We start from the raw sequence: 111,949 nt of genomic DNA, 5'->3' as shown, positions 1-111,949 counted from the left end.
ACAGTCCGGCTGTGGCCAAAACAAAGAGCTAAAAGGCATTAAAACAGTACGCAGAGCTGAAGCTTTGATATTACAAACAGGAATTTCATCAGTTGTTAATATAAACTATGTGCTAATGCAGCGTTGATTGATCGAGTATTATATGACAGTACTGTGTGCTAATTTATCATTGGGATAATGGGTAAGCTCACATTTCACACTTGAGTGCACATTTCTGATTAAATGTTTGTGCCTGTTTTATACTCTGAAGGCATGAACTTTAACTGTTTTACAGAATAAAAATTGCATCTTTTTATTAAGTCCCCTCACTTTAGACCAGCTCGCTCAAAAGAGGCCCCTCACATCTGCTGACCAAACCAGTGTGTGAGTTCCTCCGGAGCAGCCGTGTCACCGTTTCCTCTGGCCTGCGTGTCCACATTACAGAGTCACAAATTAGGTCTTGACATTTCGACGCTATAATTGCCTCCCAAAAAGCATGAGGCATCAATTAGGCTCTCAGCACCATGGCAGGTTATCCCTACAGGACATAATCGCCACTCCGGGCTCCTTGGCTGGACTGTCCCACCAGGGCAGATGCAAAACATCCACACACACAATAACCCTGCAAATATGCAAATATGTCTGGATCACTAGTGGATTTGTTTTTTGTGCAATCATGCCAAGATAAGCAATAAAACCAGCCGCTGTGGTTCCTAAACAGTTGCCATTCTCATTAACACCAAATTATCTCTTTGAACTGAAAGCAGTGTGGCAAAAAAAAGTGTGTGAAATCCATGCTGGGGGAGTGGCAGCAGGTCTGAAGGTGCCGCCGCACTAAATAACAGCACAGATCTCTTTGATTTCCCAACTCTGCTGCAGTCTGACAGTTTGTGCTCCCGCAGGGCGTGGAGATCTCTAGGGTCAGAAAAAAGGTCAATTGGTTCATTTCCATAGCTTCCACTTTTAACATTCTTGGACACTTTGGAAGCAATTGAAAGAAAAAAGGAACACCAGCTAGCATTTACAGACATGCATAAACAAAATAACACACAGAGAAATAAAATATAAGACCTTGTGTAGCTTGGAAATGCTGGAACATATTAGATATAACAGACTTCACATTCACTTAGAGCATTGTCTTTCTTCTAATCTGGTAATTTGGGAAGATTGCAGGCAGCTACAACAACAAATAATGACTTTATTAAAAGTTATTTGACATTTGTGCAGCTGCTTTAACCAGTGCAAAAGTCCACCGAAGACACACATGCTAGTTTGGTTTAGATGAGATGAAAGCATCACACAGTAGCTGCACGTTCATGACGTGAATGTGGCGTTCCACCACATCGCAAAGCTGCACCACTCAACTGAGATCTGGTGAGTACAGTGAAATCACTGTCATGGTGAAGAAACCAGTTTGAGACGATCTGAGCTTTTGTGACAGTGACTGTGAGCAGAAAAAAGAGCAGTAGTCTTAAAATGTGATGCAAGAAAAACAAGCCTTTCTTGTCTTCATCAGCAGATTACCTCACTGCGTGAAGTCAGGCTTTCACTTAACTATGTTTGCCTTGATACATCACACCGAGTGGGACTGTCTGTTTTGACCGTACGGGTAGAAGGCGCCAAAGTAAAGAGTCCAGCTATGTGTAACGCTTACCGCCTGGTTAAAGAGCAAGTGAGATAGCGGGAGACTGTACTCTCGCTGCCTACCGGTGAAAGTGGAAATGTGCTTTGTTGCCCCTCAGTCAGGCGGAAAATTGCAAACCCATTTGTCATTGTGTGCCAAGATGCAGAGGTCAGTCAATGGGTTCCTTCATGACAAGCTTACGGAATCGAATGTTTTTCCACGGCCTCACCCTTTCACACCTGCACCTCCAGGTAAAATAACAAAACAAGGGGAGAAGGAGAGAAAAGAGGGCTTAAAGCGAGCCACATAAAGACGGGGGAAGAGAAAAACGATACGCGAGAAGAATTCACCGTGAAACCCTGCACGTCTATTGGCCATTTCAGCTCATTTGAACCCAATATATGTTCAGCTCACAGTGGCAGATGAAATGCCGTGCTTTGGCCAACATCCAAATCCGGAGAATACCACTAATTATTCCTGCGAGTGACAACAGAACATTCTTTGTTTTTTGTTTGCCTCTCATTGAGGACAGCAACTGCTTGAGCTGACAGAACAACAGCAACACTTAAAACTTTTCCACTGCTTGACTGTTTCGTCCACACAGAGGCTCTGAGCTGCAGCAGTCTAAAGTAAAAATAGAATCAGGTTGATATGTGCCTTTAAAAAAAGTGATTATGCTTTAAATGAAGAGCATGGACAACAGGTAAAAGATGAGAGAGGATCACACATTTTAAAAATATTTGTATTATTTGATATCAACTTTAAAAGTCGTAACTATATCTTAAACATCTGCTGTTGTTTCCAGGAAATCAGAAAGATATCTTGCATGTTTTTCACCTTGTGAAAGGAAAGTGAAGAAAGCAAATATTCTAGCTTTAAATATCAGCCTGTGAGACATTATTGCATTTAACCTTCTTTTTTTTCACGTCTTTCTGTTTCCCTGAACTCTGTTGCCTTTTTTCTTGCAACACATTTATCCAATACATTTAGGCACTGGGCTCAGTTTCAAATATTTTCATCTCACGTTTTCAAAGCATCATTATTTCAGAGAGGTTTTTGTTTTTATTGCTTTTTACTCATGGTCAGTATAAAACATGGGAGTAGTTTCCGGGTCAGAAAAATGAAGCCATTGCAAAATTGCCTTAGACCATTCTTAATGCATTCTCTCTAAAGGCCACCAGGTGGCGATAGCTGTGGTTGAAAAAAGACGTGATCCTATAGAAGTCTGTGGGAAAACAGCTTTCTGTTTTGACCCCTGTTAACTCTTTCCAGATGTGTTTATGGGCACTGTCATCCATCTCGGGTCAAAGTGAATATAAAAGTAAAGTCTGTTTTGTAAATCTTGGTCATACAAAATTGAGGATTATCTATTATGCTCTTTGGCTAACAACTTGTTGCTGTGGAGCAAGTGGTTTTTCACAGTTAGACCCGCCCTTTCTCATCCCATTCATATTTTTGAAATCAAGATGGCGACCAGTGACTGTAAAAAAGTGACAAAAATGCTCCTATTCCTCACGATATACATAAATTTAGCCTGGATATGGGAGCTGTCATCTTGCAGTATTGATAGATTCAAACAGAATTAGCTGCTTAGCTAAAGTACTTTCTAACAATCACCCAATGCAAAGACTCAAGCTGCACTCTAAAATCTCAGTGTCAACAAAGCTATGGTCATACCAGCAGTTAGCGAAGTGATGCTAACATGAACATGCTAAGATTTTTACCATGTTGACATGCTAGTCTTACAGCACGTTTGCCATCTTAGTGTGCATAACACTAAGCAAACGGTAACACTAAATACAAAGGTTTATGAGAGTATTACATGAAATTTAGACGTTGATTTGACTGGAACATCCGACCGGGCATGCAAAAATTTCCCTGTAACCCGAAAGCTATTTGACTACTCATATAAAAGACATTTGAAAAACAACTACCATCTAACAAAGAAAGGTCAATAATTGCTCTCCATATTAAGAATTTAAAACCACGGCAGCCTAATATTTGTGTAGCACTCTTTGAACTTAGAAACTCATATTCTAAACATGACGTTATCTGGAGATCACGCTGCCAGAAGTACAAAGACAAATGGGCTGCAGAAGAAACCGGGAGACAAGAGTTTGTAGGGATTTGCATAGCTTCACTCTAAAGTGTGAAACTTCTTTTGCACTTAGATCAGTTTTTGTCAAGTAATCCTTAAGTTAAACAATTAAAATTCATTTTCCTTTCCCTTCTAGGAGAGTGTGTTTAGTGATTGTGAACAGCTTATCTCCTATGACAAGACTGCTCTACAGATAGAGTAAACAGGGCTTTGCCATACAGTACATTAATCTGTAGCTCTTACATAGTTGCATTGTATAAATCACAGGGCTAAACATGAACAAGCCCCGGCGAGTCACTAGGCTCTGAGGGTGCCGCTTGAGTCGCTTGTTGTTTTGGAGAATAGAAAGGAGTGTGAGCCAACACAGAAACCACTTCAGAGAAATCAATGTGAATCAATAGACCTGTAATCTGCTGCATTATAAATGCTACGACCCCTAATTACATCACTTATGCATAGTGTTAAGTGTGTATGATATAAAAGCTGGGTGAAAGTGGATTTGCACAACTGTTATCACGCCTGTAACCTCGGATCACATTAAAATGAAACCAGACAGCGGTGTGTGCGTCTGCGTGTGTGTGCTCCCTGCTGCTGCGGCTGCTCTTCGCTGTGATCTCTGGGAGTGTTAGCGGTGCAAAACGTTGTGGCGAACTTCAAACAGGCGTTGCAGCAGAGCTCAGATCCTCCTCCACAGTAATAACTTTGAGTGCTTCTGGAAGAAGGAAATCCCCTGGCCAGGAAAGACACATGACTCCACTACAGAGGCAACGAGACGGGCGGTTTAACACAGCCACCTCACTGACTCCACCTTTAAACCACAACACACAAGACTAGTGGACGGTGCTAAACCTCGGTTAACTTGGACACAAACTTCTGCACGTCCCAGACACCACCAACTGTAAAACTGAAGGCCATTTTGTTTTTGTAAAATAGGGGGGGGGGGGGAGAGAGAGAGCCTTCTTATGGGTTTATTGGATAAGATAGCATTAACTCATATCAGGTCTGTATTTATACAATCTAAAACCAGACTAAGTCTATCTCAGGGAGCTTCACAGTGTGCAGACCATTCAACAATATGTGGATCTAGTCTTATAGACCTTTCTTCAGATTAGGAAACCTTTTACAAAGTAACAGAATTTGGATCTTCTTCTAGTATAAACAGATGAGAAAACTGGATGAATGACAATGAAAATGACTTTAAAAACTCTCAAATGGAATTATAACATGATTATTTCCCAGCCAGCATGTGTGATGAAAACTCCTGTGACAGTATCTTTAGAAGACTTTCTAATGGACCCATATCAATCAAAATCCATCCCAGCATGCTGCTCACAACTGCTGATATCTCCTGCTTATCACAGATTCAGTGTTTAATCAGCAAAGCCTGGAGCGAGCTTTTATTTTCCCAAAGCCTGCATTTGTTCCAGTATCAGAGGCAACATGAAAAACCACGAAAGAACCGCAACAGGTGATAAACCACAAGAGTTAAAAGAGACTGAAAGAAGAGGACGCGCCGTTCAAAGATCGAGATTTTGACTTTTTTTTTAAGAACAATTCTAGTTCGGTGAGCATGTTGCATACATGGTGTAATACCTGAGATGTGAATTGGCAAGTTGCGTGTTCAACAAATATAACGAATGCAACATCACCAACTGTCCCTTAGAAGAATACCAAATTCTTCTTCGCTGAAGATGAAAATATCACACATATGCACAACAAACAACATCACAACTCGTGCACGTTAAAGGCCTCATAAAAATCTGATGTTGTCTGCAAGCCAGCTAGCATTGGCACCGTTGCCACTGAAAACATATCCTCCTCTTTGTGGCTGAAAATTGGGTTGTGGGCATCTCTTTTCGTCATGTATGAAGCGTACACAGTAATTGGAGACTAATTGACTCACTATGCAGTCACCTTGCAAATTTGTAACAGTTACAGTTAATTGCTGTCTTCAAACTGACGTTGGCGCATCAAGACAGCGATAAAGTGGCAAAAAGATGGAGCCAGCCTGCTATCAGTGTCAATTAAACGTGTTCAGGTTGGCCAGTAAATGCAATATCTTTACGATAAATTGGCAAAAAAATCTCCAATTTCTTGCTTTGTACATACACAGAAATTCACATTAACTACTTACGTACATTCAGCCAGAACCTCATAGATTTGAAACAGAACTTCAGAAATCAGTGCAGACTGACTCAAACTGATTGCAGTGTACGGGCGATCTGTCTGAGCAGTTATGTGAAAAACTGTCTGAGAGTAAGTGCAGTTGGCGATAAGTTGTCACAGGTGACCTGTGCAATCGCCTTGCGATCAAAAGTTGGTTGCTGCAACCTCCTGATATTTTTACTAATTATAAGGAGGTTGCTATTCTATTTTTACAACATGCAGCTGAGCCATGCTAGAAACTCTGAGACACATTAATGCTTTCAGTTAAAAGCAAAGATACAGTTTAAGAGGCAAACATAGTTCAGTATATAACTCTTCATAGTTCTATCAGGACCACTTTTTGCAGTCTGGCTCTGTTCTGTGATGTAGATATTGAAAACCAGTGCCCAGTTTATGGTCTCCACTGTCCTCATGAATTGTAGCACATGCCAATAGTGACAACTGCTGGTGTCGAAATGCTCTACTGTCATTTGGGTTGGATTTGAACCTATTGGTTTTTGTCAAGCTTAGTTTATGGTAACCTAACATTAAGCAATTTGTGATGGCAACAGTGGCAAGCAAAAACTAGATGTAAATGGTTGAGGAAATGTGGTGACATCATAGTCAAAGCATGCAACAACCAATGGTGTGACCTTAAACTACACTTGAAAAGGTGGAGAGAGTGCAGAATGTGAATCACAGAACAGAGCGGACATCAAGGACAAATGAGATGATATATAAGTCCGAAATGGTGCAAATAACATGAAAAATTGGGTGGGTTGCAAATTAGCTTGCAGGGGCAGTGGTAACTATATTCAGGCTAAAGGGTGCTTTAATGCGGGACTTTGCTCGTCTGCTGAGAATGTTGGCTGATCTTGACTCCATGGTCCACTTGAGCTAACGCTGAGCTCAGTTTGAGCATTGTATCATGCTAACATGTGGATATGAACACTAAACGCAAAATCAGGCTAACGTAGATGCCATTTGTTTTCCAGATACATGCTCAAGAAGTATTGGCCAAATCAAAAACTGGATGTGGCCATCAGTTTTATTGTAGACCTTTCCAAACCCTAAACCCCAGATGTCAAACTCAAAGTGACATTACAGGAAAATTCATGCAGATTTTTAAGAGATCTAATAATGTGGACATACGTGGTTTAGTCTCTAATAACACCCAGGACTAGTTAGAAAAGCCTTCACAGATCAGTGACCGCTATAAGTAGAATACAAAGATTAGCAGTAGCTGGACAGGGAGTGGTTTTGATGAGGTTCTTCTTCCTTGTCCTCCTGCTCATAAGGCATGCATACCTCTCCACGTCCCAGTAACTAATCACCATACAGATCTGGCCAAGAACAGAGCGACCGAACACACAGGAAATATCATATTTAAGCTTTGTAGACCTTCACTTGTGCTTCTCGGGTTCATTTCCCATGCCTCAACCAAGGAGATATGAACAGTGTCTGCTTCAGTAGGCAGACATTAGACTTCAAAGCTTTGGGACTCAGCAGAACAGTTTGGGGAGTTGTTCAAATGTTCCAGTGTTAGAGAGAGGAGCCATTTATTTCCTTGCCATTTCCCTATAATGCTTACTGTGCTTGCACTAATAGGCTGGTCCAGCTCACATTAGTCTGTCTGGTTGGCTCTGGTCTTTCAATAACCCAGGTGTGTTTTTATTGGATTCAGAGTTATCAGTGAGGTGATCAAAAACCTGCTGCCAGCTAGGCAGATCAACCACTCTGTATTATTGAAATGCAAAAAGAAATTGTTGGGCAAAAGAAAGACAATACCTGGTTTCATTATTAAAGAAAGCTAATTTTGTCATATTTGAGTATTCAAAGGTAGAATTTGACACTTTTCTTTCTCAGTCTTGGTTTAGATTAGAAAATAACTCAGTTTGTCTCTAAAAGAAACAAACCAGGAAAAGCACTATCTTCCAGTGAGTTGATACCCAGGATCAAAGCGCTTCCTTGCGCACATCAGGAAAATACTGGGGACTCATTTCAAGCGCTCAAAGTGCCACATAGATGCTTAGCCACACATTCCCCCTGTCAGAGTCAAACAAAGACAGTTTTCTTGTGAGGAGAAAGGCATGCTATTTCCCCAACATGCCTCACCCAGAGCGACCAATCACAGTCGCAGTTACAATCCCGGGCCCTGAAGGAAGACAGGTAAGGGTTTATGTTGTCATTGGTGGATGTTTTGCAATTGGGTGTAATACATCTCACAGTTAATGTTTATTTTCACAGAGACCACCTCATTCCTTTGGTCTGACCCACAAGGATGCTGCGCAAGATCAGAACAGAGCTGATTGAAGTATGCTTGAATGTCTGCAGAGTGGCTGACATAATTAATTTGTTCAGGTTTGGCACTGGGCTTGTCATTCTGTAAATTGGAAACATTTCAGCAACACATCCTTTTAAAAAAAAATGAAATCAAATGCAAAAAATAGCATTTGGCATTTGCAAAAGATTCCAATGGGGGGAAAATGGCGATGGCCCACTGGTTAGATGGCCCACATCTAACCAGTTAAGGTAAAAAAATATGTTTTTGAAACAAACTGGTCCAAGCAAAAGTATTTATATCTCCAAAAAAGAAAGGTGCTGAGAGATACTAATGTGAAAATGATACTATTGATGCTAAAAAAAAAAAAATTACTGTGACAGAAAACTATTACTGCTTTCAGCAGATAAAGTTAGCATAATTTAGATGAACTGCTTTTGCTAAGGGTGGAAAATAGTGAGCGTAATCTGCTGTCCTGGCACTGCAGCTCAGGACCTCAGTCCAACACAAAAGTCAGGGCCTTGTGAAGTCAGATGTAGTGCCACAGAGTATCAGATCAGTAATAAAACATCGCTGTTAGCTTTGGGTTCTGAGCTGAACCTGAAGAATGTGGTTCTAATGGAGAGGACAGCAGGAGACCCAATGAAGTAGATAATTATGAGATGAGGCTTGAGAACTCTTTCATGCCATCTTTTACTTCTGAAAGCCAGTGATATGCAAAAGTATTGTCTATTTGCCTCGCTGTGATGTTGTGGGCAGAAAAGAAGAGAAGAAAAAGCTGATGACAGGGTACTTTCATGTTACTTATCGTGGCACCTTATCAGAGTGATCTAGATGGGCTAGACAAAGTACCACCAGGTCCCGTAGCTCTGAGGAGAATTTCATCTGTTCCATCACATCGCCTTGCCTTTACTCCTCAGGGAAGATGAGAGGTTGGTGGTCCATGCATTTAGACCACAGTGAAAAAAGAGGAGGGAGCCTGAATGACAGATAAGTCTAGTCTCAAGAGGAGGCAGCTGTGTTTTATGAAGAACTTAGAAATAGGGAGCTGGATGAAAAGAGACAAAGAAAAGCTCTGATAAACTACACACACATGGTCTCACGCAACACTTCTCAAGAGGAGATAGCGTGCTCATCTCTTAAAAGTTCCTCAAGCTTTCAGAGGGTATGTTTGAGGATGGGGGCGATGGGACTCGAGAAGAAAACGTCACCACCAAAAATAAACACTGGGAGAGGCAAACTAATGCTTATTTATCAGTGCCGGAGAATCTCTGATTGTGACGTAGAACAAGCGTAGCAGCTTTGATGTTAGAAAGCACTGATCCCCTCGCAGTACATCGTGTCGCCGCTCTCAGGCCTTCAGAGTGTGCTATGATAATGTTCCCAGATGTCACCAGATATGTATAACACACACAGAGGCAGGGAGACTGTAACGGGAGTGACAGTGGAGCTTGAAGTAGTCAGGAGAGTTAACAGCATTGACACAAGAAAGCCCTGCAAATCCTAAGATGTCAAAAATGAATTAGAAAAACTGAAGATTTATGCTAACTAACTAGCTAACTCCTGCTAACATGCTCAGAAAGACAGTTTGGATAAATGTGTCATTAGTTTAGAATAGCGGCATGCTAATGTTTGCAAATGGCACTAAACAGAAAGTCCCAGTCAAGCGAATGATTGTGGTCATAAACAGACCTGATGATGGTGCCAGATAACACTGTAAATGTAATGCGCTGCTGCTAGCTTGGCTACTAGTCAAGCTAGCCGCAGCTTTTGCAAACAATGATTTTAAAAGTTTCTGGGCACATCTTCTCATACACCTCTGGACCATGTTAGGGTCTCCTCTAGAAATCTGTACTCACTCCTCACCTGATCCACAACCTTGAGCTTTGGAAACTGTGGATTCTCCAACTAAAACCCCTCACTCGCAGCCGAAGACACAGCTAATTACTATAATGAAGACCAACTGGACATGCTGGAAAAGCTGATGTGAGTTTGAGATTGGCCATATTTACATCAGGTTCCAGTAAATGTTTGATTACACATCATAAATAGCCAGGCTAGTTGGGCTAACCAGCCCGCTAGCCGATCTTGGAGCAGTTTAACTTCAGTGCACAGATTCAAGCTGTTTCCATCACAAAGAGTCAGTGAGTTAGAGTTGGATGATTTGAAATTATGGTCCTCGTGGATTGTATGAAATGATAAACTGAACAAGTCCTAAAAATCAGAATATGATCAGAATGTCACAAAGAACAGTTCATCAGCCAGGATTTCACTGTTTACACACCTAATTATAAAGAATGGACAGTTGACTGTACAGTGGTGAAAAACTCACAAGCATCATATAACCAACACACGGCCTGGTCCATTTGTCACACACACCAGGAACATCCGACACCTACAGCGATGGGCTCTGCTGTGACTCTGCTGTGTGCAGAGTTTTACTGGCATGCTGTACGCCCACCAGAGTTCACCTTTATACCCCAATGAAACAGAAATCTGAAGAGAGTGGTCCCTTCGATTTTAAGGCACGATAGGTCACTGAATTGTTAAATGAGTATGATATCAATCAAATGTTATGATCTTTGTGGTCATCATATCTCAACCCTCCTGACCGCTTTATGAGAGACTGAAGCTAACCTGTATTAAAACCCGATTCTTTGATCCCCATGATAGAACAGAGAAAACCCGACTCATAGTGGTCAAAAACATTTATAATTCTTTTTATTCAATCATCTTCCGGAAGAGAGAGCCCTGCACAGCCCTAAAAGCCAGTTGCAGAAACGCTAACATTAGAATTTAATAACGTCTCACATATAGGTGTTATTTTGGTACTTTACACGTCACACAGTTTCGATACAAACACTCCTTATATGGTACAAGTTCCTCTTTTCTGTCTGGCTTCCTGTATTTATTAATATACTTGTACAGCTCTACACTAACTTCCTGTTTTTCAGTCTGGCTGAGCACTCAGTTTATGAGTCAAAAGTGGCCTTGCTTTACAAACCTTCATTATTAAAGTACATAAAACAATATAATAAGAAAATAAGCACTAAGGATATATTAATTACATGACAGCTGGCAGCATATTGTGGACCAACACCTTAGTAAGAAGTTGTATATTGTATTTTTTTCCCCGTTTTTCATACACCAAGCATCACTACTCTCTGGTCACTTACTGATTAGCATGACTGCACTAGCCACCTCACAAATGACTACCACCTAAGTTAAAAGTGTAGGTATTTGGCAGTCAAGATATATAATTTCCTCCTTTCCGTTGCTCTGGTGCTTGTTCCTGCATGGAGCTGCAGTGGGAAACCCCAGATCCCCAAGACAGAGCACACTCTGCTCACCTACATCAGTTCTGCCAGGTGTCATCTTGTGAAAGTGCAATAAAAAAGCATTTTTTCCACACTTGTAATGCATGAGTAAGTCAATAAAGGACTAGAATGCTGTCTTGATTAGTTTGTTCATTCTTAGAAAAAGAGGCTACCTCGTTTCCTGAAAGAACACCAGGCTTGTATTTATAGATTTGTCATGGCGTGGTAAATTTGGAACACTGTGCACTTTGGTGTCAATCACCTTTTATCAACCCTTCCTATTAAACTATCCACTGTTTGCTGTCAAACATAGCGCAGCCACTATAAATTGAGGCAATACAAAGTCAAACACAGTTGCAATAAAGACTAATTTTATTTCAACCGTGGCTAATTTTAGAGCTTTCCTAATATGCTTTTTATTGTTCATAAACTCTGGCTTCAGACGCTGCCGTCTCCAGCAGCAGAGGTGGAATTCTTACTTTGTCGAGATAAGGACAGAGTGCTCTATTTGTCAGTGCATGGGGCCCCTTAAGGTCCCGGAGAATCTGATGTCCACACACTCTTTCGCCTGCACTGACATTTTCTCAGCAGTATGAGGTTACATACAAGAAAAAGACATCTGCATCATCAAGCCCGCTTTTTGTCCGAACAAAACAGCCTCTCACTCCTGTTTCTGCAGACGTTGGCCGGTGGAAAATGTCAAAAGTTCCCAAATGTTTCCCTGCAAAACAAAGTATTCCGTAAATAAGAACGGACAGGAGCTAGTATTTTTAGATGACCTATGTATCAGTGGCTATTTTTATCTGCAGCTTCTGTTTGGTACGCTGACCTGTGACCTGTTGGGCTCCTACTGAATTCTAGAAAGGGGCAAAGAGCACTAAGCACACTGAAGTACATCCCTAGGATTACAAGCATTGCAGGGTGAGAGTTTGTAACCTGTAGTGGCTGCAGGCAAGCAGGGTCACAGCCCACCCATGGGTGGGGGTGGAGGGGGCGGACAGGGTCACGCAAGCTGAAGAGGATGCATGTTCCCAGACAGAAAATGGAGCGCTCCAGAGCTCAAACACAAAACACAGGAAAATGCTGGAAAACAGGCGGGAGAGGCTCGAGTCAAAACCCCAAGTTTGAAGAAATGGCTCCTCTGGGTTAAAAGTTTAAGACAAATGTGATGAATGTAGCACTGTGATGACGCCAGCAGAGATGCATTTCAGGTCAGAACATGCTGACAATTAACTGCGCTTTGAATCTCAAGATATCGCTAAGCAGCACTGGGAAGATTACAATTTGGACCGCGCAAGCAACGCGAATGACAATATGCTTTGGCATACTCGATTGCAAAGGGGTCCCCCGGGAAGAAAAGGTTATAGGATCTCTGAAAAGACAGCCATTGTTCATCATCTACAGCAAAATGACTTTGTAAAATTGAGAGGAAGAAAGGCAAACCACTGGACCAATGTGATACCAGTCTCTGAAAGTGGAGAGCACTGATGCATGAGTGGAAAGCGCCTTATGTCAAATATAATTGCCCTGCTCTGAAAAACAAGCTAGCAACATCTGATTCAATATCCTCTCGTTTGGCTCAGGTTACTTCCTGTCCGCTTAAAGCATGTTTGTCATGACAATGGAGCTCCCGTCAAGATGGTGGGATGTTCAGTCTGAGCTAAATGTGTTACTTTTTCTTTCAAGTGAAAGGATTTATTTTAATCCGGCATAGTTTCCAATCTTAAAGTAACAGTTGCACATTTAGGGAAATAAGATTTTCACTTTCTTGCCAAGAGTCAGGTTAACAACTGTGTGTGTGTCTCTACAGGCTGCAGATGTTTGCGGGTTTGCTTCTGTTAGAAGACTGGAAAGAAACAGTTTGTCCAAGTGTAACAAAATCTGCATCCCAGTATTACCAGCAGTTATTCAAGTTATACATTTTTCTTTAAACATACTCACTATATCAAAGATTGGCCTTCAAATTTGGCTTTTGGGCTGTTGCCATCTTGTCTGTTCAGGAGTTTTTTTGTTTTCTTTTGTGAGATCATATGTAGATAATTGGGTAGACCAGAGGGGTATACTGAGAAGCAAGATTAATAGATTAGCCAGATATCTCAAGCTTAAAGTCAGAGTTTCCTGTGTTACGAAAGGGGCTCTCTTTTTACCCTGCTAAATCACCATGGTAACTGATGTAGAACACATAACCTGGTTATGTCAGTTTAACCCTTTCATACATAGCGGTCACGACAGTGGACAGCTATTCAAAGGCTGTTTTCTTGTATTTGTGTCGGTGTTGATGGCATACTTGCACATAAAGCACCACATTGCACACTGATATGTCACTCCATACCCTGGCACCCACTAGTCCTTTAATGTTATTATAGATGTGTGACGTGTTTCTGTTATTTAACCCTTTCAAGCATGAATTATGACAACCTTAATCAAGATTTTTTCAATTATTTTTATTCATCTTTCATGCCGAAATATTAGGGGGAAAAAAATCCTGATTGAGGTTGTCATAATCCATGCATGTAAGGGTTAAAATCCTCTCAAATTGCCACATTTTCATTTACTCCTTTGTGTACTTCATGTTTCAAGCACAGTATAGATTTTCTGTTGGGTTTACATGTTTTATATGAAACATATGTAATGCAGATTTATTCCATACTCGAATAAAACCACAGAGTTAAGTGCAAACTGCATTGCATTGTCACAGGAATGTGCATGTTGTTTAGAAAATGTGTACATGTTTTATATTTGATTCTCATTGGCTATTTAATCTGTTTCACACAGCTGGAATTCCAACAACTGGAACGCAAAACAGACACATCAAGAATACCTGTTCAATCAGTGCAATTAATTTCACTTTCATCTGCCAACAAACCTTATTAGTCTATGAGATGGTAACCTTTAATGTTTAAATGTATCCAGGTTTAAGTTTCAGAACTTGCAGCCATCACCTTGTAAATAAACAGCAGCACTGAGAGCGCACTCAACAATAAAATACTTAAATAAATTGTATTTTATTACACTAACTCACCAGACACCACTATCTAATATTGTCACTGACTGGAGTAGGTGACACTCATAGGAATCATATTCTGTGAAGAAAAGCCATGTGACCTGTGAAACCTTTTTTTATGTGAGCATGCACATTGTGATATCTGTTATCGCCAACTGGGGTTTTAGGATTTGTCAAGCCAAGCTAAGCCTAAGACAGCCTGGCTGTGTTGAACTTAATATAACCCTCTAAGGAATTACTAGCTGATGCCAGCACTAGCTAGAGCTGATAAAAAAAAGAAGCATTCATATCTCAAAGTGATATTAAATGGGATGCTAACTTTGATTTAAAAAGACAATTTAAAAATTAAATTGACTTTCACAGGAAACTGGGTAGCTGACTCCAAAGTCTGTCCTTTACAATCAAGTACTGAAGAAAACAGAAATGCACCCACCCACCTAGAAATGCTAGCTGTGTACCTTATTACAGGCGTAACATTTTGCAAGAAGGGTATGCAGTAAAAATGAATAAATACCAATCATGCAGTTGTTTGGAAGAGGAACGTAAAGTAGAGCAGTCAGAACTGTTTTTGTATCAGGCTGTCAACATATTTCTTGTAAATTTGGGCATTTTAACATATTTGTGTGTGTGTGTGTGTGTGTGTGTGTGTGTGTGTGTCTCTCATCTGGAATGTAAGGGTGTGGTTAGATGAGAGTGATCTTGGAAGGAAAAAACACTAAATCCTGACTGTGGCATTTCCAGTTGAGCCAAAAAAAAAAAAAAAACAGAAAACCACACAAATGCAGAAAGACTTACATGAAATTGTAATGAATGCAAACAAAATAATGACTGTAAGCACAATTTTTAATAATATTACTATTTTCTTACCTTTACAAACAAAATGTTGTCGAAATGTGGAACTCTGTCTCTTTTTTCATGCAACAGCTGATTCAGTGAGATTTAATCACAATGCAAATGATGCTTTTTTTATTGTAAGGGGAGACTTCTTCACACACAAAGGTTAGTTGTGGTTTTCACGCACTTCTGTGCTCTGACCATTATTTTTTACATATACATGCTTCTCTTAAGCAATGTTAATAGAAGACATAGTGTATTTTCACTGCTATGCAGATGATATTCAGTTATATCTATGAAGCCAGATGACAGAAATCAAATAACTAAACTACAGGTATACCTTAAAGACATAAAAGCCTGAATGTCCCATAATTTTCCTCTCCTGATTTCAGATGAAATTGAGGTTTTTGTGCTCAGCTCTAAAAATCTTAGAACCATGATGTGTACCCAAATACTTACTATGGACATTATTACCTTGGTCGGCAGTAACACTGTGAGAAATCTTTGAGTCGTTTTTGATCAAGATATGTCCTTCAGTGTGCATATTAAACAAATTGCTTTCTGTCCATGCAATATGTGTAAAATTAGAAACAGCTTGCCTCAGAGTCCATGCCTTTATCATGTCACAACTGGACTATTGTAAGCCAATATTATTGGACTGTTCTAGAAGTTTCCTCTGTTGATCCAGAACGCTGTAAGACCTCATAGTACTTTACATGTTGGGGAGGTAATTTAGCCATTTGAATCAGCTGTGTTGGATCAAGGACACATGTAAAACCTGGAGGACACTGGCACTCGAGGCCTGGAGTTTCCTACCCCTGGTCTAGAGATCTGCAGCATATGTGCAGTAATATTGTGGTTTAATCGACATCGATTACTGAATGTGTTATCTGCATCATCAAACTAGCTTCTTCATTAATTATTTATTACATTAATAGTGTTAATGAACCAGTTCCAATCTTTTTTATGTTATAATTGAGACTGTAAGTCATAGGTGTCAAACTCCAGGCCAGTGTCCTGCAGGTTTTAGATATGTCCTTGATCCAACACAGCTGATTTAAATGGCTAAATGACCTCCTCAATATGTCTTGAAATTCTCCAGAAGCCTGGGAACAAACTAATCATTTGATTCAGGTGTGTTGACCGAGGGTGAGATCTAAAACCTGCAGGACACCGGCCCTGGAGGCCTGGAGTTCGACACCCCTTCTGTAAGTCAAAGCTATTGTGAAATACTGCAGTTATAAGTCATCATCACTACATATCATAAGTGTGAGACATTTTTTTTGCCATAAATGAAACAAAAAATCAAAGCAGTTCTTTTATAATTCCCTCCTTCGTGTTTGCAGATGCATACTGTTATATTGAGATAGAAAGGTGGAGGAGGTAGATGTCTCCCAAGGACACGTGTCACACTGCGTCCTGCTTTGGTTTGCAGTCCTGAGTTGTTGGCTCGGTGCTGAGATGTTTGCAGTGGCCCTTCTCATGGCTTTTCTTTTGCCCCTTGCTGCTGGCCTGGAAGCATGTCCAGCTGTCCCATCATTCTGTCAGCGCTGCTGTCTCCCTCAGCCCCAGATTAAAAACGCTAAAGGGGCCGCCAGGAAAAGTGGCTTGCCCTCGTCTCTCAGGACTTATGTCAAAAATGTTTCAGTCCTCAGGTAATTTGCTACAGTCTGGGATCCTTTCACTATTTACATCAAAGACCTTTGCAAAAAGAGGGAAAGAGAAAGAAATGAAAGGTAGGAAAAAATGATATTTAGTTGTGAGTAGTGACAGATCTACATTCTTGAGTATTGACATGCGATCTTAGTGAGGAGTCCTCCTCTCTGCGCGGATGCTTACGGAGTCTAGAGCAGTCCTTCAATCTGACTGATAAAAGCAGTGGGTCCGTGGACTGTCTTCCAAAGCAAAGCTTAGTCAAACAAAACGACTCAACTCCAAAAGAATGCACAGTCACTCCTACACAAATAGACAGCACACCAGACACCAGAGGTTCAGAAAATCACAAACAGTTACTCCAGAGAGCAGTTCCTCATCTGTTTTTCTCACATTCGACAGATTCCAAAATATGAAGGGCAAAATGTGCATAATGTGCTGTCTGGATTTTTCCTCTGCATACTTTTCAGGCAATTTCATCATGTTGCCAAAATATAGGGAGGAGCACTGGATCAGTCTGAAATGGCCTTGGAAAGGTGCACAAGTATTCTGCATTTAAATGTAAGCTGATTCTCCCTCCTGTGTAAGATCATTTTCCGCTGTTGGACCTACAAACGGGTTAAGACCTGTGAAATGAGGGAGAGGAATCAGAAGTGTTCCGATTTTGAAAGTGTATTTGTGTTTTTTGATTTAGTTTCAATGACAAATACCAAGGAAAAAATATCAGGACTGATAAGATAAGATAAGATAAGATAACCTTTATTAGTCCCACACGTGGGAAATTTGTTTTGTCACAGCAGGAAGGACAGTGCAAAAGTTATGAGGCAAAAATTAGAATACAATAAGAATAAATACAGTACACAACTGTACAGAATAGAATAAAATAAAATACTATATACAGTAGAATAAAATAAAATAAATATACAATAAGATAAAAATAGAATACAAATACAAATACTATATACAACTGAGTAAAAATACAACGATGACAGAAAGGATTATTGCACTTAGTATTATTGCATATGTATGGATGTGTGTGCTTGATCAGTTAAAGTCTTTATTATGGAGTCTGACAGCAGTGGGGAGGAAAGACCTGCGAAATCTCTCCGTCCCACACCGTGGGTGCCGCAGTCTCCCACTGAGGGAGCTGCTCAGTGCTGTCACAGTCTGCTGCATGGGGTGGGAGATGTTGTCCATCAGGGATGACAGCTTAGCCGCCGTTCTCCTGTCACTCACCACCTCCACTGGGTCCAGAGGGCATCCTAGAACAGAGCTGGCCCTTCGGATCACCCTGTTCAGTCTCTTCCTGTCCCCAGCAGAGATGCTGCCGCCCCAGCAGACCACGCCATAAAAGATAGCAGAAGCCACAACAGAGTCATAGAAGGTCTTCAGGAGTGGGCCCTCCACTCCAAACGACCTGAGTCTCCGCAGCAGGTACAGCCTGCTCTGCCCTTTCCTGTAGAGGGCGTCTGAGTTATGAGTCCAGTCCAGTCTATTGTTCAGATGAACACCAAGGTACCTGTAGCTGTCCACAGCCTCAATGTCCATACCTTGGATGTTCAGTGGTTGCAGTGGAGAATGCTTGTGCCTGCGGAAGTCTACCACCAGTTCCTTGGTTTTACTGGCGTTGATCTGGAGGTAGTTCAGCTGGCACCAGTCCACAAAGTCTTGGGTCAGACCTCTGTACTCCTTGTCGTCCCCATCAGTGATGAGGCCGACTATTGCAGAGTCATCAGAGAACTTCTGCAGGAAGCACTGGGTGGAATTGTGGAAGAAGTCTGCAGTGTAGATGGTGAAGAGGAACGGAGCCAGAACCGTTCCCTGTGGGGCCCCCGTACTGCAGACGACCCTGTCCGACACACAGCCCTGAGTCCTCACATACTGTGGTCGGTCGGTGAGGTAGTCCAAAATCCAGGTAGTGAGGTGATGGTCCACTCCAGAGTTCACCAGCTTGTCCTTTAGAACCGAGGGAAGAATGGTGTTGAAGGCACTGGAGAAATCAAAGAACATGATTCTCACAGTGCTTCCAGCGGTCTCCAGGTGAGCGAGGGAACGATGTAGGAGGTGAATGACGGCATCATCCGCTCCAATGCCAGGCTGGTAGGCAAACTGAAGTGGGTCCAGTGATGAGCTTATTAGGCGCCGAAGCTGAGCCAGGACCAACCGCTCCAGGGTCTTCATCAGGTGGGATGTCAGAGCCACCGGCCTGTAGCTGTTGAGGTCCTTGGGGCGTGAAGTCTTTGGCACTGGTACAACACAGGAGGTTTTCCAGAGCTGTGGGACTCTTCCCAACCTCAGGCTCAGGTTGAAGAGGTGCTCCATCACCCCACACAGTTGGTCCGCGCAGGACCTGACGACCCTCGAGCTGATGCCATCTGGACCCGCTGCCTTCTTGCCATTAATCCTCCTCAGTTCCCTCCTAACCTGGGTGGTTGAGAGAGACAGGCTGGAGCCTTGTGTTGAGTGTGTATTGGATGCTGTTGTTGGGGGTGGGGGGGAGTGAGCAGGGTGAATAGAGGAGGTGTGAAGTGTCTGAGGTGGAACAGCAGCAGTGGGGGTGGGTGAGTCTGCAGCCGATGTTGCAGACTGCCTCATGGCTGAGTCAAATCTGTTGAAGAAATGATTCAGTTCATTTGCCCATCTCACATCCCTCCCAGGCAGAGAGTTCTGCTGTTTGTGGCCCGAGATGGTTCTGAGGCCTCTCCAGACTTCACCAATGTTGTTTTGTTGAAGCTGGTTCTCCATCTTCTGCCTGTAGCTCTCCTTCCCATTCCTTATCAGTCCCCTCAGCTCTCTCTGCACCCTTTTCAACTCCTCTTTGTCTCTGGATTTGAAGGCCCTCCTCTTCTGCTTGAGGACGGTTTTAATTTCTGGGGTAATCCAAGGTTTGTTGTTGGAGAAACACCGTACAGTCCTGGTAGGTACAGTGTTATCCACACAGAAGTTTATATAGTCAGTAATGCATGTAGTAAGGCTGTCGATGTCCTCACCGTGGTCATGATTTGGTGATGATTTTTATTTAAAAAATTGAAATGATCTTTTTGGGGCAACGTGATATGGTGCATAGCACTGTCACCTCACAGCGAAGAGGTCCGGGGTTCGACTATAAGCTTGGGCCATTCTCCCCGTATCCTTGAGGAATCTCTTCAGTTTCCTCCAAAGTCCAAATACATGTATGGGGTTAGGTTAATTGGCCGTAGGTGTGAATCTGTTTCTCTGTGTTAGCCCTTCAACAAACTGGCAGCTGGGATAGTTGGGAGTTTTAATCTATTGAGCATTTTACACAAGTTATAACAGACAGTTCAACACGTGGTTTTTAGCTTAGTTTTCGTCTGGCCTGACCAATGGGCTCCGGTCATGGTGAGGCGTCCGTCATCCATCGACAGTCCATAATAAGACACGTTACTTCTCCCAGAGTACTGGTTAGATTTTAGTGAAACAAGATTAATTTGTCCTGCCGGTAACTGTGAGCCCCACTGACACCTTAGGGGATTTGAATGTTTCCATACGTCACACATTACAATAACCTGTGACTTGAGCGACCAGATCACTGACTTTGAGGTGACCTCTAAATTCTAATACAGTCTGCTGTCTTCATGCGTAAAACAGTAAATGATTTTCATCATCTCACAGTTTGAAATGTGTACTTGTCCTGATTTTTTGCACTGCAAAAGAAATTTAGCCTTTCTCTAATCCTTTCACATTCCCAAGAATCTGCCGCTGCTATGAGTGAAGCAAATGATGGAAATCACAGTCACAAACATACCCTCCCACAAAAGATAAGTGTTTTAAACTGCATTCTTTGTAATGACGAGTAGGGGGCGACTTCAAAAATTATGGTGCCATTTAGAGTAAAATGGACAGTAAAGCATTCCCTACCTTGTGACTGACAAGTCATTAAACTATGAGTGTGCACAACCTTGCTAACTAATTTCTTTTATATCCTATTGCTGGTTACTTTCAGGATCAGTGTGGATTTTCCAATACCACAAATGTTGTAAGTGTTGTGATGCCATAAGCCAACTTGATCTCTCAGATGGCCCCAATCAGAAAATAATCAATAGAATACCTCTTTTTGCATTTCTTGTTCTCTTCGATGTGGGCGCCCCCGTGTGGTCACAGACTAAATGGTAAATAGCCTGCATTTGTATAGCATTTTACTCAGTCCCTAAGGACCCCAAAGCGCTTTACACTACATTCAGTCATCCACCCATTCACACACACATTCACACACTGGCAATGGCAAGCTACATTGTAGCCACAGCTGCCCTGGGGCGCACTGGCAGAGGCGCCCCAGGGCATCCACATATGACCATACATGACCTTTTTGAAAGGGTGGTTCCAACATCAGAGATACTACAGTAGTATGATAGCTTCAACATACTGAATAGAATTAGATTTGTCAGTTCTACACTTTAAATTGCGTCTCATGTAGTTTGATTTGATCATTTTGTGTGTTGAACCCTAACCAAAAACAACAATAACCTAAACTTTATGGTTATTCTTTAACAAAAACTAAGTTGATGACCTGCATCTAAAACCCGCGATGCATGTTGGGTACTGATTATCAATCAACGAAACATGAAATGTCCAAATGTGCTCTACCAAAGCTGATAAATATATAAGAGCTGCTTATAAATCTCTGATGTTTGTCACCCTCGGTCCTGAAAAGAACGCCTGTAGATGTTTTCTGGATGTCTCTCCTTCTGGCAGACAGTCATAACGAGCACCTGCGTTGTGGACCTGCTGGGCTAAGTACAGTGTGCATACTGTGTAGTGTACATACTGCACTTTCAACACATACAAGTGTGCACATGTGTGATGGAAGTGTTTGACACCAGTCCCGTCTCAGCATTTGGACTTTTGAAACGCACCAACACAAAGGAATTTGCAGATTCTCTGCAGGCCGAGACAAACCTGTGACATCTTCACAGCACAACATCTCGAGCTTTCTACAAACCAGGAATGCAACCTGGCAGAAAAAAACAGTGATTAAAGAGGGTAACAGGATCAGCTGTAATCAGCTTGTCCTGAGAAAATGCCAGGGATTTTTCATCCTTTGTCAGGTCAATCCAAGAGGTGATTTCTTTTCCTATTAATTATCTGCCATGCCACAAAAAAAGAAAAAAGAAAAAAATATCATATCTCCAGCATGAGCAACTGTCTCTGCTTTCTTTCCAGAATTATCAAAATAGGCAGTGTGGGGAAGCGAGCTATACAGTGATGTGCGTGCCCTCTCATTTCTTTGACAAAGAACAATGGCTACCTCATAACTCCAGAGTTTCTTCAGAAGTGGGGGGGGAATAACGATTATCCAAAGACATGTTCTCTCATGTGACAAATTCTGTTTTCACAGGCCAAATCCTTTGGTGCCTCTCTGCTGAAAATATTCCGAGCTTGTAATAGAGATTTAATCAGAAGATAAGGAGTGGCCTGAGCACTGAGAGACGGAAAGAGAGAAGAGTGATGATCGTGCATCTCGAGCTTATCGCTGATGGAATAGCTCAATGACATCCTCTATTTAGCCCGAATGACAGCCGCCTTTTATAGCACCCGCTGGAAGACAGGTCACGAAGGAAGCCAGATCACCTTCTCTGCCACACAGGTGTATGCTGTGTCAATGCTGCCCTCTTTTGATCGTGTAAGGAATATCATCAAACCGGCTCAGCTTTTTTACACTTTCATTCTTATATCCTGGAAACTACGTGTCCACTTATACCCTACAGCTTAATTTATGGGCAACACAAGAGGGCTGTGTTAAAAACATATTACAGAATATCATCAAAGAGGAACTTTGACATGGTTTGACACCTTTGAGTTAATTTATTGCACGTTTTTAAAATTGTATGTATCCTAACTTCAAACATTGCATCAGACAAATTTTAAAAAGTGATCGATCATCATGTCAATGTTCAAGTTACTTCATTTAACGGCTCTTATCCATTGCCCTTCCAAAGCTGGTGAAAAAATGTAATTAAAAGATTCATTTCATAAACACAAACACATTCTGTTCAAGCTTGGTCCTAAAGGGCATGCTTTAGTATTGTTTCTAAGGCACACAGGGCAGGGCAGTAAAGATCAATTACTAAGTTGCTGTGTGAATTCAAAACTGTAGTCAAAACCCAATGAATTCTTCAATTTATCTCACACAGTCTTAAGTACAGTCTTATGGTGCGATGTGGAGGCTGTGTATATGTACCCTAGACCCATGGTTTTCAAACTTTGGCTCTGATGCCCTTGGTGGGGCATTACTGGGGGAAGCATGAACATTCTTTGGCATCTAAGACAAGGTTTGAGAACCAGCGGGATAAACTATGCCTCTAATGCTCTTTAATGCCACATAAGTAACATGACATTAACATACTGTGTGTAGGCTCATTTTTAGCCAGCGGAGCTGCTTCTGATACTGTCCTAAAACAGCAGGGAACCAAATGGAAATTTGAAGCCTAATATTTGCAAAACACACATTAATTATAATGGATTGGATTGATATAGCACTTTTCAAGGCACTCAAAGCGCTTTACAATACCACTATTCATTCACACACTGGTGGAGGCAGCTACAGTTGTAGCCACAGCTGCCCTGGGGCAGACTGACAGAGGCAAGGCTGCCATATCGCGCCATCGGCCCCTCTGGCCAACACCAGTAGGGTAAAGTGTCTTGCCCAAGGACACAACGACCAGGACAGAGAGCCCGGGGATCGAACCAACCTTCCGGTTACAGATGCGATTCCCAACCCCCTGAGCCACGGTCGCCCTTATTATCACTGATGCAATCCAGAGCTACACTGTTGCACTGTGGTTGATGAACTGCCCCGTGTTTCTTGGGCAAACACGCCTCCAGATGTTGCCACAGCCTCCATCAGTTGTTGCTTTACTGCTGTGACTTGTGAAAATGTACATGAAAATAATGTTTTCAAGCTCTTTTAGTGAGATTATAAACAAGATTTGATTTGATATGTCACCACTCACTGTGAAGTATTTTAAGGCTGCCTGAGAAATTGCCCTGCACCTCTCAACAACTCTGAACAATAAAATTAAATGCTAATTGTAAAGCTGTTGTTGAGATCATTGGCTGTTAAGTTTCAAAGAGCTGAGACACTCAAACCATGAATGGCCCACTTTACCTAATGGCCCACTTTACTACAGTTTACCTTATTAGCATTTTAAAGAAAAATACATTTAGCATCTGTTGCAAGGTTGTTGGGTTCTGGTTTTGTTTTTTCCCTTACAGATTAAGAGCTGAAAATACAAATAAAATAAAATCAGTTTCTGGTCTCAGCCTGGCCACAAATATTCTTTAAAAAAATGTATGGCTCTGCCATTGTTCAGGATTGTTTAGGAGCTATTGATTTAGATTAATGACATGTCACATGGGCACGGGAGGAAGCAAATACACACTTTACGAATTTGAACTTAATTTATTTACAAGAATAGTAATACATTATAGGCAACTTTAAAAATCTGTACACTGTACATTCAAGGCTTTGAGAATTTTCCACCCTCAATTGCAATTTATCCCCACTAGGTGGCTCTGCTCCTGTCAGCATGTCAGTCTCTGATCCACATCAAAACCAAGGCCTCCAAATGGGTGGGGAAGAGTTTGGTGCCAACACTTCCCTGTGTAGAAGGTTTGAGGGGGGTCTCATTGTGGTGAGAGGGGAGAGGCTGGAGTGAGGAACTGTGGGTGAGAAGCTAAAGAAGGAGGTGTTGGAAGATGGAGGTGAAAGGCTGGGGGGGATGGAGAAGAGAGAGGCAAATGACGCAAAAGAAGAGGTGGCATACATGGAGAAAGAAGGGGAGAGCCAGGGAGAAGGAGGAGGGCTCAGGTAGTCATGGCATGGCGTGGAACAAGCGAGAGGCTGAAATGGGGAATAAGACGGGAAAAGCAAAACGGGAGGATCTTTGGAGTTGGATGAGCAAATGGTATCCACAGATGCTGCGCGCTGGTTGAAGTCTGGTTTCAGCTGCAGACCCTCTGCGTGATGTTTAAGCCCCTCAATCAGGCTTGTTCTCTGTGCCGGTGTTATCCTGTGCATGTAGCTGGTCAGCTGGGCCACACACTGCTGAAAACCTGCGCTCTCTCTGCCAAAGAGAGGAGGAGCATTGGACTCCGAGTGGCCACTGTCTGCCAAAGGAGCATGAGTATCAAATGAGTCTGCAGGATGCAAAAAGACAGAGATGTGAGGGATAAACAAGTGGAACATGAATATGCTGGTTTTAGTTTGATTTTGCTTAACTAACCATTGCTCGGGCCCTTTTTATCAGTCCACTTTTGGAGATAGTCAACAGCCAAGTCCAGAATCTGTGCTTTCTCTATTTTTGGATTCTGCAGCCGCTGTTGATGATGGACAGGTCAAATCAAAGAACAAAGGAGAGGAGAAACCGTTTTTTCCCACTGCATTTATGGCTTACTTGCCAACTCATACACAGTTAAGGTTGTTCAGACATTACTCACTGGATCAGATGTGGCATTCATCAGCAGATGCCTCAGTTCAGCTAGACTTTGATTTATTCGATCTCTTCTCTTCTTTTCCACAACTGGCTTCAGAGTCTTTGAGAGGTCACGACAAAGCTTTGCTTTAGTGATGTGATGAAAGTTCAACACAACGAATGCTGACTTCACTGCTTTGCTAAAGCTAAGAAGCTACTTTGTCCTCGTCTACCCAATTTAGAATAAGAACATTAGCTTACAGTGATAAAAAGTTTTCCTAATCCCAAAAAGAATCATGCAATATAACACAGAATAATGATACAGTTTCCTACCCTTTTCCTGCTCTTCCCATCATTCTGGGTTTGGTTTTGGAGTTTCCTGGTCATGTTGCAGTGCTCTATCTAAATGTCCTCCAGCGGTTTAAAGCCCCCTGCCTCCTACAGGGGGACTTATAAGTGCACCTCCTGCGACCTCTGATTGGCTGGCACGTGTGCGTGATGACACTGACCAGAGACTGGAGTGACTGTGGGAAAACCGAAACTTGAAACCGTTACCAACATGGTGACAATTAAAGACAACATGTTAAATCTGTGGCTAAACGTGTGGCCTATATATATAGATAGATAGATAGATAGATAGATAGATAGATAGATAGTTTTTTTTAATAAGGAAAGAGGTTTGGTTGCAACACCAAGAAGGTGCACTTGGTGAAGTGAGATCATGGGAAACATCCCATTTTCGTGGGAACAGGGACAAAGTGAGAAAACGAGCAGCTACAAGGACTTTTGTGACGTGTGAGACATCAGCACGTTGCATGAAGTGAGTTTTGTCCTTCCTCTTCTTTAAAGACCAAGTTGAGATGAAGGAGCAGGGCGCACAGTTGAAGATAGCCTCGTGTGTTGTCTGCGTTTGCAGCTTTACGCACACAAGATAATCGTTAAAAACTAGATATAAGCAACTTCGTGAGCGCACAGTTGTAGATATGGGCCAAATGGGAGAAGGGCAAGTTGGTGTGCTGACGTGATGACGTGTGAAGATGATGATTATGACACCCAAGCGTTAAGTGTGTGCCAGTTTCTCCTTCGGGACAGTTGGTTGGGTGTTTGGACTTCACACAAACTCTTTCAAAATCAAACCACTTGTCGACCTCGCTCCACGTTCCCAAACCTGTCAGGTCCGACACCCCAGCCTCCTTTGTCACTGGCACACACGAGGAGTCACCATATTAGAACTGAATGCTCCATTTCTCTGCTAGAAGGGCAGCATTTCAGACCAGTCAGTTTCCATCCTGGTTTCACGGGCTCATTATTTATGGGGCGGGTTCACGTGGCTTAAATCCTGCACACATTAATGCTCGAGCGCACTCGGAGACCCAAACTGTGCGTTTACTTGTATTTGCATTCACAACTTGAACACCTAATTCCTTTCTATATCTATATTTTATATCCTCATGCTGCAAATGGTGTATCTTAAAGAGCGAGTTTCTTTCCCGACTGCCATAGAAACCAGGGCTGATCCCCGGGCCTCCACTAATCGCCCTTTCTTTGATTTGAAACGGAAGTATCATTGCTTTTGAAAAGCTACTTAATCTCCTCTGGATCCCCGTGATCCGATCATCCCAGTGTTATCTCCACACTCTTTAGCCCATTATGAGGATCAGGGTGACCATAAATGCAGTGCACAGAGAGCTACACCAAGCTAAAAGCGCAGTTAACGCCAACTTCACTCACTCTGCGTCATGTGAGAACACGCAGGTCGCACTGAAACAGTCGTTCAGCTCGATGATTTCACTATTTGTATTTCGATAGTTAATAAGTACGCCCGGGAAAGATTTTTTTTAAAGAAGGAAAAAAAGTGGGTCTCACCAGCATGACATGTTGGAAACAATTACAGTAGATCAGGGTCAGAAATACATCTGTTAATGTATAAAATGTTTAAGGCCAAACACATGAAACAAACAAGTTTAAAGAACAGCAAAAACATAACAGTGTGTGGAAGCGAGATGCCGTGAGGGCATCCATGTTTGTTATTCAGTAGAAAACTAGAAAAAGTAGATTTTTTTCTTGGTGATGTTGATAATGATCATTACACCTGAGTGTAAAAATCAACTTCTAAAAAGTCTTGAGCCATTCCTCGTGGCTTTATGCTTCGCCTCCAGTGACTTTCTGTAGTGTTCAGGCTTTATGGAGGATTTTGTGTTTTTCTGGACATCGAATGCTTTTTCATATATTTTCAGTTGTTGTATCTGACCACTGTCTAAGCAATATCTTGGGGATTTTTTTGTTTTTGTTTGCTTGTTAAGCCACTTAACATCATTCAAGCATAAAAAGGCACCTACCTTAATGGAGCAAATAATCTATTTTATTTATTTTGTTTTAATATTTCTGTATTTATTTATTGTTACCAGCGGCCTCTATCTATGGGGCAAAAATGCCAAATTTAAGACACAATTTGACATGCAGAAAAATGACTATTTTTTGCACGAATAAGGGGATTCCCAAAGAGATTTTATTCGAAACATGGCGTGTGCACTTTGTCCTTAAAAAAAAAAAACAACTGAGGACAATCCACAGGTGGAGGACAAAAGAAGAACATGCAGGCCTAAAAACATATCACCAGCTAATGAAAATATCAGTAATGAAAAGCACGTCCTTAAGAAACAAGGGAACAAAATCCTGACACAAGACCTGAGAGATGCCACTATTCCTTCAGCCATTCTTACAGTTTTTTTTTTTTTTAATTGGTTTGGTACTATTTTCATAACTAAAGTGTGCATTTTTAAATCTCTCAGTACAAAACTCACATTTGATCACATTTGTAACACCACTAGTCATTCTTTAAAATCTGATGTCATGATTTCATTGTATTTGCACATATTTTCATTCCACTTAATCATTGTTTCAGAACACATGATCATTGTGATATATTTTGAGAACATTTGCTTTAATCACCCAAACAAAACAGTAAGATCTTTTTTCAACTTAGTACTTTTACCAATCATTTCATTCAGGAGCAAATAATATAAGGTAAGCGTTTCAAATTGTCCCTGGTGATGAATGAGTGTAACTGAACTGTAAAACTTTACACAGCAAATATTACACTTATGTTCAGACATAAAAAAATATATATATATATGTGTGTATATATATATATATATATATATATATATATATATATATATATATATATATATATATATATATATACACACACACACACACACACACACGAAAAAGGGAGAAAAAACAACAAGTCATTTACATAAGCACAATATATTTTTTATTTTATTTTCATCACTTTTACACAATTAATCAAGCCGGTCATTAACATTGGGCCATGAGTTTTCATCAACATCACAGTGGATGTCTTCATTGTTCAGGCACCGTGGGAAAAATCTCCTGGCATGACGAATCCAGGCTTGACATTGCTCAGCAGTTATATCACCACAAGCTTCACACATGGCTTGAAGAAGGGAGACATGCTCATGGGGATGGCGATCATACACCTTCCACCTCCATGTAGAGATGAATTTCTCAATTGGGTTGAGGAAAGGGGAATATGGTGTGTTTGAAACCATTCCTGAACCAGCTGTGCATGGTGGAAGCTGACATTGTCCCACACAACAACATAAACGATGTCTTCTCCCTGACAGGCCTGCTCCAGTTCATTTAAAAAAAACTATCAGGTGTTCAGTGTTGTATGACCCTAGAACTGGTCTACAGCCTACCACACCATCTTCAGATATAGCTGCACACATTGAGATGTTCCCCCCACATTGTCCAGGGACGTGGATGGTAGCCCAATAAGGTTACGTCCTCTGTGTCTAGTTTTTGCCAGATTGAAACCGGCCTCATCAACAAAAATATACTTGTGATGATTCACAGCAGCATCCAGCTCCATCACCCTCTGTTACAGTAATTGCATGCCAGTTTAGTGTTGTATCTGAATATATTCTGAACGCAGTTGTTTCACCTGGACATTGTTCCTCTCAAAAGGAACTTACAAATGACCAGACAACAATCAGTCAAGTTGAAAATCCATGGACATAATGAATGATTCATTGATTAAACATTAAGATCGGTTGAATTAAATGACAAAAAAATGTATTAAACTGAATAATAAGGGATGCAAATCAAAAATTTTATAGTGATAACATTATGAAAGGCAGTAACTGTGAACGAAACATTTATTTAGATGAAACACTTATTTTGTGTAGTGAAAAGGATATTATGTCATTATGTGTATTGTACTAACACAATTGAAAATATGCTGAAATGTTTGAAAAAGGTGCACTTTTGATGATCTGTTGTGATATAAGTACTAAGAGTTTTGAAAATGTACCAATTGCTTGTGGAAACTGCGCCAAACCAATAAAAAAAACTGTAAAGGAAGGAATTAAGGGGTGGAAGGCTGAGGTCTACCACACTACACACGAAAAATCAGTGCCGAAAAATCAAAGTCTGAATCTGGGGTGCTGAATCCAACTTTACATTTTTGTTTAAATCGTCATCAGCATGTGGAGAGGAGGCCAAGAGAGACGACTGAGTGTATTTATGCAAATCGTGCGTTAAAAACAATAATCCTATAAATCGAGTGCCTGTTCAACGTATTCATTGGATCACCATTTTACTTTCCAAAAGAACAATTAGACAACTGTTAATGGCATCGCGTTTGCTTTTTTGTTTGTTTTGAACGAGTCTCTTTGAGTGTTAGGTTTTTAAGGTATTCTGTGTCGGGGTGCACAAGCAAAAAGGCAACATGAGGCTGATGAATTGATGAAGAAACGCACAAAAATAATTCAAAATAGAAATATGAATGAGGCAGTGTTTGCGCAAATACCGCTGATCTTTATTTTCAAGCATCAAGCAGACACAAGCATTAACCGAAAAGAAAAAGGAGTAGACAGAGTTCATGCTTTTGGGGAGCCGATCTAAAAGAAACTGTCCGAGTTAAATGCGTAAAAAAGGCAGGCCTCGTGTTTAGCTGTTTCACTCGTTCAAAAAGTTCCATTAAATCAATAAACATTTTTAATAAGAGTGCCTAAACAAAATCATTTAAAATTCAATGGAAGCAACGGCTGTATCGAACCACGTGACTCAGATTCTTTCGGGTGTCAAGAGGGGGCGTGACCGTGTGCACGGGGATCAACAAATTGCAACAAGGGCGCAAACTTGTGTCATTCGTTCGGTTTGGATCTGCAGCAACGAGGAGAGGCACGAGGCAAGCATGAAGGCTATATCTTCACCTGGAGCTCGAGGACAGAGGGCCGCCAGAAGGGTGAGTTACATCTCCGCAGGAGCAACACTTTGTGCAAAAAGCGCGATCTTCCTGTTTGCAGTCTAAAGTGTTTTACTTTTTCGCCCACAAAGATTTCTAAACCTCAGATGGAGAAGCGCAGGCGGGAGCGCATCAACCACAGTCTGGAGACTCTGCGAGTTCTGATGCTGGAGAGCACCCACAATGAGGTACGTCTCTGCGTCGTAGTTTTAATTTCGATTGTTCATAATGTTTTTGTTGTTGTTGTTGTTGTTATTTATTTTATATGCTGTTTGTGAGTGATTTGATTTTAATGCAGAAACTAAAGAATCCGAAAGTGGAGAAGGCAGAGATTCTAGAGAGTGTGGTCGATTTCCTGAAGGCAGAGGAGGATGTACAGAAGGATCACCAGGCTTCAAAGAGGGCCCTGTCCGTGGAGCAGAGACCGGCCTGTGCCTGCCAGTCCAGCTACCATGACGGCATGAGGACCTGCCTGCTCAGGGTCAACCAGTTCATAGCCAGCAAGAGCCAGGAGGCAGGGGAGCCCAGCGGAGCGGCTGTTCGGGCTTCCTTTACGCTTCCAGAGATCCCCATGCACCCCACCACTCCCGGCCACATTCACCATCCTCCTGCTGCTCTGCCTCCTCATCCTCTGCCCTTCCATCACCCCCAGCTCTCTCACCACTACCTGACGCAGACGGCTGGCTTCCACGCTGACACCAGCAATCTGTCCCCCGCAGGTGTGGGGCACATCCCTGATCCCCTGTGGAGGCCCTGGCCTCAGTGATTCCAGCATCAAGACCGAGGCTTATGTGTCCTTGTAACTACTGTACCTGCTGTAACTATGCGAGCAAAATGTATAAATGTGTATTTTTTAGGCTACTGCGCAGCCTGTATTTAGCTCACTCAAGTCACTTTCTATTACCTCGCACATGTACGAGTGTAATCAGTGATTTCTCTTTTTAAAACGTTGAGCCTCACCTATATGTGCTCATAAGTTTTTTGGGGGGGTTTGGGTTTTTTTTTTTCCACATTTACGCATCAGTACGTAAAACATTTATTTGTGCTGACAGGACGGGCGAAAAATTGCTTTCCCTGCTTTACTGTTGCTGAGGGTTTTGTTTTTGTTTTTCCCTCTTTTTTTTGGCTCGAACGTGTGTATATATTTGAGCCACTGTGTGTGAGAAATAATTCATGAATGTGTTTGCTGAGTCTTCAATAAAGACACAGTTTGCTCAAACCTCCCAGAGTGGCCTGTTGTATCGTGTGAAGCTTTTAAAGCTGCTGCACTTGTAGATGAAACGGGCACAGGATAGTTAACCACAACGATCGACAGTTATGACATCCTTTGTGATGCTGATAGGCAGGCGAATCATCAGAGCAGTTTTTTTTCAGGGGTAGAGGAGCAAACAATGGCGCCCATTCACACACTGTCCAGAGTCTAGACTCCTTCAGGGTGCGGCACCATCCAATCCACAAAATCCTCCCACGTCAAAGAAAAGGCTATAGGAAACTAAAAAGCAAAACCAGGTGTGAAATGGAATAATATATATATATATATATATATATATATATATATATATATATATATATATATATATACACACACACACACACCTGTGGGAGGGGGGGTCAACATTAGGGTCTTTTCTTATTCTTTGATATGCCGACAGCTTTTTTCGTTAATTTCTCTGGCATGAAGTAATGTTGCTACTATATGAAGTAATGTTGCTACTATATGAAGTAATGTTGCTACTATTTAAATGTCCAACATATTATAAATGAGGGATCGATAAAGGTGAATGTCTGGTTTAAATCTAGTGCGTTTCCTTTTCAACAAATTTTATTGTGTTTTGTTCAAACAGAAGCCAGAAAAAAATAACAAAAATTAGATTTACATTTTTGCATTGAATCATTTCTAACTAAAAGCCTTACTAAGAAATTATCTAAATATGTTGATTTATTTGTTAAAGTGAGACCTTTTACCGGGTTTAAATTGACTCGGAGCCTCACTGAAATTGCTGTATTGTTTTATGGTGCATTACTTACCCTACATACAGATTACAGACTTTACAAACCAAAGTTATATAGCTGGATGCTCCGGCGGATCCTCTTTTCATAGTTACAAATCTTTAGTTAACTGAATGCAACATTTTTCTGAATGCTTGTGTAATGTAAAATAATGTAAGACTTATAGATTATTCCTCTCACAGATACGATGCAAAAAAATGCTTCTGAGGGGAAATAAATGCAAAGTTAATTATACAAGTTTTAGTGTAAACTGTAGAGATCCACAATTTTAGAATGAGCTTCAAAGCAGTTGCTACTAAAACCCTGTATGATAAAGACCTTTTAAAACTATTGGATTGGTGTTATTTATATGTGAGGATCCTTGGGTTATTTTAGGATATTTTCATTGATTTAGGGTAGGATGATAATATATGCTGAAAATTATATATGTATTTGGTCCATGTTATCTAAAGTTTGAGTCCCCATTTATAAGCTTTATATAATATTATGTTGGACCTTGTATTTGAGTTGATTTGTGATTTAAGAATAAACTGAAACTATTCCAAACTTCTTAAATCTTATTCTGATAATTAAACACACATAGAATAAGTAAACTAATTAAAGTAAATACATTATATAAATACAAATATATTAAACTATATTAACGTCCAGATGGTAAAATGGTCTGGTTGAGTAATGTAGGTTTGCCAGTTTTGTTGAGGTATATTTGATGTGGTCTGTTTCCACCAAAGACCTATACTTAGAACATATACTAACAAGGTTCTGTAAAAGGAGCATGTTGGATATATTCAGCCAGTGTCTTGATGCATCTCCATCATTTAGATCTTGGGGATATTCAGCCAGCAAGTGTTTTGCTGTTGTTTGTGTCATCAAAGCCACTGAAAGGACAGCATCACGGAAACTGTCTCTGGTGGTGAGGGGAGGGGGGCTGATATTTATTTAGCCTTGAGAAACTTTGAAATCCACGTTCTGGGTTTTGGTGACAGATTTGATGAAACTGTCTGAATAGGCTACCGCCAGGTGTGATCAGTGCGATAACAGCCTCGATTGTGTGCTTATCTGCATTTGAAAAAAAGATCCACTCAAAACTGGGAACTGCCCCCGATCAGCATTTCAATGCACGCTGGATGTGATAGGTCACAGCCCAACGCTTACCCGTCCTGGATAAAGTAGCGGTGATTGTCCTGCAATCATCCCCTTTTATTTGAAAATGTAACTGCTCTCGTTTTCCCTTCACATCGCTGAAATGCCTTAAGTTTAAAAAAAAAATGACAGAGGACACAAATAAAAGAAGACATTTTAAAGAATGTATGTTTTTCTGTGTTTGTGCGTCAAAACTCACAAACTCATCCACAGCTTCATGTTTATAGCGACTTGAAATATCGTGTGTCTCTTTAAGTCTCCTTATCAAAAATCCTACAGGAATTCCTTCAAAGTGCGTTTGAAAACATCTATCAAAGGAGGTGTTAGTCCCGCTGCGCTGATCTCTGGACAGGATGCTCCTTTGTGCGCCTCTAAGCTTTAACCGCACGAAGAAAAGCCCACACAAGACTAAGTAAATCAATTAAAGTTGAAATCAGATTAGGTTTCATTAGAGGGGCATCTGTCTAAATGAAGATCAAACAGGTCAACAGGAAACTTGTTTTTTTAAAGGCGCTGTGAAGTGGATAAGAATACAACCTATAAATCAGATAGATTTGCTCAGAATGATGCCAGAGAGGACATGAAATTGAATTTTGTCCCAAAACAAATATCCCAAACTGCATCGGAAAGTGTTTGACTAAACCTGCAGATCAGCAGTTGCTCCCGCCCGTGATGGTTTTCCCACATTAGGGAGAACACAATAAACACGCCGTTTGCCCTCCACAACAAAGCATTTGACGCTCGCAGGAGACACAAGTCAGAGCCACAAAATACAGCACATGATTTAATAGCAGGTAAACAGACAGTTTTTATTGTCTGAAATCAATAAAAAACAAAACAAAGCAAAGTATCTCTCTCGTGTAGACCGACTAAATACCCGAACGTTCAGCTGGTTTCGGTCTGTCAGTGGCTCGGCTCTGGCTGTGTTTAAAGCATATTGCACCTCCAGGTGTTAATGGGTCTGCTGGAGCACGCGCGCTGGAGATAACCGACTCGTGCACGAGGACACCTTCGTGTCGTAGTGCCAATTACCGCACGTCCTCGTGAGGTTAGCGTTAGCCAAATTAAGGATACTCACAGCAGATGTGAAACATTTTAACGCAAACCGGTGATGCAGGAGTTTGAGCCCGTAAATGCGCTCGGCTTCGGCTTTTACACATGTAGCCTACGCTGCAAAGCAGGGTTACAATTACACAGGTTAGCGGCGAAATTCAGCAAAGAAACCGATTTACGTGCGACTTTTATAACACAATTGGTATTTCTTCTGTATGAACAGTTTTTAAAAGCTCAAAATCCGCTGGCTGACAACAGTTTAGTCGCATATCTATATTAATTTAGAGTATATGTTTTTCCTTTAAACCCTCAGACAGGCTTCACTTCTTGACTATTAGTGAACCCCTCCGCTGGTGGTAAATGGAGAGGAACGCACATTCATTGAGTTGAACAAAGCAGCACCGCTGTGCTTTTTTCTCTGCTGTAAGCTGTGGAAGAGGTCAGTGACTGGACAACATCTGCTCTGGTGGCAACCAGCATGCCCCAGTAATTAAGGCAAATGTTCACAGAAACAAACACAGAGTGCTGCACAGGCCTGGTGTGTAATTTGTCAGGATGCAGCACATGTCCTAAAGGTAAAATGCCCCCTAAAATGAAAACTAACGCAAAGGTGATGGTTCATGACAAAAAAAAATGTTTATTCGTATCAAGAGAAAAGTCACAGTAATAACACTGCAAAGAAATGCCAAGAAACAAGCAGAGTGTCGCAGGTTTACATGATATTAACTACTTTGTGTAAGCGTGCGTGCAGCTACATCACTCCATCAGACTTTGCCCACAGCGAGGCCCTGTGCTTTCTGAAACTCCTGTTGTAAACTTGACAACACTTCTCGATGCTGTTCGGATTTCTTTTCCATGTCTTTCAGTAGCGTCTCATACCTCTGACTGCAAAAGGACAAAAAAAGGAAACCACTGAGTTTTAAACACACACACAAATGAGGAATATTTAAATCCCATTCTTGTACACTGAACATCTGTAATTATTCAGGATTATAATACTTTAACATTTAATATCTCAAACCATTCAAACACAAAAAGAACGCTACCTTAAATTAAGTATTACAAGCCCACACACCCACATTTTTGCATTTTGCATTTTGTTGCCTTGTACTTGTGACATGTGCAATGACAAAGTTGAATTCTATTCTATTTTTATCTATAATTGTACAAAAAAATGTAACCCGTTTAAAAAGCACAAAGTGGCAATAAAACTGAATCAAGAAGTTAGTTTAGTACTTTTGCCTAAAGGACTCTGGTCTTTTTAAATCTTCTTCTGCTATTATGTAATCTCAGTGAGGAGAAAAGACTGACACAGATCAAGCTCATGACTGCCCTCTACCTATGAAGGAGCACAGTGACACAGCTAAAGTCTGTTCTCATATCTACAATGGAGTCATCTGTAAGCTGCCTGCACAGTTCATTTTTAATGGGCAGGCATTGTTTCTGATTTTATGAGGTTCCAGTTGTCCCAAAACTACGTTCACATGTGAACTGTAGTGTTTACCACAGTATTAGACATGTGGCTATAAAAACACTTTGGAACAATACATATTGGAGCAATAATCAGCTGCCTCTCCAGTGAGTCCAGTGAAAAGACTCTGGTTTCACTGTCTTAAGGTGCAGACTGGAAAAGGACTTCAGTCCACAACAGGGGAAATGGAATCAATTTGACCATAACATGAGACTTTCTTTAGAGGCAGCTGGGTGATATTGAGGACAGCTACAAAACTGGCTTGGTGTGCACACCAGTGGGGAAACATGAGGCGGGAAGACCTGGGGCAACACAACAAGAGCAAGGGCACAGCAAGATGGATCTATTCTCCTGGACAGATTGCAAACAATGGGGAAAAAAAACAACAAAAAAAACATGAAGTAATAAAATACTTTTTCAAACACTGTCCCATGTATGTCGACAAGGACAAGAAGAGCAAAAAGAGGAAAGAATTAATGTTGGAAGTTGAACTGAAACAGACAAATGTTTTCCCAGAGCTGGTTTAATTAGCTCTGTAAGTATAGCCTGGAGTTGAAGTTAAAATGCTTCATAAGAGTCTTCTGTTGCAGATTCAGGCCACAGTGGGACCAGAATATTGGCACAAAAGGAACCTCTGAGTCCACTGTATTTAGTCTACAGCGAAGCAATAGTAATCCTAAACAGATTTGCTGACTCCCACCACATCCTGAACTCATCCTGAACAAAACTAATTTCCCATGTGTGGGACTGATAAAGGTTATCTTATCTTATCGGAAAAGAAAAGAACTTGGACTCTTATCAGTTATTCCTTGAGCTTAATATGACTAAACAACATGACAGCTGATTTCAGGAAGTCATGCACGTGTCCAAGACTGACTGCGAAGCAGCCTTTACAATAACACCAATAACACCTTGAATTACTGCTGCAGTTGGTGATGGCGCTGCTTGTCTTTTTACTTGTGTGCAATCACCAGTGAATCTGAGCTCTTGGACTTGACGGTAGTTTTTTTGTTTAAATTGAACTCTCTGAATGTCACAAATTCTGCAATACTGATGAGTCTCAGTTATAGACCAGAGGAGGCCAATTAATTTTCCCAAGAACCCGGGACTGTTGTGGAGGATTGCACCAATAAGTTGAACTCAGATGTGCTAAATATGAATTCAATATTCATTTTAACTTCTTTATAAGCTTGTTGGGGCAGCCATCCAAAACCGCCCCAGCTTCTCATGTTCTCAAAAATCATTGCCCACCCCCAATATAGACGGTGTGTGCGCCCGCTCCACCTCTCCCCCATCATCACAACACCTACACTTAGTCAACTCACAGCGGGTGTTTTGAATCATAATTGATCCCCAGTGACCAAAACCTCATGTATTCCCATAGCACTGTGAAGGTGTCTTCACACATTGGTGTGGGTGAAATGGCTTACATTTCTCCGTTGATGTACTCCAGCCTTTTGGCTACTGTGGCTTTGGCCTCATCTAGGTCCTGCTTCACTAATACAGGACCAATGAGCTTATAAACGGTGTTTGAGCAGTCCAGCAGATCAAGCTCCTGGAAAGACAAAATGAGATCTCGTGTTTACTACAGAACACAACACATACCGCAACATAGAAACAAATGGTATGCCAATGGTGCTATCAGTGAATATAATAGCAAATAAGCGATCATAGTTACCTCTTTAACAATGTTGTTCTCTGTCAGCTGCGTCTCGAGCTTCTGTCTGGCTGACATGCTCTTGCTAACCTCTGAACAATACACAGTTAGCTAATCAGGGGAGGAACTGGTTACATTTTAATTACAGCGAAAGTATTGTTGCGACTATAATTCAAATGAATACGGCAGTTATAACGACACACTTTAATGTATATCTACCTTTCCTAATATGGTCAGTTAGCTCAATGCATCATGTCACACTAGGAGAAACCACGCAGGGCTAGCTAGCACCCACCTTTCTGCATCTGCGCGTATTTCTCCACTTCCACCTTCAGCTTCTTTTGAATGGCTTCTGCCATATTTGTGTTTGTTTTAAATAGTACTGTCGAGTGAGTAAATGTTTCAAAGAGATATAATAAGTTATAGATGATATGGCATATGAAAGCTCTATGCGAGCTAACCGGAAAGGGCAGAGGCTAGAGCGGATATTAGCTCATCCCTTCAAAGTAAGAGCACAAATGGGTAAGGGCCGTGTATTCGCGACCAATAAAGTAGTCAAATTAAACCATTCAGTCTGTGTATATTCATGTATATTTATATATAACTTATTAATATGTGTTTCCCTTAATAACTAATTTCCCACTTATTAATAGGGTGTTTTTTTACACCGCCATGTGTGCGGCTGTTTACGACACCGTTTTACGACACCGTACGCGCAGTTCCTCTTCGCTTCGGTTCAAGATGGCTTCGTCGTTTTGGAAAGGTGTTGTCGGCATCGGACTTTTCTCCTTAGCTCATGCGGCTTTCTCAGCGGCACAACGTGAGTTTCATTGCACAGAGCCAAAGACACGTCTCTGTAGCTATATTTAACGCACACTGTCTCCGGTATCACCGGGTAGCTCGACAAAACAGCAGCTCGGGCCTTTTGGCTAGCTAACATCATGCTAGGTGGGCTCTGCTCCGCTTTGAATGGGGCGCAGTGGTTGCGATTGAAATCTTTTCCTTGCAGTGCAGAGTCAGTGCTAGTGGTAGACAGCTATCTAGAGTAATGGCATTTCTTTTGGAGCCCTTTTTAGAGTTGGCTAATTAGCACTGTTTGTGTGAGGTGTTCATTTTATTAACTGCATTAGCTCAAACATGTTTCTCCCATCAGATCGATCATACATGCGACTTACAGAGAAGGAGCACGAGACGCTACCAATTGATGTGAGTAACTTTTATCCTTACTTTCAGCCTTCTTCCTGATTTCAAATACTTTTCTTTTTTTTCTTTTTGTTTTACCAAGCGTTTTCCTTCTTTATGTTTCCAGATTGTACTGCAGACTTTGTTGTCATTTATCATGACCTGTTACGGTATTGTCCACATCGCTGGAGAGTTCAAAGATATGGATGCTTCCTCAGAGCTGAAAAACAAGTAAGCTGACTTCACCTTGGCACACCTCCACTCCCTCGGCAGTGCAGTTGTTTTTTTTTGTCCTCTGTCACAGGGGAAGCTCATGGCTCACCACCTCAGCGACATTTATAGTAATATTACTGTGAAGCTGTTCACCTCGAATCCCACAGATGCAGCTTTACATCACACAGCTAGTGTGTTGAAAGCCTCCTAAGACTGAAAACGTATTCAAAGCAAAGCCAAAGAATGGGGCCTATACGTGAAAGTAAATGAAAGGTTGCTGGGTTGACAGAAGAACTTTGGGTCACAGTGTGACATTATTATAACTACAGCTGCAGGTGACAAGATGGTGTTTTGGCTGGAGCTTCAGTCTGTTGTTCAGTGTTATGAACATTGACTACTTCAGCTGTTAGTGAAGGGAGGAGTTGTGTGCCTGTCTAGTATCATACTGTTGCAAATGACTAAAATTATTAATTCAATAATTTTTAGCAGTGATTAATATGAGTCTTTGTGCTTAAACTGTAAGAACTGTGTAACATTACAAACAAAACACACATTTCTGTAGTACATAGAAAAGTTCATGTGTTTCACTGTCATTTATTTGTTTATATATTCATTACTTTGGCATTGTGTGTATGGCTGTAGGTAGGTAGGTGAGGTGTTTATCAATAGAAAAAGCTGTCAAATTCATGAAAATACTGTTAAACCCAGGCTCTATACCCTTGTTTACATTTTTCAAAGGCATGGAGTGGGCCCGGTCTGAATCCTTGTCAGGCTGAATCTGGTACCTAGGCCTCATGTTTCCCATCCCTGCTTGATCACCTTTAATCCATCAGTGAGGTTTTATCAGATCAGATAAAAGAATGAATAAAGTGATTAGGACGCAACTGCAGCAGCAACATTGTATAAACTAAGCAGTCTTTGGCTACGTTCACACTGCAGGTCTTAATGCTCAATTCCGATTTTTTGATCAAATCCGATTTTTTTTGTCTGCTCGTTCACACTACAATTAAATGCGACAGCAAACGCGCTCTAGTGTGAACGCTCAAAGCGGCCCGCATGCGCAAAAGAAGATGTCACACACAACGCGCTCTGTTTAGACCCAGACCAACAGCATTGTTTGACTGATGGCCCTTAATATGAAGACTTCGGACTTCACGTTTCCCAATTTTTGCTTTAAGTTATTTTGTTATTTACATAATAATGTAAATAACCTAATAATGATCCTTATTGCTGTTTAAGAGAGGAGCGGTGCTTCAAAGGATAGCTGCAGATTTCTGTCAGAATCTGCAGATTATACAGTACAAATAAAATGTTAACGTTGTCTTCCCAACAGTTTCACTGACATCTACACTGGATGGCCAGGAAGCGTTCGCGATGTCTTCTCGGGCGCTTCTCTGGCGCTGATAATTGGCTTCAGTCTTGTGTCGGTGACGTAAAAGGCGAATTTAATGCGACTTGACCGTTCAAACAGCAGTCGCTTTCTGAAACATCGGATATGTATCGGATTCAGTACCACATACGAAAGTGACCCAGATCGGATTTGAAAATATCGGATTTGCGCCGTTCACACTGTCATAGCATGATCGGATATGGGTCGCATAGGGTCAAAAAAATCGGATTTGATGCGCTTTCGCCTGCAGTGTGAACGTAGCCATACATAAGAATTAAAGAGATGTTTTAAAGAAGTAAGGCGGTAAGAAAGCCAAACATAAGTGACTTGTTCATGTTGTGATCTGCTAACTGGTTAGTTTGAGTGCTGAACCCAAAATATAGGCAAAGTTTTTACAGCGGGAGTGTAACCACTTCTAGATTTAATAAGTGAACCCTGTAGATGCAAATCGGCAAGCAAAGCATCCCACATGAGAAATCACAGCTTGAATGTTACACAGTTGATGCAATTCTCCCCTGAAACTTTCAATTTTACCTGAAAAATGTCTCATCTGATGACTGGACACTGGGTTGTCCACACTGCAACACTAATGATTCCAGTGGGTGTTAACATTGGTTTGTTTCTTTATTCTAACTCTGTATTGGGATGTAAATACACTTTTCTGTCCCTTCTCTCCTACAGGAGTGGATTATATAATTTAACAAATGTAATCAATCTCCATAACTTCCTGCCTCTTGGTGCCAGTGTTTAAGACGTTTTTCTATTTTCTTTCTTTCCCCAGGACTTTTGACACTCTGAGGAACCACCCATCCTTCTACCTTTTCAATCACAGGGGTCGGGTGCTATTCCGCACACCAGAGGAGGAGCCCTCTTCTGTACGCAACCAACAAGCTCTGCCCAACCCCATACGGTTACGCAAGCTGGAGCATTTGCACTGAGACTGGCCTTTTCCTGTCTGTAACACGGTCATTGTCAGATAAGATTTGTTTTTGTTAGGCAGAAGGAGGGAGAACGTGTCAGAATTCATCTTTCTCCTATTTAACTTTTCTTTATTTTTTTGTAAATAAACTAATAATGCTGTCTGAACATGCATCTCTGTCCATAACGTGGTTGCCACCATATTCAACACTGACTGTGCCAACCCCTCAGTTTTTGTTTTTATTATTTCCAAGCAGACTTGTTTGTATATACAGTATGTAAACGCTTTGGAGTCTTAAAATACTGAGACATGTACCCCTTTGATCCCTTCTGAACTGAACTGGGATATTACTCTCCTTTGTATATCTTTTGTATGAAGGGAATAACAAAGCCTGCTTTGGTTGCTGTTTCGTTTCAAACACACGTCAGCAACTGAAAACTTTGTCAACTAAAATGAGATTAATCAGTGGACTCTAATATTTGCTTTAATTTTTCCAGGAAGCATAAATGATCTGTACACAAAATGGTTTTTAAGTCACAGGAAATGAGGTGAACACTGGGATGGGCGATATTAGAGCGCTATTATAATGAGACTGTGAACACTATAAGGCAGACTAGCCAGTACTGGTACATTAGAGTGGATTTTTATTTCCCTTCATTTTACATTTCGTCAATATTCAACAGATTGTTTTTAATTTAATAAAAGGCATACTGATTTTACGAAGTGTCCAGATCTCCTTTTTTGTTGTACTTGGGCTGGAATATTGCTTTTGTGAGACAAAACTAAGTGGACTATTTATTTTCCAGGTAATCTATTTATGCAGGAAGAAGTTGGTACGCATGGCTTTAAAAAATTTAATTACTATAGTGACAGTCTGCAGAGCTGTGCTGTACCTGTGACCTTGGTGCAGGACTGCTGCGTCACAAAAAAACCCTCCTGATTCAAAAAACCTGCAGCTGCTTATGATGGACACTAGGTGGCAGTCAAGGCTAAAGTTCCAGTCTGGGTTAAAATGGAGCAAACTAACAAACCATGTAGAACAGAAATGGAGAAAAAGTACATATTAAATGCTTGTTTCACTAATGTGTCTTTAATATAAAAACACAAGAATCAAGTAATTTAAAAATTGAGACTTTAAAAGATTTCGGAGATGTACTGGTGCAATTTTCAAGAACAAGTGTGATGTGCAGAGCTGCACTAAGTACACAGGGATCAAGTTTATGAGCTGCATCATAAAGTAGGAGGTCATTTCGACCACGTCTACACGCTTAAATTCGCGGAGTTGCTGATGTGTGATTGGCTCGCAAGACACCTCCAATAACAAGCAGTTGAACAGGCGTGCCTAATAAAGTGGCTGCTGAGTGTAAATGCAATTCCAGCGTTTGCAGGCCTTTGTAAAATTACAATTTGTTGTAATCAATGACAAAGGGTCACCAAGAAAATAGGTCCAGCTGCCGTGCGTGTCGCAGAGCTCTGCTCCACAACTCCATCACTCTGTCAGACACACACTGAAAGTGTTGTGTCTGCAGCATTTGCTCAGTTTAAAAGTGAGGCTTTACAAAAGAAACACAGACTCTAGAGACTTTATGAGGGTTAAACCAAAACTGCTTGAATAAAAAAGATGAAAGTAAGCGAGCTGTGTGCTCATCAACTGTTTAAGTATTTAAAAAAAACACCAACTTCAAGCTAGAACTACACAGTCTGACGCACAAAACACCGTTCTACCCGTGGCTTAATTTTTTATCATTTTTTTTATTTTTTGTTTTGATGAAAAAAGAAGTAGGTTCATAAAACTTTCCACTTTTTATATGTATTTTAACAGTTTACAAAAATGGCTTTGAACATTTGTCTTTCAAAATATTTCTTAGACTCTGAAATAAGCAATTTCACAAAAATAATCTCTATTCCCTATGAACATTAAAAAGTAGTGTACATCTGTTGTAAAAACAAGGAGAACTCAGGAGGAGTGCTGACACCGGGTTCATCTGAAAAGCAGCAGAGGAGAAATGCAAAAGGTTCAACTTCAACAAAAAGGCGACTGCTGGATGCAAAACTGCGTTACGCTGGGGAACCACTGGAGCGTTTGAGGTGTGAGGATGACTCGGGCGTGAGTGTGCGCCTGTGGAGTTGCAGGAGTGACCCATGTTGTATTGCTGTGATGGCAGGTGAGAGGAAGAATGCTCCTCGGTCACTTAACCAGTAAACACTGCTGCTTCTGTGCAACTATCACAAAAAACACTGATTCGGCTACTTGGTGCTGTCCTTCAAAGTCACGCTTTAAAAGGTTGGAGCTGGTTGTGGGTTCAGAACATGTTGGGAGCTGCCATGAGTGAGGCATATGTGAATCTTATTTAATGCTGTTTGGGGTTGGGCAATATGGTCATATTCACACTATGAGTTTGCTATACTGACTCAAATCTATTACACACCAATACTGAACACAGTATTTTCCATAATGTGCAGCCTGCTGACTGATTTAGCCATAAATACACATTTCTAATGCATTCCCAGAAAAGCAACGCTTTATCGCTACTAAGGGTGGGTTTAAAAAACTCACTTTTCTGATTCAAATCGATTTTAGCTTGAATAACACGTTATCGATTCATTATATCCTGAATTGATTTTTAAATACAAATGTATTTTACCAGCAATGTCAGAATCTCCGGTTAAAGCTCACAAAATTATTTCAGCAACCACCAAACAGCTAAAACAGAAAACGAGAGCAGGTAAACGGATTCTGCACGAAGCGCGGATTGTTCAGCCGATGGCACGGACACGGACACGCCGTCGGGCTGAAAGCCGACATCTCACAGATTCTGATGCTGAAGGTTTGGATGTCTCAAATCTCTGTTTTCTGTTACTTCTGCTACTATGGCACTCATAGTCCTATTCCCATATTGCCCACCTCTGATGCCAGTGCAACCAGTAATAATCATATTGATCAACAGTAACATGGACAACAAAGTGCATCCTGTTGCCGATTTAACACAAAAAAATATGAGGGTTTGTCTTGCTTCTGGACAGTATTTCTCCTTCCATCCGTGAATTTCCATGAATGCACATTTTATTACCCATAAAACACTTTTCAGACCAGCTGAAGAAGGGCCTGTTTTGTTTTGTTTTTTATTTTTTAGCATAACTATCCCAATAAGCCAGTCTACCCACTGCTTTGCTGGCTTACTGTGTTATCTGTCTAATGGAGTGTATGTGTGGTTTCTGAGCAACGTCCCCATACAGACAAAAGCCATATGGGTGTTTAAGGCATCTGTCAGAGGATTATTTTTAAAGTGTCTGTACTCATCCCCAGTGGAGCTGCTCCCCAAGGCCCCTCCTCTGAATAAGCCCTCTGCCTCTAACAGGATGTGACGTACAGCACAGGGACTATCAGTGCATTTGTTCCTCTCCCAAGCTGGTTTCCAAATCGGAATTTCTGAGGCTTGGTCTAGAGGGATGCCTCTCTTCGGGTTGCGATGTCCAGCCGGCAAGAAAATTTAAGCAAAAGTGGCTTTGTCACTACCTGCCATGGTCATTGGGAAGCTGTGGTGTTGTTTGCTTCTCCTCCAGCTCCGTGAGGGCGTTCTCCAGCTGCTGGATCAGTACTCGCTTCTTGAACCTGTTCGGGACATGTTTAGATGTTACTTTGGATCACAGCGACGACTTTTCAATAACAGGAAGAACAAGGAGTTGTGCGACATCAACCTCACATGAAATCAGTGTAAGAAGAGACAGAACAGATGAATCCACAGATGAACTGCGGCAAGGTGTTTGGAACAAGTGCAGTTGTAATGCTGGTGGGAGCTCACACTATCGATTTGATTTCCTTTTCCAGCTTACTGCAGTGGGAACCTCAAACTTTATCAGAGTGCTGCAGATGAATTTGATTCAAAGGGCTATGAAATGAATGCCATTGAAGCCGCAGTGCCTCAGAAACACTGAACTCACTGTATGTCAGTGCAGCGACGCGCTGTTTAACAGGCTTGTCCGGGGATTTCAAAAGATTCAAAGCCACTCAGTTTCTTACCTCATTGCTTCTTTGATGGCGTGCTGGATGAAGTACCTCTGTACGTTTGGCGGGCCTTTCACCTGCTGCAGTAGTCTGAGTATTGCATCATAGTCTGAGAAAAGGCACAAGGTAAGGAAGCGGTTCAAATGTTCCCAGTACGTCCCCAAATTAGAAATAAAATGAATCAGTATTTTACATTTCTCTGCCACCTCTGACTGATTTAGCTGAGAAATCAAAAACAATTTGGGATTTATATGAAAAAAAGTTTTTAAAAATGTGTAAACATATTGTTAATGTTGTATTACTGGCCGCACAGCTGACAGATCCATTATGTTTTATTTTTTTAAAAAAATACTGCAGTGTTCCTCACTGGGTGCACATAGACTGTAAATGGGCTACAGCTACCTCTTCTCTGATGTAATGAAAAAAAGCTAAAAATCAGAAAACGAATCCAATTTTAAAACATGTGAAAGTGTGATATGATCAAGCATTAAGGACAATCAAGCTTCGACCTTTAACTTTACCCCCATAAAGACGACATCTGACAATAACTCTAACAGACGCCCAAGGAGAAAAGAGTTTTCATGTGTTTGAAGAGGTTTAACATCCGTTTCATCCGAACTTTGAACTAAAGGGAAACATTTTATCTTAAAAGAACATTTTAAAGGCACAGCAGCATAATTCCCCCACCAACAATGACCAAAGACTGTTTTAGAAAGTGCATCACTCAGTCTAATTACCTTTTTAGAGCATCTTCATCTGGGAGTTCACATGAAAAACTAAATGCATGGGGATGAAAATCAGGACCCTGAAATCTCATCAGATGACTAGAAATCAGCTTGTGCTGGAACTCATAATCAGATGATGAATACGAACCGTAGATTACCTTAGATTAATAAGTATTAAATGTAAACAGCTAAAGAAGTCTCACTGTGGCAAGATTTAAACATTATGGGACGAATGCTGCTGTGTTTGGCTACGATGCGCTCGCCTTTCAGTGTACCAACTTCCTGATAAAGTGAAGTATAATGCAAAGAAATTCGCTGTTGAAAGGACAATGTTTTCAAGTTCAATAAATCCACTGTGATCGGGCGCCGGTTTAGCTCAGTGATTTGCCACGTGTCTTCCCCTGCCTCTCTGTCTTTGCTGTCCCTTCCTGTCATTTCTTCACTGTATCTGTCAACAAAAGCTGAAAAAGAACCAAAAAATCAATAAAAATCAACTGTGATAATTTAAATCACAATATTGTCCAGAATGTCCGACCGTCCACTACAAACACTAACACAAATATTTTAAGCAAACAAAAAAATCTGAAAAGGTTTGAGGAACTCTTTTGAACTTTCTCCAACGTCGTCTGAATAAGTCCGTGTTTCATGCACTTGAAATTGATCATTTTTATTTGAAATTAAATATTTCTTTTTAAAACTTGCACTTTTTCCTAATAAACTATACAGACTGTCACGCATCAGTCTTAGTTCTGTGTTTTGCTTCTGCTTCTTTTCATATTGACAGTCTTTTTTGGCTATTATTAATATGAAGGCCTGGAAAAATATGTTTTAGAGACTCACCAATTCTTAATGTAGCCGTTCACACAGACCACATAATTTTGCTTGATAATTTTTGGCATTTTTTCCAATCAAGCTTGAATTTTCCATTTTTTTGCAAATAGATGATGAGAACAGATGTGACTAATCAGGCCACTGCCTTTGGTAACAAGTGACCTCGTAACACACATATACAACTACTAAAATAATATTATTATAAATCAGACACACAGCTAGATGCTGATTCAGGACAGTTAGCTCTCTGAAATGATTTCACAGCTCCCAGCTCTGCTAACAAGAGATCAAACTGCCCACTGACGCCCTGAAATATGTACGTAAGCGGCCGTGATGCAGTTTCATCTCCTGGATCGAACCCTGAGGAATTGGATGAACTGAGAATCTGTTTCTTCCTTTTCTTGTTGTGAAACATCAGGACCAGCTCATCGTGGTTTGATGGAAACTTTTCATAAAATCGTAACGCTTACGTTACACGGCAATGCCAGAGCTGAAAAATTCTGAATTTTGTGTTGGTTTTTTTTGCAAAGCACTCTTTGTGTAAAGATCTTTAATTATGATATTGTTGAAAAACAAAAATGCACTCACTTCGTCCGGGTTTGCGGACCTCCTTGATGACCCGCGTCCGCAGCTCTGCCAGGTTGCCGTCTAGTGGAGCTATGAAAATGATCTCAGGCACTGCCGGCTCAGCGTCAGCGCCATCCAGCTGGCTCTGTGGACTCAGGCGTTCACAGTTGTGCTTCTCCTCCAGCGGCTGCTCGTTTAGATGATCTTCCACCAGCCTCTCCTCCATCGTGCCAAGGTCCTCCCCGCGAACTGCTGCTCCTGTCCCAACGTTCTCCTCTAAACTCGGTGAGGATGTATTCCCTGCCTCAGTTTCCATCTCTGCAGGCCAGATTTCCCCAGAGTCGAGCCCGAGAGCGCTGTCGCCATTACTCTCTGTGACCACCATGCTATCCACTCCTGATGATGCAACAATGAACAGCGTGAGCCTCATATTCACCACCTTCGAGCATACTTTGTTATTACCTTCGCATCTTACCTTTGTTCTGTGGACCCGGTTTGAGGAGGTTCTGCTGCCCCTGAATCCCTGCTAGGTTCTTCCCAATCACCACATGGTTGGTGTTCCCTGATGGGGTCTGCGGCCGCCGCAGCAACGGTGACATGTTCCGCCTTCTCTTCACAGTAGCTCCCGAATTGGAGTCACTGGAATTTCCTCTCTTCTTATTTTGAGGGCCTGCTACAAACTCATCCGCCTCATCGATCATCATCCCCTGGGAATAACAGACAGAGAGAGGAAACCGTTACACAATGTAAGGGCGCGATACGGAGTGAAGACATCTGTGTGCAGCTAAACTGCATTACCTTCTTATCCTGCTTGAAAGGATTCCCAAATGTGTGCAGCCGTTTAGGCTGATCGGGATCAATCTCTCTCAAAGGGGACGGCATCATTTTTAGGTACTCCTGATAGTTTCCCATCTGAGCCACTGGAATACTGTGCAGGGAATCTAACAACCACAAAACGATGATTTCATGAAATGTTGTAGTAACTACACCGGATTCCAGCTGAAGAAACGCATGATGCAAGCTCATTAAGTTGTTGCCTCCCACTAGCAACACACTGCGTATTGACTTACCTTCATCTTGCCCTCGGATCAGTTTTAGTGACGTCCGCAGCAAATTGGAGCGCATTCGTGTGAGCTGATCCAGGAGGTTCCGTCTTGGGATGTCGTAGGCATTCCGATAAGCTTGAGGCTTTACATCCTGCAAACACATCTAGTCAGAAAGAATCCTACCAAATACTGTACACGCTGTGTTTTCCCTCTCCGCTGACAGAAAGTATGCCACACACTGCACAAAGTGTCCGACTGTCCTAAACCTACCTTGTTGAGCAGGACGATCTGGAAACCGGCAAACTCTTTGAAATTAATGTCCGGCAGGCGAAGGGGCCCCTCCCCCGTGATTCCCTGCAGCAGCTGCTTAAAGTCTCGCCGGTGGGCTAGAGAAAGCGAGCTGGAGTGGTTCTTCACCTTTATGCCAGTTTCCTGCGGAGCCTTTTTCCCCACCGACACAATCAGACGATCCGACTCCATTTTTGCCTTCGAGCCAACAAAACAACATCTCAGTATGAGGATAACAAGCAAAGTGAAATGAGTGAAATATAATTTGGAAGACATCTCTCCACTCCATTTCTTGGCAGTCTTTCATGCAGATAATTTCAGCCACAGATAATCATATTAAAAAATAAGACAAGTATTTATAAAGACTTTATATCCTCATGTAGAAACTCTTTTAGCTCCACACTTGATAGTTAAATTATGGCAGCACGGGACTCATAGCTGTATAGTCAGCACCTGTATCTGCAGCAGATGGTGAGACTGTCACTCCTGAAAATATCCAGTCAGCGTGCATGAGTTTCCAAACTATGACTTGAATAATACTTCCACTTAGACGCCGCTGCTTGATGCTTAACATACTCTTTAAACTAACAGAAGAAATAAGATAAGAAGCCTTTGATGGAACCGGAGGCCTCACACAGCATCAGTGCTCGTTGTCTTTGACAAGTTTATAGTTTCAGTTCAGTCTCCTCAGCGCTTGTGTCGTTTAGTCTGATCTCTACATTTCATCACGATCAATAAGCACCACAAAACCTCTTTTACTGCCTGGAAGTGACTTACCTGCTGGCTGAGCTTCTTCAGGTAAGAAATGACGCTGTAACTCAGTCCGCAGTCCATGGTGTCCGCGATAAGGTTAGGTGCACCCATCATCCTCAGTGCCTTTTTCAAGGGCTGTCAGAATTTAAGATGTTAGTTACAAGAAAAACACCATAAATCAATTTAAGCTAAAGGCAGCATTAAAGATGTTGCATTCATTTACCAAGAGGTAGTATGGCGGCATCGTCTTCAGGTACATCTCAAAGGCCTGTCGCCACTTAAGGTTTGGTTTTAGTTTGTGCACTTTGAAAAAATCGTCTGCAGGGAGAAGGAGAAAATGAGCAGTGGGTTAGTCTGAGAGATTATAGCATCTGCATCAGTGTCCAGCTGCAGCAGACCCACTGATCCACATGCATCAGTACTGAGGATGATGATGGTAAGTCTACAACAAGCTTTGAAACACACATAAAGACCCAGACAATATTCATGTCTTGTACAGAATTGTTAAAGATAAACCTTTTAATGATGTTCTGTGTTGTTAGACTGATACTTGTCATGACTGGAGATGATGAGGTGTCCCAGAAAAGGAGAGCTTTTAAATATGATGTCAGCTCAGGCCTACTGACCCAGAAGTTATAGTTTTGGGGGTTTTTTAGGCCACCCTAAAGACAAATTTACTACAATATGTCTCACCAAGGAGTGGGAGAAGGACTGGGTAGTTGTACGGCATAACAAACAGATTAACACAAGTGAGAGTGGTGCTGGCTTTAAGGTAGCCAAAAGGATGCCCCAGGTCATTCTGCTTCCCGCTGCTGCTGACAAACACCTGAGGACAGCAAGAGAAAACATGAAGGTAAAGCAGAGCTGCTAAAAATGAAGCCAAGCTGTATTCACAGAGCTTTAATGGCGTGACCAACAACTACTTCATAACAGCCCAAAAAAGGTGAAACGCTATGATGAATTAAGCAAGTAACCTCATTATGTCTGGGTTTCTAGAAAGTCCCCGAGGCAACACCTGTGACTTTGTAAACAAGGCGAAGAGCGTGGAAGCATTTACTCTACCTGCCAGCACATGTGTGGGGACTTCCTTTCCAGGATGTACTGGGTGAGCGGAGAGGGCTCCAGTTCATACTTGTCGAAGGGAAGCTTGTCGATCACCATGGGTTCACAGTCCACGCAAGAGAAACGCACCACGGGGTGAGCAGTGCGAGGTGGCTGTGAGCAGCAGATGGAAATGAGCAAACTGTTAGGTGTGTTTGTCTTTGATACACAATCCTCTGACGTCCTTATGACAGCAGTATATAACAAAGCATTAAAGTTTTACAGGTAATCGCAATTATACTGGACGGTTACTAAAAGGTGTTACAGAAAAAAACTGGTGCCAATAAAAGAGAAAGGAAGTAAGAGAGTTTGCGTGTCCATAAAGCTACACAATACAAATATTGACATATAATCAAACACTATAAGATGTAATCTGAAAGACAGACTAAGAAGGCTGCTGAGGTATTTTGAAGCTTCTCTGCTCACTAGGGTTGGAGAGTTCTGGTCCGGCCAGAAGGACTCTGGTATGGGCCAATGCCCGACTGGCACCCCAGTCTTTGGGTTTGGTCGCACATAGATGAGTTTGTGGCAGCTGTGCCATGGCTGTGGGCCGAAGGATGACACAGGCCGATTTGAGTCCACAGAATTATCTGGAAAACAAAAAAAAAAGAAAACAATAAGCGGGCTGATACTAACTGTTCTACTTGGCAGGATCACGCCACGTTGACTGATATGAGCTAAGAGGCAAATAAGAATACGTTTGCACGAACGGGGGAAAAAATAACAAAATATGCAAATGGGAAAGAACAGAATTTGATTTTAGTTGATCACATTCATCCAAACTACATTCAACAAGGAATCTCTAGTTTCTCTTTCACTCAAAAAATGATTCTTTGCCCTCTTAAACATGAAGCGATAATTTTAAATAAAATGCAACTTAAACATATCAAATCAAAGGTTTATTTATCCAAATAACTAATCATTAAGTACTTGGCCAAACTAGAAAATGCACTCAGTTCTCCTTTAATTTCATTTACTGTGTTTAAAGTTTAAACAGGTGAAAAACTTCATCCTGGGATTTGAACTTTTAATGGTCGCTGCGTTCTGATCACTCACCTTCCCCAATTGGAGGCGGATCTGGCCCGTTTTTTTCAAAATTAATGACAACACCGCTTTGAACCTTTTGGACCAGAGACTCCAGACACTGGTTCAACATCCTCTGTGTTCGCACGCAATATGATCGCCCTGAGCGGAAAAAGCAAGACACACGCCGATCAGGCATAAGAGAATTTATTGTGGACTCTACCCCAAAGACTGCAGACACACAGTGAATGAATGAAAATAGGAAAACATGACAAACCTCCAGTAACTTCACACATCTGGGTGATTGCAGACTCATCCGTGGGGACACTACCAAGTTGCTCATTATCTGGTGTAGCTGCTCCTGGCAGCCTCAGTACCAATGCAAACAGACGCTGGTCCCAGCGAAAAGGCTCTTTGGTCAGCTCGCTGCCAGCCAAGGGAGAATTCAGAGGCAGGTGCAGCTACACAGCAGACAAGAATGAAGTAGGAGAGCAAGTTAATAAGTGGAAATGCAAAAGGTCGCTCGTTTTACAGATCTTAACCTTCAGATGGCTTCAGCGACTCAAAGTATGACATGTGTGTACAACAGGCCCAGCTGGAATCACTGTATAAATACTACATGGTAGTGCCACTGCATTTGTTTGTGCTCTCACCTCATCTGGCACTCCCGAGCTGTGCGTGAGCTTGTTCCCATCAGTGATGGTGATGATCACAGATGGCTCAAGGAAGAATGGGTTGCGGCCCTGAGAGGGAAACGATAACATTCAGCAATTAATTCCAAGTTCAATACTAAATGGAAAAAAACACTGAGGCCATTTATTTTCACTACTCTGACTTCTTTTTTTTCTTTGCATTCCAACTCACTGTTCAGGGCTCTGTGGATGAAAAGGATCATAAAATTGGTAACACATGTGAACCTAATAGCACAACCGTTACACGTTGCACGCTTCACCTAATTGCAAAATGCTGGTAAACCGTTTAAACAGACATCTACTAAGATGCAGGAATCATTATGGAATTACCATCCCACAGAAACTACATGTAATCTTTTTCTTTGTGTGTGGGTGAATCTGTAAGGTGCAAAGCGTCCGTGTGTTCCTTGTTAATAAGGACAGAGGCCTTTAGTACTGCGCTGCAGAGGTCAGCCTCATCTAATTCAAACACACAGAGAATGCTTAAGTAGATTTAAACGCTCCTGATGCACAGAACTCGGGTCACTGCCCGAGCGTAGTAATCCATCTGTGCCTTAGAGCAGGGGTTTAGAAAAAAGATGTACTTGACGAGAAGATGACTGGGTTAACTGAAGTGAGGTCGAGTGGATTAGGCAAAAGTCTCTATTCTCCATGTTGTCTCCAGGTACATGATGTCTTCCTCTTATTACTTCAGTTACATTTACTCCAACTTAAGTCTTAATTTGGGTTTAGCCATAAAATGTCTCGGTTATAAACACATATCAGACTCCGCTATTCATTTTTGTACTTTTCTTTAAAAGTTAAAATGAGTAAAATCCACTTCTCCTTTCACATTATTCTGGTAGACCTGCCCTTGGTCACCTGATTAGTACATGAGCAGCTTAAACAAGCAAACCTAAATTAAAACATCAAAAAACATACAGGGTAAAATCAATTCAAAACTACATCAGTGTGTTAAAAGCACTATTGTGTCCCATAATTTCTTTTTAAGACAATGCATTTATATCACTGACTAACAGTTTAAAGCAAACACACAAGGGCAGAATGTGTGAATCCATTTTTCCACCTTCAACTCCACAAAAGCTGTGAACTGCATGCAGATGCATTAAACAGTAGGAATGCACAAGATTAAGACTGTGCATGCCTCTGGTGCTTAATCAATTCAGGTTCGAGAGTGCATCTCTGCTCTTGCTCTTGACGAAGGCGGTTGCACTTTTCTCCTCTCCTCCTCCTCCTCTCCCTTAGCTTCCCTGCTTAGCCTCTTATGTCCTTGTCTAGTCTTGTGTTTTTTGTATTACTTTTCCCTGGAACACTCTCTCACAGTCTGTTCTCTAAAACCTAAAAGAGAATTATGGATTTGATCAACTGGTCTCTGAATGCAATTGACACCCCTTCTGAACGAGAAGTCTGGGCTCGGGTGAGCCTGACTGCTGAAGATATCTACCTATTCAGAACCATGATAACAGGGTTCGTGCTGATCGGAGCTGGCTTGGCCCTGGCTTATCGAAGAATTAAGGAAGCGGAACCGGCTGTTCAAACCCCCACAAGGCTGCCCGCTGGGATTGAAATGATGGGACGAGGCGTGAGTTTCTCAAAATGGGCTCATTGAGTACAGCACGGAGAAGATCTTGGAGAGGCTTACGGCTGCCGTGAATACTCAGAACAAGACCTCTGAGTGAAAAACTGGATTACATCTGGAGGGGCTAGCTCAAATAACACCTTTGAGCGCAAATTCGATCACATCTTGGGGAAGTGCACTGCGGTCGTGAGTTCTCAGAACCTGCTCTTTGAGCAAAAAGAATGACAACATCGCGGAACTTAAGTTTGGATAACATCATAGAAAGCTCACGGCTCTCCAACGGGAGATTGAGAGACCAGTGTTGGACTGTTAGAACAGCTTTGAAATTCATATGAGTTGTTCGCACTAAAGTAAAAAGCACCATCACTTCATGCGGATACCCTCTCGGCGCCAGCTGCGGTCGCAAGGCTGGAGCCGAACAAAAAACACCCTGATAACGACTGTGTTTAGACTAGAGCTGCGCAATAGAACGATAACGATATGTATTGCGAAATAACTTTCCCTCGATAGAAAAGTTAAACTATTGCGATAGGCCTCATCTCTCTTGTCCTCTTTAAACAAAAAAAAGAACAACAGCCAATCCAAATTAAGTAGCGCAGAGCCGAACCAATCACAGCCGCAGCGTCACGTCACGTGACTTGTTACGTGCCGCACATGTGTATTTGTTTGGGAAGCAGCCAGCGGTAATGGAGGAAATGACTGACTAGAGAAAAATCAACCGAGCGTGACCGAAGGTTACTGAAGAGAAAACAGATGATGGTTCCAATGCCGGAGAGATTGTCGAACGGAAGAGCCAGAGAAGTTCCGTAGTGTGAAGGTATTTCGGCTATTTCAAGTCTGACAAAAACAGAGTAGCGCGCACTGTAAATTGTGCCAAAAGCAAGTCTGGAAATACAATAAAGCGGTGCATGCTCAATCTCTGACTGGAAGCTCTAATTCATCATTCGGCTTTTGTCAGACTAAAGTAACTGTTAAAACTGTTTGAAAAGCTAAGCTATACAACAAATAGAGATTGAGAATTTCCTTTTAGTTCTCAGTTTATTTGATATTGACAAAAGTTAGTCAATTTTGTCTGATCTTCTGTAAAACAAACTAAGATTTATTTTTAGAATTAATATTTTGTTTCTAAGTGGAATTGACAATTTAGTCTGTTTCGTTTGTTCTATTTTGAAACTTAAACACTTTAGCGGCTGCCTTTTGTGTAGTTTGCAATATTTGCCTTTATTTATCTGAAAAAGTCTCATGTTCCTTGAGTACATCTACCCTGTTGAACTTATTATGGGAAATAAATATTTAAATCAAAACAAGCTGCTGATTATTTCACATTTTACTTGTGAGCAACGGCACATTTAAATCTTACAAATATAGTTATTTGGCTTATATCGTGATGGATATCGTTATCGCCTGAAATGAAAAAAACATATCGTGATATGAAAAAAATCTTATATCGCCCAGCTCTAGTTTAGACTGTTCCTTCCCATTCCATGCAAGGCCACCTGGGTTGGCTGGAAGACTGTTTACTTAGCCTAGCAGGGCGAAGGACACTGTCTCAGCTGAACTCTGGACACACACACACATACATATACTGATATGCACACACTCATCACTCATCCCTCCTCCCTTTATAAACAATAACAAAATAAACTATCACAGCTATGCAGATGACACACAAATATATATCACAATGTCACCAGGAGACCGAGGCCCTGTACAGGCTCTTGGTAAATGCATTGAGGAAATCAATGACTGGTTGTGCCACAATTTTCTCCAGCTAAACAAAAACAAAACTGAGGTAATAGTCTTTGGCGCCAAAGAAAAACGATTACAGGTCACCAGAGAACTTCAATCTATACATCTAAAAACCACAAACCAGGCGAGAAATTTGGGTGTAGTGATGGATGCAGACCTAAACTTAGAAAAACACATTAAGACAATAACAAAGTCAGCTTACTATCACCTCAAGAATATATCAAGGATAAAAGATCTGATGTCTCAACAGGACCTGGAAAAACTAGTCCATGCATTCATCTTTAGTAGGCTTGATTACTGTAACAGCATCTTTACAGGTCTACCTAAAAAATCAGTCAGACAACTACAGCTCATTCAGAACTCTGCTGCTCGAGTCCTCACTAAGACCAAAAAAGTGGACCACATCAGTCCAGCTCTGAGGTCCTTACACTGGCTGCCTGTCCGTCAGAGGATAGACTTTAAAGTTCTGATGCTGGCCTATAAAGCTCTGAATGGTTTAGGACCAAAATACATCAATGACCTCCTGACCCAGTATGAACCATCCAGATCCCTCAGGTCATCTGGATCCGGTCTTTTATCAGTTCCCAGAGTCAGAACCAGACACGGAGAAGCTGCATTCAGCTTTTATGCTCCTTATATCTGGAACAAACTCCCAGAAAGCCTCAGATCAGCTGAAACACTCAGTTTATTTAAATCCAGGTTGAAGACTCACCTGTTCTCAGCTGCATTTGAATAAAGCACCAAATCCACACTTTAAGCTTAAATTTCAAAACTTACATTTAACTACTGATTTTATCTACTGTTCTGATTTTATCTGTTTTGATTTTATATACTGTTTTGTTTGTTTGTTTGTTTGTTTGTTTGTTAATTAGTTAGTTAGTTTATTTGCTTGTTTTAATCAATTTTAAATCATGCTTTTTATTTGTTCTTGTTTCTAATGTCTCTGTAAAGCACTTTGAATCACCTTGTTGTTGAATTGTGCTATACAAATAAACTTGCCTTGCCTTGCCTTTCCAAACGCCTTCGACGCTTATTCCCTTCCGATGCTGACGGTGGATCAAGGAGACCAGCGCACGCAGGCCCGGATGTACTGTCTAAATCGGCTGTCTCTCACCCTTTACCCACCCCTGTTGCTTGTCATGTGTTTCTTTGGTGTATTAAGAGTTTTTTTTTCATGTGCTATGTGCAGAGGTGTTTTTTTCTGTTCTCAAACTGATCTCCCTGTTGGAGCTCAGTCTGGGGGGAGTTATTTTTTTATCTCCTTATCTTTCCTCATGTTGTGCTTTTCCATGTTATACCCCTCTGACCTGTCTTCCCCATGTGATGTTTTGTGTCATGTATGTATGGTCGGAGGGTAAGATGGTGCCGCCATTGCATGCAATAGGTCGGCAGCCTTATGAAATTATGAAATTTCCCCTTGTGGGACTAATAAAGATATATCAAATCAAATCAAATCAAATCAATAGGTTTAAAACATTTCCTACATGATAATATGAGGCATGGTGTAAAATGAGACTGTCGAGCACACCGACACTGTCACTAAAACCTGCCATAAATGCTGCCATAAGACAGAGTCAAGGTGTTGAATACATCCAATATGTTTCTGATAATACAACCATTACCTGTAATAAAGTGTCATAAATCCCACATATGTTCGTTTCTAAACAGACAGAAATTCATTTATATAATTTGCACTCTGAAACTTTCCTGTTCTTTTTGAAGATAACCAGAATACAGCCAGTTGAGTCGAGTCCCCTCAAATTGTGCTCATTTACCAAGATTCAATCCGACTAATGACCAGAGATGGGCAGTAACGCGTTACTTGTAACGCATTACTTGTAACGCGTTACTGTAATCTGATTACTTTTTTCAAGTAACGAGTAAAGTAAGGGATTACTATTGCAAAACGGTAATTAGATTACCGTTACTTTCCTGTAGGAACGCTGCGTTACTAAAACCGTGATTTTTTTTGCGAGAATGTCTCATGACAATGACATAAGCGAGTGCGACGTTCGTGACAACAGCTGTGCGCAGATTAACAATGGATAATATATCGAGTGCGGGAGAGAGTATGAGCGTGCAGCGTTTAAAGCGTGGAAGTACTGACCTTATTTTGAGTTTGATTCCATAAAAAGTGACAAAAACATTAACGTCCGTTGTGCGTGGGAAGAAAACTTCTTTTTACAGCGAAAAAAACCCCTAAACAAGCACCGAGTGCGCTACCACGTAATGGGAAATTCACAGAGAAACTGCCGTATCCTTCCACTGACCGCTGTGGCACACCTGCACCAGAGCACACCTCCGCCTGCAACTGTTTGCAGAAAAGTTGCCTCCTATTAGGCAAATATTGATATTCCATGGTATGATATCTATTATATATCAAAAATATCACATTTTACTTAATAAAATATCAATATTTGGTGTCTAGTATTGTTACAATATTGCCACGCAAAATATTGATTATGACTATGACATAGACTACTGACTATGTTGTCCTGATTTTTTCTCCCCTAGCAAACAGTAACAGATTCCAGTGTGATCTGGTCACAGTCCTGTGTTTCTGGTTTCATTTATAGGCTGATATTCAGTGGGAGCCAGTATGTGAGCAGGTGACAGAGAGGATGAGAAGAAAGAGAGACGATTTTTTTGATGAATGTCTGTGCAGATGTAGAGTCGGAGCACAGGATGGTGGAAATGTGCTATACAGTAAATGGCTTCACTCAGTCAGATTTCATCCCAAACTCCAAGACGTCATGCACTAATGGGCAACTTTAACTGCATCAGTCAGCCCCACTACACAAGATTCCTGTGGTGAGACACTCAGTACTGTTGAGTGAGGTAATTTCAGACTCATGATTAATGGCTCATTCACATGAAAGTAAAAGTAGGATAGCAACCTCCTTGTGAATAGGAAATTGCACTCAACATTTTTGCTTTTGAAAAAACTGCAAGTAGTTGTAGCAACTTCTTTTTTATCACAAGTAAATTGCATAAGTCACCTGGTGGGGTACCTGTCTCAAAACCATCAGGATCTGATTGGGACCGACTGCAATCGCTCTCAGCCACACTGTGAAAGCTTCACAAATAACTGCTGTCTAATTTAGAAATGCAGACAAAGTGGCAACGCATTGCAATCAGTGTGAGTCTGTCTACGCAACCCTACTGTGACAAGTCTCTTCACAATAGGAGACTTGCCTCAAATGGTTGCCAGCTATAGGGTATATTCGGATATAAAAGCAAAGTTGCTCTACGCCTGTATTACTCTGCAGATAAATCACCATCCTGCAACACTTACACCACTGTTTCTGAATTTCTATTTAAGATTGATGACATGAATGCGTAGTTATTGTAAATTTCTGAGTATGTAGCACTAACAGATTTGGGATTTTTCCTGACTTGTCACATTTTGTTGCCATATTATCACAAACAGACTGCCAAGTAACTGAAAACTATACACAAAGAGGAACAAGGAAAATAAACCTCACACTACACACAATAATCTGGGCCACCTTTGCAGATCATGTAAACATAAATTGGGATTTTGCTTTACTAGACTTGATGTATACAACGTGAAGTGCGACTTTGCTCATGCGTACTGTGGCTCTCCCTATGAATGAATCTGTGGGGAACATGGATGCTCGAAAAAGGGCTTAAAAATAACTATGCAGTGTTGTGTTAACATCCATAACAAACAATGAAACAAGTTCTGTTTCAATAACTCTGAAACCTTTCACACCTGCCCGTAGTTGTCGATTCCCGAGATGAGGCGGTTGAGGTTAAGCAGGTCGAAGGCGGTGCGAAGAGCGTGTCCTAATGTTGTGAGCCCGGACGCCTGCAGATTCTTCAGCTCGCACATGAAAGTGGCATGGTTCTCCTTCCAGCCGGCCTGAAACACAAGCAGTGCAGAGACATGTGTTAAAGGCACAAGCAGTAGCGAAGGAGGTCTGAAGTCACTGTTCTGCAAAAAAGACTCACACCCACACATAGTTAGATCAAGTCATTATAAGAAAGAAAAAAACACAGCAAATTGTGTTCACTGAAAAGCTCAAACTGACCCTTTGGTAAGAGGAGTTTCAGTTTCACTGACTCTTTGCACCGTGGCTTAATTGTAACTATAAAATTTGATCAGGTAATGTGAAGTTCTGGAAATAGAAGATAACATTGTTGAAACTCACACCCACGTTTGAGCTGCAAGTTGCCTTTCAGAAAAGGTCTAATTTCATACATGACAAGCATCCAAAAATACACTTCCCAGCGCTGCCTGTCCTCCGTGACAGAGAGATACTGCTAAGAGAGGATGTGAGTGTGTAACTGCACTTGGACTTTTCTCCAGCGGGGTCAAGTGCTTTACCGCTGCAGATTCATGCTTAATCTAAGGATGACCTGCAAGCTTACCACTTCCTTTGCTAGGAGAGGGAGGGGAAGAGACAGAGAGAGAATAAAAAAAGAAGCTTGAATTGCTGGGGTGAACACGAATGCTTCGAATCAAGCCAGTGGGTAGATTTTTGGATTAACATGAGATATGACTCCAAAGCCACGATTTAGATGGAATTTCTACACAGCACACTGTTATGTGAATGACATTAGATGAATATTGGGCAGTTATACAAGAAAACCTCACTAAAAACACTCAAGAGGGTTAGCAGCAAAGTAACCCAGACACCGATCATCCCTGACAGAAGTGTAAAGCTTAGTGTGCACTCAATAATTCAGACTACAGAATATTTCTATTTTCTTCCCACCCAACCTCATCTCTCTCTCCCTCTGCATCAACAATTTATTGCTTCTGTAACTGTGCAATCAGACTAGCTCCGTTCACTATAACCTTGTCCTTTATCGTAATCCTCGGCACACAAAGAAAGCAATAAAAGAGGGGACAGCAACAAAGACAAAGAGAGGAAGAGCAGGATGAAGCTGAGGGTAGACTTTAGAATGAGGAAAAAGCACTTCAGCACCTGGGTGCTTCTGAGTGGTGGGGGGGTGAGAATCATGTTTTGGATTGTTTTAATCTATAACTGGTGGTGAATAGGGATGAGTACCGGTATCCGGTGCGTAACCAAACCAAAAAGCAGCGCACATTTCAGTGCTTTATTTCGGTGCTTTTTTTTCCTGAGCTGTGATACACTTTAGATTCTAGCCAATCATTTTACGTTTCCGAGGATAGTAGGCGGGTCCAGGTACGTACGTTCTGTTAGAGCAGAGCTACAGATTAAAAATGCCCAAGGCAAAGCGGTCAAAAGTCTGGTTGTACTTCACAGCAAAATATACAAACTCAGCAGCCTGCAACAAGTGCTTTAAGCTGATACTGTGATATTGTCAAAGGAGGTAACACCTCAAATCCGATGAAACACGTGGCAACGCATAACGTTTTTTTTAAAAGCCCAGAAATGCGCCGTATTTGATAGCTTGCCTGCGAGACCTCACACCGAGCACGTCTACTGCGGGTGCGGTGCCTGTTATCGGACCCGGAGTTAGCAACATCCCCCAAAAACCCGAAGAGGAGAGTCCTGGCCCCTAGCCCTGCCAGTGTAGCAGAAATGATGACGGATGATGATGGCAGCAGCAGCCGTTCTTCTCTGGGTCAGTAGCTTAATGTTGTTCGTGTGTAATTTACGTTGAGTAGGCTAACCACGTTATTACATTAATGCATGTAAGGTGAACTAGCAAACATCATCATAGCTACATGCGGCTGTCCTCTTGTTTGATGGCAGATACTCCCTTCACCCTGGCCAAAAAGGCTAAAATGACCAAAGAAAAAGTGGAAAACAGTTAAACATGAGAGGTTTTTGGATAAAGTTTGTGTTTTTTCCATTGTTTAAGCACTGCTTCCAGCCAAGAGTGATACCATATATGCCCCATAGCTGCAGAAAAGGCTAACATTGTTATCTTTTTACAAAAACCAGCTGAACGTGAGAGGTTTTGGACCAATTTTGTGTTCTCCATTCTTTAAGCACCGGTTTGAGCACCGTTTAAGCACCGGCACCATTTCAAAAGTACCGGTTTGGCACCGGTATCGGATAAAACCTAAACGATACCCATCCCTAATGGTGAATACTGTGAATACAAGTAGCATAATCTGAGTCCTATAGATAGCAATATAACAACCATATGAAAATTACACACAATCTTTAATAAGATGAGATCAGGGTCATTTCCAACTTCATATTTTTATTCTTTGACTTATTTTAGAACTGGTTATTAATTGATCAGCTAATTTTGGATTATTCATCAATGCAGCTTTAACAGAGAGTTCAAAATACTTATACTGGTCCTTGGCAGGTGCTTTCATTTCTTTCACGCTCTAAAATAAGCAGTTTAAGATAGGGCTGCTCAATTAATCGAATTGTAATCACGATTACGATCTGGGCTTTCAGCGATCATTAAAAATGACTGAGCCGATTATTAGCCCCCCCCTCGTACTTTACTCTCGCGCTGCTCCGTGTGGCAAATCGAGCGCACCTCTCTGCATTTCGAACACGCGTCACAACAATTAAGAGCAGCGGTCCCAAACCTTTTTTGTGCCACGGACCGGTTTATGCCCGACAATATTTTCATGGACCGGCCTTTAAGGTGTCGCGGATAAATACAATAAAATAAAACTAGTACCGGTACCGAAAAAAAGAAAATTTATTCATAACACGAAAAGTCCAAGGAAAACCAAGTAAACGATAAAAACGATAACAAAATAACGCTGAAAACCGATAAAAACCCTGAAAAATATACATTTCACACCTGAGCCTCAACTCTCGCGGCCTGGTACCAAACGACTCACGGACCGGTACCGGTCCGAGGCCCGGGGGTTGGGGACCGCTGATTAAGAGGACCCGAGGGAAGCTCGGAAAGCTAAGCAGAAGTTATTTGGAGAGTGACTGCTGTTGGTTGAAAAGAGAGGTAAAAAAACTTCAGTGGTGTGAAAACATTATTGGTTCGCGGAGTCAAACGTGGATCAAGTAGACATAGAGTGTAAACTTTGCTACAGTGTCCTTAGCTGCACCACAGAGCAACACTGCAAAGTTCACTAAACATAGATGTTTATATTTTTCATTTATTTTTTATATTGCGAACATTTGCACTGTTATCAGTATTTGCATACTATTTTATATTCTTTTTTGACAATCTTTAAAGTCATTATTCAATACATTGTTATTGTTAAATAAATATCGTCAAATAATCGAGATCTCAATTTCAGTGAAAATAATCGTGATTATCATTTTTGCCAGGGGATTTGCCACACGGAGCAGCGCGAGAGTAAAGTACGAGGGAGGAGCTAATAATCGGCTCAGTCATTTTTAATGATCGCTGAAAGCCCAGATTGTAATCGTGATTACAATTTGATTAATTGAGCAGCCCTACATCCAGGCATCCATGAAAACAGAATTTATTCAATTTAACAGATTTAGAAGTTAGCAGGAAGTTAGCTCGCTAGTTTCCACCTAAACATGGTATAGCATGTTCTGACTGAGAGATTTCTGAAACAAATTAAAACATACAGCTCTGCTATCACTTCCAACATAAATGAAGAGAGAAAACTAAACAGCAGTGACGTTTGTAGGGTTACTGAAGTTGGACTAGCTGGTATATAATAATGTGCTACGTGGTGTCTAGCTACACAGCTATGTTAGCATAATATAAACACAGTGAAGCTGGAGGATGAACGCTAACTTTTTTCCACTCGATAAAAGTTAATGTGGGGGTTCCTGATGGTTGGAGACAAATGCAGTCGCATGGCAGGATACTGTAAACGGACCAAACTTCAGTCAGGAGAACAACTGAGATAATCCATCCACAATACGAGGTTAGTCATTAATATACTGCTGTGTGAGCTGGGCTGTAGTGACATCGTAAGGATTTAAAAACTGAGCTTTAAAATAAACAGTGGTAATAAAACTGAGAGAGGCCGACAGTGATCCCTGCCTTTTTTCACGGGCTTGTTCAGATTAAATAGAACAAGATAAAAAGCATTAAAACATGTTAAAAACACAACAGCCTTAATAAACGCAGAGTAGTTTGGAAAGAAGCAGGTTTCATACGTCATCACTTAAAGACTGGATTGGAGATATGAGCTCACTGACATCATACAGAGCTGCTGTTAGTGCCACCTTTACCATTACACTTGGTTATTAATTGTTCAGTTAATTTTGATTACTGATTGTGAGAGCTTTAAATTGACATACAACTTTTATATTGTTTTTAAAAAATTGTAGTTATATATATATATATATATATATATATATATATATATATATATATATATATACACACATATATATATATTAGGGGTGAAACGATACACAAAATCACAAAATTCACGGTTCAGTTCGGTGTTCGATACTTTGGTGTCACGGTTTGATTTTTTTTTTTTCGATACAAAAAAATGTTGATGCCTTTTTAATTTGTCATTTATTAAAATATAAATATATATTTTAACTCAGAAGTACAGTTTTTAAATTTAATGTTGCTGAAACAACAAAATAATAAAAAATATCTGATCAAGAAATCACTCATCTTTCCAAAATAAAAGCTATACTACGCTTCTTCTGGGCTATATTCTCAGCAGCATATTAAACATATCAGGTCGCCATAAGGAGAATCATGTGCTAACGGCTGTCTAAATGACTCGGGTAAAGTTTGTAGCATGTTTGTCAGAAAAATTATGTAGTTCATAACTTAAGTGATGCAACAGCAAATGCAAAAAATCCTTTACCATATTAAAAAAAAAAATTCTTCTATATATTTCATGCATATAGTATGCATGAAATATGTGTAGGGTGTAGCATCAGTAACAGCAAATGGCATACATCGCATCGCTTATACATGACACATTAATATGCATGAATGAGAAATTGTAGCCGTATGCTTTACTCAAATAAATGCCATTTTTAAAAATGCATGATTTTATAAGTACAAATAAACTGATATTGTGTAAACTTGCACTTTGTACTTGCTTCCATTATCCCATCCAAACTGTTGCTGTGTTACTTAACACATATTGCTTGTATATGAATTTTTTATTTTTTTAAACCTCTAAATATGCCAATAGAAAAGACGTTTACTGCGTTAAACCAAACAGCTGCTAATTGTAACAGACATTTTGTAACAGGAAAACAAAAAATTCCGAGCTGCCCATCTTCACTACATTTTACAACCTATTTCACAAGACGATAAAGTTACAGAAGTATAAAAACTAGCATTCTGGCGAAAAAGTAATTACACAGTAGTCAAAAGTATAACTAGATTAATAGTAGTGAGTTGAATGTTTTAAATTTAAAATAAGCTTTTTTGAAACCTTGAATTAGTTTGAATAATAAATAATGATTTTAAGTATATTATCCAAATGACTGGGCATATGAAGATGGAGCATAAAATACTGTGTCACATAGTTTGCATTTAATTATCATGAGATATGATTTCAGAATCTCACTTCTGGTTTCAGTGTCTTTAAAAACACCGCTGCTGTTTGAACAGTTCAGAGTAAACAGTAACTCAGCTTTTGAGAGGATTATAAAGAACTGAAATGTGGAAGTAATTTGTCATCACACTGTGAGCTGAGCGATGCTTTCTAACATATGCTTTTGTACATTTATTAACTCTTCAGCTTTGAGCATTTTGCTTCTTGGTAGTGAGGCATGCAAACTATTCTGTTTTCTCCAGGCAGTGATGGCACAAGACGGAGTAAGCTCCCTGCACGCTGTGTTGAGTAGTAGAGTGTGGTTTGTAGACAGAGTTATGGAAGCCTGGAGAGACCTAATATAGTGTAGAGAGCAGCCACTGAAGCACACCAGGGACCTTAGGGGTTCATGTGGATTGTATTTTATTGGGAATGAAAAGATCAGATGGAGATATGTGTCTGGTCATAAAACATGTCAATAGATTATAGTCAGGAAACCTTTGTTGATATTAACCCCGTGAAATTATCGCAGTGATTCCCACGCTGTATTTATTTGTTCCTGTGTGTCTGTGCATGTATGAAGACTACTGCTCCTATGCAAGGACATGACGATCACTCGTATCGGGATGACAAATAATTATAATATGAATAATGAGAACATGAGCAAACTCATAAAAATACAAAAAAAAGAGATCTCATGATGAAGAGGGCTTATCAACTTTCAGCCCAGATTGGCCAATGGCGATGCGTGACTGATGCAAGGGGCGGGGTAAAAAGTGATCGGCGGGCTCTTTGACCAGTCTACACGTTGTTATATTAAAAAAAGAGCGACGTCATAGCTGATAATAAATCTCCACGCCTCCATCTCAACGCCCGAGACTTTTCTCAACACAAAAGCAAAATGTCTGCTGGATGTTCGGAGGCAGTGCAGCTCCGCGTTTGTCAGTATTTGGAGCACTAATTTGCCGTTTTTTGCCACCGGGAAGCCGCCCAACACTGACTACAAACCAGAAGGACAATAAAATCTCACTGACAGAAAAATACGAACGGCTTGTAAAATGTAAAAATGGCATCAGTTGCTAATTACCTTCACTCCGTATGGTGGATCATCGAATGTAACTAGCATGTACCTGTCGCCTCTACTAGCCGGGTCTCGGGCACGCAGCTGTCAAAAAAGAAAACCAAAACAACATATATTAATTTTGACCTATCTTCCCCAAGGAACCCTAAGCTAACCAAAGGTGCATACGTGCTGAAAAAGGTCGGGGTAAAATCATTATTTACCTTCATAAAGACCTCAACCGCGCCTTTAGCAACGTCCAGATACGTCGTACCCAAATAAGTGCGCTGATTCATAGAGGCGGACGTGTCTAACAGGAAAAGTAAAATAGGCATTTTAAATGTAAAGCCGCGGTTATATGCTTTTCTAAAATAACTATTATCCACATATGACCTATCGTGCAGCCCAACAGTTCACACATGTGTGTATATATTTGTTATAATAAGCCCCCCCCCCTCCAGTAGAGGGCCGTTGCCTCTGCCCTCTCCCTATCTGCCTTTCTAGAGCTCTGTCTCGGCTCGCGCTGTTCAACTTCTGCTCCTAACCGAATGGAACGCCCAGCTCCTTTCAGTGCGACGCCATTGGCTGAGTCCGATGGAAATGACCACGCCCCCTCAAGCACAGATATAACGAAGTCGAAATGGCTCGTGAGTACAGTTTGTCAGTCTCCTGGTGTTGGGGGTGGTTATTCAAAAGCGTGGTATAATGCCCTCGTATCTGTGGTCTCTTGAGGCTAGTTTGAAGCCACATAACTGTTTGTTGCAGTGTGAGAATTATATTCTTAGACCTGAAATTTCTTGCCGCTTGCACCGTATCCCTCCCGCCCCATCACAACCTCATACGCGCGCCCACAGATGTGATTCTTTTGCTGCGTTCAAGGCGTCTCAAAGGCTCCGTCCTTCTGACTAACGTAATAACAACGCATGTAGTTACATGACCTTGTTAACTAAAACAAAAACTGGGGAAGAAACTTACACATGCATGCTTGAGTTTGCAAATACCACAGCGGGAAAATAATTCTCGCTACCGAACCGTGTTTTTTGTATCGTTTGGCCGTAATGGTGGTAACTCCGACAATACTGAAGTCACGATAGTGTGCTTCGATGCTACCATGATATTAAGGAATAACGGAAAAATCAAATTACAGTAAGTTCTAAAACTTTATACCAGCAGTTTAGAAAAATACCTCATGCCTGGTGGAAGTTTAAAACAGGCTATTTCTTGTTTTCAGTTGGCCTATTTATACGTTATATGCTAAAGAAAACAATTTATTGCACTAGGAAAGTGTGAGTATACTTTACATCTGAGCACATTTTTTTCACAGCAGTTGTGTTGTCAAAGCATTCTGCAAATATAATTAAATTATGCCTGGGGGATAAAGTTTTCTGTGCTCCGATCCAAACGTTGTGAAATAGTAATAAACACGTTAGCCCGCGTGCTGGGAGAACATTTACGTTCTCACGTACTCGTCTTCTGCCATCCCAGCATGCACCGCGAGGTCTGCAGTACAATTATTCACAAAGAAAAAAAAGGCTTGAGGAGCAACAACAACAGGGTGGGAGCAGAAGCACAGATCTCGTTTACAGCTCCAACGTTTCACGAACCCGTGTGCTGACAACAAGGTAAAGTTTCACTCTGACTTGCTATTGAAATTAAATAAATCTGCGCTTTGCTTTCTGAAATGACACTGCGTGTAGACAACGTTTAAGAGGCAATTTGCTATCAGCTGGGTTTTCTTAGCCGGCTAACGCTAGCCATCAGTATTGAACACCGTTAGCATTACAGTGAAAATATGTGTTATTACACGAGCAGATAAAGAACATGTTATACCATCGGTATTACTTAATAATAGGCACCGTATTAATTTAAAATCACAGTTGTTATAGATTTATGTCAAATATTCAACGAAAAACCTATTTCTGGTGTTTGTTTACGTTGTTACCTGTGCTTTAAAGACAGTTTTGAGTTTATATACACTAACGAAATGCTAAAGAAATCTAGATAACTTAATAACATATCATATCTCATATACTGAAAGTGACTTCGTAGCATCGTGCTTCAAATGTAGTGATTTTATTGTGTTTTTCTGACGTGGAGCAAACTATACGTAGAAAATAAAAAGTGTTACGACACCACAGGTCTCGCTCCTCGAGTTCTTCCGTTACCATGTAAACACAAAGGGCCACGTGACCAGGCACATGGAGTTCACTTTAACTTTGTTTGCCTTTAATAAAAAGTTGTACCAATGAAATTGCCTTAGCTTTCTCGCTTATCATTAAGGTCTGAGTTTTGTTTCAAGTATTTGCCTTTAAAAATACACGTAGCGTTAAAATATAGCACGTGTAGGATTATCAGTATATAACAAAACCTTGCTGTGCTCAAGTTTTAAAGACATGGGTTTAGGTGGTTTAGAAAAGGTTTATCAATGTAAATATCTTATTACACTGTTAAATTAAAAAAAAAACAGACTAAACTAAAACATTTAGATGAGTCTAACATTTTCATTTTTTTAATCACGTAAGTGATATAATAATATTTTTTGCTTTAAATACAGAGTATTTAAAAACAGAGTAAATCTAGAATCTAATTAAGTTATAAGTGTTTAAATGTACTTTTAAATATACTAGAATATCATAATAAAATTAAGGCTATGGGGGTGGGTTAACATTTGTTGGCGGGGGATGGCTTCACTCTTTGTTATGCAGTGGGGGTGTGGAAACAGAGGGTGTGAACCCACAGAGGTGGGGGAGAAGCTAAACAGACAAAGCATCCAAGAGGTGGGCAGAAACTTGCCTTTGAGTCACTAAAGTAAACAAACAGGCACAGTAAAGTGTAAGGTAACTAGAAGCTATAGGAGATATATGAAAAAAATGAAAGAAATGTATTACCACTACACTATTACTAACCTATTAGAGTTTCATAAAATGTAAAAGAGTGACAGGCTGTTGCCTCTTGGCGTATTTTGCGTTTCATCACTTGTGTTTCTTCACAGTATCATGTCATGGCCCTAAGGAGCTGAGAGTGGGAAGTGCTGTTCACCTGAAGGGAGCTCACAAAGCTTGAGAGTTGCTAGAGAAGAGTTGGCGGGGCCTGGGCAGAGGGTAGAGCTCAGCGGGAGCCAATGCAGCAGCAGCATCGACCGCCAGAGCTGGTGGGAGGAAGCCTTCCCGTGTTCGTGTTCCCCAATGAGCTCGTCTTCTATGCCGATGATCAGTCGTCTCACAAACAGGTGCTCACGCTCTACAATCCCTATGAGTTCGCCCTCAAGTTTAAAGGTCAGTGAGCAGATCGAAACAACATCTCTGTGTTTACGTATAATTGTTATGTTCATTTTTCATCTCCAATCACATGGCTACGTTGTGTATTGTTTTCTTCGTTGTCAGTGCTGTGCACAGCGCCAAACAAGTACACCGTGGTGGATGCAACTGGAGCCGTCAAGCCTCAGTGTTGCGTTGATATGTGAGTTAGTTCACACTTTGGTGAACCTAAACTAGCAGATTGATTAATTTATTGCTATCTGTACAGCTAACTTTCTGCATCCACGCAGAGTAATCCGACACCGAGATGTGCGCGCGTGCCATTATGGGGTCTACGACAAGTTCCGGCTGCAGGTGTCAGAGCAGAGTCAGCGGAAAGCTCTGGGCCGCAAAGAGGTGACGGCCACTCTCCGTCCCTCTGCCTCACAGGACCCGCCTAGCCCCCGGCCCCAAGATGAGGAACGCCGAATTGCTGACAGCGAGTTTTTTGAACAGACTGCATTCCAGACAGGTAGGAAAAAGAGGGGAAATCGCTGCTGTGTGAAACTGCCTCTAGATGGAGCCAAATTATCACAAAATTCAATTGGTGAGCATTTCAAATGATATCGCTTATTCTAATTTTATTATTGTTCTTCCAACCCTGTGTTGCTTTGTTTTAAATAATATTCTTAATTATACCCACATTAATTTAGTGCCACATAATCTGCTGTATATTGCTATTGGGTCCCCCTTCAGACTTAAATGGAAGCAGTTTAAGTTAGTTTGGTAAATTACCAGGCTTTTTCTGAGTTACACAAGTGATTGCACTCAATCTAAGTGTGTTTATTTGTGTGTATGTGACACTTGCAGAGAGCCGTCCTGTTGCTGGAGGACCCAGTCTGTTGACAGTACTGCTTGGGCTGGTGTGTATGGCCGCCCTGATGCTCCCGACACTTGGGGAGCAAGAATCTACTGTGCCTGTCTACCTCCACTTAAGTGTTAACAAGAAACTTGTAGCTGCTTATGTTCTCGGTGAGTAAAAACAGAAGGAAGTTGCATGTTCCATTCTGAAGTGAGAACCAGGCTGTTTGTTTTGACAAAGCGTGTGATGAAATTTATAATACCCGGTGTTATTTCTTGTCATATTTTAGGGCTTCTTACAATGGTCATTCTACGCACATGAAGTGCCGTGAGCCGAAAGGAGGGAAGAAAAGAAACAGAAACATGAAGAGAATGTTCTCCCACCAGAGGCACTACTACGAGTAAAAAAAAAGTAGAGCTGACAGCAGGGGAACAGGGGTACTTATTCGATTACCTCATCCTCTGAAAAATACATTTTAGCATACTTGTTTTCAAATCTACACATTTGTGTTAATACATACACGGAACTAAAGTGACGTAAATGGGAAGAGCTGTCGTGTGTAAGGTCAGAGTGAGGGGAGCTGTCCCTGAGATAAAGGGCCTGTGAAGAAGCGTGAGGCCATTTGCTGTTGTTTGGCCTCACATATTGTCTGTAACTCTGTTGCCATTATGTGAAAGAAAGTGGTCATTTCAGTGTGAAGGAATCAACATGCAAACGCGGTACTTGTATATAAAGCCATTAAAGTTTTGTTACCTGTTACCATTATTAAATTGATGTTTTTTTAAAGCTTTTTAGAGTAGACTGAAGACTAAATGCCGTTCCTTGCATGTGTGGATACTTTGTATGAGTGGGCTTTAAGTTTGTTAGCAGTAAGATACTTCTACCTGTCACCAAAGGAGGGATCTCCTCTTGAAAGAAGAATGGTTCGCTTGCCATGCTTTATCAAATGTTTAATAAAGTCTCAATACAGCTGTAGTGTGTCATGTTCAAAGATAGATTCTGTTTTATTTTTTACACATTACATGTTGTGTCAGGAAAGCACACGGCACAGAACAGGACAATAAAGCTCCTGTTAGCTTTGCAATGATGGTGCCTGAAAATAATCCAGCGGTCTCCCTCGGGGAAGGGGTGTCATCTCAAAGCAACATGATGTGCAGCTGCTTGGGAACCAGTTGCCTCTAAAGCTGTAAATAAGGCAGAGAAATAACACTGAAGAAATTATACAGAGAGGGACGTGACACTCAAGAGAATGCTGAACTGAAATCTGTGGAAGCATTTTCCAGCAGCGAAGATGGAGGATACGCATGCACAGGGTTGTCTGATGGCATGCAAGACATTATGCACACATTGTTCTATGAAGTATTAAGATATTAATAAAAGTAAAGTACTATGAAATTACATAAATATTAACAAAACACAGCTAAATACAACCAGGAGTGAGAACGGTGTAAAGGACTATTATAAAGTTGGTGCATCCAGTAACCTACGTTTTTTTCTAGTACAGTCATTTCTCCACAGTCATCATCCCCACGTGGACACATGTTAACAGCACAAATACTTATTTCAACTTGTGTTTTTAATCACATTTAAGGAAGAATATTTTAAGCCACCCAAAGCGTCTGTGAATATTTCAGCTTGGACACCACTATCTAAAGTGTCCCGACAAAAACGAAAAGAACAAAAATGAACTATGATTGACTGATTATTGAGGGACTGTCTTGAAAACAAAGTTCAGTGACTCAAACTTGATCCACCAAAGCAAAAGTTTCAGGTGTAATTAGGGAGCATGCAAACTTTCACTGTTACATCGACAGTTTTAATGAGCAGCACCTGTGCAAAGTTTGCTGTGTGTGTACATCTCTCTGATTCCTGTCAGGATGGCCTGGACCATGTGATCTCTGATGGAGCGTTACACAATGGCCTGGCTTTATGTTGCTGTGTGAGTGGCAGGGATTCAATTCAAAGTGGCCTTTCTAACATCAGTGGAAAGTTTATTCAAAATCTGAGATGCAGTGATCAGAAGGACTCTGAGAACTCTCACCACTTCCTGCAGAGCCAGCAGCGTGGAGCCCTGTGTTTTATAATTTTTACTTCAAGCCATTCAAACAAAACTGAGATACTGAAACATAGTTTAACTGGTACAAACTCCTTCTCAAAACTGACTCACTGAAACTTCAAGTATATCTGGGCTTGAAACATAACGTAATAAACATAATTTGAAAGAAAATCTGCAAATTACTACAGGATATGGATGGACCTTGGATATTTTGTTTCAGCTTCTTATTCATCAAAATTTTGCAGTTTGAACTCCCAAAACCTTCGAAGAGAAACAAAACAGATTTCATCTCAGCATTTATGCTTCCCTTTAAAAAGCCTGGAGGGGAATCCCAGCATGTATCCTGTAAACAACACAGCACAATCATAATGCCTCAAATAATAAATAGATTAATTACTAGGAAATTACCTGTTGCCATCTTTTCTTAGTTAATAATTTTCAGAGAGTTCGATCTTATTCTAATAAACAAACATTTACATATAATAATAACAATATATTAATAATGATACTATTATCACAACTGCAGATATTGACTTTAGGTTGTGCACATTGTTACCATGTGGTACAACAAGCATCAGCATGAAAAAAACTGAAGTGCATTAAAATAAAATGAGAGATCCCATCCTGCAGAGGTCAGGCTCCTGCTGTCCTTTTCTCTGCCCACACTCACGCAGGCTCTGCCCCCTCTAGCCTGCAGATGTCACTGTTGAGGCATTTTGAGCTCAATTTTGATAAATGTCCCTGCAACTATTAGGCTACATAATTATAGGTTGGCTAAAAACAGTTGGGCAATGTTTTTGGCACACTTTGGGCCCCTTACTACCAACTAACTATCGTTACAACTATGAACTCCTTTGTATACCAAAGTATTCTAGAGTCAATCTGTCTGACAGGTAAAGCTTGGCTGAAAGTGGGTCATGCACCAGGAAAATGATCCTAAGTATAGCAGCAGTGAGACTTGCACTACATTCCCAAAAGTATTCACTCACCCATCCAAATCACTGAATTGTGAGTGAATTCAGGGTTCCAATCACTTCCATGGACATTTCCATGACTGTTCCACAGTCAACTGTTAGTGGTATAAGTGGAAGCAACTGGGAACAACAGCAACAGTAGAATCACAGAGTGGTGTCAGTGGATGCTGAGGCACACAGCCTCCTCGTCCAACATCAGTGTCCTCAAAAACGCGAAGCACTTTGAACTGTTTTGAAAAGTGCTATATAAATAGTTTATTTTTAAATGTGCTTCTGGGAGAATGGTAAAACATTTCCATAAACTCAGTCCTAAAGAGTTGAAGCTGTTATCACTATATCATTAAATCCTATGGATTAAGAATCAGATGTCACTCAAGTTCATATGTGAAGGTAGACGAGTGAATACTTTTAGCAATATTGTTTACTTCTAGAAGAACTGGTAACACTGTTGTGCTCCTTGATGCATCCGCATTTAATTTGTATGTTTTGGTTTATGAAGTACTAAAACTGAGAAAAATCAATAATTGACTCCAAAAAAAAAAAAAAAGTAGTAAAAATAAATGCACGAAATGTCCTATAAAAATACTGGTACCATAATTGATGAAATGTGAAACTTGCTATTCAGATTAAACTTCTCCATTTCCATATAATGTTTGTTTTCCTATATTTATCGTTTCCCATTTTCCCCATGCATTATTTTTATATGGATTTTTAAATATATCCAGTGCATTTGATTGGATATTTCTTTAATTCATTCCTTATTTTTTTCTGGATTTTTGGCAGTCATAAACTGAGAAAAACCCCACAAACTCCAATTTCCGTTGGACTAATATTTCGGGAATTTATTTTTATTTTGGTAGTTTTGGTCTTCCATATACGAGCGCTAATACAGAAGAAAACACTGATACAAAAGCATAATGAAATAATTTATTTACTCCTGATGTCCGCTACAATAGCAGTCACAAAAGACGAGCAGATTACAGCCTCTATTACAGACATACAGTATAGCATATCATTTGCTAAGTTCATGCCCTGAACACTTCATAAAATGAGCAGAAGAGAAAAAAAAAAAAAAAAAAAAAACGCATCGTGAAGGGAACAAAAACAAAGCAGAAACCCCCAACATTTTCCTATTTGTATTTAAAAAACAAAACAAAAAAAAAAACAAACCCATTCAGTAAGTGAACTGCAACCACACTTGTTTAAATTAAAAGGGCACACTTCCATAAAATGATTTACAATCACTTCCTTTTTGTACCGGTACATAAACATTTAAGGTTACAGAGCCATAGAGGGGTTCGGAAGTATCGAGTTATACGGATGGATATGAACACTGGGGTCAGGACAAATGAAACCAAATTTAGGTGCAAATATCACAGTGCAGGCTTTAACCTCTACATATTGTAGTCAGACTTTTTTCTTCTTCAAATTTAGTTGTTTCCTGCTTAAGACTCACACAGGCTGAAACACTACAGGACCAAGCATCCTGTGCAATATGTGTTGGAGAAAAAAAAAGAAAAAAGTGTAACCACAGCAGAAAGAGCAGTCTCTTTACTCACAATGTGATGGTGCTGTTTTTTTGCCTCGTGTTCCAGCAGTCACTTGATTTGGTGTAAATGACAGCACAGATGGCTTACTGCAGATAGAACGAATCCAATTTTATAACAAATGTGTTGTCCATAAATAAGAACACTTTGCCAGAAGGAACAAGGGGAAAAAAGAAGTCAGATTTTCATACTTTTATCCACAAAAATCATCCTGGTAAGAACACAGGAACTTTTAGTGTTGAGACTACCAGGAATGATCATGATTTACCACTTGCTCAGAATTACCAATTAAAGTAGCAGCAAATCATTTTTTTGGAGCTGGAGGGAAGAAAAAAAAAAAAAATGCAAACACCACAGTTCACAGCCTATACCATAAAAATATTTAGAATATCTGCTCAGGCAGCAGGAAAACAATAAGTTAAATCTTTTCTTACAAAATCTGCAGACTGTGCACACACCAAGGCCAGTGGGCCAGACATTTTCCAGCACAAAAACAGGGAAATGCACACATCCAAGTAGTCTTTATATGTCCAGTGCTCAATGTCTCTCTCTCTGGTGAGGGGAACTGGCAGGACAGATTTATACAACAGCCACTTATTAGTATCCCTACGAAGGCTGGCACCATCCAAGATCAATTAGCAGCTGGTGCGCGCAGCGACTTCCCTCAGTCCTAGTTTTACTAGGATTACCTCTTACACAAATACATCCATGGCTGTAGTCTCCTTAAAATCGAGACCCTCCATAAAAGATAGCCATAAAAACAGCCAGTCAGAAGAAAGTGTGGGGGAAAACTCCACTTGAAGGAAATGTAGTTGGCGATGTGAAGGGTCTGAAAAGGAAACCAGTTCCCTGGAGAGAAGTCTTTTCCACTCTTCTTCCCCCCCCCCATAGTCTTAGATATCCCATGCTCATTTGGGAGACAAATCCTGGAGAGAAGCAAAGGGTGAGTTGCTGGACGAGGAAGGAGACACTCCCTCCATTTTGCCTGGCGAGTCGGTGGAGGAGCCCACGCTGCTGAGGCTTCCATCCAGTAAATCTGGAGAGTGACTGAGAGGGAAGAAAAAGGTAGTCTTCAGAAAAGTTTGCATAACTAATTCACCCTGAATGAATGCACTGCTCAAAATCTCAAATGTCAGCACTCACACTGACTCAACTTTGAGACAGAATCGCCCCAGAATCAATATACTTCGATTTCTATGGAAGTAAATAGTTCTTAAATAAAACTGTAAAACTGCTGCCAGTGAGGTGACTGACATTTGATTCCGATCAGAATCAACAAGGCTCAATAAAATCCCCTATTAATTACTCAAATCCTCTTCATGTAGGGGTTTCCTTGTTTTTCCATTTACGAGATGGTGACTAGTAATCAAGTTTGGCTTTTACAGCCAGTGTGTCTGCCTACTTGCCTCAGCACTCAAAAGCTCATCCTTATCGAAGCAGCTTCTTATTTGTTGATGGGCCTGAGAGTTACTTACCAGGAGCTGAGATCTGACAGGTTGGAGACATCCGAGGACAGCATGGTGGTGGTGCCCTGGAAGAGCCTCTTGGGTTGACTCTCCGTTTCCATCTCACCTGCAGAGTAAAAGGCGTCCAACATTTAGAAATTGACACATGAGCTGTGCGACTATTCACAAAAGAGCCAGGCAGATGAACAGGCAAAGTTTACACTTGGTGAACTTTTACCTAGTCACATCCATACTGATTAACAGCACGTTCAATCTGCAGCGTGGCAGTGTTTTGTCAACAGAGGACCACAAAGTACACATGCACACACCAACACACCCAAAATCAAAACAAATGTCATGTTTAATGATTAAGGATTCAAATGTGAACCTCTCAGAATTTGCATATTGCAATAGGTTTACTCTACTTTACCCGTCTGTGTGTATACACAGGCACACATTTACTGGCTACAATGGCAGCAGCAACAACCAGCCTGAGCCGGTTGTGACACTCGTTACCCTCTCATATAATGTTATTTCAGTTCAAAACAATGAGGTTAGAATGATTTAATATTCTCACACTGATTTACTCCATTTAGAAATAACATGCAGTCAGTTTGTTGACTGAAGAGCAGGTTCATTTCAGATGACTCAGACTGAGACTGAGTTGAGACTGCTCGTCAGACATGTAACCAAACCGAGTTGTGTGGCATTAACATTTAGTGTCCAGATCACAAGTCAAATGTTTTTCTTCCAAGAATCTTTATTTCCATGAACCATTATAGATACTGTTTAACCACAGATATGGCACAAGCACAACATCATCAAGTCTGTTTGGAAAATATTTTGAATCTCATGTAGAACATCGGCTGGCATGTCTAGCCCTATTGGGCTGTTCGCTATAACGAGATACATCAGACGAAACATCTATCGTTTCATGTTACGCTATTGTTTGTTTCGTGGTATCGCAAAATAAACTGTTGACAGCAAAGTTTTTTCATTGTTTTGATGGTAACTGTAGAATTTCTTGAAGTTCTCTCTTTCTCTTATATTTAATATAACCACACTACAGATGGACAAGTGGCTGTTTTTAAGCGTTGTCATTAGCAACAACAACAACAACAACGGTAAAATCATTGCGTGGCTCCGCCGTCCGCTTGCTTATTTCCCCACATAAACCTTTCATAATTAAGTTGAAGATCCTGTTCAGATTTTTCAAAATAAACTGAATCACACAAAAGAGCCGTCAGGTACTAAAAAATAAACCTTAGAACAGGCGTTTCCCTGCTGCACGCCGTGTAATAAATACTCAATGAAAATTGCGGCCGTGCCTCGACTCCAGGTACACCGCGCTCAGCTGAAAACACTTTAACCAAGCCGAGTTGCCCGAGATTCACAGAATTTACAGAAAATGTAAAAATGTATTTAGTTGTCAGGAGGATGATAAATGTCTCATATATCGGGATATGAGATTTTGGTCATATCGCACAGCCCTACCAGCCTAACAAGCATTTCCTGCACCACAGCGCTTAATAAATTAACTTCATCAATATAAAGACCACCGAAGACTCATTTCCACAACATTTGTCCTGTAGTCTAAGAACAGTGATGATTAACAGAAATATGCATGTCATACCATTTAAAATGTATTAAATTCTTAGATGTCCGACATTTCTTTACAAATATATTCTTCATTAGAATCAAAGCTTCAAGGCCGACATGTTGAACAGATGGCTTCTGACTACGGTCGTGCTGATGGACGATAACATCAGAGCTCACCAATCAAGACGACTTTCACCTCATTTCCCCTTTGATGCATTAAATTAAATATTATCCGATTCAAGTTTTAAGTTGCATGTTCACATCCACATCCCTCCCATAACCAACACTTTCGAAACATATGTCCGAGGGCACACAGGTTCATGCCCAGACTTTCAAATTGATCATCATTATATGACAGAAGACTAACAGGATACTTCTGACTGCATGATGGTTTAGAAACTGGAACTTAATGAGCCCACTCACCAGTTTTTTGCTTTTTGGGGAATTTTTTGGCACATTGTGCTTTATAAAGGGTGGATAGTGCTGCCATAATGGAGGGACTATAGATCAAATCATCCAACCCTAGTTCCAACCATAAAAGAAATCTACATCATGATCAGAAAACCTTTTTAACCCTTCGCTGTGACCTTTCAGAGTAATCTCACGTAGACTGAATGGTGTGGAAGGTCACAGCCTATTGAGTTAAAACCAGTTTCTGGTTATGATGTAGATTTCCTAAATAAGTCTAAATCAGGCATTAATCACTGGATGTGAGCACCAGTCTCTCAAGTCAAAACAGATGAACACCTTGGCCATGATTAACTCCTCTCTCAGCAAGGTGTTGTAAAATAAAGTGGCCCCTGATCCCACAGCGAGAACAATGTGCAGAGGTTACACCAGACAAGTCAGAGGACTGACGCCTAAACCCTAAAAACATAAAGTAAAATATGCTTAAGGTAGCTAAAGTTTGTTTTAGGACGCCACCAGCAAACTGATGCGATTATAGCTCATCTCTTTTGAGTGGGAGGTCAATCTCATAATCTCCGTGTAAACACAGAGGGTCAGAGGTTACAAATGCCAGGATGTACATGCACTCAAATCGGCTTCCAAAACAGAGAGCAGAGGTAGGTCTGATTGCAACACACTCAGAGGGAGTGTGCCTGTTTGCTGCTGCGTTAATGTGCAAAGCCTCCCTTACACAGAGCATTGAAAGCATGTCTAAAGCACGACTCACCTTTGCGTTTTATTGGACCGAGTATGCTGGCTCTGATGCAGTTGATCGGACTTTGACTCCGTCGACTGAACAAGACAGAAAACAGGAACAATTAAAATCAATACATTTGGAAATACAGCAACAAACTGTGGGCATGAGCTGAAGTTGCAAACATAATTGTGCAAAGTTTGTAACTGACAGATTTTAACTCTTTAACTTTAAGCTGTGACAGCTCAAAAGAATTTGTACTCACCCAAATCGCCGTGTTGGGCTGGGTATTGGGCTGGGAGTGAGACCATTGCTGCTCACCAGAATTTGTAGTGAAGGAGAGAAACACTGCTGCTTGTAGGAGGGGGAGAGCAGAAAACATAGATAACGCATTAGATAAATCTGCAACTGATAACATTCAAGTGGTGAAAAATTACTGCTTAATCGTCACCAACTTCAGACTGCTCCAAATACTCAGTTTTAGATGGTTTTACATGGTCACCTCAGGAGGGGGGACAAATGAAGGAAGAGGAGCAAGAATTGTTTGTTTCAGACCACGGAGACATTAAAGTGTAGTGCTAATATAAAAATCTGAATTGTTTTGTGGAGCTGGAAAAAAAGCCGAATGAATCTCTTAAGAGAAAATGTTGCATCTTGGAGCTGCAGCAAACTAGAAGCCTTTTTTCACTAGTACCTAATTTGGCTCGACTTTGGTTGGTTTCCACTACAAGCCGGTAACACCTGATGTGCATGAGGATGTTAAAGCAATGCAGCCCAAAGTCCCCTGAAGTCATGTGTATGAGACATGAACACCACAGCATGTTGAGGCGATGGTCTGCCGCTCGGTCTACAGCTTTTTGCCAGACTCTGGGATCACGGTGTTTTTTTTCTGGCCATCACGCTCGTTGCTGGGTTTAAAAGAGGGACGTTTTGATTTTCACGAAGGAGACCCTCTCATGACTCATCAAGTGATGCCACTGACTAGCCAATCTGTGAATGCAGTCTGCTGGCGTCACATTTCCAGATCGCATCGGCTCTTTTTACCAGGCACTACCGCATAATGGAAAACCTACAAACGGAGTTGAGCTGTGCTGAGCCAAACAGGTACTAGTGGAAAAAGGCTAAAGGCCTAAGAAGCTCCTGCTTCACTGCAGCCAACTGTTCCCTGTAGGCTGCACATAATTAAATTATTAGTCAACTGGGTTATAGTAAGTAACTAGATCTAGTTAATGAAACTATAATGCGATAACTGTGACTCTAACCACAGTTAATGTCAGATGTACCTTTTTTCCTATTCCTCTTGTTGGGGACGGGGCTGGAGACACAGGCACAAAGTCGATTCGCTTTGGAGATGAAGATACAGGCTTTTCCAAATCATTGTCACTCTAAAAAACATTAAAGATTTCACAGTTCACCGTGTGTTTACAGCATCCTTTAGTCCAATAGTAACATCACTGCAAGTGTGGGAGTATTATACTACCAACTCAGCCTGACCTTTAGAGACTGGTGGCCCTGTTAACTCCCAGTTATTTCAGCGTTACTCTAGCATGTTTCTACTTGTCCTCTCTATAGTAACAAAGAGAGACCAAGAAAGGCCAGGGGCCAAAACATGCAAAACTGCCCGTCAGCAGAACATAATCAGCAACATATATGGGACAGAGTTTTTACCAGACTAAGGCTTTCCTCCCAAGAATGGCTCATCTGCATAGCAGCTTGAACTTCCCTGAGTGCACAACAACAATCAGAACATGGAGTCATCAGCCTGTCACCAACAACACAGCAGATCTCCTCATTCAAACACTGTGTATAAATGGATAGCTTACCGTTCATGTGCAGTTTCTCTGTTCATCACATCTATGCCCTCTTCCTGCAAGAGAACAAAAGAGACCCAAAGGTTTAAAAAATAAATAAATAAATTTAAAAAAAATCACATTAGCTACCATCACATCATTTTAACTTTTCTGAGTTATGTTCTTTAAAGTGGACCCATTACATTTTCCCCCTGGATAAAAATGATATGTACTCTTATTAAAATATTATTAAATATGGCAGAGAGAGAGAAAGACATCTTTTTTTGATGGGGGTCAAGAAGAAGCGCTTCAGTTCACAGTACAAGATTAACAAGCCCATTTCAGGCTCAGTCTTATCTCAGATGCTACAACTGAACCACTCCCCACCACCAACATCCATGTGTTTTCTTATGGAAATCAAGACTTGCTCTGCAGGAGTGTGATACTAAGAGTTGATTGGCTTGTTAAGATCAAGGACCCTGTGAATGCCTAAAGAGGTTGCTCTTGCATGTCTCTTACTACAGCCGACGTAGACATTGGTCTGAAGAGCTCAACTTCCACAGGAATTACTTTTACTGCAACCACCTCAATTCCTTACTTGTTTAATTTGATGAAGTCTGGTACTCGGGACCCGAATGGGCGATGAAGGAACCTGTAAGAGGAGGACATGGCTGATAATGAGTAAACACTCATTACAGTAACTCAGGCATCTCAATCAAGTTAGAATATGTTTATGAACCACTATACCATGTTGGGCCTGTTCACAACTGTAGTGCTATTTCTCCGGCACCGTAGGACCTCCTTCTGGAACACCTGGGAGTTATCACTGCAAAGACGAATTATGAACGCCTTTAACCATCATGTCAATGCAAATGAACTTATTTCAATATGTGAATAAGGAAAGAGTTTTAACTTTGCAGTAAATTAAAGTCAGATTGCCCTACCTTAATCCATTTATCATGGGTGCACTGTTGGATCTTCTCAGGTGTCCATCACTTGGAAGTATGGAAGCTGGGATTTCCAGATCCAGTTCCATCTTTTCTTGTGGCATGACTCCTGAGCTGTTCATTTCGCTAAACAACGCTTCACCACCACCCCTCACCGATTCAGCAACTTAAAATGGCGAACCGACTCAGTAAAGTTACATTACTGATCTTCAACCTGTGCAAACTTTACATGTTCTTGAAGCAATATGAGTAAACAGGCAGTTGAGCTCACCTAAGACAAGCCAACACAGTGTAGGTAACTCTCGGCAATCTGCAAGGCCCCGTGCCCAGGGTGACTCCGGTGCTGAAGCAAACTAACGCTGTATATGTACCATAACGGCGTCCAGTCCACAAAGCAGCCGTGTGTTCACCGAAGCTGCCCCTCATCAACCCTGTCTGTAACCGGTCACCAACTTTCCTGATGGATTGTTAGAGAGCCATGGCTATACACACCGCACAATGCCTACTAACAGTTGGTCTGCTGGTGCAAGGCAGCAGTTTGTGACGAGTGGATCCAAACTACCGCTGCATGTTAGCGCCTTAAATGAGCTAGCCGTAGTTAAACTAGCCAAATGGTCGCTCTGTCCACCAACTGAACGCTCGTCTTTCAGTCTACTACAAACGACATTAAAATAGCAGAGCTACATGTAGTGATGCTGATCAGCATACCCCGTAGCTAACACCGCACAGCTAGCTAATGGAAGCCAGTTGGCTCAGCGACAACAAGAGTCCAGCTACCTAGCCCGATAAGCTAACTAGCTAAGTTAACCACAATGCCATTTTCAGAAAGAGAGAGGCCGGGTCACCGTCTCACTTCACGTTTTGTCCATCAGCCCGACAGCTACAACTGCACGCAAGACGAATTAATCCGTGTCAGCTTGAAATATTGTCCACAGACTATCAAAAAAAGAAACGCTTCTGCTGGGCACCGCCAAGAATGAACCAGATCCCCCAGATGATCACACAAGAGCGAAAAGCTAGCAGCGAAGTTCACGCCCCTTTTTTTTAGCATTAGCAGGCCTGTCCAATAAAAGCGCTCCATTAGCCGGCGTGCTCAGGCGGAAAGTATTATGCTCCATCCGTGCGTTTGTTCCCCTCCAATTTCCATACATGCAAACGGTTTCACGGCAAGCCCCGGTATTCACCAGTTCCACAAAGAAATCAAAATTTACTCTGGCACACAAAGACGGCTAACGACGCGATAGTTTGTTAGAGACAGCTATGTTTGTCTTATTCCGGATATTGTTTATATCCTTCCTTGCGATCAAAAAAGATTAATTGAAAAAGAAAGGCATACAATTTATGAAGTATAGTCTCAATGTTTTCTGTAAGGACACTTTTTTTCAGATCTATAAAATAATTATGGCTAAAAGATTTCAGTAAGGTTTTACGGCAGTAAAATTTTACTGGAAAACAAACACCTCAACAGGTCTTGAGACAACGACAAGAGGCCCTGTACAGGATGGACTGGCCTTACTGTTTTCACGGGTTGCTTACTACCTGCAGATAACCATGTTTATTATGGTGCCAGTTTTGTGGTCATAAATGAAGTGAAGCTTGCAGTGAGGAGGCGAACTAGGCAGAGAAAAGTGGTTAATTTAAGGCTGGGTCTTGATAAGCATCATGAAACACAGCTGGTTATGGTTAAGATTAGTCTCAGTTTGAGGTAAGAGGAAACACACAGTTTCCATTAGACTTGACACATGAAATTGGAATATAATCTAGTGCCTAGAGTTAAAATAACAGAGGTGGGACCAAGTCATTGTTTTGCAAGTCTCAAGTAAGTCTCAAGTCTTTATCCTCAAGTCTCAAGTCAAGTCTCAAGTAATGTCAGGCAAGTCAGAGTCGAGTCTCAAGTCACTGGTGTAAAAGTCCAAGTAAAGTCACAAGTCTGAAATTTTGAATTTCAAGTCCTTTCGAGTCTTTTAAAAAAAACAACGAAAAAAGGCATGTTGCAGTTATATGCTAAATGTAAATATTAGACCATGTAATTTTAAAATCTGTGTTTTTCTCAACACATGACAAAATAGTGAACTTAGAAAATATACACAAATTGTGAAATTGCACCTCTTTAAAATGCAGCTCAATTAAACCTAGCTCCAAGAATACTTTTCACCGACAGTTCTGAGATAAGCTGCATGTTATTCTTGGATGCGGTTGTAGGACTGGCTTTAAAATCGCATGACAAAAATATCATACATAAATAAATGATATTTTTTTTAAAATATCATTTAAAAAAAACTGCATCACCAACGTAGCCTGGAAAACATTTGCTAGTTAGATGAAGTCAGCTATCTCATCGTAGCATATTTATATGCATATTTATAATTATACGCTTCTTGGAGTGAGTGCATACACTCATGAAGTTTAGTAACTTCCGGTCACTGCAACAAGCACAATAAACACAATAAATAAAGGAGCATAGCGCGACAATTTCTGTTCAGCGCCAGACTTGCTTGTAACCTATATCACCAATTATGTTAAGAAAAATGACGTATTAACAGAGGTGTGGACTCGAGTCACATGACTTGGACTCGAGTCAGACTCGAGTCATTAATTTTATGACTTTAGACTTGACTTGAAAAAATGTTCTAAGACTTGTGACTTGACTTGGACTTTTACACCAATGACTTGGGACTTGAATTGGACTTGAACCGGTTTACTTGAAAAGACTTGATATTTTACCCCAAATATAAAATTTAACATATAGAGATTGAAAATGTGACGTCATTCGCGGGTAGAACCGCAAAGGATTCTGGGAACTCGTGGCAAGCAGTAGTAGCGCACGCAGGCTTTCAATTAAAATCAGTCACACAGCGATAAAAAGAAACACAAAAATGTCAAGAAGCCATTGTATTATTAACTGCAATAGCCGGTCGCATGACAGCCACGGGAAGCCGACGGGTAAAGAGATCGGTTGTTATCGGATTACGTCGTTGAGGAGAAATTGTTCAAACCATGTTTCCGAAGTAACAAAGACGCGACGGATGGCCTGGATTGCAGCCATTCAAAGATCAAATATAACGTCCCAGAACACTCCAGCTCACAGGTTAGTCTGCTCCAAGCATTTACACGAAGGTCAGTGTTTTTTAGTAGTTAATACGTCATTTTCATAACATAATTAGTGATATAGGTTACAAGCAAGTCTGGCGCTGAACAGAAATTGTCGCGCTATGCTCCTTTATTTATTGTGCATAAATAGTGAATTGTCCTGACACAATATTGCGTTTCGCTTCTGTTATTATGGTACATTGACAAAAACATATACTTTTATTCACAGGATAAAACAGGTTTTTTGTATCACTAATTGCCCAGTACGATTACAGCATACAGTATTATTGTCACTGCTACATTTCTGTGATGGGTACCAGAAATTATTTCCACTACTAATTAATTACCGTTGAGCTCAAAGGTCCTATTAATAAACGGTTAACGAATGTGTATTTATGACGACGATTTGTGAGACTGGTAAACTTATGATACGTACGATGGTCTTTCGTTCTACACGGTGCGTTTCAAGGTCCTGTACCCATCTGTCGGTAAACTGTACCTGGGCTTGTTGCAGTGACCTGAAGTTACTAAACTTCATGAGTGTATGCACTCACTCCAAGAAGCGTATGATTATAAATATGCATATAAATATGCTACGATGAGATAGCTGACTTCATCTAACTAGCAAATGTTGTCCAGGCTACGTTGGTGATACAGGTTTTTTTAATGTGTATGATATTTTTGTCATGCGATTTTAAAGCCAGTCCTACAACCGCATCCAAGAATAACATGCAGCTTATCTCAGAACTGTCGGTGAAAATTATTCTTGGAGCTAGGTTTAATTGAGCTGCATTTTAAAGAGGTGCAATTTCACAATTTGTGTATATTTTCTAAGTTCACTATTTTGTCATGTGTTGAGAAAAACACAGATTTTAAAATTACATGGTCTAATATTTACATTTAGCATATAACTGCAACATTCTTTTTTTCTTTTTTTTTTTTTAAAGACTGGAAAGGACTTGAAATTCAAAGTTTCAGACTTGTGACTTGACTCGGACTTTTACACCAGTGACTTGAGACTCGACTCTGACTTACCTGACATTACTTGAGACTTGACTTGAGACTTGAGGATAAAGACTTGAGACTTACTTGAGACTTGCAAAACAATGACTTGGTCCCACCTCTGCGTATTAACTACAACAGCAGACTGACCTTCGTGTAAATGCTTGGAGCAGACTAACCTGTGAGCTGGAGTGTTCTGGGACGTTATATTTGGTCTTTGAATGGCTGCAATCCAGTCGCCTCTTTGTTACTTCGGAAACATGGCTCGAACAATTTCTCTTCAACGACGTAATCCGATAACAACCGATCTCTTTACCCGTCGGCTTCCCGTGGCTGTCATGCGACCGGCTATTGCAGTTAATAATACAACGGCTTCTTGACATTTTTGTGTTTCTTTTTATCGCTGTATAACTGATTTTAATTGAAAGCCTGCGTGCGCTAGTACCGCTTGCCACGAGTTCCCAGAATCCTTTGCGGTTCTACCCGTGAATGACGTCACATTTTCAATCTCTATATAATATGCATGTTAAATTTTATATTTGGGGTAAAATATCAAGTCTTTTCAAGTAAACCGGTTCAAGTCCAATTCAAGTCCCAAGTCATTGGTGTAAAAGTCCAAGTCAAGTCACAAGTCTTAGAACATTTTTTCAAGTCAAGTCTAAAGTCATAAAATTAATGACTCGAGTCTGACTCGAGTCCAAGTCATGTGACTCGAGTCCACACCTCTGTAAAATAACATCCAGTCAGTATGAAAACAAATGTGAGCGGTGCATCTGCAAACATGGGTGGCTTTTCATCAACAGCACAAATTAAAAACCACAGTAATTATTAATTAGTGGTTGGCACTCTTGCCTCAGAGCAAGAAGGTTGCTGGTTAGCTGGAGCCTTCCTGTGTAGGCTTCCCCCCACAGTCTAAAGACACCGAGGTGTAATGTCCAGGGGGGTTATGACCCCCCCCCTATAATCAGACCCAACCAATATAACCCCCTCAATAAAATTATGAATTATCTTGCATAAATAGGCTGTTGATTTTCTTTACTCATTTCAGGTATTACCAGCAAAATAGTTGCATGTTTAATGATCTGGGAATTTACCCAGATTTATTTATTTACATAGGCAGGGGTTTCTCCACCAAATACTGAGTCATCAAATACTTATTTCAGTCAGTGACATGGAAACAGTGTATGACTTTTAGGTAACGTGTTGGGCTTTTTCTGGATATTTGGTTAATATTCTGTCTCTCTCCATTAAAATGCAACTGCTATAAAATTACAGATTTTTTGCAAGAGAGCAAACTTAAAAATCTTACAAATCATCAGGGGACCAAATAATTATCCCCCAATGTTAGCTTCAATTTCCAAATGACGATCAGACAACAGGAGCTCAAATGTTCATGATCTTAATGAGCAAAGATGGAAGACCAAATCTTGGCAGCATCATTCTGTCTCTGTCACTATTTATATTTTTTGGCACTTCGTGTTTCAATATATCAATAACTTGCTGTAATAGTAAAATGAAAAACTTTCTTTCAGGTTTGGTGTGGAAAATTTTAATGGCTGGTGCTGCAACACTGACGATTACAGAACATTTAATTTAGCGAAACTGCAAACAAAAAGGATATTTTTTAAAAAGGGGCCTTTAATTAAATTATGTGTGAATAAAACATGTAGATACAGATTAGGAATTTCAAATATTCAAATGAAAGATTCTTAACCATTAACAGTTTGTGATTGAATATCTGCAGCGTTAAAAGGATCACCTTTTATGTTACACAAAGGAAGTGCATGTCTAAAGCTTTGATTTCATTCATTTTCATAAATTTCTTCTCAGGTTTACCAATGTCTACATAATTTAATCAGGGACAGCAGCAATTTACTTTTCTACCTAATGTTTCTTCAGCGTTACAAAACAGTACCGTAGAAAAGTGAAGTATTCTTCCAAAATATACACACACTTCAATAAAATTTTACTTCCTCTTAAGGTGTCCCATAAAACAAAAAAACAAGCACATTTTAATAGTTTCAGGTAGAATTACACAAACACAAAATAATAATATTAATAATAATAACAATAATCATTTTACACAAAATACAAAATATGAAAGAGGAGGTTGTAAATCTTATGGCAGCACAACAATTACGCGACTGCACTTGAAGCTAGCAGCATTTCCCTAAAATGCTCTCAATTAAAAAAATAAAAAAGGAATAAAAGTGGGGACCATAAAAGCAATATTCTAATTCAAGGTGAAGCTGGGATCCATTCTATTAAACCCAGACGTGATTCTTTCTCAAGCAATCGAATGCAAAAAAATTGAAACCTTTGCGTGTCCATGCGTGGTGATTCAAACACGGGATTATCACATTGGGTGTATCCTCAGGGACCCTGAGCAAGCCGATTATATTCTCATGACACAATACAAAGCAATGAAATATAACATCAATGCTAAATGGAAATGAAATAACCAAATGTTGAAAACTGTTACGAGGTGCTCTTCATGCTTTGTACTTCTCCTTCCCTGTTTCACTAATGACGCAGATATGCTGGAACAGAAAAGAAAAGAAAAAAAATACACTTAATTCTGTCAGAGATGTATAAAGAGAAAAATAGTTTTAAAATATGAGTTACAGTACTAGGAAAAAGTCTTGAGCCACTTCTTATATTTTGCTAGGAAATTAGGAAACGGCTGTAGCGATTGACAGAAACGAAAACAGAAATGGAACTACAGAGAGCAAAAACAGAGTTTGTACAAATGCAACAAACTTGAAAGTCAATATTTGTTATGACCACGTTTGTTCTTCCACACAGCCTGAATTCTTATGCTGAAAAGTTAAGCTATTCTTGGTATTGTATACTGGATCAAAATCTGACTTTTCTAGGTTCATAATAATGTCCATTAGTTTCCCATCCCCCTGAGCCATGGATTGCATTTATATAGCGCTTTTCAAGGCACCCAAAGCGCTTTACAATTCCACTTCATTCACACACTAGTGGAGACAGCTACAGTTGTAGCCACAGCTGCCCTGGGGCAGACTGACAGAAGCGAGGCTGCCATATCACACCATCGGCCCCTCTGGCCAACACCAGTAGGCGGTAGGGTAAAGTGTCTTGCCCAAGGACACAACGACCAGGACAGAGAGCCCGGGGATCGAACCGTTGACCTTCCGGTTACAGGTTCCCATCCCCCTGAGCCACGGGGCGACCTTTTCAATATACAGATCAACTGCCTGGGAACTGGGCAACACGGTGGTTAGCACTGTTGCCGCACAGCAAGAAGGTCCTGAGTTCAATTCCACCATCAGGCCGGGATCTTTCTGTGTGGAGTTTGTTCTCCCCGTGTTTGCGTGGGTTCCCTCCGGGCACTCCGGCTTCCTCCCACCGTCCAAAGACATGCAGTTTGTGGGGATAGGTTAATTGATTAGTCTAAATTGCCCACAGGTGTGAATGTGAGCGCTAATGGTTGTCTGTCTCTCTGTGTTAGCCCTGCAACAGACTGGCGACCTGCCCAGGGTGTACCCTGCCTCTCGCCCTATGACAGCTGGGATAGGCTCCAACACCCCCGGCGACCCTGAAAAGGACAAGCGGAAGCGAATGGATGGGTAGATGGATGAACTGCCTGGGAAATGGAATCAGTTCTTGACCCTGACAGGCCGGTCAGCTCTGACTACCAGATGATCTGTTTCGTGTATGTACAACACACACGCACACAGTGGTGCTGGGAAATAGTTGTGCAAAATCTTACTGCCACATGCTAATATGTTGCTTAAGCTCTTCACTGTGAGATCAATTGAAACAAAAGCATCAATAGAATTCATAACAAATCCAATAATACACTTAAAATCACCCAGCTGAACGTGGACATTTTAAAGAATCTGACAAAGTCAAAGTGCCTAAAGCTCAAACCATCCAGAACTCAGAGCCAGCCACAAGCCAGCGGCCTCAGTATGAGCACAGGGCCGAGGCAGTTATGAAGAAAATTATAAAGACAAGTGGAAAAAACAAAGACTTGAAACTGATATAAGAACAAAACTGATATTTGTTTTGTTCCCGTTTTGTTTGGTAAGGTAAAATGTGTCAGGTGTTTCTGCGACAGGTTCCCATAAAGATATAATTTAAAATCAGTTCTTTGCCAAGTCGCCTGCAATGTGAAGAGTCAGCACTGGTTCATCCCTTGAGTTGGGTGCGTTTTTATGCTTGATTTATTCATAGGTTAGTGTTAAATGGCTGGTTAAACTGGGTCAAACTGTTAATGAATACCTTGTTACTAGCAGCCTGTCTCAAAAAGTGTCTAAAGACAACCTCTGGAATGAAAATGAGTGAAAAAGAAGCCAATGTCTAAAGAAAATCTTTGAGAGACCTTCAGAAAACCTGGAGAACTATGGCCCAAGACCATTTTAAAAACTTACAATAAAGTCTAAAAGGCTTGCAAGCAAAAGAAATGAAATATTAGAGGGCTCAAGACTTTTACACGATACTGTTTATCTCTTTCAAATACTTACGTTTAGATCTCTAAAGTACTCGTTGTAGTCTAGTGCATAACCCACCACAAATTTGTCAGGGACCTCAAACCCTACATCTGGGAGAAAAAGAAAAAGAACACGTGAAGCTTTTCTTACATCTTCATTGTTGCAGTTTAACAAACTGTTCTATGAGCTGAACTTCAACCAAAGTCTGTTAGGAATTCACAAGTTACAAATAATCAACTCACAATCCGGTCGGTAGCCAACACTTCTTGGTGTTCTCTTCACCAGCAAACTGAAGACACAAACCAAAATGACGATAAAAATCTGCTCTAGCTGCTTAAAACCCCTCAGCCTGAAACATACCAGTCTGAAGCAGCTTTCCAGTAAAACTCCAGCAGTTCAGTGAAGCCATGAATTACCTCGCTACTTTGACCATTTTAGGATTGTACTGTTTGAGGAGCTGCAATAGCGTCTTCATCGTCTTCCCTGTGTCGATAATATCCTAGAAGCACAAAAGAGGAGCACAGATAAGCACTACTGGAAATAACAGCTGCCTACTTTAATACAGATGAAAAACAGTACGTACCTCCACAATCAAGACATTCTGTGTGCAAGAAAAAAGAAAAAGCCATTAATCAAGTGAAAAACAAGTCATCTTAAAATGCAACTGAGCTGAGTAGGAGAGCTGTGGTCTCCTGATTACACAGGGAATGCTTGCAACAGTGCAAAAGGCTGTAACTATGTGGGAGCTGTTTTACTTACAACCACATAAACAGGCCTGTTTTAAATTAATGTAAGATATTTGGGAAATGATTACATGAAAACAATAGCTTTGCTTAAATGTGGATATATTTCTTTCAAATATCTGCTCATCCTGACTGCTAGCAACTTTAGATTGGAGAAAAAACAAGGGGGTAAAAACCAGCCTTTAATATTTTTAATCATGTCAGTAGCGTTTTAGCTAGCTGTCTTTACCTTGCCTGTCAGAGTAGACAGGTCGTCTCCACCGATTACTTTGATTTCACCCGTCGACTGGTCATTCTGTGCAGACAAAAATAGGAAAAGAATAAAGGAAACCTTCAGACTGGCAAGAAAGAGTCTTTCACAGGGCGGCACAGAGTCGTGCAAAAGACCAGACAAAAGCCTGTTCTAACGTTTGAGTCTAAGGTTTATTTTTTAGCATCTGGCGGCTCTTTTTTACTTCTCATCCGTAATATAATCTGCTCTTTCACGTGGTTCAGTTTATTTTGAAAAGTCTAAACAGGATCTTGAGCTTTATTGTGAAAGGTTTATGTGGAACATAAACAAGTGGACACACAATGGTGTTACCGTCGTTATTGCTAACCACAACGCATAAAAACAGGCGCTTGTCTGTCCGTAGTGTGGTTATATAAACTATAAGAGAAATAGAGAACTTTAAGAAATTAATATAGCCACTACAGTGACCATCAAAACGGTGAAAAAATATTGTCGTAAACAGTTTATTTTGCGACACCACGAAACAAACGATAGCGTAAAATGAAACGATAGACGTTTTTATATCGTCATCCGATATATATCGTTATATCGAACAGTATTCTGGAGTCAAATATGAGCCCAACTGTATGACAGCTAAAGCTTGCATGATGCAATGGGACAATGATTCCAAGCACAGCAGCAAAACTACAACAGAATGGCTGAAAAAGAAAAATCAACGGCTCAGTCAAAGTGCAGACCTCAACCTGACTGCAATGCTGTGGCAGGAGCCTAAGAGAGCTGTGCATAAACAAATGGACTGATGCAACAAGAAGGTCAAAGACAGAAAGTCCAACCATGAAGTCTGAGGCTGAAAATGATTAGAAACAACATTTATGGGTTGTTTTGCGTTCATGCAGTTTCTTCATTGCTCTAGACAGACTTCATATTTTTTGTTTATTTTATTTTAATAATTTAATTGATGTTAAGGCTTTATATTTCCAGGCATCCCCAGTGGGCTGACTGAAAGACACCAGCATGGCCTCATACGACCATCATTTATTTGCCGAATCCTTTCCCTACTGTGCTGTTTTGCATTTTACTTTTATAATTTAAGCAACTTTTAATCATCAGCCAAACTTTTTAGTTTATTTCCACTTTTTTTAAGTGTATACTCTAAGAAAAAGTTCCAAGAGGCTTTGGTGATTTAAAGAAAAACTATAAGACAGATCAATTACATAGTAGCTCTTGAGGCGTATGAAGTCGACCGTCATTGGGATGGAGCGGTCGCTGTTCCTGTTCAGAGCCTTGATGTAGTCGAGCAGGTCTGCGAAAAACTTGTAGCCCCCTTTCAGCACACAGAGAGCCACGATGTGGTGTCCACCCATTTCCTTCATGATCTCTCTGGCCAGCCTCTCAGTCCTGATATCACACGGTTTGGGGAGCAAGAAATAGAGGATAGTGACCTCAGTGTTCTGCAACAGTCAGCAGAAGTTGTCATTTCTTTTCAGTTTGTGTCAGCAAGCAAATGTTTCTGAAAGATTTCTGATTGCTGTAAGTTTGTCTGCATTAATCAGTGAATCCAGGTTTAACAGAGCACTTTCATCCACCACTTGCAGGAAATCTCTGGCAAGTCATAGCTGTATGAATGGGACCACCCACCTGTCCAAAATGAGTCCATGTGGGATATAGACCCTCTCCAGGTCAGCAGCATAATGCTTTGGTATGCAGAAAAGGTCCAAGTCATAACCCTGCTCCTCATCACTGATCTGAAAATAATAATAAGAAAAAACATTAGCACAAAAGAATTGAAAGAAAAATCTCAGGGGGGGATTACCAAACAAGGAGCATGGGGGGGGGGGCTCACCTGACACAGGGCAACCAAGGTGAAAGAGATCAGGTTAATGGAAGTCTACTTTCCCACGAATTTTGCTGCCACACTAGTTTATCTGCCTCATTTTACCACCTAGGGCCACACTGAGCCGTCTCAAGAAAAAAAACCCTGGATTCTCAGAAAGAGGAAGTTTTCCAATTTGGACATCATTAAAGCGTCAATGAATCATTCCTTTGTTGCTGCTGAAGGTCTCCTCACAAACATTTTGTCCAGCAAGATACTGCCATCTGATCTCCTTCCAGAAGTGTATGCCTCTTCCTAAGGAGGTACTTGGTAATTTGTAAAATTACATTTTATGCTGCAGGTCAAACAGCAGACCACAGGAAACCAAACAACATGACTGGCATCATGTGACAGCTGCAGCACAGAGTTCGAGGAGTCGTGGGAGGGATGAGAAAAACTGAGAAAGGGACGGTGCAGAATTTGAATCAAATACAGGAATGAACGCACCAAAACTCTGGATAACACTGTTCCCATTCTCGTGCCACATGCAGCTACACTGAAATAAAGCCTTTCCCTTTAGTCCTGCTGACATGTGGGTCAGTTTGTGAACTCTTGATAAAGGCTGATACAAAGCAGATGTCATCACAGTCACATGATTAGAAAGAGTATGTTCCACTGTTACTCACAGACTTGCCGTTTGTTTTAAAGACGTATTCGGTTCATTTCCTGCTTCGTATATTCAAGAACTCAGAAATCTATCATACCAAACAAAAACAATAGAACAAGGAAAAACAAATCAAGAAAACATAGTTGTATTTGCTTTATTTGTGGGCATTTTACCCTTTATTGGAATGGGCGGTGGAGAGAAGAGACAGGAAAGTATGGAGAGAGGAATGGGGATGAAATGCAGGAAATAAGTCAGCAGCAGGCTTGAAACCAGTACTCTAAAAGTACTCTAGCCTTCAGTAGGAGTCTCCTAGTCAACCATAATTTCCCTCTTGATTAGAAATGGCAGCTATTTTAAAACCCATATACATTTAAAGCCCAAAAATAATTCAGAAAATGACAGCAGACAGCACAATTATGTGCAACAAATAGTATTATCAGATATTCTAAAACAGTCATAGAAACACCTTAATAAATACGTACCCCTGTAAACACACAATGATTTGGAAATGTGCTTACAGACTAGCCCTGGTCAGGAACAAAGGTAATACAACTAGCAAAATGTCACTCTGCTGGTGCAACATCCTTTATCTATAGAGGACAAGGAGCAGATAACAGTGAAAAGAAACAAACTTCTTTCACATACATTTACCTAATATTTTAAACTTAAGCTATGTCTCATATAACTGCTGTTATAAAGCATCAACATTTATCAAAACGCAGAAAAACAAATCCAGTGATCCAGACTGTGGTCAAAGGAATGATGACCTTTGTGCTTGCATATTGGTCTATGTTTGACAACTTGTCAATTTTTCTTTCAATGTGATTAAGACAACAGCACAGTAAAAAGATACATTTTAGCCAAATGGACACTTTGCTTTATTATCTGTGTCTGCAAATGTTTTGGGAAATCTGTTTCCCAGAAAGGATCACAAGTACACTGGGCTTAAAATGCTGGCAACAGCCTGAAAAACAGCACACCGGTTATCTATTTACTGATCCTAGTGTAGGGGCCAGGGTAGCCTGTAGTACAGTGCACAACACAAAACACACACCAACAAATCCAGTAAGGTAGGACCTTGTATTTTGACTCAGAATGATGTAAGAAAAAGTAAATGTTACTTATCTTTTGTTAACAGCTATTTCAGTCCATCTGTGTGTCTTTTCTTTAATCTTAAAAAAGCTTAAAATTCAGTACAGCTTGGGACTTTTTCCAGAAGCAGAAGAGAACTTTTTCCATCTGTGACATCAGCTCTGCAGCGCAGACATCCACACCAACATATTTGATGTAATGTCACACATACTGGTGGTGAAATCGAATTTATTTCATTGCTGGGCCAATTTAATTTTCCACAATGCAATCACTGTACACCACCAAGCAGCTCTTCTACAGTTAGCTACTTTATATTTCAGACTGAAGTGGGCAAATCGAGCCAAATATCAGTAGCAATACTAGTATTGGTATGGGCTCAATACTCGCACAAAAGGATCTATACTTTGACTTGTGCTAAATTCATTGTTTATTTGGAAATGGGTATAAAATATTTATTTATAGCCTATAATACATTTAAACAACAGAACTACTTATGACGTTGATTACTTATGATGGAAGGTAAAAATCACAGTGATTTGGTTGTCATTAAAATGTATTTAGAATTGTCAAATTAATGATGACATCTCCACTACTCTCCTCTCCATCAGCTGCCTTTACGAGTGAAAAGTATCGGTATGTGTACTGGCCCTGTATTTACTTGGTGTCGGACCGATACCAAACTGCACGCACACTCGGGATCCTAAAGGGTTTAAAGACACCACATTCTCATACAAGTGTGGAAGCAAGATTTATACAGAGGTCTAAAGCCGCCCCAACATATTCGTATAGTACAGAAATACCACAATAGACCCATTTCTGTAATATACTTACATATCTATATTATTGCTAATATATATTGTAATATATCTATATCATGGCTAAAGCACTTCTGGATGGATGAAAACTGCATTTCGTTGCCCTGTACCTGTGACATGTGCAATGACAATAAAGTTGAATTCTATTCTATTCTATTCTACACCAACATAAACACAGTGCCGTGCACCGTTACTTAGGAGCCACACTTAAAGGGCGCGTGCTCTAACACGCCCCCTTCTTTACCCCCTCGTTCGTTTCGAGCACTTTGTTATTTTGTATAATGGTTCTGCTGACAGACGCATACACCCACACGTTAGTGGGTCCACCGCTTGCGTCACGTACGTAAGGCATATGTGGAGCGCGTGTCTATAGAGCGCCACAGGCCAAGCTGTATTGAATACAATATCCATGCAAAATAAATAAAGTAAAATACAACAAAAAGTTACCGATGTGTGAGTGGTGAAGAGTACTCAGTCCACACAGGTAGCTATCATCTAATAACTGCGGCTAACAGCCCGTCCACACACAGCGTGTTTGGCTGCATGCAGAGGTAACCTCAACCACCTTCTGTCTCTTATTTCACTTGGGAAGAACTTACCACCACACAGGAGCTGGAAGTCGCCATGTCCGTGTCAGTCCCTGCCGTTAACAACGTGTGTACTCCAAGGTGCGGACTTCAGACAGAAAACGCTACAGCGTATCCTCAGCTTGATCTCGCGGACTCTTCACCCTCGCGACAGCGTACACATGGAGCAGATAGCTCCGCTGCTACCAGAGGTGTCTGTCTTCTTCCGGGTTCGCGCCTCTGCTGCTGTCCCGTTGCAAGCACGTGATCGTACGCACAAGGGCGGCGGGCAAATCGAAAAATGCGGGGAGGGGTCAACTCCTCCCATCGTACATAGGCTGTTGGAGAGCTGCCAATCAAAGAACAAAGCTCCGTCGAAATCCAGCGAACCCGAGTTTAAGAAGATTCTATTGGTCATAGATACACGATGTTGCACACACCCACCCAACACTTCAACCAATGACCTCGCTTAAAGTTGCACTAATGAAAGAGGCTACCTTTTTAGGCGAAGCTGATCATCATTCAGGACAGGGTGTTAACCGTTAACTTCTTCATCATCTTCTTTCGGCTGCTCCCCTTCTTCCATCTCACTCATCTCACTCCATCTCTAGCATCCTCATACCAGCCCTCTGCAAGTTCTCCTCCACTACATAATCTTCTCTGTGGTCTTCCTCTTTTCCTCCTGCCTGTCAACTCCATCTTCAGCATCCTTTGTACAGTGTATCCACTATCTCTCCTCTGCACATGTCCAAACTGCCTCAGTTTTTCCTCTCTAACTTTGTCTCCAACCTAAGCTGTGCCTCTGATGTACTAAATTCTAATCCTGTGCATTCTGGTCACTCTCAATGAAAGTCTTAACACCTACAGCTCACTCTCCTGTCTTTAAGTCGGTGCCACCTTCTCCAAACCATAATTCAATTTTCAATTCAATTTTATTTATATAGCGCCACATCACAACAAAAGTCACCTCAAGGCGCTTCATAGATACAGAGAAAAACCCAACAATCATATGACCCCCTATGAGCAAGCACTTTGGCGACAGTGGGAAGGAAAAACTCCCTTTTAACAGGAAGAAACCTCCAGCAGAACCAGGCTCAGGGAGGAGCGGGTCCATCTGCTGCAACCGGTTGGGGTGAGAGAAGGAAAACAGGATGAAAGACATGCTGTGGAAGAGAGACAGAGGTTAATAACAGATATGATTCAATGCAGAGAGGTCTATTAACACATAGTGAGTGAGAAAGGTGACTGGAAAGGAAAAACTCAATGCATCATGGGAATCCTCCGGCAGCCTACGTCTATTGCAGTATAACTAAGGGAGGATTCAGGGTCACCTGGTCCAGCCCTAACTATATGCTTTAGCAAAAAGGAAAGTTTTAAGCCTAATCTTGAAAGTAGAGATAGTGTCTGACTCCCGAATCCAAACTGGAATCTGGTTCCACAGAAGAGGGGCCTGAAAACTGAAGGCTCTCCCTCCCATTCTACTTTTAAATACTCTAGGAACAACAAGTAGGCCTGCAGTGCAAGAGCGAAGTGCTCTAATAGGGTGATATGGTACTACAAGGTCATTAAGATAAGATGGGGCCTGATTATTTAAGACCTTGTGAGGAGCAGGATTTTGAATTCTGGATTTAACAGGAAGCCAATGAAGGGAAGCCAATACAGGAGAAATATGCTCTCTCTTTCTAGTCCCTGTCAGCACTCTTGCTGCAGCATTTTGGATTAGCTGAAGGCTTTTCAGGGAGTTTTTAGGACTTCCTGATAATAATGAATTGCAGTAGTCCAGCCTGGAAGTAATAAATGCATGAACTAGTTTTTCAGCGTCACTCTGAGACAGGATATTTCTAACTTTAGAGATGTTGCACAAATGGAAGAAAGCAGTCTTACATATTTGTTTAATATGTTCGTTGAAGGACATGTCCTGGTCAAAAATTACTCCAAGGTTCCTCACAGCATTACTGGAGGCCAATGTAATGCCATCCAGAGTAAGAATCTGGTTAGATACCATATTTCTAAGATTTTCAGGGCCGAGTACAATAACCTCAGTTTGATCTGAATTAAGAAGCAGGTTTCACAAATCACCTCTAACACTCGACTCCACCCACTCCTACCCTGCATGCACTCTGTTCTTCACCTCTTCTCTGCATGAGTGGGAGGCAGGTATAAACACGTGCATTGCTTTGACTTACGTTCATTCTTCTCCACTCCAGTACAAACCTGCACCTCTTCAGGCTCTCCTCCACCCACCTTCTACTCTCACTATGGATTTGTATTCTCTGTGAAAATCATAGTCCGTGCAGACTCCTGCCTGACTGCATCTGTCTTCAGTACAAACAAGTAGGGGTCAGAGCTGATAATTGATTTAATCTCACCTCCCCACCTTGAACCCATCTGTCCTACTGCAAATCTCACAACCGTCTTACTGTCCTCATACATGCCCTGCACCAGCCCTACATACTTCTCTGCCACTCTGGAATTCCTCACTGCACGCAGCAGTTCTATACTAAGAAAAAATGCAGTTTTATGCTGCAACTCCCCAAATGCACCCCCTGAAAGACATCTTTACCTAAGAATTATTTATTGGTGGCACTGCACTTAATTGGTTTAGGTCTTATTTGTCAAATAGAACTTTCTCTGTCAGCCTTCTCGGTTACGAATCGTCTTCTGCTCCTCTGTCATGCGGTGTCCCACAGGGCTCAATTTTAGGGCCACTGCTCTTTTTACTGTATCTATTGCCTCTGGGTTCCATCCTTAGAAGGCATGGGATCTCATTTCATTGTTATGCCGATGACTACCAAATTTATTTGCCATTAAAGTACAAGGATGGCATCTCCATAAAACCTCTTTTGACATGTCTAGATGACATTAAAGCTTGGTTGGCTCTAAACTTTTTAAATTTTAATTAAAAGAAAACAGAAGTGTTGGTGTTTGGACCCAGTGGTCCTTGCGAGTCGTCCTCTGTAGATTTGGGACTCCTGGAAGTCTATTTTAAACCTTACTGACCTTGGTTTTAAGTTGGACAGTGATTTTAAATTGGACAACCAAATCAGAGCAGTGGTGAAGTCCAGTTTTTATCATTTAAGGCGACTGGCAAGAGTAAAATCTTTTCTTTCGAGGCAGCACCTTGAAACAGTGATCCATGCTTTTATTTCTTCCTGCCTGGACTACTGTAACTCACTTTATGTGGGGGTCAGTCAGTCATTGCTCTCATGTCTGCAGCTTGTTCAAAATGCTGTTGTGATTTATGGTGACAACCGAACAAAACACCCATTGTTGTGTTACATTATTGTGAAACCTGTTTTTATGTGTAAGTCACAATGTCTGCACACCCTAAAATTCTGTATATAAGAATATAATGACAGGTCAAAATGTAAGTGGGAAGTAGTTGAGAATTACAGACATATTAAAACCGTTTCTTTCCGTGGTCATTTTGTCACAATGATGGAAGAAATCCTATAGTCACTTGTTGACTTTCACTATAATACTACAACTCAGTTTATTAAAGACCCATCAATGATTTTCTTAGGAACAAGTGTACATGACTGTTCTTCTGAATTAATTAGATCTTATAGTAAAGTAGTACAGCCACAAACTGAGAGAATACAACTGTGTTCATTTTTCATACAATTATGTCTGATGGTATATGGAGGGTGATGTGACTTTGGCTCTGTACGCGAACGTAATAGATTTTCCAATGAAGGAACTGAGATGCATTGGAAGCATAGCCTTTGGCTAAAACGTATTACATTTACCACAGTCCTCAATCAGCAGTGTCTGGAAATTATGACCACCATCAAAGAACGTGTGCAGCCTTTACTGAAGCTGTGTTCAGTTGTTTGTTTCAGCGTTTAGTTTCAAGTGAACTACAGCTGGATTGGGCTGAGATTCATTGCAGAAATTCTTGTGTTGCTTTTTCATGATATTTTAAGTCACTGTCCATCTTTTCTGCAAACTACTGCCCAATAACCTTTGCTGAATTTGTCTATATTTGAGCAGACAGCTCAGGACTGATCAGGCTGCTTCTAACTTCTGTCAGATCATCAGTAAACACCACAGACCCAATCCATTAGAAGCCATCATGCTCATTCCTCACACTGCCATCATTTCTCTGTCCATTCCCTTACAGGCTGATTTGAGTTTCATTTGTGCTGTTTCAGAGCTGTTTGGGCGTCTTTAGTTGTTGTTTTTTTAGCCAAGTTTAATCTGGCTTTTCTAATCCTCAGACTGATGATTTGTTTGTAACTTGTGGCGAACACTGTGGATTTCCACTCATGGCAGTCTGTCTTTATGATACACTTTCCTCGTAGACACCGTTCTTTACTTGGCTTCCTATCAGGGGTTTTTATTTTCCATGGAAATGATCTTGTAATCACTCATTACTGGGTTCTTCAACAAGATTCAACAAGCAGCTGGAAACATTTCTTGAGAGATTTTGGCAGAGGTGGGACCAAGTCATTGTTTTGCAAGTCTCAAGTAAGTCTCAAGTCTTTATCCTCAAGTCTCAAGTCAAGTCTCAAGTAATGTCAGGCAAGTCAGAGTCGAGTCTCAAGTCACTGGTGTAAAAGTCCGAGTCAAGTCACAAGTCTGAAACTTTGAATTTCAAGTCCTTTCGAGTCTTTAAAAAAAAAAAAACAACGAAAAAATAATGTTGCAGTTATATGCTAAATGTAAATATTAGACCATGTAATTTTAAAATCTGTGTTTTTCTCAACACATGACAAAATAGTGAACTTAGAAAATATACACAAATTGTGAAATTGCACCTCTTTAAAATGCAGCTCAATTAAACCTAGCTCCAAGAATAATTTTCACCGACAGTTCTGAGATAAGCTGCATGTTATTCTTGGATGCGGTTGTAGGACCGGCTTTAAAATCGCATGACAAAAATATCATACACATTAAAAAAAAAACCTGTATCACCAACATAGCCTGGACAACATTTGCTAGTTAGATGAAGTCAGCTATCTCATCTTAGCATATTTATATGCATATTTATAATCATACGGTTCTTGGAGTGAGTGCACACACTCATGAAGTTTAGTAACTTCCGGTCACTGCAACAAGCCCAGGTACAGTTTACCGACAGATGGGTGCAGGACCTTGAAACGCACCGTGTAGAACGAAAAACCATCGTACGTATCATAAGTTTACCAGTCTCACAAATCGTCGTCATAAATATACATTCCTTAACCGTTTATTAATAGGACCTTTGAGCTCAACGGTAATTAATTAGTAGTGGAAATAATTTCTGGTAGCATCACAGAAATGTAGCAGTGACAACAATATTGTATGCTGTAATCGTACTGGGCAATTAGTGATACAAAAAACCTGTTTTATCCTGTGAATAAAAGCATATGTTTTTGTCAATGTACCATAATAACAGAAGCGAAACGCAATATTGTGTCAGGACAATTCACTATTTATGCACAATAAACAAAGGAGCATAGCGCGACAATTTCTGTTCAGCGACAGACTTGCTTGTAACCTATATCACCAATTATGTTATGAAAATGACGTATTAACTACTAAAAAACACTGACCTTCGTGTAAATGCTTGGAGCAGACTAACCTGTGAGCTGGAGTGTTCTGGGACGTTATATTTGATCTTTGAATGGCTGCAATCCAGGCCATCCGTCGCGTCTTTGTTACTTCGGAAACATGGCTCGAACAATTTCTCTTCAACGACGTAATCCGATAACAACCGATCTCTTTACCCGTCGGCTTCCCGTGGCTGTCATGCGACCGGCTATTGCAGTTAATAATACAACAGCTTCTTGACATTTTTGTGTTTCTTTTTATCGCTGTATAACTGATTTTAATTGAAAGCCTGCGTGCGCTAGTACCGCTTGCCACGAGTTCCCAGAATCCTTTGCGGTTCTACCCGTGAATGACGTCACATTTTCAATCTCTATATAATATGCATGTTAAATTTTATATTTGGGGTAAAATATCAAGTCTTTTCAAGTAAACCGGTTCAAGTCCAATTCAAGTCCCAAGTCATTGGTATAAAAGTCCAAGTCAAGTCACAAGTCTTAGAACATTTTTTCAAGTCAAGTCTAAAGTCATAAAATTAATGACTCGAGTCTGACTCGAGTCCAAGTCATGTGACTCGAGTCCACACCTCTGGATTTTGGTCCATGTTGACATGACGACAACACTGCTGCTGCAAATTTGTCAGTGGTGAATCTCTGAATGGTGTGAATCTCTGTTCCATCACACCCCAAAGGTGCTCTACTGGATTGATATCTGACTGCTATGGAGGCCATTTGCCTACAGTGAGCTCATTTTCATGTTCAAGAAACCAGTTAAAGCTTTGAGTTTTGTGACACGGTGTAATATCCTGCTGGAAACAGCCATCAGAAAAAGGCTACACTGTGCTCATAAAGAGATGCACAAGGTCTGCAATAATAGTAAGGTGGGCTGTGGCATTTAAATGATGCTCAGTTGGTACTAAGATGCCCACATTGTTACACCCTTACCCTGAACCGCTGTTACAAGGCAGGATGAATTCATGTTGGTTACACTAAACTCGGACCCTTCCAACAGATCGTCACAGCAGAAATCAACTCATCAGATCAGGCAACATTTTTCCAAACTTCAGTCCAATTTTGGCGAGTCCATGTGAAGTGTAACGTCAGATTTGTGTTCTTAGCTGGTGTGGGATTCTGCTGCTGTAGCACATCTGCAATCAGCTCAAAGTAGTCTGACCTCTTGCATCAACACAGCATTTTTGCCAAGAGAACTGACTTTTTTTTTCTTCCCCTTTTATGTCCTATTCACTGTAAACCTGAGAGATGCTTGTGTGAGAAAGTCCCAATAAATGAGCAGATTTTGAAAATACTCGGATCAGCCTGTCTGGCACTGAGAACCACACCATGTTTCAAGTCACTTTAATCACTTTTCTTCTGATAATTAGTTTGAACATCAGCAGATTGTCTCAACCATGTTGGCATGCCTAAATACACTGGCAAAGTTACTGCCTGTGATTGGTGATCTAGATATTTATGTTGAGCAGTCGAACAGGTGTACCTGTTGGCCTGTGAGTAATAGGCTATTTTAGCATAATGATGGCTATATTTCACTTTTACTGATGACTTTTTCAGCTCATGTTGATCCCAGAAACAACTCCAAATACAACAGCCCTTTCAGCAGCCTAACCTATGTAATCAGGGGACAGTCTGTGGAACAGCTTTGAATCAACAGTACAATAACTTTTGGCCTTTTGAAAAAGAGTGCACATCAATACAGCGTTTTTGGCAAATAGCTAAAGCAACAAATGTTGCATCACTCTGTAACAACATACAGGCCTGACTGTACCTGCATGTTCTCACAGCTAGCGTGTCACATTTAAACTTTTAAAACTCACTTTTGTATTTCTCTTGCCTCCTTTCTGGGTTGTTTTTGTTTTTTTCCTTTTTTCCTCATTGCTTGTTTGGTAAATAATAAGAGAGGAAAACCCTCACTTTTAATACTCTAACAGGCCACGTGTAGGGCTTCTAGTCTCTACTACCCTTAAGACTCACTTTTAAAACAAAAACTCGATTCACTCAGTAAAAGTGTAAAATAAAAATATTTTCTATTCCAATCATTCATGGATACATTTGTAGAGATACAAGTAACAGTACATCAAACAAAGTCAAGCCAACTCCTCTAAAGGGCTCTACTTGGCCCTTTAGCAGCTAAATAAAAAATGCCACCTTTAACAGTGGGAAAATCCAAGTGCATGCTGGCAAAACTTGTAATTGTGACTGTCTGAAATCCAGATATTCAAAAGTACTCATGATGATAATACAGTAGCAAAATATTACATATCAAGAAAGAAAGGCTAACATGAAAAGAGTATTCTTAAGACGCGATTACAGAAACAAGGTAATCAAACTGCACAACGTCATCGACACTAGTAACAAACAGACCCCTCTTAAAAGTGAGTCCTTTAGAAGCTAGGGAAGAGGAAACAACGCTTTGACGTTCAACAAGTGTGGGTCATGTCATTTGTGGCAACATGGGCAGTGAGTGACAATCAGAAGATCAGTTCATCATCTCCTTTCCCCGACATTAACATGTAGTTTTCAAAATTGGTTCAATAGCTGAAACTTGGGGAAGTCTTGGCTTGTTATGATGCTTTTGCAGTCCAGTGCACTGCCGAGTACCACCGGTCATCCTGTTCAACTCTTAAAAAAAGGGTTTCATGAAGAAGACATCTGGTGCACACTGGGGGCATCCTGTCCACGTGAAACACTTTGGGAGCTTGTAGACCACAACTTTGTGAGTAGGCTAAGGTTTAGTATAAAGAAAGGAAAAAAAAGAAAAGAAAAAGAATCTCTCTCCGAGGTCTTGCGCTCTTCGGGTTTTCTTCCTACGTCACACCGACTGGGCCAAACCTGTTAAAACTGAACCCACCCTAAAAAGCAAAAATCATAAGGAAAGTTTGGTTAATGATGGCAATCGGACATTTTTACACTAATTCTTTGTGCACAACCAGAGGAGCAGTTACGTACTTAGTTGCCATTCACTTGTGTTGGTGTTCCTGCGTGGTGGATTGCTGCCCTCTCTCTACTGCGATTCTCTCGTTCCTCATCCTCTTCATCTCTCTCCTCATTGCCACTGTGGTTCTTACAGTATAGCCTTAAAAAACAAAAAACACAAACAGTGTTTGTAAGTTATGGAAATGTGTTTGTTTTTTTAAGTGATGAATAACTCAGGAAAGTGGAAAACCACAGAGTGAGTGCTGAACACGCCGCCAACACTATGCTGATTTCATTACTGCAGAGCTCCAAACTTCCTCTCCCATTAACATCATCACAAACACTGTGGACACAAACACTGGGAGCTTCATAGCAGCTCCTGTAGGTGTAATGTGTAGATAGAGCAGTGCTTTGGTCCATATAATGTAGCAATCTCAGCTGCAAACCATGCACACCATTTATCAAACCTTAAAAAAGGACCATGTTGCTGTATTTTAGCCTTAAGTCTTTAGTGTTTAATGGTTTGCAACCTCCGTCATGCTAACACTGCACTCTTCACCTCTGCTGGAGAGGAGAAAAATGAGGAGTCATTCAAAACAGCATGTGAATGGTGTTTATCAGAACAACCTGCATGAGCTCCAAAAAAAACTGTAATGAATCATATTAACATTTTGTTTTCCAGGCTGACTGATAACAAACTCAGAAATTAGCCACCTGGCAACAGCCGCTTTGCTAACTGCATTGCAGAACCGGGGCAGCCTGCCAGCAGCTGACTGTCGTGGCTTGTTGCTCCTCAAATCGACCCTAACACAACTATCAAGGCACTCCGTCTGGCAGACCATCGGGTATGTACTGAACATCGTGAAAGAGGTGACTGTGTGCATCCTGCTGGATCAAAAGATGCATCTTCCTGAAACACACACTTGTACTGAACGAGCAACAAAAACACTTTAAGGAGAAATAAGCAAGGAAGGAATTCTCCTTTCACGATACACTCGATGCTTTGTGACAACACTAAAAAATTAATAAAAAGTCTTAAGAGCACAATTTTTCTACCTCACTTCCATAGTCGTGATCACAAAATTGGGGCCGGGATTACGATAAACATAATATATACCAGAAGGTGTTCTTATTCAAATCCCTGCACATCACTGAGACAACCATTAATTATCTTTGTGATCCAGTATTCACGTCAGTAACTGAGTTACAAAATAATTGCAATGCTCTTGATGATCACACATAAAAACAAGTAATTGTGTGTTAACAATTACTGTCACTATAATGAGACCACAACTGTGCAATAAATATATAATTAAGCAGTTTAGGACACAAAAACAGAAGATAAAATAGAGAAGTTTTGCTCACTTGTAAATGCCACGCGCCATGTTTTCAATATACTTGGCTTTGTCCTGCAGGCCGCAGTGGTAGTGGTAGGTCTTCACACATGCTTTGATTTCACACCCAATGGTAGCACCCAACTGAGTACACAGCGTGCATTTCTGGGGGGGAAAAACCCAACACAATCCACAACTCTGTCAAAACGAATTTTAGATGCAAAACTTTAAACTGCTATTTGTTTCGTGTCCCCACCATTCTTTTGCCTCTTTTGATTTCCTGGATGACAGTTTTCACATCAAAGTTTCCAAATTCGGCCCGTGACGTGGTGGTCAGCTGTACCGTCCCCGATGAAAAAAGCTGAAACAGATCAGAGATTAAATGCAGGCCGGCGGTACTTTAAAAGCACATCCACAGATTACCCTCCGAACGGGAATTCTCACCATGCACTTGTAGTGTGCGGCCACTTTTTTGGAGTTATCCGTATGAAGCATGCCTCTTGTTTCATTCTCTTCCTCACCAGCATGGCAAAAGCCGCAGCGCTGGCCGCTGTCTCCAGGGCTGGTCCGGAGAGGTGACCTGTCCCGCTAAATAAACAAAAAGGGCACATCAGCTAAAATTCACACCCAGCACAGACACCATTCAAGGGAATCTCGTATTGTTTTATGGACTCTGAGCGCTGCCGTACGTGAGAGGAGCTCTCCTCATCTGCAGCCTGTGACGAGGTAGAGCGTGTGTCTTCTGACTGGCCGCGAGATCCCGCCTTGGCTCTCCCCTTCTCGAACCTTCCCCTGCCCCTGCTTTGTGGAGGCGACGAGTCTGAATCCTCGGCCACAGCTCCCTCTTCATCTAATGACAAAGAAATAAATCGGGTTTCACAAATTTCAGCTTCACAACAACACAAAGACACATGCAAGTGGAAGTGTTTTGACAATAAAACAGATTACAGTTTTAAATCAGAATACTGCTAACAATGGCTGTTGTTGCACAGGTTCAATGATAAATGTCACAGGCTTGTGGTTAAGTAGTAGCAGTGTAACTGATGTTAAAGTAAACTTTACCTTGAATGCCATCCTGGGAAGCATCCCTGTGTTTGCGGCAGTAAACGCTACAATCAGAAATAAAAGAGTTCAGTTAAAAGACGCCAGGACTGAATATGAGTGACAAATGGTTGAGATTAATGACCAGCTGTGCAGCTATAGTTAATAAATGCCTGGGTGTATGACTGTTTATTGTACAGTAATGCTCAGCAGAATCCAAATGTAAGAGTCTTACAGGTAAATCCCTTGCGAGGGATTCTCTTTGATCTGGGCTTTGTCCTTAACAGCACAGTAATAGTGATACGTCCTCCGGCACGTCTTCACATCGCAACCGATGGTCGCACCCGGTCGGTGACAAGAAGAACACATCTACAACAACAGCAGATGCAGCGACATTATTTTGTACGCCGATTCAAAACAGTCATCCATTAGTAACGCATTCATACGTGGATCTGAGAAATGATCGCTCCAAGTATTATGGGTCTGGTGTGTCATATGAAAATATTAAAAACATGTCCCAGTGGGACACCGCTGATTGATTCAAGAGAAGAACAAATTAAAATCAGCAGGGAAGGTTAAACCAAAAGGAAAACAATGTGATACAATTTAAAAGAAAACCAGCACAGGAAGCTTAGAGCGGCTGATAACATACCGTCTGTAGATGAACACTGAACTGATCAGAGAGCGTTATTTTTAAAAACTGATGAATATTTTTAATTATTTTTTCCCCAAAATGTAAGGATGCTTTGTTGTTTATGATCATACACCAAACGTGTAGTTACTGGTCAAATAGGACCTGCCTTTTAAAGGAAGGGATTTAACGTTTTATAGGCAGAAATATGAGCCGATTCATCAACATAATATCCAAAAGATGAATCAGTGACAATCTGCAGAAAGGTTTGGGAAACAAATTAAAATGTTTGCAAACGCACAACTTTAAAGGCTACATTTTTTACTCTTTACTAAGTGATGATGTAACAAAAACAATTATTAAATAAGTCAAATACAACATGTGCAACTTATTAATGCACAGCTCTGCAGATCAATTCTCATTTTGAAATAAGCTGCATTTCAGTGTGACACCCCTCTCACACTTATATACAGGAAATACAGAATAGTGCAAGCACACACTTACAGACCACTGCAGTGCATCCCATTAGCATTCAGTGGCACACTGACACACACACAACCAGTTTTGAAAGCATCCTGGAAAAGCCATCTTTTTATTTAACAGTGTGTCAGATTGAGGCAAGAAGAACCAGCAGCTTTAGATCTTTTATTGGATGAGAACAGCTGACATTTCCCACTTAAAGATGCCAAGAAAGAGGATATAATGTAATAATAGTAGCTGGCATCAACCCCAGTCCTCTGTAGCAAACTTGCATAGTTACATAAACACACACACACAGCTTAAAAGGTGAGACACCATTATTATAATGATGATGATGATTATAGCAAAAGCAGTAAAAACTATGAGTACATTTTGGCATTAGTAACTATTACTTAGAAGCAGGCATTGTACAGCCACAGATGTGCAATTTCCTCAAAGAGAAATGCGCTCAGGGTCATTCCCTTGAATGATTCCACGACTGCTTTCAGATGCTAAACAGTCTCTGAACTGAAAATTTGGGCCTTTAACACTAATTTGGCAGCGGTGCTAACCCATGGATGCAGCCTATCTGCTGACCTGAGCACAACAGTAGGTACTCACCAGTTTATTTCCCCTCTTGATCTCTTTTTTCACATCCTCAATGGAAAATCCTCCAATGTTTTCACTGTCTGAATGTGATGTGACGAGGGCTGAAGAGAAAAGCTGAAGAGGACAGAAAAAGAAGCAATAAAATAATGAGAAATTTATTTACGTAGCATTAATATAAGGATGAATTTGATATACAGAACATCTCTGGGATTATTTCTCTTAACTATTGCTGATGTACAGTTTTCCACAAAGGCATTAGATCATTTATGGGAGAAGAATCATTTCATTTCACAACTGCATGAAGAAATAAAAACAAAAACAGACGTGAGCTGTTCACTATTCTGCTCATGTGGCAGAGGGCTGCAAAGTAGGCAGCTTGGATGACGGATCCCGGGCTGAAAAACTGAGAACAACGCGGCTTCCTCACCATGCACTTATGGTGGGCTGCCACCTTCTGGCTGTCAGACATCAGCAGCTGCCCACACTCCTTGTCCCGGTTGGTTCTGCAGAAGGCACATTTGGGTAGCCGTGCTGCTGCTGCGGCTCCTTTCCTCTGTCCTGACATGGCCAAAGGCTTTTTTGTTTGTGAATCTAATTTAGAAAAGGAAAAAAAAAAAAAAAAAGTAAGAAAAACAAGATAAATTTCACTTGCAAAAGCTTGTAGACTCTTTTAGCAGGGATGGAATCAAAGGAAATGTTCACTATGATGCATTGGTCTACATGGAGTTTAATCACCGCTCATAAACTAGAAACTACAAGACAGTAGATACTCACCGCTAACGTAGGCAAAGAGTGAGTGATGAATAGAAACATCACTTACAGTTTGGATATTTAAGCATAAACCACGTTCTTGGACTCACACACCCCCAACCCCACGCCCTCACTTAAGTGAAATAACACATAAGTTGCTTTGGAAAGGAGCCACGAGAAACTCTTTTCCAGAAACAGCAGGAAACAAAAACTTTCAACTACTCGCAGACAAGTAACTTCAAAACAGAGGGGGAAAGTCACAACAGAGCAGCTCGTGCCTGCTTTAAGTGCTGCTTGGCAAAGCCAGGAATGGATCACACATTTTTTTTTTTTTTTTTTTTTGGGGGGGGGGGGGGGGGGGGGGGATTTCCCATTTCACTTCAGTTTTTCCAACTTCAGAATCTCATAAAGTTTATTCTAACAGAGCATGTGGGGTTTTTTTTTCTAGATGCTGAATGGAGAGGGAAAAAAAGTAACAACCACCTACAGTTTTTGTGTGAAGAAGGCAGTCAAATATAAAATCCTGTTGTAAAGTGAAGTGTCATGGCTGAAGGCCATATTGTGAGGATACAGGGAACCTTTACCAGTCATCCAAAGCCTAGATAAGATTAAAAAGGAAGGGAAATCAGCAGAAGCTGGTGGAGCACATCTGATGCAACCCGGAGTACTTTTAATTATAATGTCCTCCATAGCAGTTTTATTTGTGATGACTAGTTAGTACACAGGCATTACCTGGAGTTTGAATGATTTCAAGTTTCATATTGTTTTTGATTCAATGCCAGCTAAATTTTAAATGCACATCTTATTTATGTATTAATCTAAATTTTATTAAAATTCAAACAAATCCGTTAGTGTATTCTTCAGAGTGCATAGGTGGATCAAACCCCCAAACGCGTGCTGTTATTCTCACATAGTCCGCTGTCATAGTGCTCTGCACACATTCTTTAAAGGAAAATAACCCAAAAAGCAAAGGAAAACTTAAAAGATATAATCAATCCACAAACGAAACTGGGTGATTTTATGTAGATATTAGAGAAAGAAAGAAAAAGAATCACAATAGCAGTGCGCTGCGACGCCTTGATAGAGCCATTACAGCCATGACAGCAGGGCCAGGATTTCACTGCGGCGGCTCCAGCAACAGAGCTCAGCGTGCAAACACACAATACTGGCCGAGCAAATAACACCAAAAAGACTATATTTCAACATCTGCTGCTCTCTGAATCGCTCTCACATCACAATCTTGCACTACAAGACGATAGTTGTGGGGGGATTTTTGACAAGAAGGGGCGAAACATAAGAAGCGACTGAAATTGCTCCCACAAACTTTTGAATTAAAGGGGGTGTGTGACTCTTTCTCCACCAAACTAGTTATAACTGAAAACATTTTTACTACGAACATCTCAGCGCCGCGAAATGTTCCTCCCAAGGCCTTTTCATGCAGAGAAATAAAGGTCGGTTGCAGGAAAATGTGACTCTTCGACATTATGATTTCACTGGAAGTCGAAAAACTGCGAATATTTCCCTTTAAATGTGGGAAATTATCATGACAGGCGCGGGTCTTTGCGAACCGTTTCGAAGTAAAGAGCGCCATACGTGATGTATCCCTGTGAAAAGCGAGCAGCTCGGCTTGTACGCAAGCAATACGGCCTGAAACGACAACAGGCCATAAAACACAGCGGGTATCATCCAGCCGTGGATTCACAGCTCGTAGCTTACCTGTTAATGTAATCTTATCGCGCCGAAACGCTACAAAAGAAGGAAAAGTGCTCCGGCCAGCGGCTGTGTTTCTTTCCGTCCTTCAGAAGTGATCGTGTGCTTTTCGCAATAGCACCAAGCTAGCTAAAATGTCCACGGCGCTAGGACTTCCGGGTCTGGCTTTCACAATAAAAGTCATGACGACAAACTTACGTGTCAGGCGTAAAAAAAAAGCAAAACTGTTTTTTAAAAAAGACCTAAATGAAATGGCTTTAATGAAGTGTATCTTTCCTAAAAGCAGAGCAGAACAATGGCCGGACATGCAGGTTTAGTAAAAGCTAGTACTGATTTTAATTTAAATATAAGTTGTTGCTGCTGTTATAGCTAAAATCAGCCC

At 40.9% G+C, this 111,949-nt stretch overlaps 9 protein-coding genes and 1 non-coding gene across 10 annotated transcripts; 3 read left to right on the top strand and 7 right to left on the bottom strand.

The window, feature by feature from the left end:
* Positions 1-24,502: 24,502 nt before the first annotated feature.
* On the bottom strand, positions 24,503-25,754 carry her11 (hairy-related 11). The gene is made up of 4 exons (XM_085368605.1): positions 25,701-25,754; positions 25,393-25,488; positions 25,179-25,272; positions 24,503-25,092 (listed from the first exon to the last, which is right to left on the bottom strand). The coding sequence occupies exons 1-4, from the start codon at positions 25,752-25,754 to the stop codon at positions 24,503-24,505; spliced, it is 834 nt and encodes a 277-aa protein (XP_085224731.1).
* A 4,840-nt stretch (positions 25,755-30,594) lies between these two features.
* Positions 30,595-31,411, top strand: her5 (hairy-related 5). Its single transcript, XM_085368592.1, has 3 exons — positions 30,595-30,645; positions 30,738-30,833; positions 30,944-31,411. The coding sequence occupies exons 1-3, from the start codon at positions 30,595-30,597 to the stop codon at positions 31,409-31,411; spliced, it is 615 nt and encodes a 204-aa protein (XP_085224718.1).
* Positions 31,412-35,474: 4,063 nt separating this feature from the next.
* On the bottom strand, positions 35,475-38,449 carry pfdn6 (prefoldin subunit 6). The gene is made up of 4 exons (XM_085368583.1): positions 38,275-38,449; positions 38,001-38,071; positions 37,753-37,877; positions 35,475-35,736 (listed from the first exon to the last, which is right to left on the bottom strand). Exons 1-4 carry the CDS (start codon positions 38,336-38,338, stop codon positions 35,616-35,618), a joined length of 381 nt encoding a protein of 126 aa, XP_085224709.1. The 5' UTR covers positions 38,339-38,449; the 3' UTR covers positions 35,475-35,615.
* Positions 38,450-38,694: 245 nt separating this feature from the next.
* Positions 38,695-42,384, top strand: mmgt1 (membrane magnesium transporter 1). The gene is made up of 4 exons (XM_085368576.1): positions 38,695-38,799; positions 39,133-39,185; positions 39,289-39,392; positions 41,546-42,384. Exons 1-4 carry the CDS (start codon positions 38,721-38,723, stop codon positions 41,700-41,702), a joined length of 393 nt encoding a protein of 130 aa, XP_085224702.1. The 5' UTR covers positions 38,695-38,720; the 3' UTR covers positions 41,703-42,384.
* A 1,217-nt stretch (positions 42,385-43,601) lies between these two features.
* Positions 43,602-66,887, bottom strand: ints6l (integrator complex subunit 6 like). The gene is made up of 18 exons (XM_085368569.1): positions 66,716-66,887; positions 66,519-66,596; positions 59,780-59,929; positions 52,677-52,766; positions 52,301-52,484; positions 52,057-52,185; positions 51,427-51,590; positions 50,962-51,114; positions 50,593-50,725; positions 50,123-50,217; positions 49,924-50,034; positions 49,129-49,344; positions 48,883-49,009; positions 48,611-48,753; positions 48,288-48,519; positions 47,834-48,208; positions 45,705-45,798; positions 43,602-45,296 (listed from the first exon to the last, which is right to left on the bottom strand). Exons 1-18 carry the CDS (start codon positions 66,824-66,826, stop codon positions 45,197-45,199), a joined length of 2,685 nt encoding a protein of 894 aa, XP_085224695.1. The 5' UTR covers positions 66,827-66,887; the 3' UTR covers positions 43,602-45,196.
* A 1,135-nt stretch (positions 66,888-68,022) lies between these two features.
* mospd1 (motile sperm domain containing 1) lies at positions 68,023-71,556 on the top strand. The gene is made up of 6 exons (XM_085368562.1): positions 68,023-68,113; positions 69,484-69,766; positions 69,875-69,950; positions 70,039-70,259; positions 70,598-70,759; positions 70,879-71,556. Exons 2-6 carry the CDS (start codon positions 69,613-69,615, stop codon positions 70,908-70,910), a joined length of 645 nt encoding a protein of 214 aa, XP_085224688.1. The 5' UTR covers positions 68,023-68,113; positions 69,484-69,612; the 3' UTR covers positions 70,911-71,556.
* A 3,011-nt stretch (positions 71,557-74,567) lies between these two features.
* Positions 74,568-83,076, bottom strand: pabir2 (PABIR family member 2). The gene is made up of 11 exons (XM_085368553.1): positions 82,360-83,076; positions 82,086-82,254; positions 81,889-81,967; positions 81,740-81,793; positions 81,175-81,218; positions 81,020-81,074; positions 80,635-80,736; positions 79,617-79,702; positions 79,385-79,449; positions 76,642-76,738; positions 74,568-76,213 (listed from the first exon to the last, which is right to left on the bottom strand). The coding sequence occupies exons 2-11, from the start codon at positions 82,208-82,210 to the stop codon at positions 76,075-76,077; spliced, it is 846 nt and encodes a 281-aa protein (XP_085224679.1). The 5' UTR covers positions 82,211-82,254; positions 82,360-83,076; the 3' UTR covers positions 74,568-76,074.
* On the bottom strand, positions 80,810-80,966 carry LOC146638441 (small nucleolar RNA U109). Its single transcript, XR_014906961.1, has one exon. It is a non-coding gene; the product is annotated as a small nucleolar RNA U109 (small nucleolar RNA).
* Positions 83,077-88,277: 5,201 nt separating the features above from the next.
* On the bottom strand, positions 88,278-96,796 carry hprt1 (hypoxanthine phosphoribosyltransferase 1). The gene is made up of 9 exons (XM_085368544.1): positions 96,605-96,796; positions 93,257-93,363; positions 92,833-93,016; positions 91,616-91,681; positions 91,227-91,244; positions 91,060-91,142; positions 90,886-90,932; positions 90,677-90,753; positions 88,278-88,720 (listed from the first exon to the last, which is right to left on the bottom strand). The coding sequence occupies exons 1-9, from the start codon at positions 96,629-96,631 to the stop codon at positions 88,673-88,675; spliced, it is 657 nt and encodes a 218-aa protein (XP_085224670.1). The 5' UTR covers positions 96,632-96,796; the 3' UTR covers positions 88,278-88,672.
* A 7,483-nt stretch (positions 96,797-104,279) lies between these two features.
* phf6 (PHD finger protein 6) lies at positions 104,280-111,674 on the bottom strand. Its single transcript, XM_085368538.1, has 11 exons — positions 111,574-111,674; positions 109,535-109,698; positions 109,120-109,221; positions 107,644-107,777; positions 107,430-107,476; positions 107,057-107,217; positions 106,812-106,955; positions 106,624-106,728; positions 106,399-106,532; positions 105,067-105,193; positions 104,280-104,969 (listed from the first exon to the last, which is right to left on the bottom strand). The coding sequence occupies exons 2-10, from the start codon at positions 109,670-109,672 to the stop codon at positions 105,067-105,069; spliced, it is 1,092 nt and encodes a 363-aa protein (XP_085224664.1). The 5' UTR covers positions 109,673-109,698; positions 111,574-111,674; the 3' UTR covers positions 104,280-104,969.
* Positions 111,675-111,949: the final 275 nt, after the last annotated feature.

This window comes from Diplotaxodon limnothrissa, linkage group LG2 (genome assembly GCF_057381915.1).
Source record: "Diplotaxodon limnothrissa isolate DT_005_m linkage group LG2, D_limnothrissa_male_GT1.1, whole genome shotgun sequence".
Classification (NCBI taxonomy): Eukaryota; Metazoa; Chordata; class Actinopteri; order Cichliformes; family Cichlidae; genus Diplotaxodon; species Diplotaxodon limnothrissa.
Note: the sequence above shows the minus strand (reverse complement) of the source record. Positions and strands in the feature narration are given on the sequence as shown.

Coding starts and splice junctions, on each gene's coding strand:
- mmgt1 (XM_085368576.1), top strand. CDS start 38,721: ATGGCTTCGTCGTTTTGGAAAGGTGTTGTCGGCATCGGACTTTTCTCC. Junction 39,186..39,288: donor ACGAGACGCTACCAATTGAT/GTGAGTAACTTT, acceptor TTATGTTTCCAG/ATTGTACTGCAGACTTTGTT. Junction 39,393..41,545: donor TCCTCAGAGCTGAAAAACAA/GTAAGCTGACTT, acceptor TTCTTTCCCCAG/GACTTTTGACACTCTGAGGA.
- mospd1 (XM_085368562.1), top strand. CDS start 69,613: ATGCAGCAGCAGCATCGACCGCCAGAGCTGGTGGGAGGAAGCCTTCCC. Junction 70,260..70,597: donor ACAGACTGCATTCCAGACAG/GTAGGAAAAAGA, acceptor TGACACTTGCAG/AGAGCCGTCCTGTTGCTGGA. Junction 70,760..70,878: donor TGTAGCTGCTTATGTTCTCG/GTGAGTAAAAAC, acceptor GTCATATTTTAG/GGCTTCTTACAATGGTCATT.
- her11 (XM_085368605.1), bottom strand. CDS start 25,754: ATGACCAGGAAACTCCAAAACCAAACCCAGAATGATGGGAAGAGCAGG. Junction 25,489..25,700: donor ATGGGAAGAGCAGGAAAAGG/GTAGGAAACTGT, acceptor GACCTCTCAAAG/ACTCTGAAGCCAGTTGTGGA. Junction 25,273..25,392: donor TGAATGCCACATCTGATCCA/GTGAGTAATGTC, acceptor CATCATCAACAG/CGGCTGCAGAATCCAAAAAT.
- pabir2 (XM_085368553.1), bottom strand. CDS start 82,210: ATGAACAGCTCAGGAGTCATGCCACAAGAAAAGATGGAACTGGATCTG. Junction 80,737..81,019: donor GGGAGGAAAGCCTTAGTCTG/GTAAAAACTCTG, acceptor AATGTTTTTTAG/AGTGACAATGATTTGGAAAA. Junction 76,214..76,641: donor CTGTCAGATCTCAGCTCCTG/GTAAGTAACTCT, acceptor CTTCCCTCTCAG/TCACTCTCCAGATTTACTGG.
- pfdn6 (XM_085368583.1), bottom strand. CDS start 38,338: ATGGCAGAAGCCATTCAAAAGAAGCTGAAGGTGGAAGTGGAGAAATAC. Junction 37,878..38,000: donor AGAACAACATTGTTAAAGAG/GTAACTATGATC, acceptor TTGTCTTTCCAG/GAGCTTGATCTGCTGGACTG. Junction 35,737..37,752: donor GAGTACATCAACGGAGAAAT/GTAAGCCATTTC, acceptor GTCCTTTTGCAG/TCAGAGGTATGAGACGCTAC.
- ints6l (XM_085368569.1), bottom strand. CDS start 66,826: ATGCCTATTTTACTTTTCCTGTTAGACACGTCCGCCTCTATGAATCAG. Junction 50,035..50,122: donor TGCCGCCATACTACCTCTTG/GTAAATGAATGC, acceptor AAATTCTGACAG/CCCTTGAAAAAGGCACTGAG. Junction 45,799..47,833: donor GGTCCGCAAACCCGGACGAA/GTGAGTGCATTT, acceptor GCCTTTTCTCAG/ACTATGATGCAATACTCAGA.
- hprt1 (XM_085368544.1), bottom strand. CDS start 96,631: ATGGCGACTTCCAGCTCCTGTGTGGTG. Junction 90,933..91,059: donor AAAATGGTCAAAGTAGCGAG/GTAATTCATGGC, acceptor TTGTGTCTTCAG/TTTGCTGGTGAAGAGAACAC. Junction 88,721..90,676: donor AGTACTTTAGAGATCTAAAC/GTAAGTATTTGA, acceptor TTTCTGTTCCAG/CATATCTGCGTCATTAGTGA.
- phf6 (XM_085368538.1), bottom strand. CDS start 109,672: ATGTCAGGACAGAGGAAAGGAGCCGCAGCAGCAGCACGGCTACCCAAA. Junction 106,956..107,056: donor ATGAGGAGAGCTCCTCTCAC/GTACGGCAGCGC, acceptor TTGTTTATTTAG/CGGGACAGGTCACCTCTCCG. Junction 106,533..106,623: donor TCAAAAGAGGCAAAAGAATG/GTGGGGACACGA, acceptor TTTCCCCCCCAG/AAATGCACGCTGTGTACTCA.
- her5 (XM_085368592.1), top strand. CDS start 30,595: ATGAAGGCTATATCTTCACCTGGAGCTCGAGGACAGAGGGCCGCCAGA. Junction 30,646..30,737: donor GACAGAGGGCCGCCAGAAGG/GTGAGTTACATC, acceptor TCGCCCACAAAG/ATTTCTAAACCTCAGATGGA. Junction 30,834..30,943: donor TGGAGAGCACCCACAATGAG/GTACGTCTCTGC, acceptor ATTTTAATGCAG/AAACTAAAGAATCCGAAAGT.